This window comes from Canis lupus, chromosome 5, assembly GCF_048164855.1.
Source record: "Canis lupus baileyi chromosome 5, mCanLup2.hap1, whole genome shotgun sequence".
Classification (NCBI taxonomy): Eukaryota; Metazoa; Chordata; class Mammalia; order Carnivora; family Canidae; genus Canis; species Canis lupus.
Window position 1 is genome coordinate 84,998,424 of NC_132842.1, and position 103,631 is coordinate 85,102,054.

The window sequence follows — 103,631 nt, forward strand, 5'->3', positions numbered from 1 at the left end:
CACCCGTGCACCACGGAAAAGGGGCGCTGGCTTGACTTTGCATTTCTGGCTTCACCTACACAGATGCACGTGTGCTGGTGGGTTTCTAATGGTGGGTTAAAAAAATTCAGTCTGAAAGCCACTTGGGAACTTAGGACTTGGGCTCCGATCCAGGATCCATCAGGCCTCCAGCTGCTTAGGTTGGAGTATCTGAAAGCCCCCAGGGCCATGGCTACTGTTGGGAAGTTTCTAGTAGCATTTTATTCTGGCCCCAGCCCTGGAGGGCTGACGTGTGGACGGTGTTATCAGGGCAGGATTCATTAATTCAGCAGGTATCAAGACCGAGTTCTGACTCCAGGCCAGGCACCAGACATGCAAAACAGACAAAAATCTCAGGCCTTGCAGAGCTTCCGTTCCAGCAGGTGGACACACGGAACACAACTGTGACGTGGAGGACGGCCACAGGGACTGACACGGCTGCTCCGTCCGCGGCGGGGCAGGGTCCTCACAGGTCCCAGGGGCTGGGGGGGGGAGTGGTGAGGAGGGATTCGGAGGCGGCCTGGTCCACCCAGGTGGGGAGGTGACGTTTCAGCAGGCGTGGAGGTGAAAGAAGCAGCTGTGGCAACAGCTAGAGGACGAGGCGGAGGGTCAGCCGGGCCGAACGTAAGGTGCATGCCCAACAGTCTGAAGCAGCAAGGAAGCCGTGCGCCCAACGCGGAGGGTGCCAGGGAGCGAGGGGCAGTCACAACCCTGCGGGCCCGAAGCCAGCGCCGGGATGCGGGCCGGTGAACGGAGCTCTCCTCCAAATCCGCGGCAAGGCCGCTGCCTCAAAACAAGCACCCGGACGCACGCATGGGAGGGACAAGGTGGGTGGCAGGGAGCGGGGCCAGGGCGGAGGCCGTGAAGGACTGCGGGACGTGCTCAGGCTCTGGAGGTACTCTGGAGACGGCAGCAAGTGACGCCGGCGTCCAGGACGACACCCCGTTTGTGGCCTGGGAATCTGGAAGGATGAGGCCGCACCCGCCGCGCTGCAGGGGGTGGGGGCGCCCGAGCCTGGGGCACAGGCGCGGGGGGGGGGGGGGGGGGGGGGGAGGCTGACGAGTCACACGAGGGCCCTTCAAAAACAGAGAGCTCACAGCCAAGTTCTCAGAAGGCAAACCAGGGTGGGCCCGTCTGACTCATTACTTTTTAAGTGAAAAACGATTGGAGTTACAGCGAAATCTGTAAAGACATCACTCTAGATTTCCTGGTTCTTAAAGATCAGTTAGTCCTTTGTTCTCAGAGTATCAGAGTCCTTCCAAGAGCCCGAGGAAGGAGGAACCGACGGCAGATTACAGTGGAACTTCCCCCCCAACAAAGTTAAGGTCATTTCAAAGTACAGCCTGCAGGCGCGGTTTGCAGAGCAGCAAACTGAGGGCCCGCAACGTGTTTCCAACTAGGTTTTATTTTAGTTCCAATATTATCAGCAATGATACAGGAGTAACTCAGGCAAGTTTGTCACCTTAAGTACATCAGACAAGAAACTCACTGTGTCGAGCAGGTCTCACACTCCAGCAAAGGAACATAAACACAAAGTTAGCAGCATTAAATTAAAGTGCTTTTTGCCACACTTCTGCCGGAGTCTTGTCCTCAGTGGGGAACATTTCATTCTACTTACTGTGTAAGAAACTCAAAATTCTGTTTATTGCCCAGGGGCTACATTCAAAAAAATTCATGTTTAGTTTTTAAGTAATTTCTTTTCCCCCCGAAAAAGCACAAAATTCACTGGATTGTGTGACCCTGATTTTTCCTGACACTGAAGTGACCACCACCTGGGCCTGACAAAAAGCTCCCAGCGTCCCCCTGCCGTGCGGCGGTCTCGGCAGAGTCCAGCACGTGTCCCACACAGCAGGTGCGTTCAAGGGCTGAGACAAGCGGGCACCTGGAGAGGATGCCACCTGCGTGGCCACCGGCGGAGAGCAGAGGCCACCAACCCATTTCCCGGAAGCTGGCGGGCGGGGGGATTCAAGAGGACGAGCCCCACCTCTTTCTGGGAGAGAGGACCTGCTGGTTTCTAGGAAGTTCTCTGACCTGAACTGCAAAGGCTGCTTGCCCCAGTTAACACCGTGGAGACAGGAACCTGCCCCCACTCCAACCAGTAACAATCCCAAACTCAACAGGAAACATTTCTCAAAGTCAACACGAGGCCAGATGGGGGTCAGTGAGAGCTCTGGGGGGCGGGGAGGCGGGGAGGGCTGGGGGATGGCGGCTGGCTCTCCCACGCTGTCCCCCACCAGCTGCAGCCGCAGAGGCACAGGAGGCTCAGCCCAGAGGACTGGTGGCCAAGGGCGGCAGGGGCGAGGCCTCCCTGTTCCCCATGGACTCCACATTCCACCCCCCACCCCCCCACAACCCCCCCCCCCCCCGTCCTGGGCGAGCCCCACCCCCCCCTCCCTCTACCATCCTTCCTTCTGCTACATCCTTGAACGTCCTTGAACCAAACCATCTCTGACCAACAACAAAACCAGACGACACGGGCTAAGGAGCGAGACCGGAACAAGGGATGCGGTGAGAGAGGGAAGCCGAGCCCCGTGCGCGCTACCAGCGGCAGCTCTCTCCACGCGGCCCCACCCTGCAGCCAGTCACCTCTGCACCTCTGCGTCACCGGCCCCACCGCACGAGGCTGCCTCAGGCTGCCTCGGCCTACAACCCCCATGGCCCCACCCCCAGGACGTGTCTGCAATGTTCTGCCGACAGAGCGAAGCGTGCAAGCGAAAGGGCCAGGCTGACACACAGGCAACAGCCCTCCTGCGATGGACTCAGCCTTTCTGGAACTTATTCCTATGCAACCTGGGAAGAACTCAACCCCCGCAAGGCGGCCTTGCTCTGCGTGTGCTGGGGTGTGCGGCAGGCAGGGGTGCTGGGGTTGGCGGTAGTGTCGGCCGGAGGAGGGGGCCTGCGTGACAGCAAACAGGCATTCTGCGGTGCGGGCAGTTCCCAGACCCCGTCAAGCACTCGCGGGAGTCTCCACCAGCGCACCTGACAAAGCAGACACTCGACTCCCTGTACCATGCTGTCCACAGTCATCGTTACAAGTCTCCTCTAGGGGCACAAGCCAGGTCTTCCTGCAACAGCAGGCGAAGGGGGAAAACCTAGCAATTAAGGGCTCAAAACGGTATGAGACGGGGGGTGCTCTCGTTCTCGGGGCAGCGGCAACGGGCGGGAACCGCGCAAGGGCTGCTGGGAGCCCACAGCGCTGGCGGCGCCACCCTCTCCACGCGGCTCCGGCTCTCGGCTGCCCACTATCTGCTGGGCTGCAGGTACTGGTGCGTGAACATGTTGAGCTCGCTGTCCAGCCAACCAGCTTTGTTCCTGCAGAGAAACGGGTGTTTTATGGCACTCAGAGCCGATCACAGGTGACAGTGTCACAGGCCAAGGGCTATTCTAAGCTCCCGTGACGTGGAGCCTCAATCGCTCCCACTGCACAGATGAGGAAGAGGCCAGAGACGTTACATAACTTCCTACAGCCACACTGTAGCACTGGAGCCAAAAGTCGAGCTCTTCGGACCCTCAAGCCTCACGCTCGGGTCACCTGACCACAGTCAAGTCCCTGAACTGTCTGGAACTAGATTTTCCTGCCTCTTGGAGAGGGGTTGCGTTGCTGGATCTGCAGCCCTTACGGCTTCACCCCATCCCTGTTGGTGACAGCAGCAGAGGCAGCCCCCACCACACACACACACCCTGTGAGTCGTTCCGCGTGTCCCTAGGAAAGGACTGACCCAGCTGGTGGGCGGGGAGGGCACATCCACACAGCGAGGGAGGGAAAGTCCACTATGTGCCAAGGGGTTGGCACTGACGTCAGGGGCGGGGGCAGGAAGCACAGGGTCCCCGTGTACTGATGTTATCTGGGGCTGAGCAGGCCGAGGACCTTTGCACACCACTTTTAAGTTCAGCTCTGTGGCTATCATGAAATCTTGCTCCATTTTATAGATGAAAACAAGGGGACCTAAGAAAGCTCTGCAGTCTGCCCGAACATGAGCACCTGGGCCAGAACCCAGGCCTCCTGCTCCTGAGATTGATCCTCTCCAGGAAAGCACTGACTATCAGCAGGGACCCCCCCCCGCCCGCCGGGGGATGTGGGTGCCAACACATGCCCTGCCCATCACCAGGGACCTTACGCAGCTCTCCTGTGGGTAAAAATGCTAGCATGCCCCTGGCCCTGGGCTCCCACGGAATTGGGAGCCCAGGGTTCCGAGTACACAGGAGACAATGAAAGACAATCAATGTGCAGAGTGTCACAGAGTGCTGGAGCCACACACACCTATTCCTGGCCTGACCATCTCCTATGGGACCCCAAACAAGTTACTTAACTTCTGGAGGCCCCAGTTTTCCCTTTTAGAAAAAGGAAAGGGGTCACACGAGCCCTTGAGGTTGAGTGGCACAGCACCCCTCAAGTGCCAGACACATGCCACTAAGGAGAAGGTGCCTGTGACCTGGAACCCGATGGTACCACACCACCTGGCTCCTCCACAGCTGCCACACGGCCCTGCTGCAAGCATCTGGAGGGCAGCGACTCGACATCCTGCTGCACCTCCAGCGCTGGCGCCGTATCCGGCACCCAGCAGTGTGCCACCTGACATAATGAGGTTCACATCCACACCCAAGACAGACAAGCAGCGGAGCACCCACCGTGCCCAGCGGCACACCAGAGGCCCCCGACCTCCCAGGACGGCCTCACCTGAGCAGTTTTGCTTTGCTCTGGAGTGAATCGAGAACCTCAATTTTCTTGTTCATGGCAGCAATTTCCTGCTCCAGGTTCTCCCGGGTGACGTCGACTTGCTGGCACAGATGAGCAAAGGTCCCAGACAGTTCCCTGAGGGAGAGGGAGTCGGGATCAACTGGTCCACGAGGCTATTTTGCAGAACACGGCACTGGCTAAACCCGAGCGAGCACAGGGCAGCAGCCAGCCCACGTGTCAGCCGCTGGCAGCTCGGCCCCACACCATCCCAGTTCCGCAGAAACTTCCCTACCCCTGCCAAGACTGTGCAGGTCACAACCACCACACGCACAGCATCAGCACCGTCAGGACAGCCAGGAGCACCCTGGCTTGGGCACAACAGTCCAGGATTCAGATCCCAGCTCTGCTGTGCATCACCCAGTGGAGGGGGAAAGAGACTACTCTTCCAGGTGCAATTTCTCTGTTTGGAAAAAGGAGACGCCAATGCAAACAGCATCTATTTCCAAGGGTTCACAGAGAAAATGGAAAATTGGGGGCAAGGTGCCTAAAAAGGGCTGACCACACAGCGATGTAAGGCAGGCAAGCCAGCACTCCCCTGTAGCAGCCAGGCCAGGCAATCCAGCCCCAGCTGCCCAGAGCTGTGCCAGGAAGGCAGGGCCGTGGCTCAGCAGCTCGCAGCAATACCTATAAACCAAGCCCTTCAAGATCACCTTTAATAAATGCCACAAGTAACGTCCCTGCTCTTCCCGTAGCCTCCTTCCTTCCTACCTGGTCCCAACCCAGGACATAAGGTGACCCCGGACAGACCCCTCTCCCCGTCCCTGGTCCCAGAGCCGACACTGCACAGCTCAAGGCCAGGGGCAGATGATATTCGGGACCTGAAGGTTTCCAGGCCAGGTACACAGGAAAGCTAGAGGGAAATCCTGAACCGCAGAAGCCGGCACTAGTGCCTGGGCACTGGGGGGGCCACTCACTGCTGGACTTGGTGACTGCAGTTGGAGCCAGTGTAGCTGATGATGAGCTGTAGCTTCTCGCTGGCATACTCAACAAACTGGCGCTTGAAGGCCCTCTCCTTGGCCTTGGTGGTCCAGGTGAGACGCTCGTAGACATACAGGAGGCCATAGAGCCCAAAGGAGAGGGCAATGAGCCGCCAGCCCACCGCCTTCCACACCTGCAGAGGCACAGGGATGAGCTGACACAGACTCTCTGCCGTCCTCCTGCCCATCCCCTCAGCCTGCCGCAGCCAGGACCTTCCCAAGAGCCCTAGTTCAGAAACAAGGGTAACTCAGTGCTGGCCACATGACATGACTTGTGCAAAGGTGGGGGGTAGGGAAGTGGTGTTAGGACCAGAAGCATGGACCCACTCAGAATTCTTAAAGACGAATGCAGGCATGCTGTAAAGTGACATTCCGTCCCGACGACACTGACAAGCATTCTGCATTTCGTTGCTCAGTGGGTGGCTTCTGTTGGCCTGGCCTATGATGCTTTGGTTCAAGGCAGTGCGGTTACAGTCAAAGAGCAGTGGATGTGAAGCCAAAAATCACGGCTTCAGTGCTGCCTGTCTAATCCTGGTTGACACCTGGGCAAGTTTTTAACAACCAATCTTCCCAAAAGACGCACAATGCTCTTCACCCAACTCTCACGGTTGTTTGGGTAAAACAGGGTATTTAAAAGGGTCACATGACCAACAGGGACCCACATCTCAGCTACCAACCCTCTGCTAGGTCACTGCCCATGAACAAAGCAGCACAGCATGCACCAGCTACAGAGAGGAGGGCAAGGGGCCCCAGATCTGTCCCACTGCAGCCTTCCAAACGGAGTACAATTCCTGGCAGTTTTCTTACCGCCACACCTTCCACCAATGTGTAGCTCTAAAGACCATGGCAGAAAGAGCAAGGCCATGTTGTCAGGAAAACGCAACGTGTTATTACCTACTCTGGCCTTTGTGTGTCTTGGGGTCAGGACTGGGGAGCACCCCAGTTATCAAGAAGGCAGCCTGCGATCTCATGCCTTGGAGTGGAAAGGGAAGGGCAAGAAAACCAGGAGACAGGCAAGGGTTCAAGGCCCAGCCTGGGCTCTTTGTCCTAAACCCTTTTAAGTTCTGCTCTTGGCGTCCCCTCCAAAGAGAAGTCCTGGGCACACCCATCTCTCTAGTACCCCGGTCTGTCCATTTCTCAAGTCTCTTCCCCGCCTGTTGTGTGGTGCAGGCCCTGCTGGGGACAAACACGGCTTGAGATCACAGTTCCAATCCTAACTCTATGCAAGCCAACGAGGTTGTCCCCCTCTGGGACTGGTGCTGTCTAATCGTCACATTAGTGGACTGAGACCAAAAGAAGTCAACAGATACACACTAAAGCTTAGTCTACGGCTCTATACAGCTATCTGTGAGACCACAGTGAAAAGTCACTGGTGGACGTGAAAATGCTCCGCGCCCACTGTGACGCACTGAGCCAAAGCAGGAGCCCCCGCCTGCCTGCCCGCCTGCCCGCCTGCCCACAGCCTTCTCAGGTGGGCCTGTCACTGACCACGCCTCCGACAACGAGAATGCCCATGGAGGTCCTAGACGTCAGGGATGCCAGGCCGGTGACCATGGAAACCATGAGCTCTTCTTGGGTGAGGGAGCCCTGCGGCAGCGGGGGCATGCTGGGGTTGGCTGGCGTCAGAGGGATGGGGCGCTGCACCTGAAGAGACATGACAGGAGGGCTAAGAACACTCGGTGAGTCTTAGGGCCAGGTGTCCGGGAACAGGGACACAGCGCGGCTCTTCAATTCCCAAAAGGCAATAAAAATAAGCCCTGTGTGCAGCAAGGAAGAATTTAGGCTTCATGACAGAGGTGCCAGCCCCAAGGGAGCACTGGCCAGCCCCCAAAGTGTAGGACGTGCACCAGGAGCAGAACGCACAGTAATTCAGTGCTGTGGACACGAGTGGTTTAAGATCTAAATTGAGAAACATGGTATGTAGATAAACCTAAAACTTCCACATCTAATACTTACATACTTAATAAGTTTAGCTAATGTTTTAAATTTCATAAATATCAGTGCTTAGGGTAAAACTCAACTGATTTGTGGCAAAATTTGGTAGCACAGGTGCCATGGCTGTTATGGCAGGAAACCCCTTTCAGAGCGATCCCTGTGGGCACGTCGGGGTGCCTCAGTCAGCTAAGTGTCTGCCTTCAGCACAGGTCATGACCCTGGGGTCCTGGGATCGAGCCCCCTTTGGGCTCCCTGCTCAGTGAGGAGCCTGCTTCTCCCTCCCCACACCCCCCACTTGTGCTATCATATAAATAAAATCTAAAACAAAAACAAAAAACCAGTCCCGGTTTCTGGAGGCAGGGTGCAGACGGGCCTCCAGCAATGCCCAGGGTGAGGGCCACTGCTTGCCTGGTCATTGTAGCCCATCAAGGCCCGGCGGCTGTTCTTGGGACCCAGGAACCTATTCACCAGCATGGTCCACCCGAGAGAAAAATGGAACTCGATGTCCTCCTGAAAGTCAGCACACAGCTTGTCACAGTTCAGGTCGTAGCTGAGGGAGAAGCACTGCCGAGGGACCAGCATGTCTATCTGACTGCGCACGGATGCAGGAAGGAGGGGTTTCAAACCATCTGTCAGGAAGGGAGATGAGGAGAAGCCACGTCAGCTCGGCCCTGGGCCACACCGGTGCCCGGCCTCGGAACAGAGGCCGTGCCAGCCACCGCCCAGGGTGCTGACGGTGTGCGAAGAGTGGGCTTGCGGGGCTGCAAGTGGCCCTCCCCAGGGCCCTCCACACCTGCTGACACTTAGGCCCCGTGTGAACTGAAAGCCTGGCCACACCTCAGCCTGTGACAGTCCCATAAGGTAACCCCGGACGGCTCCCTGTGGGGACTGAAAGCACAACACATCCCAAGAACCCGAGCGTATTGAACTAACTCGTTGTCAAAGGTGACAGACAAGGAAAGGGAATCATTTCTGAGGACTGGACCCCAAAGCGGGCCTCGGGGCATCCCAAAGGCCCCGGCCGCCAGCCCCCAGGCACTGACCTATCATGTCCTGCTGCATGGCTTGCAGGGAGCTGCTGATGGCTGTGGAGCAGCGGTCGGACATATTCCGGCCCAGTCCCTCCTCTATATGGCGGTGCAGTTCCTGAATCCGGAAGGGAGAGGTTAAGAGAAGCAACCCCACCTCGGGAGTCCCTTCTGAGGAGCCAAGGGACAAGGAAACCCAAGGCTGTCAGCCCGCCCCCCGCAGATGACCTCAGAGTGCTGAGGGAAGCCCGGGTCCTGCCGCCCTGGCTGAGGGGCCCTGAATCACTGTCCTGCGCGGTGATTCCACCCAGTGGACAAAAGGGACAGAGGCAAGCCCAGAACACCAGCTGCCCGACGACTCACGTTCTTGTAGACCTTGAGGACCACTGGGGAGGGGTGGAAGTCCATCTGGTAGTCGTCCACCAGCACGGACAGGCGCCTGATCTCTTCCGCCATCGCAGTGGACACCTGCGGGACAGCAAAGCGCACCGTTCAGGCTGGAGGGCGACGTGGATCCGTCCTGCGGCACCAGGAGAGCCTGAGCGATTCTCACCCACCGCACAAGTTTCCCTGAGAGCCGGCAGGCTCCTCGGCTCACTGACGGCAGGGCAGCTTCGCAGGGAAAAGGGATGTTACAGACGGGAGGCCCAGAGGACGAGGACTTGCCCTGGGTCACACAACGGACCAGGGAGCCCGTGGCGGTGGGGGACACTATGCGCCCGAGTCAGGGCCACAACTTCCTTCTGGAAGGCTGAGAGGCCCCAGGATGAGGACGCGTGTGCTCTTTCGCCTTCCCAGCACCCTGGACGCTACTTGGAGCCCAGCTCTCCCCGGAGCAGCAATCTTTACCTGCCTCTCCACCTCCTCCGTGATCTGCTTAATCCGCAGCTTGTAGTCCTGAGCCAGGAGTTCCAGCTGCTTGTCAATGAACCTCAGCCGCTCTTGCCGCTCTTCCCGCATTTCCAGGCAGTAAACTCTGAGAGGAAGCGCGTGGTTTCAAGAGCGGGTCCCCTCCCAGTCACGTGGAGGAGCGAGGGGACACCGGGAAGCCTGCGTGTGCCCCTGCTGTGGCCTCAGCAGTTTCACACTCATGCCCAGAGATGCGCTCTCGCCCTTCCCAGGTGCCAGCCACTTACTCGGAGGTCCTCCCAACTCCCTCCAACTCGGGAGACGTGGGGGCAGGGTGGGGCGGGTGCTTTCAGGGGGCTTACAACAAGTTCTGCTTGTTAACATAGGAAAACAGAAAGCTCAGCCCCACTAGTCATCGGGGAAATGAAATTAAAAAAGAGGTACTACTCTACACAGGCACAAGCCTGACAAAGTCACCGAGTCTGAAGTGCTGGCGAGGCTCGGGGAAAGCAGAGTCCCAGTACACGCTGCTGGCGGGACTGGGAACACACGCAGAGAACAACAAAGGAAAACGTAAAACTGAAAATGCGCACACCCTGAGATGAACAGTTCCACCTCCGGGAGTTAATCCCAGACAGACTCTTACAAACGTGCACAAGCGGACACGTAAACTGGTGCCCACAGCAGCAGCAGGGTTTGCAATAGGAAAATAACAGAAACTAAAAAGCAATCCACGGGAGGGGTGCCTGGCTGGCCCAGTCAGTGGAGCATCCAATGCTTGATCTCTGGGTTGTGAGTTCAAGCCCCAGGGTGGGTCTGGAGATTAAATTTGAAAAAAACTTAAAATGAGGTATAGTCCCAAGGGAATACTCTATGCCAGTTCACAGTGATAAACTCCAACTCTGTGTAATCAGCAGGGAAGGAGGCAAAACCAATGCTGAGCAGAGAGAAACGCAAGGTGCACCGGCACGTCCAGGACAACAGGACGTCTGCGTGTTTAAAGCACATACAAGCAGCGTTACAGATTCTTCAGAGTTTATGTAAAAGCACTTTTTAAATGGATGAAGGCTACACACCAAATCCACGGTTGTGCTTGCCTCTGAGGAATGGGCAGGATGACGGTGGGGTAGGGGCTAAAGAATTGAAAGGTATTTAATGGTTTTTTTCTTAATTTAAAACAATATAAAGCAAACGTTGAAGGAAGCAAGATGTTTTCATGTTATTCTCTATTTTCCTAGATTTTAATTTCTACAAAAAAGGTTATTTTTATAAAATGAGTGCCCTGGGTGGGGCACCTGGGTTCACTTGGTTGAGCATCTATTGATTTCAGCTCAGGTCATGATCTCTGGGTCATGAGATCGAACTGTGCATTAGGCTCCACGCTCAGTGGGGAGTTTGCTTAAGGTTCTCTCTCTTCCTCTGCTCCTCCCTCTACCTCTTTGTCTCTCTAATATAAATAAATATATCAATTAAAAAAAAAGAAAAGAAAAAAGAAAAAAAAAAAGAAAGATCCTGGAGGAGACACCTGGCTGGCTCAGTTGGTGGAGCACGCAACTCTTACTCTCCGGGTTCTGAGTTTGAGCCCCACAATAGGTATAGAAATTACTTAAAATAAAATAAATAAAATCTTTTTTAAAAATTACAAATTTGTCCTGCTTTAAGCTCTGAGAAATGCCGTGGTGCTCAGTGTGGTGCCACGCTGAGGCCTCCACATGTGCCTGTGGGGCAGCGTTTCAGGGAACCACGAGGGACAGCCAGACACCTGAAGGCTGTCCTCACCAGACTCCTCCTCATGGATCCAACTAGGCCTGGTGGCAACCCAGGCACTCGGCTCTGCCGGCCCGTCCGCAGGCGGGGATGAGGCGATCACTTCCCAGCACTGCCCCCCGTGGGTACACCACCTTCGGTTCTTACCGCTGCTCCTGTGCTGCTATGTGCAGGGAATCCATGATGAGACGCACCGCTTCCGCAATCTGCTTGGCCCGGACTGTGTGCTGCTCGAATTTGGTCTTCACTGCCGACTGGGAGATGCACTCCTGGGACAGACAAGAGGTGCTGAGGGAGGCAGAGGCCACCAGGGTCCACCAGCCACGGCCCAAGCTCTGGCGTTCACCAACAGGGACACGGCTGGTGGGCACCGGGGAGGCACAGAATAACCAGATACCGGAATCAAAGGGCTCACCTCAAATCTCCTTTCAAAATTCTGAAACTCAAACATCCTCACTTGGAAGCCTTCTGCAAGAGCGCCCCCTAGGAGAATTGCACCACGTGAGTCCGGAGGTAACTGCTCAGCAGGGGCAAGGGATGAAATCCCCCAAAGCTAAGCAGACAGGACACAGGGCTTAAAACAGTGGCCGAGAAGCAAAGAGCTTCTTGCTCAAGGCTCTTCCTACTGCCTCACTCTCAGAACCAGCTTCTAGAAGCAGACTTAGCCTAAACACCAGGGGAAAGGAAGTCCGTTCGAGTGTCACCTCCTTCGGGCATGCCCTGGGCCTTCTGGATCCTGGCGTTGAGCACCTCCTTGGCAGACACAAAGAAGATGCGGTCTCCGGCCTGGCCTCGGTCCACCACACCCAGCTCGTCCACCAGGAAGCTGGTACAACGTTCCATGTGCTGCCGCCGCACCTGAGGCCCAAGCGGATGGCTGAGACCAGGTGGGGTGCCGGTGGCCCCTCCTGACGGAGCCCACAGCCCCCTGTGCCTTTCTTCTAAAGAACATGTAATATAATAGAGTCACGCCCACTATTCCAAATGTACACACACACGACCTCATCTCCCACCGTCAGTTCTCTAGCCACCACGCTCCCCAAAAGCCACATGACAGGGGCTCCGTGGGGTATAGGCTGCCACAACTATTTCATGCAAATAGAAGCAGAAATGCTTAAACATGCGGGGGGCGCCTGGGCGGCTCTGTCGGTTAAGCATCCGACTCTGGAGCTGGGCTCAGGTCATGATCTCAGGGTCCTGGGATCAAGCCCCACATTGGGCTCTACATTCAGTATGGAGCCTGCTTGGGATTCTCCTCACCCTCTGCCCCTCCCCACCACTTGTGCTCTAAAATTAAAAAAAAAAAAAAAAAAAAAAAAAATTTAAATTAAAAGGAAAAAGGCAGGCTTAAATATGCCCCAAACTGCCCCTTGTGAGAACCAGCACACGGTCTCACTGTGCTGCCCCAGGAGGAAAGAAACCCGCGAGCCAGGTTCCAGGAAAGGAACCTAACCTTGGGCTCCATCCTGCCAAGCCGAGTCCTCCCAGGGCCTCGAATATGAAATGAGTGGGCGCCACCACTGGAATATCCTTTCTAGCTCTGAAATCCCAGGGTTCTCCTGCCAGCTGCTTTCCTCAACGTTAGCCCATTTCTTCCTTTCAACAACTGTGTCACATCCACCTCTCAGGCGAGGAGCGTCCCAGTCACTGCTTGGCGTCAGCTGGCGGCTGTGCACTTCATCCCCCGTCACCAATCTATCACTCCCATCTCTTCCCTTTCCTTCCACACAGAACAAGTAAAGATTTATGAACGGTCAGGGAGGATCAAGTATTCTCCGCTCCTCCTCCTAGCTTCTTTCCTGGCTGTCTACCGAAGGCTGAGCCTGTTCTACTGCGATTCATTCTTTATGAACCGAAGTGAGCACAGGCCTCAGACAAGGGAGCTGCTTAAGTGCTGCGGACGCTTTTCAGACCCGGAAGGCAGCCGTCTGAAGAGTAGAGGAAGCCGGGGAGGGGAACGGGGGAAGTGGCGGGAGCGTTCTCAGAGCCCTCAGAGGACACCACAGGGACCCCAGGGAATGCAGGGGAAATCCCTGGTGGTGAACTCAGTCATAGGCTGGAAGAGGCCCTGGGCAGACACACGGGCGGCACTCCCCAGACTGGCGAATAAAGAGCCACCAACCTCTTCCATGTATTCAGGCTCCGAAGCAGATGCATCCCAGCGGTTGTTGAGGATGAAGATGTTTGGGCGGGACAGGCGCTCACTCACCTTGTGGAAGAATTGCTTCTCCTGATGGGGGAAAGATCTCAGTGTAGGAGGGGTTTTGGCGGCCAAGGCCCTGTGAGCCTCACGCCCCCCTTCCTGCTCAGCTGGGTTCTGGGGCACAGGAAGAGGAGGAGGAGCGGTTACCGTCTGCATCAGGGTGGACTCTGAGTTGGCCACCAGCACGAACACATCGGCGTCCAGGCAAAACTTGTCAATCCAGCTGTCCAGCTCCGTGGTGACATCGATACCAGGGCTAGGGGTGGTGGGCACACTGTCATCAGGCACACACACGGGGCCCTATTCTTGCTCTGCACAGGCCCAAGGGCAGCCAGGCAAAGGAGTACAAAGCCACAGATCTCAGGGCAACCCGGCCTGACTTTTACTGGAAAGATATTTACTTTTCATTTCATACCCTTCTGGATGGTTTGAAAATGTTTTGTTCCATCTCTATACCACTTTTAAATACAATGATTTGTGGAGATGCCTGGGTGGCTCAGTGGCTGAGCATCTGCCTTTGGCTCAGGTCGTGACCCTGGGGTCCTGGGACCGAGTCCCACATCGGGCTCCCTGAGGGGGACCTGCTTCTCCCTCTGCCTATGTCTCTGCTTCTCTCATGAATAAAGAATTAAAATCTTTAAGAAAAAAAAAAATAACCATTTGTAACTTTACCCTGGAGATACACAATTAAGATAAAATTTTACACGTGAGTCCCATAAGAACTATAGTGCTGTACTTCCCAGAGGAGTTTTAACCCGTCCCCAAAGTGTTCCTTCAAGAGACGCAGAATACCACACGGACCCCACCACCACCAGCTCCCACCTCTAACATGCGCACCAACATTGGGTTGAGGCTGAGACCCTGCTTAACTTTTGGGCGCCCCCCGCCCCCCACCCCCCTACCCCTTGACAGACCATCACTGGGACATCTCCAGCGCAGTGATGGCAATGGATACAGTAACCAGCCCCCAGGAGATCCAGGGGACAGGAGGACCTGGCTGCGCCAGTCTGAAAGGCAGTCTAAGCAATGACAGGCCCTGGGGACCCTGGCCCGGATGACACAGAAACAGAGACCTGGGGACTGCCCGTTTTGGACCCCAGGGAGGCTCTTTCCCTCTTACCTGTCCATGAGCACAAGGTCATCCTTCAGAAGCGGGCACTTGGAGTTGGGCCACATCACACTCACCAGGCTGCCAGCGTGCAGCTGCTCGTCCTGGTGAAGGGCATGGGCCAGCTGGTTCACAGTCTAATGGGGGAGGAGGGAAAGGAAGAGAGCTCAGGGCTGAGGAAGTCGCCAAGCAGGAGGCTGCCCATGCAGCTTGGCACGCACGGTACGGCGGCCCAACTGCAGCCTGACCTGCCACCCCTTCTTCCATTTCACACGGAAAAGCCAAGAGCTGGGAGCTGAAAGTCAGAAACCACTATTCTTCACTCCTCTCTCAAACTTCTTTCTTGGATGTTGTCCTAAAGCTGCAGTTATTTGGCACTGATGAGCTCTTTATGAACTGAAAGCAACATCTGGCCCCAAACAGGAAAGCAAATGGCTCTCAGAAAATAAACACGGACAGGCCGCTAGCTGTTGATTCAGAATCACAGAGCCAGAGTGAGAACCGCTGTCTAGCAACCGCTCCGGAAACGGGGCACAGGTGCTCTTCACGGCAGAGGAAGGGGCCAGCCCCCCTGCTTGGCATCACACAAGGCACTGGGGCCTCCTGACTCCTGGTGCTCAGGGTCTTCAAGCCTCCCTGAATCCCTGGCACCTCCTCGACAGCTCAGCTCCAACAGGGCTTCCCACCTCCCTCCATGGGGGGCACCGCTGTCTCCCAGGGGCTGCCGATGGCCGGGTCACAAGGGACGTCCTGGTTGGTCTAAGCTCCAAGGCCGCCAGCATGCCCAAAGCTGCGCACTCCAGCTGGTGGGGACCCCCACAGCACCCTCACCTTGACACTCCGCTTCTCCTCCGAGCCCTCTGTGAGGAGGAAGGCCTCATGACCATCTGTGCCTTCGACCCGCAGGAAGCAATTGGTGGTGTGGCCGATCCCGGAGGGCAGAACTTTGTCCCAGAGCATGGCATTGATCACAGTGCTCTTCCCGTTGCTCGTCCTGGAAGGGGATATGGGCCATCAGGGAAGCTCCGGCACTGCAGGCTCCCACAGCGAGACTGCCGGCCTCGAAGCCCAAAGTCTCGTTCTCTGCGGGGGCACCCGTACCCAGCCAGGCAGAGCGGCGGGTGGACAAATGCCTCTGGCCGGTGCCTGCGCTGTGCTGGTTCATCACGGCAGCCTCCCTGCTAGCGGCTCCCGCTGAGCAGCCCCAGCACGCAGACACCAAACCACTCCTGGAGTCCGCCGGCTGCTGTAAGCCCCTGGCATCACCGTGGACACGACCTGTGCACCTCTAAAGGGGAACCCCCTCGGCTTCTACTGGAAACCACGGGCTCATCCCCGGGGCGGTCTTCCTCAGTCTGAATGACCTGAGCTGAATTACCCCAACGTCCCTGGCTTTCCACCAAAGGCCTATTTTCCTATTTTCTTGCTTTTCTCTCATCATGTTCCTTCTCACACGTGAAGCCCCACACTTCAGTCCCCAGGGTAACTGTCACGACTGGGGAGATGACTGGAGCATTCTCGCCAGTCACACCCCTCTTCTACCTTCCGGTGAAGTGAGGGCCACATCTCTGAGACGAGGTTGTAGAAATGACAGCCCCGAGGAGTGGAGGACCACACCTGAGGTCAGGGCCACGTTGATCTTCATAACGAGCATGGTGACTTTTTAAAAAATTTTTATTTTACTTTCAAGATTTTATTTATTTATTCATGAGAGACATGGAGAGAGAGAAGCAGAGACACAGGCAGAGGGAGAAGCAGGCTCCCCGTGGGGAGCCCAATGTGGGACTCGATCCCAGGACCCTGGGATCACACCCTGAGCCCAAGGCAGATGCCTAACCACTGAGCCACGCAGGCATCCCTAGCATGGGGACCTTTAATAGAGGTTCCTAAGTGCATGTGACTGATTTACCAACCCTCCTTGCCTATCTATAAATCATACATTCCCTTTGTAGGAGAATAGAAAGCCCTGACACATCACAGAACAGGCATTAGACCTCCTGCATTACCCTTGAGCACTGAAAGCTGTAAACAGGCACCACTATATTAACACAGAATCAGAAAATGTTATAGGCCCCTACACCTTCTCACTGATGAATGACCCCTGTCCCTTTAAAACCCTCTTGGCGGGGATCCCTGGGTGGCGCAGCGGTTTGGCGCCTGCCTTTGGCCCAGGGCGCGATCCTGGAGACCCGGGATCGAATCCCACATCGGGCTCCCGGTGCATGGAGCCTACTTCTCCCTCTGACTGTGTCTCTGCCTCTCTCTCTCTCTCTCTGTGACTATCATAAATAAATAAAAATTAAAAAAAAAAATTTAAAACCCTCTTGGCTAGGGGCACCTGGGAGACTCAGTCGGTTAAGCATTGGACTCTTGGTTTTGGCTCAGGTCATGATCTCAGGGTCATGGAGCCTGCTTAATATTCTCTCTCTCTCTCTGCCCCATCCCTGCCCTCTCTCCCTGAAGAGTCATTAGGCAGAGTGCCTACTCCTCGGATAACGCCTGTGTGTATATAGCATCCAACCTGTCCCGGTGCCTTCTCCCTGTGTTAGATTTTAACTTTTTTGAAGGCACTATGATAAAATAATAAATGTATTTGTTTTTTATCACCCATTCCTGGCACTGAACTCTGAAAATCTTTAGAATTTCCTAAGTGACAGGAGTGTCTTTTGCCTTTCGTGGGAGCCCCTTTTGAGCACACCTGCGCCTATGCTGATGAGCAGATCGAGGGTGGCTCCCTACTCTCAAAATGGGTTGGTCACCAGAAAGACCAAATGAGAGCATTGGAACTTTCAGCCCCACACACCAACTTCAGGGAATGTGGGCTGTGGATTCAACTCCATAAAAAATCTTGAACAAAGTTTGATGAGCTTCAAGGTTGATGAAGGCATCCACATGCCTGGAGCATAGTACTTCTGGACCTCACCCTGTGTACCTCTTCATCAAGTTGTTCTTCTGTGTCCTTTACACCAAACCAGTAAATGTAAGTCAGTGCGTCCTCAGCTCTGTGAGTGGCTCTAGCAAATTAACCAAACTTGAGGAGTCACAGGGAGGTCCATTGTACCGCCAATGGGAGAGAAGCACAGGATTCCCAACAGCATCAGAAAGGAGGCCAGTCTTGTGGGACTGGGCCCTTAACCTATAAGATTTGATGCTCCCTCCAGGAAGACCGTGTCAGAGCCTAGTTCCAACTACAGGATACCCAGGGTCTGCTGAGAACTGCAGAACGGCTCAGGGGTGCAGGAAAATATCTACTAGATACTTTCTACTAGATACTAGATACCTACTAGTGCAGGTCTAGTATCTACTAGACCTCAAAGTGTAACGGTTGACTACAACTATAAAACTCTTGGAAAAAAAAACAGAGGAAAAGGGCAGCCAAGGGTGGCTCAGCAGTTTAGCGCCGCCTTCAGCCCAGGGTGTGATCCTGGAGACCCAGGATCGAGTCCCACGTCGGGCTCCCTGCATGGAGCCTGTTTCTCCCTCTGCCTGTGTCTCTACCCCTCTGTGTCTCTCATGAATAAATAAATAAAATCTTAAAAAAAAAAAAAAAACAGGAAAAGCCTCAGGACACTGAATTAAGCAAATTCTTGGATATGACACCATAAGTACAGGCAAAAGAGAATAAATGGAACTACATAAAAATGAAACACTTCTGTGCATCAAAGAACACAGGCAACAGAGTAAAAAGGCAACCCTAGGAACAGAAGAAAATATTTACAAACCACATGCCTGGTAAGAGGTTAATATCCCAAAGTGCCCCCTCTCTGTCCAGCCAGGAAGAAGTTGTGAGGGCTTCACAGACTCACCGGCCAAAAAAAGCCACTTTCATGTGCCGCCTGGCCAATACCTCACTGATGCCCCTCACTTTGGACAGGTAGCCTTTGACGTCCAGAACCTGTTCTTCTGTCGTAACCGGGTCCAGTTCCGCATTCCTGTAGGTGTCTGGGGGTTGAGATTGAAAATGAGTTACCGCAGTCAAGGCAGTTCCACAATCACAAGCCTGCAGGCCTCAGAGACCAGCACTCCCTGCCATTGCCTGCCAAAGGCTGGATCCCTACTGTGGGGCTGCAGCCTAGCAGTTCCGAACAAGGCCTGGAAGCAAGACTGCCTGGGTGCCAGTGCAAGGGAAATACTGCTTCTCCCCTCCTCCCAGCTTTGCGACCTCAGGCAAATGAACCTTTTGGCGTTTTAGTCTCCTGACTCTTTTTTTTTTTTTTTTTTTTTTTTTTTTTTTTAATTTTTATTTATTTATGATAGTCACAGAGAGAGAGAGAGAGGCAGAGACACAGGCAGAGGGAGAAGCAGGCTCCATGCACCGGGAGCCCGACGTGGGATTCGATCCCGGGTCTCCAGGATCGTGCCCCGGGCCAAAGGCAGGCGCCAAACCGCTGCGCCACCCAGGGATCCCTAGTCTCCTGACTCTTAAAGGCAACAGGAGTGTCTTCCTCCTACCACTGTTGCAAAGATTAAATGAACAAAATACAGAAAGTAAACACTTGAATGTTAACTGCCAATCACTTGTATGTATTTCACTTAACGAACACAGTTTCACTACCTACCAGGCACTGTTCTCATTACCTTCCAAACACGGTCTCACTCACTCCTTGTCATTTCTCGGTCACACACTTTTTTAAATGGCAGAACCAGGACTGGGAGCCCATGCACCTTCGCAAGACCCTTCCTGAACCACCCTGTTTACAGCTCCAGCCAGGCCTCTCACCAGCCCCATCTCACATGGCACCTCACCATGTCCCCACCCTCGCCATGTTGCCTCCCCATTACTCCGGGCTTTGCTCAGTGCACCCCAACCCCTCCCTGCACAGATCCACTACCTTGAGGTGCTCTGGCTTATTCTCACTTAGCCTCGAGCCTAGCATGGACTGCACAGCCCCTGTAAGCCCTCCCTGGCTCTCCCCAGCCTGAGTCAGGTTCCTTGTTTGTGCTCCCAAAGCACGCTGTACTTCTTCCACCTTCTGCTTACCTCACCATGATGTAACTGTCAAGCTCACCTGCATCCTCTCCCGTGTGGTCCCAGCACTTAGCAGATGCACAATACTGGCTAAACTAACAGGTACTGGGATCACTTCACTGCTTTTTCCCAGTGGCCTTGATAGGCAGATGGACAACAGATGATGGGAACAACTGAGCAAGATCCTGCCCCATCCCATCTAGTACTCACACCAGGAAGGCTGGCCCACATACACGGGTGTCTGGCCCTTTGGAACACACTCACTGCTCAACGGCCTGAGTGTTTATGCCCCTGCCGTGGAATGGGTCATGATGGTGCAGCCCTCATGACTGACACTAGTGTTGGTATCAGAGACCCAGACAGCTTGCTAACTCCTGCCATGTGGTTACCAAGGACGGTACAGAGGAAAGACAGCAGTCCGGGAAGGTAGCCCTCGCTGGACGCCGAATCTGCTGGTGTCCTAACTTTGGACTTCCTGGCCTCCAGCACTGTGACAAGTAAATTTCTGTTGTTGATAAGCTACCTCCTATGTGATATTTCTGTCACGGCAGCCCAGGCAGATTAGGTTAGCTGTGAACCACTGGGCTGACAAGGGGCACTCAGGGACCACCCAGTGAGTCTCCTCCACATGATGCCATGAAAGGAAGTGACCAAAGCAACAAGGCCTCCCAGGTCCACTGGTCACCTCAGCCTCAGACCATCACCATTCCTCCCACCTAAGGGCACAGGGGCGAGGCCTCTGGAATGTACCCGAAAGGAAGCTGGGTTCTTAAGCATGTGGTCACACCTAAAAGAAACAGCCAGTACACTGACTAGTCTTTAGAGTCCAGTACCAAGGCAGTCACTAGGCCCTCCCCTGGCCAGGGCAGTCCTAAACACATCTCAGGAGCACTCCAGCTCTTTCCCTCCACCCCACCAACAAGAGAGGCCTCATATTCAATCAAACACCCACTCCTGATGCCAGCACAGAAACACCCTCATTAAGCACGTGCTCATCCACAGCACCACCTCAGGAAGTGGCTCAGAGCAGCACCAGCGGTCAGCTTGGGCTCTGGGAGGAGTGGCCTGATCTCCCCCATCTCTCCATGCAGTGCCAGGCACACCTGAGCTGCTCCAAATAAATGGCTAATGAACTGGAATAATTTCAACTACCAATCTTGTAACTTTAAAAATCAGATTTTTGAATTAGGAAACACGTAGGGAACGACTTCTCTTGCATCAAGCACAACGCTAGGCAGGACATAGAGTGTCCATTCTCAGTCTTTGTTTGCTCAGGCCGCTGTAATGAAATGCCACAGACTGGGTGGTTCATACACAACAGAAATGTACTGTTTCCAGTTCTGGTGGCTGGAAGTCTCAGATCAGGGCGCTAGCCTACTGGGGTGAGGGCTCTCTCCCAGGTCACAGACTTCCCGCTGTACCTTCATGTGACGGAAGGCAGCTAGAGCACTCTGCGGGGTCTCATTTACAAGGGCACTAACCTCACTCATGAGCGCCCCCAACCATGACCTAATCACCTCCCAGAGGCCCCACCTCCTAACCCCATCCCATTAGGTCTTAGAATTCCAACATGTGAATTTGGGGGGCTACACTCAGACCATTGGCCTGGAAGTACCCCCTTTCTGCTGTAAGGGAGCCTTAAGAAGCGGCCCGTCATGTGAACCAACCAACCAGAAGCCAAGACTCTCTAGGAGAAAGTGGAGGGTGAAGTGTGTCCCCAGGGCATTTCCACCCAACCTGGAGAGTTGTGTAGACTAGAACTTAGAAAGCCCCGGTCTCGCCTGAGCGCCTCCTTCACAAACAGGGAAACCAAGGGCAAATGAGACTCAGCTACCAGGTCTTTGCTGACAATCGCAGACACAGGAGCCAATGTGTGCCTTCTAGACAGGGAGCTTGAGAAAGCCAGGGGCTGGTGTTGGCAATCGACTGACTGGGGCGCCGGGACCCCGCCCTCCTCTGCTGATAGAGCAGGAACTAGAGGCTGCACTCAAATTAGTAACTAGTGGAAAAGGTGCCAGTGACGCAAGTTTCCGATGCATGATCCCACTGACTATAAATACCAGAGAAAGAACACCCTGGTCAGGGACAACCAATGCCCACACAGGGCCTGGTATGCATGGTGGCCAGAACCAGGCCAGAGAAAACACCTGGGTTCAAGAGTCAGAGACACCCAGTAAAGCTCTGCTGTGTCACCTGCTGGTACTGAGCAAGTCTCAAAACCCCTGCCTGTTTGTCCTCTACGTGGGGTAAGAGTCACCTACCCCTCACGATTCAATGGCACAGAATTCCTGAATGACGGGTCCCTTGTTTTTCTGGCCCCATCTCCCTGGAGCCCAATCCTACCCAATTCCAAGAGCAGAACAATCCTGAAGGTGACAACCTATCTGGGCAGGAGCTCCCCAACAGCCAGGCTCTACCTCCCCACCCCCAAATCCTCCCACCTAAATCTGGAAATTGAGAGATGAGTGCGCCTGGCCAAGCAGGCTGCCTGTCTCACCTTCAAGGAAGGTGGCGCTCTCCTGGATGTAGGCCCCAAGTTGCTCAAAAATGCCATTTATCTTCTTCTTGGCAGTGACGAAGTGCTTGAGTGGGGAAGCATTCACCTCAGCCATGTGTCTCTTGTCCTTCTTGACTGTGACGATGGAGTTGCACCGGGGGAAAAGCAGGGACATCGCGCTGCAAAAGAAGACAGTGTGAGGGAAGCCAGGGACGCCCAGCGTGGACGTTCTGCTAGGGCCGCGGCAAGGTGCAGTGGGAGGTCTGGGGCCAGCTCTGGGGACCACCAAGAGCACGGGCCCTCCAGGACTAGACCTGGGTCAGCAAGATGAGAGTAGGATGCGACCGCTGAGGACCTGTGGGCAGTTTCCCTGTCACAGGGTACAGGCACTCGGCTGGAGCCAGGGCCCTGCATTGAGGCCTTGGGCTGGCTGATCCTCACCTACTGACCAGGGGCAGGCCCTGCCCGCACCCCCTCAGAGGGCCAGGCAGAAATCAGGAAGGGACACACGGAGAGCCCACCTCTCAGCCTTAGGCAGAAAAGCGTGACTAAAATCTCACTTCTTTCCTACACATCACGCACCTGAGAGAAAGCACTCAATACCGAAAACAGTGAGAGCAAAGTGACACTCAAGGTCCATGACCCCCAACACACTCCCCTGGCCAGTGTGCTGTCCAGGCCACGATGGCCCTAATTCCTAACAGTCTTTTGTTTTCATTTTTAATGGTGGTCGGGAGTGGACAAGGACGGGTGATGCTCAAGTGACAGAGGTCTACTTCTGCTGTTTACTTAAAAACAGGTTATTAGTCTCTTTCATTATAAACGTGTGCCCTCTAGAAAATGTAGAAACCAAAGGAAAAATCCATAACCCCACCACCATTCTAGGACAACCACTAAGAACACCTGCTTCTCAGCAGTCTGTTTCTGGGGAGGTAGCTCTCTTGCTCTCAATCACACACACATCTTTAGGGCTCATATTTTTCAAATAGCAGTGATATGTTAGGGGCTGTGAAGCTTAATTCCAAAGTTCTAGAGATCTTTGGTCAAACTCCAGAGAGGCAAACAGACCAGAGAAGGTGGCTGGTAATCTCTGCTCCTGCAAGTGCCTGCTCCTGCAGAACCCTCAGATCCTGGATGTCAAAGGGCAAAGGCTCCTCCAAGGATGGGGGCAGTGTGCACAGCTGCGTGTGCCTGGTCCTATGGTTCCACACCCAGTAAATTCTTGTGGTCCACTCCCTCCCCAGCCGCCCCCGTCACAGCACGTTAGCTGTCAGAGCCAGCACTCAGCACTCACTGCACCTGGGATGAGGAGGCTCACGAGTGAACACACACAAGAAATCTCCCAAGGGTGCCAAAGGTCACTGAACAAGCCCCTGAGAAGCAGAAAGAACATCTAGAGAAAGTGCAAAACAACTGAAAACTGGCTCTCAGGATTTAATCATCCCAGAGGGCAGCCCCAGTGGCACAGCGGTTTAGCACCACCTTCGGCCCAGGGTGTGATCCTGGAGACCCAGGATCAAGTCCCACGTCGGGCTCCCTGCATGGACCCTGCTTCTCCCTCTGCCTGTGTCTCTGCCTCTCTCTCTCTCTCTGCCTCTCATGAATAAATAAAATCTTAAAAAAAATCATCCCACAGAGTGGACAGACCCACAGGGAAATAACCACATTTCACCTAAACCTACAAATTACTTCCTTAATGCTTTCTAGGGAGACAGGAGAGACAAGTAACTGTATGTCCATTTCTACCTTCCTCCTCAGTAAAACTTACAACTGATTTTCTTAGGGAGGAGGTCATGTGTCACGGACTTCTGAGGTCACGTGAAAGAAGAAGAATTGGGAAGAAACACCACTGGCTCCTCCAAAGCTGAAGAGTGCACTGAAATCAGGCTTCACGTGGCCCCGCAGGTGAGACTCTCAAAGAAACAGGGGATGAGTGCAAAAAGAGGAAAGCATCAAAAGGAAAAGAAAAGGGGTACAGGATAGGGTGTGATACAGCTGTAGAGGAGACTGTGGAATCAGACAGAGCTAGGATCAAATTGTCCTCTTTCTGGGCCGCATAAACTTGGGCAGGTTATTTAACCTCAGAGCCTGGAATACTTCATGTGCATGACAAGTGTGACACCACGCAGACTGAGGAGACACAGTACCTAGTTACAGGTAGTTTCACATGTTATAAAGCAACAAGAAAAACTCCACTAGCAAGATCACATGACTCTCCCCTCAAATACTTCGCCTTTGGGGAAGGGCAGAGACATCACCACCAACACACCCAGGGCTCCCCCACCACTGCCATAGGGAATCCAGTAAACAGGTCTGCTCAGGGCTGAGGATCTGCAGAGCCCAGCCCGAGAAGCGACCTGCTGGCAGGCAGAAAGTTCCCTGAGATCAGGGATCTAGAAGCATGTGTTTTCAAGTTCTGGGTCATTGCTGCCAAGCCCAAAGGATATGGAACTAAAAACGTTAGTGTTTAGTAAGTGTAAGATTAGAAGGCACGCACATTGGTCAAAGCGTCGTGGGTCAAGGTTACAGGATCTGCTCGGAGTCACACCAGTCCAGAAGCTAACCTGCTCTCACCACTCCCCGGCCTGCAGCAACGTGCCCCGGCCCTCCCTCATGGATCCACCTCCAACCCATCCAAACAGTCTGATTTCTCTGGCTTGGTTAACTCCCAAGCTGAGGTTCTGTGTTTGTGTTGCTGCTTCTGGCCTGGAATCCTCTTTTTTCACCCATTTGGCATTCCTATTGTCCTTCTAGACCCAACTCTAGTGTCACGCTCTCTGTGAAGCCTTCCCTGACATCTCCAAGAAGGACATGCAACCTTACCAGACTTTTGGGTTTTTTAATCACACTGTCTCCTCATCTACCCAATGAGTTACCAGAAAGTCTGACAGAGTTGTAACCTACTTCCATTTCCACTTTCTTCCTCCACAACTGAGAGAGACATGGGTGAGTTAGTGAATGCCCCTTACTGGGAGTGCCTTCTTACCCTTCCATCCCTGGAATACACAAATCTACTTTTTTCTCAAAGAGCAGCTTTTGGTGAATCATCTGTTTCTTAGTGTCTGGAGCTCAGGGAATCAAGAGAGTTGAACTTTTCATATTCCAAATCTGATCCTTCAAAGAGCAAGCTGGACATACACACATGCAGATGGACCAAAGCTGCAGAATACGCACACACAAGCCAAGACAGGGCCCCCACTATCTTGGGGCTTTGCCTGCTGGCTTCCTACCCTTACAGAGTGGTAGGAAGCAGCTGGGTTCCTGTTCCTCCTCTGGGAAGCCCTGATGGGCCTTACTTTAGGGCAGGGCTCACCACAGGCATGTGGTGGCCAGTCCCCTGGGGCCAGCTGTGTCAGAGTAGCTCTACTATCAGCTATACATTATGTGGCATGCTTCAAGCTGTTGTGGTAGCCACAAAATACTCTTCAAGTCATGGTTTCTGATAGTTTACAGAAACATTTCCCATAGTATGGTCCACAAAAATGTAGTACACCCAATGCTCCAGATAAAAATTTATAGACTTGCTAGTTTTTCCATAGTAGAAAAAACTTATGAAACACTATATACCATGGTCGGCCTCCATCAGAGCACATGACCAAAGCAAAGACTTTGGAAAGGAAGTCCTGTTATAAAGACACTAGCTTAACTGTATTTAATGCAACATTTCACAAATGTATCCAAAGGAACTTTTCTTCTATGTAACAGTTTTTTAAATCCTGAGGAACATACTTTGGGGAAAGCCTCATTCATCCTGGTACTTTTCCTCTCCTGCCCCAAGAAAGTGTTAGGGGCATGGTATTAACAGATGTTAACCTAAGACCAGAACCAAACCCATTTCTCAACTGAAAAAAAGCTTGACCTCGACCTAGGCTATTAGTTGAGGAGTATTAGGCGTCTTGCACGTGGGAATAGCAGTAACAAAATTCACTGCATGGTGTGTTTGGATCCCAAGCATAGTCCCTGAATCCATACCACCTCCTTACCCAGATTTATGCACAGCAACTCCTAGCAGGGAAAATAAAATAGGTCCACGGATCGTCTGCTGGCACAACTGGAGCAGAGGAGAAGCTGAGAAATTGAAACAAAAGAGTATACAGGGTAAAGGGAGCAGAGCAGACTCCCAGCAGAGCTGTGATAAGGAGCCAGTCTCTGCTGGGCAGAGAGGGGGAGGGAGGAGCCAGCATAGTAGAGAACAAGGGAGATAGAGACTAACTTCAAGGAGCCCAAAGATTCCAGCCACGTTTTGAACTGTCAATCTTTAAACAGGCTCTCTCCACTACCAGTGAAATCCTCCAGGAAGTAGAAAGGACATACAGTTTTTTTTTTTCAACACAGATTGGAAAACTCCAGCTCTGTGCAAAGATGACCCCATCCAAGATATGTGCCACTGGGTGGCCAGCAGAGCACACCCCTTTCCATTCAACCCAGATCCAGGGTGCCAGATGTCACAGCCACCACTTACTTTTTGGATAGTGAGAGACCTTCACAGGTTGGGCATCATGGGCATGCTGGAGTCAAAAATGACGATAAGAATCTGAGTTCTCCTCTGTCCGGTCTCTCAGGTTGAGGTTGACTACTGATTGTGTTGACTCCACCAATTCTGACTTACTGGAAAGGAAAAGGAGCATGTCAACAAGGAGCACGTTTGAAAAAGCGCACAAAACATGTTTAATCACGTTGGAAGCCAAACAAACTCATCCCCGAGGGAAGCTTAGTCATTGGCTGCACTAGGATAGGATGCGAAGGAAGTGCCCTGGAGAAAAACACAACACACAGGTGGGGACAATCCTGCGTATGCACACACATGTGGTCAGCCGTGTGCTGATGGGAAGCAGGAGGTCTGGGTAAAGGCAGGTCGAGAGAGGAGAGGAGAGGAGAGGAGAGGAGGTAGTGCAGGGGGACAAAGACTGGGCTTAAGGATTGTGAAACTGAGGCCGTGGGGGCGGGGGGTGGGGAGGAAGAAAAGTAGAACTTATTGAAAGACTATGTGTGGGGCAGCCCAGGTGGCTCAGCGGTTTAGCCCCGCCTTTGGCTCAAGTCATGACCCTGGGGTCCTGGGATCCAGTCCCATGTCGGGCTCCCTGCATGGAGCCTGCTTCTCCCTCTGCCTGTGTCTCTGCCTCTCTGTGTTTTAAGTAAATAAATAGAGAGATAGACACATATAAAATAAGATATAGGGCAGCCCTGGTGGCGCAGCGGTTTAGCGCCGCCTACAGCCTAGGGCGTGATCCTGGAGACCCTGGATCGAGTCCCACGTCAGGCTCTCTGCATGGAGCCTGCTTCTCCCTCTGCCTGTGTCTCTGCCTCTCTCTCTCTCTGTGTCTCTATGAATAAATAAATATTCTTTAAAAAAATAAAAAATAAAAAAAAAATAAAAAAATAAAATAAGATATAAATAACTAAATAAAAAATAAAATATAAATAAATAAAAATAATGAATAAAAATATAAAATAAATATAAACAAAAATCTAAAGAAATAAATATAAATAACAAAATAAATATAAACAAATAAAAATGAATAAATAAAATAAATATAAGTAAAATAAATAAATAAAAATATAAATAAATAAAATAATGATTCCCTGGGTGGCGCAGCAGTTTAGCACCTGCCTTTGGCCCAGGGCGCGATCCTGGAGACCCTGGATTGAATCCCACGTCGGGCTCCTGGTGCATGGAGCCTGCTTCTCCCTCTGCCTATGTCTCTGCCTCTCTCTCTATCATAAATAAATAAAAAAATAAATAAATAAATAAAATATAAATAAATATAAATAATAAATAATAAACATAAATAAAATAAATACAAATAAAACAAATAAAAATCTAAATAAAATAAATACAAATAAAACAAAAATCTAAATAAGTAAAAATAAATAAAATATAAATAAAAATGAAAAAATAGAGATAAAATAAAAATCTAAATATATAAAAATAAATAAAAATAATAAAACGAATATAAATAAATAAAAATAATGAATAAATAAAACAAATAAAAATAATAAATAAAATAAATGTGAATAAATAAAATATGAATAAATAAAATATGAATAAATAAAATATAAATAAATAAAATATAAATAAATAAAATATAAATAAATAAAATATAAATAAAATATAAATAAATAAAATATAAATAAATAATATAAATAAATAAAATATAAATAAATAAAATATAAATAAATAAAAATAAAATAAATATAAATAAAAATGAATAAAATAAAATAAATAAAAATCTAAATAAAATCTAGATGAATAAGTAAATATAAATAAATAAAAACAATAAAATCTTTAAATTAAAAAAAATACATATGAAAGACTATGTGTGCTAGAGGCTACGAAATAGCACTTCATTTTCAATTCCTTAATTTTCAATTCCTTGGGGCAAACAGAAGCTTAGAACCCTTAAAAAAGAAAGAAAGAAAGAAAGAAACGCAAGAGCCCGCTAATTCGGCGGCCGAGCGCGGAACCGAGACCAGCCTCCCTTTGCAAAGCAGGTTTCGGACTCGGTGGAGCCGCCCCCCTCCGCCCTCGCGGGTCGGGAGGGCGATCAGCGGAGGCTCTTCGGGGAGGAGGCGAGAGAAGTGGCAGGCGGAGGGCGACACAGGGTCGGTCCGAGGTCGCCCCGGAGCCCGGTTAGGGACGCGCCCACGGCACCTGCCCTGCAGGGGCTTTACCTTCAGCGGAGGCGTGAGGCGAGGCCGCCCCCGCCCGGGGCGAGCGCGGGCCCCGCGAGCTGAGGGAACGACGCTGGCGAACGCCGCTCAGGAGGCTGGAGGCGAGACGGCGACGCGGCCAAGGATGCGAGGGCGGGGCGCCCAGGGCCCTCCGGGGACCCCCCCCGCGGCGAGGCCGCCCGCCTGCCCGGCTCCCGACCCCCCGGCCTTCCAGCGTCCCCGCCGCGCCGCTCACGACTCGCCGGGCCGGGCCTGGCGCGTCCCCACCCGCGCGGCGCGCTCGCCCTCTCACCTTCACCTTCCCGGCCTCGCGGCGGCCATCATGCCCCCGACGTCATCAGACGGCGCCGCCCGGAGAGAGGCGGGGGGAGGCGGAGGAGGGAGGACGCGCGCGTCACCAGCGCCGCAGCCTCGCCGCGCTGCCCCCGGTCAGTCGTGCGCGGGGGCGGGGGCGGGAGCGGGAGCGGGAGCGGGGCGGGCTCCGAGCTCAGCCCGCCGGACCTCGCCACGCCTCGCGGGTCAGGGGGTCTGCAGCTCCCGCGCCGGGAGGGGCGCCTGCAGCCGGTGGGCTCACCGCCGGAGCGTCCCAGGCGCATGACGTAAGCCCCAGGACTCCCGCTGCATCATGGGGGCTGTAGTTCCGCCCGACGCCTGTCAGGGCGGGGTGGGCGTGGCCTCGAGCTGTCGAGGGGACCGAGAAAACAAGGGCGTGGATTAGAGATTCCCGCTTTCTCATGGATTGCCCCAGAGCCTGACCCCGAGGCCTGTGCCACCGCTGTAATCCCAGCCTGCGTTTTCTAATTTTAGAGAAGCGCTCTTAAGAGGAGGGAAGGAAAAAAAAAAAAAGAGGAGGGCAGGAAGCAAAGTTGGAGCTCCTGCCCTTCAGGTGACTTTTGAGGAAGCAAGGACAGCAACAGGCACTGAACAGGCAGGGTACCTAACATGCATCGCCTGGAGGCTCAGAGGAGAGATCACCCCGGATCACATATGGCAGATCATGGGCCTCATCATCTGCCAGGCACTAGGACACAGCAGTAAACAGGTGGCCTGGTGGCCTCAGCCACTGCAGGGAAGGCCCCTACCAGTCACATGTGGCTATGGGGCCCCTGAGAGGTGACCAGTGCCCATTGGGACGTGCTGCAGACTTAGCACCAAAAAAAAAAAGTGGGCACCTGGCTGGCTCTGTTGGAAGAGCATTTGACTACCCTTGATTGCTAGTCATGAGTTTGAGCCCCACATTGGATGCAGAGATTACTAAAAACTTAAAAAAAAAAAATCAGTAAGCTTAAAAAATGTGAACATGGGGACACCTGGGTGGCTCAGTGGTTGAGCATCTGTCTGCCTTTGGGCTCAGGGTGTGATCCTGAGGTCCTGGGATCGAATCACGCAGCATGCTCCCCGCAGGGCACCTGTGTCTCCCTCTGCCGGAGTCTCTGCCTCTCTCTGTGTGTCTCTCCTGAATAAATAAACAAAATCTTTTTTTTTTTAAAGGTAAACTAGGGGATCCCTGGGTGGCTCAGCGGTGCCTGCCTTTGGCCCAGGGCGGGATCCTGGAGCCCCAGGATCGAGTCCCATGTCGGGCTCCCAGCATGGAGCCTGCTTCTCCCTCCTCCTGTGTCTCTGCCTCTCTCTCTCTCTATCATAAAAATAAATAAATAAATAAATAAATAAATAAATAAATAAATAAATAAATAAATTTTTAAAAAGTAAACTATTTCGTTAATATTTTTATATCGATTTTATGTTAAGGTGAAAATATTTGGATAAACCGAGTTAAAGAAAATCTATTACTAAAATTAAGCTCATCTATTTCTTTTTACTGTTTAAAATGTGGCTACTAAAACATCTAAAATGGCGTAAAACTGGCTCGCTGTGATATTGTGGTTTGTAATAAATATGTATTTGGTCTTCATCCACTGTTCCTGTGACTTGAGTGTCTCTTGTTATTCATAAGGAGCCCCTTTCAACCACACCTGAATTTATGTAAATGGGGTAACTTTTGGAAACCTGGTAAATTTGGGAGGGGTGTTGCCAGGGGAACCAACAAAGTGACTAGAGAGTTGGAACTTTCAGCCTCATTACCTGTAAGCAGTCTTGACATAAGAAAAATCACTTTAGGGGATCCCTGGGTGGCTCCGAGGTTTAGCACCACCTTCAGCCCGGGGCTTGATCCCGTGATCCCGTGATTCTGGGATTGAGTCCCAGGTCGGGTTCCCTGCGTGGAGCCTGCTTCTCCCTCTGCCTGTGTCTCTGCCTCTCTCTCTCTCTCTCTCTCTCTCATGAATAGATAGATAAATAAAATATTAAAAAAAAAATAAAAGAAAAGTCACTTTAGGGGCACCCGGCTGGCTGGCTCAGTCAGTAGAACATGTGACTCTTGATCTCTGGGCTGTAAGTTCAAGCCCCACGTTGGGTGTAGAGATTAGTTCAAAAATGTCTTTAAAAGTAAATTAAAAAATAAAAAACTCCGATAAATAAAAATGTCTTTCTGAGTTATCAACATCAAATATAATACCGGTGATCAGCTTTTATTCTACCTGAGTTTATTAAATTCATGCACCTGTTGCAATTTGTCAGCAAAAATGACCTAAAATGATAGTTGATTTTGTCTGTCTCATGAAGTTTCTGTAGGTAATTGTTGGGAAGAAGAAGGTTGAATAGATAAAAAGGTTTGTAGATAAACTTTTTTTTTTTTTTTTAAGATTTTATTTTTAAGTAATCTCCACACCCAATGCAGGGCTTGAACTCACAATCCCGAGACTGAGTTGAACACTGACTGAGCCAGTCAGGTGCCCCTGTAAGTAAACTTTTAAAGAGTTTCCAAAATCTTTGGTAATTTAAAACTGTGAAGTTTTGCTAGCTTAAAGAAGAAATCAAGTTCAAGTCATTGGCTAAGTCTTTTCCAAGTAAGATTCTGGTGTAACAGCTCACAATTGCTTACTACTTAGTTTCCACTAGAAATTAAGGTTTCTAAGGGTTAGGGATATAATTAAGACTACTGAAAATAGTAAGGGAAACAACTCTATGCAAGGAAAGATACATGTTTCTGGTGAGAAAGGAATGAGGAATGGGAATACATTCTTTTTAAGGAAAAAGAAAGTAATTTTGTCCTATGGGATCCCTGGGTGGCGCAGCGGTTTGGCGCCTGCCTTTGGGCCAGGGCTCGATCCTGGAGACCCGGAATCGAATCCCACGTCGGGCTCCCGGTGCATGGAGCCTGCCTCTCTCCCTCTCTCTGTGAGACTATCATAAATAAATAAATAAAAATTAAAAAAAAATTTTGTCCTAAAATGAGACTGGTTGTTTATTCTTCTTTTTCAACACTTAAAAAAAAAAAAAAAAAAAAAAAAACTTCTTTTTTTTAAATTTTTTATTTATGATAGTCACACAGAGAGAGAAAGAGAGGCAGAGACACAGGCAGAGGGAGAAGCAGGCTCCATGCACCGGGAGCCCGACGCGGGACTCAATCCCGGGTCTCCAGGATCGCGCCCTGGCCCAAAGGCAGGCGCTAAACCTCTGCACCACCCAGGGATCCCAAAAAACAAAACTTCTATTTATTAAATAGTCTCTACCCCCAACATAGGGCTCAATATCCATGACCTTGAGATCAAGAGTCACATATTCAGACAGCCAGGCACTCCCTTGGTTTACTCTTTTTTTTTTTTTTTTTTTTGAGGCAGAGCACAAACAGGGGGAGGGGGAGAGGGAGAGAGAGTCCCAAGCACACACCATGCTCTGTGTAGAGCCTTGTGTGGAACTTGATCTCAGGACCCCAAGATCATGGCCTGAGCCGAAACCAAGAGTCCCTAAAAAAAATAAATAAAATAAATAAATAAATAAATAAATAAACCTTTGTTTACAATTTCTAATCAAGAGTAAATCAAGAGGCGCCAAGCAATCTTTATACCCAGTGTAGAACTCAAACCTACAACCCTGAGGTGGAGAGTCACAAGGTCCACTGCCTAAGCCAACCAGGCACCATTACCCATTGCATTTTTGTCAATTTTAGTTTTTGTTTATTTTTTAAAGATTATTTATTCATTTATTTTAGATAGAGGAAGTGAGACAGAGAGAGCACAAGCAGTGGGGGAGCAGAGGGAGAGGGAGAAGCAGATTCCCAGCTGAGCAGAGAGCCTGACTCGATCACAGGACCCTGGGATCATGACCTGAGCCAAAAGGCAGACTCTTAACTGACTGAGCCAGGTGCCCCCCATGGCCACTTTTGAGTCTTCTGTCATTTATAAGTATGGTTCTGATGCTCTTATAAACATTTTTAATCTTCAAGGAGATTCCTGGAAGAGACTTTTCATTAATACAGGTTTCTGATACACTTCAGATCATAAAACTACACTGGAGTAAGAATTTTCGGAACTAATAGAAAAACTGCATTCAGACAAGAATACTGTGGGACTAAATGAACTGAGGACAATGATGATAGTTTTTATGACTCTTATTTGAAACATTGCTGGTTCTCTTATGTTTGCTCTTCCAGATTGAACGATACGTTTTTCTCTTAACATACTTAAGACTTATAGAAGTTTGGTAAAATACTCCTTGGCGAACAAATGGAAACATTTATCGTTTTCTCCCTACGTGATCCCCTCTAGAATTTGGAAACTCTCAGCAAGTATTCTTCCCCTGAGGACAATTATAGTTATTTGCATAAATTCGGTAAAAATCTGTTCTCCTTGTAAAAGGACACCATTGGAAACATTGGTTTACTATCTAAGGCTTTGATTGGAAGATCATATTTGAGAGAGACGTGCACAGACTCTGATGTGACCAGACAGCTTTTTTTTTTTTTTAAGATTTTAATTCTTCTCAAAGATTTTATTTATTTGAGAGAGAGAGAACATGAGCCAAGGAGAAGCAGGGGGATGGGCGGGGAGAGAAGGAGAAGCAGACTCCTTGCTGAGCAGAGAGCCCATTGAGGGGCTTGATCATGGGATCATGACCTAAGCTGAAGGCAGACACTTAGCCAACTGAGCCAACCAAGAGCCTCAAGAATTTATTTTATTTTTTAAAGATTTTATTTATTTATTCATGAGACACACAGAGAGAGAGGCAGAGACACAAGCAGAGGGAGAACCAAGCTCCCTGTGGGGAGCCCAATGAAGGACTGGATCCCAGGACTCCGGGATCACGCCCTGAGCCAAAGGCAGATGCATAATGGCTGAGCCACCCGGGTGTCCTGAATTTTTTTTTTTTTTTAAGTAATCTCTATAGCCAACATGGGGCTCGAACTCACAACCCTGAGATCAAGAGTCACACACTGTACTGACTGAGCCAACCAGGCACCCTTAACCAGACAGCTTTAAGAACTAAGGTTGACTTTATGGAACCAATGAAACCACTTGGGAAAATCAGCCTGATTTTGGATCCTGCTCACAGGATTCCCAGAAACCTTTCCCAGGCAGGAAAGGTTTAACTCTCCCTGATGCTGAAAACTGAATAAGCAATTAATCACATAATTCACCTAGGGACTGTTGCGTTTGCCCTCAACAAATATGCAAATATAAGCCTCCCTTTAGCAAATGGAATAAATTCAAGTCCTGTGAATCAAGTGACTGGGTTTGTTGGATGACCTGGGTGTCAGGGTCAGCTCAGGATCAGTTCAGCCCTAGCAGGACAGGACCCGACGTGGGGCTATTAGCCACTCACTCTTCTAGGAAGCTACAAGATGCAGCTCCTGGGATCCCTCGCTAACAGCTACAATCCCAGGGGCCAAGGTATTTGGTCCATGCACCTGTAACTTGCCGGTAGAAACGTGTCTCTGCTAGGTTGCAACAGTCCACCTAAGTCCCGTGCTCCACTGAGGATATGAAAAGTTACAGCCCAAGCCCTCTGCTCCCCAGACTTATCTAAATGCAGCACCAAGAGAGTTTCGCTCCTGGGGTACCTGGGTGGCTCACTTGGCTCAGCATCGACTCTTGGTTTCTGCTCAGGTCATGATCTCAAGGTCTTGAAATCGAGTCCTGTATCAGGATCTGTGCTCAGAGCAGAGTCTGCTTAAGATCTTCTCTCCTCTGGGGAATCCCTGGGTGGCTCAGCAGTTTGGTATCTGCCTTTGGCCCAGGGTGTGATCCTGGAGACCCGGGATTGAGTCCCACGTTGGGCTCCCAGTGCATGGAGCCTGCTTCTCCCTCTATGTCTCTGCCTCTCTCTCTCTCTCTCTCTCTCTCTCCCTCTCCCTCTCTCTCTGTGTCTATCATAAATAAATAAATAAATCTTAAAAAAAAAAAAGATCTTCTCTCCTCTGCCTCCCCCCTAATAAATAAATAAATCTTTAAAAAAGAGAGAGTTTCACTCCTCTAACTAGGGAGACCACAACTTCTTGCTCGTTCTCAGCAGGAAGCAGTTAAGGAAGACTGACTTCTGCCCAAGACCCCTCAAGCACGAGGAATGCAACAGCTCAAGGTGTGTGTTGGGGGGGGGCACCGTAGAAGCAGGCCAGGAGCCAGCCTAATCCTTTCAGGGACCATAAATAGTGGCAAAACTCCCAGTGTTGATTCCAAGGAGCGAGCTGGTGCACATTCTTGAGGTATCTCTGCGGGACCCAAGCCCCTTTGAGCACTCAGACACCAGACCAGAGAACTGAAAATGCGGACCCTAGCCTGCCCAGTCCCATGCACCTTTGCACGTTGCACCAGCCCTTCATGAGTGGGTATGCGCTCTTACCTTGAAACTTCCCTAGTTCTGTTGTCGGGGAGACGCTGCTTGGGAAATATCCCGTGTTCCCCTTACTTGTTGCACAGAAACCGCTTCCTCTTCCTGTTCTTTGGCTTGGTTCTGTCTTTTAGTGACACCCACAAGGAGACCAAGCCAGTTTTGGGGAACACACTCCCTCAACCTCCTGGGAGGGGAGGGGGCTGCAGGTTGACCTGGTTTTCAATGGCTAAGGGTTTAACCCACCACACCTCTGTAATGAGGCCGCAAGAGCCCCTGAACCAGGAGGGTAGCAGAGCCGCTGGCTTGGTGAACATGTGGAGATGGGCGGGTGGGGGGGGGGGGCGAGGGAGGGGACAAGCTCCTTGCCCCTCCCACATACCTTGCCCTAACTGAACACTCGGAAGAGTTGTGGGAACTTCTAACCTGTAACTCATCATCAGCCGCTTAGGGGACGACCGCAGCGGTGGTGTAGGTGGGGGTGGCAGCGGGGGACCCCTAACGCAGCGCCCCTGAGCTGTGGGAGCCCATGCGCTCTCCAGGCGATGGTGTGGAACTGAGGGCTGTCGGAGATCCTTCTGGGGCCCGCTGGGCCTCGAGCTTGCTTGGTGGGAAGGGCCCCTGCCCCCGCGTCGGGCCAAGGGCAGCACGTGTGCAAGGTAAACAACGAGGTCTTCTGTGGGGGGGATTCGTGCTCACATTGTTTCTACCAGACAGGCCACGCGGCCCTATCTCCTATCTCCGGGGCGGAATCTTGCCCCCAGTCCCCAGCGGGGTCGGTGCGTGGGCTGACCGGCTCACTGGCTCCCAGCCAAACGGGTCGAGGGGACCGTGCGGCCCCAGGTGAAGCAGCAGCCTGTGTCCCGAGACTCACTCCCCAGGGGCGGACTGTGAGACGGGGTGCACCCTGCGGCCCGCCGCCCTCCCGTCCCGCACCCTGGCCCCCGAGGGGACTGTCCATTCTCAGAGCACAGGAAATGAATTCCATTTCCTTTCTCTTATTTGGCAGAATCTTGCCCAAGTCAGGTGGAGGCCTGGAGGCTCTCCGCCCTTAACATCTGTCTTGTCCATTTCCGGTTGGCTCCCTCCTGCGAGCTCCAGCCTGGGGCCTGGTCACCTGCTGTGGCCTCTGGTCCGCACGGCCTGCGGCCTGCACTCACGCTTTCCCTCTGAAACCGTCCCACGCCCTGAGGCCCTCCCTGGCAAGCCGGCTTGAACTGGCCCATAGTGCTACTGGGGAGGGGCACAGGGCACGGCTGGTGTGCAATTGCACAAGACTTTCCTGTGTCACCTACTTCTGTTCCCAGTGACTTTTTCTTGGACAAGAATTGATTTGTAATCAGAAAAAGGTAGCACTCAGGACTCCTGGGTGGCTCAGCAGTTGAGCATCCGGCTGTGGCCCAGGGCGTGACCCCGGGGTCCCAGGATTGAGTCCCACATCGGGTTCCCCGCAGGGAGCCGTCTTCTCCCTCTGCCTGTGTCTCTGCCTCTCTGTGTCTCTCATGAGTAAATAAATAAAATCTTAAAAAAACAAAAAAAAAGTTAAAAACAGCACTGAGATGCACACTGGTGTATGCACAAATCCGCTCAAAAAGGTTGCCCGAGAGACAGATTAGGCATGCTCGCTTCTGGGGAGACCTCTAGCCAGGGCTGAGATGGGAAAAGGATTAAGATTTGCACTACATACAGGGTCCCTGGGTGGCTCAGCGGTTGAGCGTCTGCCTCTGGCCCAGGGTGTGACCTCGGGGTCCTGGGATCAGTCCCACTCAGGCTCCCCGCAGGGAGCCTACTTCTCCCTCTGCCTGTGTCTCCGCCTCTCTCTGTCTCTCAGGGATAAATAAACAAAAAACAAACAAACAAAAAAAATTCACACTACACGAATTCACCCTGGATCACTAAAAAAAAAAAAAGAAAAGAAAAGAAAAGAAAAGATTATTTAAAATTATCTTTAGGATGCATACACAAAACCCCCTGAATGTCTTTTTTTTTTCCCCTGAATGTCTTGGAAGCGACGACCTCCAGCCCTCCTTAGCCTGGGAAAATGGGCTTTTACAGCCTGGCCACTGCCCACGCCCAGCCAACCTGCATTCTCTGATCCCATCTGTGCTTGCTGGCTCCAGCCACCTGGCCTGGAGTCTCAGCTCCTGGGAAGCTCCTCCCCGTCCCACGTCCCAGGTCCCAGGTCCCAGGCCCTGCTTAGCTGGCATCTGCTACCAGCACTTCTCCTCGGCGCTGCTGGCATCTGGGGCAGGTTAATTCCTTGGGCGAGGGGCCGTCCCGTGCACTGTAGGGTGTTTAAGAGCAGCCCGGCCTCTGCCTCTGGGTGCCAGTAGTACTTGTCCCCCCTTTCCTGGATGTCACAACCAAAAATGACTTCAGATATTGCCAAATATCCCCTGGGGAAAGAAATCACCTCAGCGAAGAGGCGCAGCATCGCACAAAACGCTGGTGCTTCCCGCTACGCGCAGGTTTTCCAGCCACCGGGCACTTCTCACACTGAGTCACTGTGAACCGAGCTGCAGTTGAGATTCGTCCCCACTGCCGACTGCAGGGCCGGGGTGTGTGTGTGTGTGGAGGGACCAGACGTCTAGCAAAATCATATTCAAACCGCTGCCCCTCACCACGGGCTTCTGAGAGCTTCTTCGGCTTCCCCGAGCCCCCAGGCCTCGCCTACGAAAGCCGCGGCAGCCGCCCGGTCCGCAGCGCTGGGTGCCTGAACCGGGCAACGCCCAGCCCGCAGCGCGACCGACAGACGCCCCGTTAGTAAGCGCCCGAGGCGTCATCAGTGCCCGGGGAGTCTGTCCAGGGCGCGGCGCGGGCCACCAGGAGTGCTCTGCTCTCCGGCCTGTTTGCGGGGAGGGTGGTCAGCAGAGACTCCGGGGAGGAGGGGGCACTTGGCGCCGATCGCACCCCAAGCGACCAGCACCGCGCTCACGTGTAAGGCTTTGCGGAATACGTGAATGACACGGGGACACACACGACTGCATTTGGGAAACACAAGTCACCAAGACTGCTGACACAGCCTTCCTTGCCAGTCACCAGCCCTTAAACACCTCCCTGTGGACATACTCGCCCTGACACGTGCACACTCGCCCCCCCCGTCCCCCCCCCAGGATCTCCCAACTCTGTGGTTTGAATGACCTTTAATAGAAACTCTCCTATTTCCGACTGTCTGTTCCTCTCTCGGGGGGCATCCGGGACAGGGCGATCCACTGCAGTGCGTGCACGTTGCAATCCCTCCCCCCACGCGGAGGATGGAGCTGTGGCATCGACAGCTGTCCCGTTCCCCGGGAGATTTTCTGAGTCATCATCTCCAGGGAACAACGTTCGCTCCCACGATGGGAGCCATGGAGGAAGGGGCTTCAGCAGCCCCGGGGGGCGGGACGGGGGCTGGGATCTGATCCAGGTCTCTGTGTCTGCCCCAAGCCTGTAGCAGAAGTCCTGGGGCTGCAGCTCTGCTGGGAGAAGCTGGGGGCCGCCTTCTCACCCCTAGGGCTCTGGGCAGCTGGCTGAGCCCCCCTTCCGCTCGAGTCCCGCCCACGGAAAAAGCAGAGGAAGAGGCCTGGGCCTTTCAGGAAGACGGTGGGAGAGGACGAGTTGCTACAGAGCAATGGGCAGGAACAGTGTCTCCGTGGGCTGGGCCCGGAGCACCAGGGAAGCCCCAGCCGAGGGGGTGGGCTCCGCCTCTGGCTCGGGGCCAGATCTCTCCGATGGCGGCTCCAAGAGCAGTGGATGGAGGTCAGGAGCCTGGAGGCCAGGAGCACAGGGCCCCAGGAGCTGCTGGGCAGTGGTTGTTGGCAAAGACGCAGAGGTCCAAGGTGGCCCGGCCCAGCCAATTAGGGGTCGACGAAGGACACGGCGATGTAGCGGGTACCCCTGGTGGTGGGGAGCCCCTCGTGGTAGTGCGTAAGTCGCCCGGGGTGCATGAGGGTCCAGCCCTTCCGTGGGGCTCGGATGGAGCAGTTGTAGCGCAGGAACCGACAGCCCCCGCCCTGGAAGATGGGAAGCGTCAGTCCTACCGGAGGCCGGGCCCTGCCCCCGTTCCACGGCCGTCTGAGCCCCTCCGAGCCCAGGCAGCCCAGTGGCCCTGCAGGGACAGTGCGGGCCTTGGAGCCAGGCAGCCGTGGGCACATATCAGTGATGTGCTTTACTTTGTGACCCCCGGGCCTCAGTTCCCCCTTCTGGGAAACTCGCAGGGTCATGAGGCTTCACTGAGATGAGACAAGGTAGGAGCTGAGGGCCTGGTTTCTCAGCCTCAGCACTGCGTGGACATCTGTGGCCAGAAGATTTTTTTTTTTCCATTGAGCCAAAAAACACGTGGCATAAACTTTCCCGTTGGAAACATTTTCTAAGTGCGCCACTCGGTGGTACTAAGTACGTGTGTGCTGTTGTACAGCCCTCGTCGCCAGGGGCCGGGTAACTCTCTCTTGCTGGGGGGCTGTCCTGGGCACCCTGGCCTCTCCTTGCTAGCTGCCAGCAGCACCCCCACAGTTTCACAACCGAAAATGTCTTCGGATATTGCCAATGTCCCCCGGGGGTAGGGAGGACAAAATCGTCCCCTTAGGAGAGCCCCTCGTACATGGTGAACTCTCAAAAATGTGAGAGGTGTTTGTACGTGTGTGTTTCGCCGCGGCCGGCCCAGGCCTGAGTCCCTGAAACACTTAGAAACAGCAGCTCATGGAGGGAGTAAGTGAATGAGTCACACCCAGGGGCCTCCCGTGGGGGCTTGAGGTCCCCGGAACTGTGCCCTCTCCCCGCCACGTCCTCCTGGTCTCCCCAGCTCTCTCCTCCAGCCACAAGCCTGAGCCCCACACCCGGACTGACCCGGTCCCCCCATTCTCAAAGCAGCCCTCTCACTTCCAAGAATTACAGAAACCCTAAACTCCTCACCACGAACGGCTCTCGGCCTTGGGTGCTTACTGGGCGTCCCCGAGCTCATGGGATTCTCGCAGCATCTACGCAGGGCGCTCTACGTTTCCCCGTCTAAGACACCAGCAGACTGACAGCCTAAGGGACATGCCTGAGGTCCCAGAGCTGGCAGGCAGGCCCCAGGCCCACGCAGCCTGACCTCTGACCTCCTGTGCCCCTGCATCTAAAGGCCTCTCCTTCCCTCCCTCCCAACAGCACGGAGGCCTTCCCCTTCCCGCAGCCGGGCGGGCACCCCGTCTCTCAGGTTCTCTGGCGCTGGGCCCTGGGGCCCCGCTGCCTGCTTAGCGGCCCTGCGAGCTGCTCACCTCGTAATCCACGCCCACCCGGTTCAGGGCGATGTTGATGGTGAAGGTGGAGGCGTCGTGGTGCGGCATGAGCGAGGGCTGCTCGTCGGGCTTGTAGCGGACCACGAAGGCCAGGTCGAACTGGGCCTGTGTCGGGGGGAGCGGGGGGGGGGGGGGCCGCTGAAGGGGAGAGGCAGGGGTGCACAGAAGGGCCCCCCCCCCCCCCCCCCCGCTGGCCTCACGGGACGCTGGCACCCTGAGGGCAGGTTTCACGCTGCGCTCCCCAGTGCCTGGCCCCGGGGAGGCTGTCAGAAAAAATGTGCAGGGGGAGGACCGGACAGAAGGATGGGAAGGAAGGGAAGAAGAGGGGGTGGAGGGAGGGGGTGGAGGGAGGGACTGTATCTAACCCTGACAACCTTCGGTGGCTACTAGGCAGGCGGAGGCAGGTGTCTGGAGAAAACGTGTGTGTGAGGCAGTGACAGGGAAGGAAGGAGGGGGAAAGCTAAAGGGGCAGGCGCCAGGTGCTCAGTGGAGAGCCCCAGAGGAAGGTGTCGCCGAGGCGGGATTTAAGGACGTGGGGGAGGAGTCAGGGGGGTGACGAGGTGGGCTGCCCCCACCCTGGACTCTTCCAGAAGCTGACACCCACCCCCAGCGTGGGGGGAGGCCTCACTCCCACCTGGAGACCAAATATTCAGGCCTCTCCCTGAAGCAGAGAGGGACTGGGGACTGCGCTCTCTGCTTTCCCCACTGCCACCCCGCCCCCGTCCCCCCACTGCCTCACAGCCGCTGCCTCCCTGGTGCGCCCACCCTGGTGTAGTAGCCCGGATAGAGCTTCTCCGTCATCGGGGCGATGTACTCCACCAGGAACTTATGCCACTCCCGCTCGAAGCTGATCTGGTTCATGTGGATGTCGATGGTCGGCACGTTTTCGTAGCCGCCCTGGATGCGGTTGTCCTGGAGGTGACCAAGGAGGGCGGGGTAAGCGGGATTCGGAGAGGCCGCCGGGGTGCAGCCTGCTTCTGCCTGCCCTCCGCCCCTCCCCGCTGCTCATGCGCACATGCGCTCTCTCCCTCTCAAATAAAATCTTTTTTTTTTTTTTTAAGATCTTATTTATTAATTCATGAGAGACACAGAGAGAGAGAGAGAGGCAGAGACCCAGGCAGAGGAAGAAGCCGGCTCCATGCAGGGTGCCCAACGTGGAACTCGATCCCGGGTCCCAGGGGTCACGCCCTGGGCCAAAGGCAGATGCTCATCCACTGAGCCACCCAGGCATCCCTCAAATAAAATCTTTAAAAAAAAGGAATTTAAAAATGCTCCCTGAAAAAAAAATAAATAAAAAAAATAAAAATAAAAATGCTCCCTGAACTTGGGGTGCCTGGGGCATTCAGTGGGTGAGGTCATGACCTCAGGGTTGTAGGATCGAGCCCCACGTCGGCTCCACGCTGAGCATGGAGTGGAATCTGCTCAAGATTCTCCCTCCAGGCTCCCTCCTGGCCCCCTCTGCCCTCCTGCCCTGCACTTTCCAGGATGAGCACAGGTGCAGGATTCCTCCTCCGGGGAACACACAGCCTCTCAAGCCCACAAGCCACTTGCTTCTGCTTTCTGATGAGTGTGGCAGGGATGTTCCCAACCCTCCCTCATCCCACAGCGGCTCCTCCCTCCCCCGTTACACACTCAGTCTGGTGAAGGAAAAGCTAAATCATCCTAATCACGAAACAGGAACTGGAAACCTAGCAACTGAGGGTGAAGGCAGCTTAGAGACCCCCGCTCCATCCCATCGCGATGCCCCTAGACTCCTAAGTGCCAGGGCCCCCATCCGAAGAGCCCCAGAGAGGCTGGCCAGGTCAGGGAAGAGCGCCCCGAGGGCAGGTGTGTGCGGAGGCCCCAAGCCCCAGCACCACCCCACCTTGTTATCTCCCAGAGACCACTGGCCGTAGTGCTCCATCTCCTCTACCAGCTCGTCACACGCCGTCTCCGTGAAGATGGGGAACCAGTAGACGTCCGGGCAAGGCTGGGGAGGGCGGGGACTCAGTGCCAGGTTCCAAGGGCCCCGCTGCCCCTTCCCCCGGCCCCCCGGGGCAAGGCCTCCCATGCAGCCCAGGCCCTTCACTGCAGCCTGGTCGGGGAAGGCCGTGGAGCTGGGCGCCAGCCCTTCCCGGCCGAGGCCCCTCACGGGCTCCGGGCCCCGCAGCTTCTCGCTACTCTCCACAGCGGAGAGCACATTCGGGGATGTCTTTCCTCCTCGCCTGGGTTGCAGGGGAAACCCAAGGTCCCAAGGCCCCTGCAGACTCCGGCTGGGAAGCACCAGCAGGAGGGCCATCCTACTACCCTTTCTCTTGCCCAAGCGCAGCCCGAGCACCCAGTGGTGCCTCCCGTCCTCCCCTGGGGCAGTGGTCTCCTCCCTCTGCCCTTCATCCCCCTCAGCAGATGCTAGAGGTGCCCCGTCCTTACCATCTCGACCAGCTTCCCGGCCAGGGCTTTGGTGTAGTTCTCGTGGATGTACTTCTCCTTCCAGTCCTGGGGTGTGGGGAGGGCAGTTGGGCTCCTCAGGCCTGGCCTGGGCCAGCGGGGCTCACTCCTTGCCCAGCTCCACGAGATGCTCTAAGAGGGGGTTCCTCCCCCGGGGCCCCGTGCGACGAGGGTGACTGTGTGCCCGTGAGAGCTGGGTCTGCACATGAACCTACACGTGTGTGCGTGTGTGTGCCACACGCTCACTACGTCCAAGAATGCTGTCCACACTTGCTCTCGCTCTGGTTTTCATGACCCCCCAACCCCCCGCAGCGAGCGAGGCTGGGGCAGTGTATCCACTGAAGGGACAACGGAGGCCCCAAAGACTGAGAGGCTCAGCCAAGTCACCGCAGACGGTCCACAGGCCAGGGCCTCATCCTGCTCCCTCCTCCGCCACTAGACGGCGCTGCCTCTGCAGGGCCCTCCCCTCCTCACCCTAACGCAGCTCTGTCCCCAGGGTGGCCCCAGGGGCGCCAGCCCTTCTCAAGCAGTGCAGGAGGCCCCCCACCCACCGCAGAGTCACTGGGGTCCCTCCCCCCGCCGCCCACCCAGCTGAGCCTCACCTCGGGGTTGCTGAACACCTCCCACAGGTCGTTGTGGAGGTGGCTGGTCTGGTAGCTGTCCAGGGACAGCAGGTGGCCAAAGGTGTGCCGGTTGGTCAGGAACATGAACACATCCTGGGGAGAACAGGCCGGATGCACACTCGCCCCCAGCCCCACGCACGCCCCCCGAAGGCTCGGCTGCAGCCTCCCCTGCCCGGGAAGCTGGTGGTCAGGGAACCGCGTGAGGGTCGCCCCATCTCATCTCCCCAGCACCCAGCCCAGGCCTGACGAGGGGCACAATGAAGGAAGGCTTCCCGGAGGACCGGACGGAGAGAGAAGAACAAATGTGTAAAAGCAAAGGATGGCGTCCGGTCCTCAAGTTTTGGGCCTGGCGAAACGTCACCACGCTGCCACCTTGAAACGGTAACCGCGGGGACACACTGGGTGGGGCACAGCCGGTAGGGCAGGGTGTCTCCTGGGCGCCTGGAGTGTATTTAGGTGGAAAGTTTAGTTTTTTCCGGCCCTGGTAAAAATGTAAATAAAGCAGATGGGTGCAGAAACTGGGTCCCCAAGGGCCGGCTCCCATGCCTGGAGTCCCAGGTACCCCCACGCCCCAGGCCCTGACATCTCCAGGTGTGAGGCAACAGAGACACCTCCCCATCGAGACGGCCTCCTACTGCGCAGCCTGGGCTGACCTGCTGCCGGATGTTGGCACAGAAGGCCATGTCGGGGTCCAGCCTGCTGTGGTGGAACAGGTCCGTGTGCTGCAGCTCAGCCCGCAGGGCACTGCCCTTAATCAGGTAGATGTTCGAGATGTAGGGCACGTTCCAGACGCCACTGAGAATGAGAAAGGAAGATGGAGGGGACCACAGGCTGGGGACGGGGAAGTCAAGGCTGGGAGGGCGCCCGGGCCCAGGACAGCTGTCAGGAAGTCCTTTTGTGTGTCTCCCCTGCCTCGGGCCCAGCAGGAACTCGAGGGCAACAGGGACAGGTCCACTGGGGGAGACAGATGAGGGGTCCCCATCCCGCAGGTACTCACACACGCCGCCCCTGCACGATGTCCACATAGTCCTCGGAGCGGGCGTAGTAGCCATCTGCGCTCAGCGCGCCCCAGAAGTTGGACCACAGCCTCCCGTGGCGGGTCATTAAAGGCGCGATGACGTTCCTGAGGAAGGGAGCACCTCAGTGGGAGTCCCTCTGCGCCCCCCGCCCCCTGCCCAGGGAGCCTGGGGCAGATCCGACCAGGTCGGGGATGGAGAGGACACCTTTCAACCTGCCAGCCCCTTGGGGTGGGGCCTGGCCAGCCGGTAGGGGGCCCCTGCGATGGGCAGCGGGAGCTGAGCAGAGGCAGGAGGTGCGGCAGCGAGGGGGAAATAGGCTGGACCGAGGCGGGGGTGCAGGGCTGCGGCCAGCCCAGGGTGGGGGCCCCAGGTGAAGGCAGAGAAGGCAGGCAGGGCGGGCCCGGAGGGGAGCCCGGGCTCGGAGGGGCTGCCTGCTGGCCGTGGGCACCCCCCAGCCTCACTTGTTCTGCTCGATCAGCAGGCGCAGGGTCTTAGGCTCAGTTAGGGCCACGTCGGCATCCACGCTGAAGTAGTAGGTGCAGCCCCGGTCCTGTCGGCACAGGTCCCTGCAGGCCGGGTCCCCGGGTCAGCGCGGCTGGGGCTCTGGCGCCAGCCTCTCACTGACCAGGGTCCCGGAGCGGCCCGGCGGCCGTGCTCCCAGGCCCGCCCCCTCCACGAGCTCAGGGAGCCAGCCAAGGGTCTTCAGAGGGCTCAGGCCCGCCCGGTGAGGTTGGGACCCGCAGCCCCCTGGCCCTGAGACCCAAACCCTGAGCTGCGAGGCCAGAAGACGAACCCCCAGAGCTCACTCGGCCACTGGCGCCAGGTGCTCTGCAAACTGCGGTGCTGGGGACAGCACGGCCCCCGACAGGTCCCTACGCTGCCCCGGGCCGGGGCGCCAACGGGTCCTGCCCTTCGGAAGCACAGTCTGGTTCCCCGGACCCAAAGCCTTACAAACACGTGCTCTTTTTGTCTGGCCCGGGGCTGCGCAAACCAGTCCGTGGTCCAAAGCCAGCCCGCGGTCCAAAGCCAGCCCGCCACCTGGGGTCGGGCGGCTCATGCGCTCAGGACCATTTGACATTTTTAAACGGTTGGGGGGCGAAAATGAAACGAAGTGATGCAGAAACCCCACGAAATTCACACTGCAGCGTCCGTACATAACGTGGGGGCACAGTCACGGCCGTGGCGCCGCCAGCACAGGGCTCAGCCACCTCCCGTCCCTGGCTGGGCCCGTCCTCGCGCGGCCAACACGGATTACTCTACTCGTTTGAGTAATAAGGGAAAAATCAGAGATGGTCTGTCAGCATTTATCCACTTCTGACCCCACGGTTCTTCGTCTTTCTCTGACTTCTCCTTGCCCCCAAATGACACTGCTCAGCCCCACCCAGGAGCGCCCGGGTCAGCAGGGCAGAGACCATTTCCCCATTTGACACATGGGGATGCTGGGGCAAGGGGGGGCAGGGACTTGCTGGGGACACACGCAGACTTCTGAATGCTGTCTCTTGGCCTGATGCTCCTGATACCACGGCCACCCCCACCTGGTCCCCTCCCGCTCCTGGAGACAACCGTGGCGCGCTGGCCCCCAACTCACGCGCCCATGTTCCTGGCATCAGCATTTGCCACCCGAACCTCGGGGCCCACCAGTTTCACGGACTGGTACTCGCTGCCGTGCTCTGCCAGGAACTGCTCCACCTGAGCCTTGTGGTGTTGCTCCTAGGGGTAGGGGGTGGGAAGGTGATGAAGGGAACACAGGTCCCACCCCCAGGGCCACAGCACCCTCGGCTACTGCAGGCCGCTCCCCTTCATGCCCGGCAGGCGCCACACACGGGCTTTCCTAACTCCAGACCTCTGCCCCTGCAAGCCCCTCTGCCCAGAGTGCCCATCCCCAGCCACCCTTGACCACCCTCCCCTGATCAGGCCAGGCCCACCCTCCGTCACTGGGGACAGTACCCCCAACCCTACAGGCCCCATATGCAGAGTCATTTATTCTGGTCCAGAGTGCGGCCCAGGAAGCTGCCTCGGTGCAAAATGCTCCAGGTGACCCCGCAGGTGGCAAAACAAGAGCCCACACCTGGGCTCCTTGGATGAGGAAGCGGAAGGAGCAGGATCCTTAGAACCAAACTCAGGATCCAGAGCAAAGCCCGGCTCTGCTACCATTAGCTGCGTGGTCTGGAACAAGCCACTTGCCCTCCCCCACGGGGTCACTGCCACAAGTCAGATGGAGCACATGGATGGACCTCAAAGGCCGCCGGTGACGGCTCTCTTCCGCTGCGCCAAGTCACAAAGTCACCCCTCACGGGTGCCCTGTTTCATGTCTGCAGGGAAACTGGAGCCTCCCGGGGCCGGGCCCATACCCTCTCCCTGTTTCCAGGCAGCACAGCTGAGTGAACGTCTGAGACCCAGGTGGGGCCACGCGTGGGGCCCTGGGCACAGGTGCAGCCCCTCGGGGCTGAGACGTCTCAGAAGGGGTGACGCCAGCCGGGGCGGCCCAGAGAACGTTAAGGAAGAGAAGCAGCCTTGGCAACCGGGAGGACTGGAGGGTGTGCCTGGCGCCCCAGTTAGGGAAACTGGGGTAAGCAAAGGCCGAGGTGGGACTTTATGCAGCGGGAAGGAGAGGGAGGGACGGAGGGGCCTCTCCCCAGAGCAGCAGGCGCAGGGCCCTGCCCGGTTCCCCAGGAGGGACACAGGGAATGGAAACCAATCTGCCTGGGAACCAAATCACGAGGGATGGATGAGGCAGGGAGAGAACCCGCGCCCACGGTGGCTAGGGGCACCTGTCATGCGCCTCCCCACCCGTGGTGGGCACCCGTGTTCCACGGGCCCACACGGTCGGCACTACCCTACCCCTACCTAGATGAGAGAACTGAGGCACAGACAAGTGGAGGAAGGCACCCAAGGTCACGCAGCCCACGCGAGCAGCGGCGCTGGGATTGGAGCCCAGCCAGTCGGCCTCAGGTCAGGCCATCCGGGGACGCCGCCCACTGCCCACCGCGTCCACTCGGCCCAGGTGGCGGCGCTGCCGCGAGTGCTTGGGTGCCTCAGGCCGCCCGGTGAGCCTGGGCCTTCACCCGAGCCACACGCCACCCCGGCAGCGCTGCTACTCACGTGGTTGTGAATGAAAAGCCGCATCTGCTTCCGGGGGTAGTGGAGGTGGAGCAGCCGTCGGAAGAACAGGGACAGGAACGGCGTGGGCTGTTCGATGAACACGCCAACCAACACCGTGGGCAGAGCTTCCTCCTGCATGGGGACAGGGCGGCACAGGGTCTGGCTAGGCCCACCGCTGAGCCCCTGGGTGGCCGGAGAGAGCCCGAGGCAGAGCCAGAGGGGTGCAGACTTCGCAGGAGAGGGGCCTGGGCCTGGGCGGGGGGAGGGGGGAGGCCGAGGCAGGGAGCAGAAAGCAGCAGGAGGAGGCCCCTGCTGGGCAGACTGAGCCTAGACTTGGATCCGGGACCAGCTGCCGGCCCGCTGGCGGAGAGCCCGGCTGGCTCGGCTCTCAAGTGAGCTACAGACGAGGAGGAAGGTCGGTGAGGTGACAGGCCTGTGGGAGACGACTCAAGCTGAAGGAGCCAGGACTTGGCATGGCCGGGAGGGGAGGGGGGTGCGAGCTGGAGCACATGTAAGCGGAGAAGGCCTCCAAGAGGAGGTGCTGGAGTGAAGAGGAAGACGGAACCCCAGACAGAAAGGTGAGCCCTTTACCTCCCGCCAAAGACCGTCTTCTCCCCGCCCAAGAGGCTCGGGCCCCTCCTGTCTGGCAGCCGTACCCCAATGCCCCTGAGGCTACGCAGGCCCTCGTCACACACGGAGCAGCCCGTCTCGAAGGTCCAGAAGCGTGGGATGTAGTTGCCCAGGTAGTTCAGCTGCAGCTGCAGGGAGACATGGGGGCTGAGACGCGGGGTACGGGCCGGCCCCTCCCATCTGTAACCACTGAGTCACGTCCCCCTCGCCCCTGGGGGCAGGAAGGTGACTTTATTTGCAGCAGGTTTTGCAGGGAACATTCCGTTCCCTTTGGAGATCACCAAAACTGCTCTGAGGGCAGAGGTGGGACCCGGCACCCTGACACCCCTTCGTCTCTGGGTCTGCCTGGAGCCAATGCAGATGGCTTGTCCCCCCCACACCCCCTCAGCAGCCCGGAGAGTCCAACTGAGCAGCTCCCAAGTGGGGCGGGAGATCTGCTTCAACACTCCCCCCGTTCTCTCCGGGCCACGTGATTCTGACCCGGTGGGGGCACGGAGGGGGCCGCGGACCACACCTGAAGCAGTGTGCTGTGAGCCAGAGCTGGCCCCCCAGGCCCCATGGGGTCTGGCCTGCACCCCAGCCCCTTCTGAGCTCCAAGAGCACAGGAACCAGTCTGTGCTGCTCAGGACTGACTGTGCCTTGTGTCCTGCTGCAAATATTCAGTAAACATTTGTTGCATGAAGAAACAAGTCTGCCCTGGGACGACGGGGTACAGATGCCTGGGGCAGCCCAGCGGAGGCCCAGCTGGGGACAGGGACCTCCTCTGCGCCCCGAGGTTGAGCAGGGAGGACCATCACAGCCACAGGAAGGAGACAAGGCACCACGCTGAACTCAGCTGTGAGGACAGAGGCAGGGGGGTGGCTCTGCCCCCAGGGAGAAGCTGTGGGCTCACGGTGGAGCACACTCGGGGTGGAGCACACTCGGGCCTCTGGCCGCCCCCTCTCTCCCCCCAGGGGCTGGGGCCGCTCTCTACCTTGGTGGGCCCATTGCCATGGATCAGGACCGGGAGGGTGTCGTAGGCGAGGTTCCTCGCTCTCACGTGGCCCATCTCAAACTTGAGCACGACCTCATCTGGGGATCAGAGAGCACAGACACACCCAGCATCAGGCCCGGGACCGGGCTCAGATCCTAGCTCCCACTCGGAGCGTGCTCGGGGTTATAGCGCTTCTTCGAACCCCACATTTCCTCATCTGTAAAATGGGGGTAGGAGTGCAAGGGTTCCGTGTGGGGCAAGCGCTTAGCATTACGCCTGCCCATGGGGAGCGTGGACCCCACGGCAGTCCCTAGGATTTACTGTGAGGACTTCTTTGAGCCGGAAGCAGGGGACAGGACACAGCGAGTCCTGAAACATCCCAGGTCCAGCAAGAGCTCAGAGAAGCCCGGGCACAGTGCCCGGGGGCAGCTGCTCTGGGAGACGGGCGGAGCGGCAGGGAGAACACCCCGGCCCATGTGGAAGTCCGGGGCAGGGTCGGGGACAGATCCTGTGCGGTGGAGAGAGCAACTCGGGAGGACCCTAACCCCCTTGCTCTGACCCCGTGAGACACCAGGAGAAGCCGCCTGTCCCCTGCCCAACAGTTATAAAGGCAGAGGGGCCTCTCGTCAGAGGCCTGGAAGACGCCAGGAGGGAGGCCCTCTGTGTGGGTGATCATGCAAGGGGGCCCTCGCTCCCCCAAGAAATGCTCAGGACTCGGCTTCTAAACGTACGTCCGTGCACTCCCGGGAGCCACAGACAGAAGGGTGCGGATGTTTCTACACCGTCCCAAGGAGGGAGCCATAGTGCTCATTAGATTTTTCAAAAAGTAAGATTCCATCTACCCCATAAAATCACCAATCAGTGATTGGACCTAACTAAAGATGGGAAAACTGAGCTTGAGAGAGAGAGAGAAAGAGAGAGAGAGAGAGAGAGGCTTGCCCGAGGTCACCCAGGAAGACAGGCCAAGGAATGTCATGAGCAGTCATGGGTTTAGGGCCGGCCCAAGGGTGCTTCTGGTTCTAAAGGACCGGGCACCCTCTCCACTTCCCAAGCCACCCATCACCCTCCCGTCAGCTCAGCCCCCACGAGAGCCCAGGAAGCCTTCACTTGGGCGGTGGGAGGGCAGGAAGGAGGGGAAGCAGGCCCACCTGTTAAGAACCACAGCTGTGGGGCAGGGGCAGGTACCCGCAGCGAGCGGCTGCCCCCTGCGTCAGCATCCCGCAGGCTCTTAAAGTGACCCCTGGGCCCTCCATCCTCGACCCCACAGAAACACAGCTCTGCCCCGGGACATCCAGGTGGGGCCCTTGAGATGCAGCAGGCGACTTCCCGGCACAGAAGCCATGCAGGAACCAGCCCATCCTCCTCCTCCTTCTCCTCCTCGGGTCCAGGTCCTGCCTGGAATCCTCACCTCCTTCCTGGCATCCCCCTCAGGATCCCCCCCACCCTGTGGGGCCACTCACCCAAGGCTCCATCCAGGTTCTGGAAGATACGGCAGCGGTGGTCCAGAGTGATGTTGATTCGCTCCTGCAGGAGAGAGGACACCAGGCTGCAGCAGGGACGGGCCTGGCCGAGGGTGGGGGACCTGCCCTCCCACTTCTGCTACTTCCTCTCCCTGTCACACCAGGGCAGCCGGGAGCCCTGGGACCTACGGGTGCAGTGGCTCTATTCGCAGGGAACTGGGGACTTTCGGAATCGGAAGGTAACTAAGGAAACAGCCGGTTCAAGTAGAACAATCACTGTAACAGATGCTAGTTTTTTGCTTTACTGTCAATCACGAAGTACTGCAGGTACGTTAGTTAATTTAATCCACACGACACATGGATTTTTCCTTACGGGAAAGTACCGCCATCCCTACGTTTCACAGGTTTAAGAAAAACCAAGGCACAGAGAGGTTGGATAACTCGCCTAAGGTCACACAGCTGATAACTGGCTATGCTGGCATTCGAACCCCAGGAGCCCGGCCCCGAGGTCCCCTGTTCTCTCCAACAGAAAGCTGCATCTTTAAGACTTAGCTGGGCCCCACGGAGCCCTGGGCCAGGCCAAGGAAGGCAAGTGGCACGCTAGGCTCGGCCCTCATCCCTGGGCTTCTGCAAGTGACGTCATTGGAGGCAAAGGGGAAGGAGGAGGAAGGACCGAGTTTAAAAGTTCACATTTCTACTGCGCAAGTCCAAACGCTTCGTTTCCTTATTTTGTGGATGATGAAGACCGAGGCCCAGAGAGGGAAGGTGACTCGCCCTAGGTCACACAGCACAGAGCTGATGGGGGTTGAGGGATAAGCAGGCGAGAATCCAGGAATCTGGACCGTTCAAGGACTCGAGTTTTATATGTTGGCAAGTTGAATTTAAATTTTTAAAAATGTTAAAAAAAAAAAAAAAAAGAACTCCCTGAGTTCCCTGCCGCCCAGAGGACACTGGCTGGTTTGGGGCGACACTGGTCCCGACACACCATCCTCAGTCCCCTCAATGACCTCTCCTCAAGACAGGCTCAGAGGTCGGGGCACAGATCCGGCCAAGACCTCACCGGCCCCCCAGAAGCCCCCCAGACGGGGTGGCGGGGGCAACTCAGCCCGTCGGTTCCTTTCAACACCATCACTACAAACACGAGGTCCTATGCTCCCGCCTCCCGGACTTGAGGCTCCACGAAGGTGGGGACCCTAAGCGTCCCATTCACGGCCACGCCCCTGCCCTGCGCCGGACAGCGTCTCACACGGGCGCCCAATAAGTGGCCACTGGATACAGCAGGGAATCGGGGAATGGACAGATGGGGTGTCGATGCCCAGGCCTCGGGGGCCCTGCTTCCCACCCGGCATCAAGGTCCAGCATCGAGATGCCACAGCTCCCCTCCCCTGCCCCCGCTCCTCAGCCCTCCCCGCTGCCCCTCACCCTCTTCTCAGGGTCCAAGAAGATCTGGGTGTAAAAGAGCTGGTCGCTGTCGCTGTCCTGGCCTTCCCACTCAGCCACCAGTTTGCTGAGGCTGGGGGCATAGCCGATGAAGCCTGCGGGTTGGTGGGGGACACACAGAGAAGGGCACTCAGCCTCCGGGCCCTAAGTCGGGCGCCTCTTCCTGGCATCCGCTCTCGTTCACCTCCCACTCTTTAACCTCCCCTGAGAAGTCCTCCCAGACTGAGGTGAGACTGACGTCTAGAGGCTGAAAGCACCTGCCAGCTAATGCCACCCGGTGACACGCTCCCGCTGAGCTCACAGGGTCAACGGTGCCCACTGATCCGCACAGCTCAGGTGCCGGGCACCACGTAGGTGGTGAGGGGGTGGGTCGGACCAGCAGTCCCCGGGGGCAGAGCTGGTGGGGCACAGGCCTGCAGCCCCCTGCCTACACTTATCTGGGAAACATGGCCCAGAGAAGGGCAGAGGCTGGGCCAGGGTCCCACGGCGCCTGTGGCTTACAGGGAAAAGTGCACACAGCCCCCTGGCCACGGTGCAGACGGGTGAGGAGAGAAGGGGGTGGGGGGGGGACACCGCCAGCCCTGGGCCAGGACCAGGCCGCCCCGACTGGGCACGCTCTCCCAGCCAATGGGAAACCGAGGCTGCAGGGGGCAGACAGAGGAACCCGGGGGGGCAGACGGAGGAACCCAGGATAAAATGCAGACTGTTCCCCACGCAGTGGGAAACCACTGAGCGATGCACATGGATTTGTGCCTGGCTGCTGGGCAGGGAAGGAACGGGAAGGGGTGAGGACAGAAGCTGGCAGGGCGGCAGGGCGAGGGAGTGGGGCCAAGGGTGCGGCCAAGAGGTCTTCGCAAGTGGGAGTGGGGTGACCAGCCCATGGGCTGGGGGTTGGGGGCCGAGGGAGGGTATTCAGGGGTGCCCCAGCTTCGTGAGGGTGGCTGTGGGTGTTCACAAGATGAGGCGGACTGCAGCGGGGTGGTGCTGACAGCGGCCGAGGGACCCCGGCACCCCCGACTCCTCACCTCCAGAGCCCAGGAACCTCTTGCCGTCGGACACGGCCGGGTACTTGGCTTCCAGCCTGCGGTCCGGGTAGATGAGCTCCTCGGCGGAGAAGACCACCTGGCCCCTGGCCTGCCGGAACTTCTTCAGGAGCTCTCGAGGCCCCGACGCGAACACCACGTCATAACTGCAGCCACAGAGGGGAGAGCGGGGGCAGGGCAGAGGTGGGCAGGGGCTCACGGGCGGCTGCATCCCGAGCCACCTGTCGTCTCCGGCCGGGCCCGCAGCATTTCCACCCCACCATGCGCTCCTCACACTCGAAGCACGGCTCACCCGACCCGGGCAGGCCCCCTTGCCCGTCTTCCCACCACCAAAGGGCATGGTCTCTTCTGGGCTCCCAGCCTCCCTAAACCTGCAGGCAACCTTAGATTGCGATCCCCCCTCACCCCCGCCATCCCGCAAGGGCCTCATTCTAGAATATTCCATTTCTCTACCCAGAAGCCCCCAGCCACCTACCTGTCTGTGAAGAGAATGACCAGGTCCTCCTTGTCCGCGTGCTTCTCCAGAGCTTTCTTCAGCAGCCGGACCTTCAGCCCTCCGCCTGCCGACGTCCCCTTCTCCCCGGTCCAGTCCTCCCCCAGGCCCAGTGCCTGCACAGAAAGGCCCCTTCACGTGGGCTTTTGGCGAAAATCTACCTTGAGGCCCCACCTCCACCCCCACCGGTACAGTGACCACGCCTGCCGCCGTCTATCCAGCATCTCCTGCCTACGCTGGGGGGACAGCACCCTACAGTGAGTGAGGCTGACCAGGCTGGGTGCGGGTTCCGGGTCACGTGACCTGACCATCCTTCCCAGAGCCGTGGGTTTGGGCCTGTGACCTAAGCCTATGGCCTATCAGCGTCTCCCCTGAGACTCTGCAATTCGGATGAAGAAAAGGAGGTCTAGTTCTGCTAAGGTTGGGAAGCTGGGGCACGAGGGTCTGGCTGGTGGCAGAGAGCGCGTGTCTGCAAATGAAGACCAACAGGACAGGACCCAGAGATGGAAGGACAAAGCCCTTACCATGCAGCCTGAAGCCCTAGATCCAGCTACGCCTGAAGCAGCCCTCTGCTTCAACCCGCATTCATGTGTGCTAATCCGTTTTCTTTCTGGCTGAACACCACTCGATTGCAAGCTGTGTAGACAGTGCCACCGTCTGCCTCCTCCATCATTTTATCCCGGGCGCCTAGCACTGCCTGACTGAAGGAGGCACTCGGCCGAAAGGAGGGGTGTCTCCCTGCAGGGCTAAGCCCCAGACACAGCAGACAGAAGACGCCAGGGGGACTGGCCCTGGCCCGTGTTTCTTTACAGCAGTGTTTACACGGCTGAGGTGTCCAGACGACTCAGGGGCGTTGGTGGAGATGCTGGTTCCCAGGCCCTGCCTCCTACCAGCCACACCCCCTCACGCGAGCGACCCCACAGCCTCCTCCTGTCTCAGTTCCCCCCACACTCCCAGCTCCAGCACCCCCCAGACTTTGATTGTGTTCTCCCCTTCTTGCTTTTCCTAACTCATCCTCATCTTTCCGGCTTCCAGAAGCTTCCCTATGGCTCCCAGTGTGCGAAGGGCAAAAACTCGGCTCCTGGATTCCCCCACCCCCGGGCACCCCTTACCTGGATCTTGTAGTTGAAGAACTGGCCTGAACGCTTGAAGCGCCGGAACCCTTCGGTCTCCGTCGTGGCCACCGTGAGGACTAACAGGTTGTCTATGGACAGACAAGGGGGTGGTGAGCAGGAGTGGAGGAGGGGAGAGGAGGTGCTCGTTCCCAGATGTGTCAAGTCCTGGAAGGATGTGTCCTCACGTCCATGCATTACAGACAAGGGCCCAAGGCCCAGGTAGGAAGGACGTGCCGACGGTCACCCAGCTGGTTAATGACAGAGCTGGGACAGAACCAGGGTCTCCTGGGGCTCCTGCAGGGAGCGTCCAGCTGGGAACTGACCAGCAGGACAGGAGGCGCCTGGACCTAGCATCTGGGGGGGCTGGGTCTCAGTGGATCCAGGGGGCTCTGGCCTCTCACCAGGGCCGAGGCAAGGACTGGCCCCAAACACCGACCACCAGGAGGACCTCTCCGGCCGATGCTGGGCCCGAGTGCAGGGTCGGCCGCCACTCTCCGCGCCTAGGCCCGGGCACACACTGCTGACCGAGCCCAGCGGTCTTCCCTGCTGAGCCTCCTGGGACTTCACCCCCCGCGGGAACCGACTTGAAATCTAAGCTTTGATCAGAGCAACTGCATGAGCCTTTTCACAAGAGACCTCTCTCAGGCTTCACCTCTGCAATAGAACCTGCTGGAAACAAGTCCCCAGGCTGCATCTCGGGGAGCCCTGGGAAAGTCCCTTCCAGATCACCATCTGACGCTGTGTTACCTGAGAGGCAAAGGCTCCGGAGCTGGCCTGCCTGGTCAGAATCCCAGCTTTGTGAACTCGGACAAGCCCTGACTTTTCTGGGCCCCAGTTTTCCACTTTGTACAATAGGGACGATGATCGTACAGAAGGGGCATCTGGTCAGTACAGCACAGGACTCTTGATCTGGGGGGTTATGAGTTCGAGCCCCACGCAGGGCATAGAGACTACTTAAAAAAACAACAACAACAACAACAGTACAGTAGTCCCTCCTTTATCTACGGAAGACACATCCCAAGACCCCAGTAGATGCCCGAAGCCGCAGATAGTACCAGACCCCACATATACGAGGCTCTCTCCTATATGAACACACCTATGAAAAAGTTACTATAAATTTGACACAGTAAGCGATTTGCAATATAAAATAGAATAAAAATACCCTGCACGGGTGCCTGGGTGGCTCAGTCGGTTAAGCATCTACCCCTGGCTCAGGTCCAGATCCTGGGGTCCTGGGATCGAGCCCTGAGTCATTGTTGCTGAACTCCCTGCCCGGCGGGGCATCTGCTTCTCGCTCCCTCTGCTACCACCTGCGTGTGTGCGTGGGCATGCATTCTCTCTCTCTCTCTCAAAAAAATCACAAAACCAAAAACCAAGCAACCCTACACGATGAGACGCGGTGAGGTGACTGCAGCACCGTGACAGTCGGGCTGGTACTGACGTGTCCTCAGAAGGAGGCTCATCTGCTGCCGGACCATGGTTGTCCGCAGGTAACCAAGACCGTGGATATGGGGAGACCTCAAGGACTGCTGGACTAATTCAGTGAGATCAGGCCTGCAGATACCCCGCTGGGCTGCTGGCACCTGCTACGAGCTCGGACTGGTCCTGATCACTGAGAGGCAAACACCTTGCTCCGGCATTCAAGGCCCTCCCTGATTGGCCGAGTGCCCACTCGGCAGGCCCAAGACCCTACCATCCCGGGCTCCTCGCCTTCTACCCCTGCTCCCTCCCGCTCTCTCTCCTTTCTCTAATCTTCCTCCGAGTCCCAAGACCAGTGAGAGTGACACCCCTTCCCTGTCAACACCTCTATGAAGCCTTCTCAGATTTCTCCTGCCCTCTCTCCTGCCCTTAGAGGCAGGACCCCCCCACTCCCCTGCTCTGCCGCACTCACTGCTGCTTCGCTGGGCTCCGGGACGTGATGCTTTTCTGGGTGAACGGACACACCCGGTGGCCAGGCCAACACAGGCTCGTCAGGCCTTCCCATACACCCGACTCTGGGAAAGCAAGAGGAGCCGGGGCTGGAGGAACAAAGGGGTCCCGCAGGGGGTGTGGGGGGGAGCTGGCTGAGCGGCAGAGCTAGGCAGGCGCTGGCCCCAGGGCAGGGGGTGGCCTAGCAGGTCTGGGCAGGAATCCACTGGAAGTGGGCCCAGGGACCTGGGGAGCAAGGGGGAGGGATTCACCAGGCAGGTGTGGAGGGGAGGCCTCCCCCCAGACCCCGGGGGCCAAGACAGGGGTGCTGCCCACACGTAAGCTCTTCCCAGGATGGTGAAGTGTCCCCCCAAGTGAGGAGGGGAGAGTCGCCAGCTCGGAGGCCCTCCGGTCCCTGGCACGGGCAGCAGAGCGACAGGAAGAGTGTCACATTTCATGGATGGAAAAAGCCAGCATGTGTGTCTGTGAAAGATGCTGGATCAGGGCTCCCGGAGTCAGGCTGCAGGGGGAGGGCCGAGGGGACCGGTGGGCGTCTCCAGGCTCCTCTCTGGAGTCCCCTCTACCAAATAACCATACAAAGTGGCTCACCTCTACCAACACCTTCAACACGCTGGACCTTGTTCTAAGCACTTTACTGGTCCTAACCCCTCACCCCCGCCCCCAAATCTACGCTTAGAAACCAAGGCTCAGGGCACCTGAGGGGCTCAGTGGTTGAGCGGCTGCCTTCAGCTCAGGGCATGATCCCGGGGGTCCACCGGGGTCCATCGGGCTCACTGCAGGGAGCCTGCTTCTCCCTCTGTCTCTGTCTCTGTCTCTGCCTCTCCCTCTTTCATGAATAAATAAATAAAATCTTTAAAAAAAAAAAAAAAAGAGAGAGAAACAAAAAAAAGAAAGAAACCAAGGCTCAGACATGGTGAGTAACTTGCCCCAGGGAGCCAGGAAGTAGTAGCAGCAGGATGTCGACACAGAAGCCTGGATCCAGAGTCCCTTCTCTTAACCTCTGCACACACCGCCCAGGCCTGGACAGGGACCAGCTGGCTGCCTCCCCGTCCGTCCGAAGAAACCACAGCTGAGGTGGCTGAGAGGACAGCAGGCCACGCTGGACCCCCACCCGCTCAGCCTACCCCTTCTGTGTCCCCGGATGGTGGCAGGTGCACCCCCGGGGCCTGAACAAATCTAGCACCTGCCTCCCCGGCCGAGGACCCGACCAGATCACCCACCCGGTCCGGAGGGTCCCAATCCTGCCTGCGTGACAGCATCACAAGGGAGGCTGTGAACCTCAGACTCCAGGGCCCCGGCCTGGGGTCTCGCATGGGCCCAGGAGGCGGGATTGTTCCTACTGCTCCCAGGTGATTTCTGAGGCGAGCCACATTTGGAAACCTCTCATCCTGGCCATCCCTGGTCCTGACTCTGGGCTCCAATGCAGGTCTCAGGGGACGGGGGGGGGGGGGGGGGGGGGGGGGGTGTCCCAGCCAGAGGATGATAGGCAGGCCCCGCCCCCAAGGGACCCTGGGGTTACCTCTCAGCACCGCTCACCCCACGACAGACGCCTCACTAACCCAGCCTTCGCCCCATCCCCTTGTCCCTTCTCATCAAGAGGTCTTAGTCCTCCAGGAAGCCCCCATCATCTCCTCCCCTTACCCGGTGTGGCGTTGGGGTGCCCAGCAGGTGACGCACCAGCACAGACCTGCCCCTCTCCCTTCCCAGGCCACACTGACATCTTCATTTCCTTGGCCTCCCTCCCCCTCCCTGTGGCTGGGACTGGGTGTGACTCAGGATGTCTGGGTGTGCACTGTCTGGCCTCGGGGGGCCCGGCCCGGGGAGGGGAGTCCAGTAGGCACTGCCACCTGTGAGCCCTTACTAGACGCCACGTGCCACGCAAACTGTGTTACATTCATTCTCACACGTGGCCATCCACAGCCCCGGGGCAGCGATGTTCCTGCCCCCCTTGTGCAGGTGTGGAAACTGAGGCAGAGAGAGGCTAAGTAACGCCCCCGCCGCCGAAGGTCATGGAAGTTTGACACGGGAAGCGAATGGGCTGCGGTTCCCCACGCCCGTGTCCCCCATGTCCCCATTTCCCCATGCGGCATTCTGGAATGCTGCGGACCCACGCCGGCACCCACTCTGGCACCCACGCCGGCACCCGCAGCGTGGACGCTCCGCGGTCAGGAGGCAGGCACCCGGCCCAGGGCGACGACAGGAGGGGGTTCCCTGACACCCAGGGCCGCACCGGGCCCAGCGCGGCCTGACAGCCTCATCTGCGAGATGGGGTCATGACAACGGCGGTACCTTCCTTGCTCCAGAGACTGGCAACGACTGGAGGAGCTCGTGTCTGTGAGGTGCTGAGCGCAGGGCCCGGCCGCGGCCACACAGGCCTTGTCACAGGGAACGTCCCCGAGGGGAGGACATGTGCGGGCCGAGGGGTCCCGGGTGCGGGGGCCTGCGGGCGCAGGAAGTCACCTCCCTGGGGTCCCAGGGGGCGCTGGGGGCTCCGCCGCAGCCAGGCCTCTCCTCCCCCCGCAGCGCCAGGCGGGGGCCCGCAGGCAGGTCAGGCCGGCTCTCTGGGACAGGCAATGAGTGCAGCTCCTCCCCCTTCCCCTTCCTCCATCCTCACCCCAGCCTCGAACTGGAACGGAAGCCATCAACAGGGTGTGACAGAGACGTGCACTTGGCACCCAGGGCGCCCAGGCTGACTCCCCGGGTCCTCCTCAGACATGCCCCCCAACACACACACGTGCACATGCCCAGCTGGGTCACCCTCGCCCCTGGGGCCTTTCCACTCCCCGAGTGGGACAGTAGGATCCAGAAGCCCTGCCCTCGCCCTACCAACCTGGGCGGGGGGGGGGGGGGGGGGCGGCCGCCAGGGGCTCCAGATGGTCCTTCCTCTCCAGGGCCAAACCAAGGCCGCGGGGACAGGCGGGAGCCCAGGGAGAGGACAGCGATGGGAGGAGGGTTGCATCTCCCCCCTAGACTGGGCGTCTACCGAGGTGAGGAGCCTGTGTCCTCCCCTAAGCTGGGAGTGAAAACTCTCTCGTTCTCTCCGTGTCCCAAGCGGTGTGTGTCTGGGTGGCTGCAGGGATGGACAAGCTGCCAGGAGCGCTTCCCTGAACCTGCCCCGCTGGAACATTCCTCAGCGGTGGCCCCATCCCAGCCACCTGGTACCGCTGGGCGTCCCAGGCCCAACCAGGGGAGGGAGGCGCTGGCCTCTCCGGGGGCTGCTGGAGTGTCCCCCACTCCTGACACCAGTCAGGGGGTCCACTCCGTCCTAGCCAGCGGCTGAGGGGCCCACCTCAGCTGGGCCTGGGCAAGTGGAGCAGGCTCCTCTGGACGGCATCTCTAGGCAACAGCCCCCCGGCCCGCACCCCCCAGGCAGGGGTCAGCAGAAATGAGCAGTGGATCCGAGCCCCAGTCAACGCCTCCACCTCCAACCGCCTACAGCGACGGGAGACCAGGTACTGAACCTGCGGGGGCCTCGGTCGTGCTATCTGCAAAATGGAGTCAATGATTCCTTACTTATCAAAAGGGTCTGAATGGAGTAAGGGAAGCAAAGAGCCTCAACGTGACAGCGGCTTGATATAGCTCGGGTCTGGTAACCTCAGTCGAGTACCTCCTTACTACCTACAGGTGCTCTACCTGGATCGTCTCAGCGACACACCGAGTCCTGCACCCTCCCTCGGTGGGGGCTACCTCCTGTCTACTCTGTCCCCTCCCATCACTGCTGCTGGGGTCAGGGCACCTGGGGCCCTGCCATTGATTTGGTCCCTCTGACTCAATTCTGTAGGCCTCCTTGTGGGCAGCAGGAGTTTCATCTCCTGGAATGGTCTGGGGGTGGACGGGGGCCACACTGGCAGAAGCAGGGGAAGAGAGGCCCAGGAAACAAACGCTATTACAGGACTCCTGGCTCCCGACCAGCGAGTGGGCCCAGGCCACAGGCCTTTTGCACACACCACCAGCCCAGCCCTGTGCTCAGCGCCTCCCTCACTGGATTTTTTGACCTGATGTACTGCCCTGCTGGGATACTCCAGGAAAGCAGGTAGTGCTGAGTCCAGGGAAGAACATGCCTGCATAGGATGGGCTGATCCCTCCCCAGCAGGCCTCATCCCTTGGAATCCTGGCGAGAGCGCTAGGACTCGGGTACCATCGCCCCCATTTTGCAGGCTACAATTACCACAGGCTTTACCACTGGGAGATGTGTGGCTTTGGGCACAACCTGGGACCAAGGAGACACTCCGAAATGGGGGTTCCCATCCCCTCCCCTGGTAGGGTCTGCTATACCACCATCCTGCCCTGTCGGTTCCCAGGTTCCCAGGAAGGAAGGTGCGGCCAGTGGCTCGGCTTCCCTGGAGCTGCTCCGTCTACACCCTCCCCGGGGCTCTCGGGGGTTCAGCAGGCAGCCCTGGAGGTGGCCAAGGGCAGCAGCACACACTCAGGACGGGGGACCCATAAGAGCCGTGGAATCCAGCAGAGCACCCAGCCATCCAAGGCTGCCCTGCGCTGGGCAGTCAGCGCACCTGTCTGAGCCCGTTTGCTCCTGCGGGGCCTGGAGGGAGTAAGACCCGCCCGCGGGGGCGGGGGCGGAGCAGGCCACAGAGGCCTCCCCACAGGGTACCTGGCTCGCGGGCCACTCCCCACCCCGCGGCTGTGCGGCCTGGCGCTCCCCTGAGCCACACACACCTGGGTGCCCCTCCTGGCTCCAGGGCAGGTGAATCCACCCGACTTTAGTTTCCCAGCTGCAAAGGGTGGGGGGGGGGCGCTGGAAGAGCACAGCCCGGAGGGCCGGCGCCCCGCGAGCCCCGTGGACGGCCCCTCGGCTCCCTCCCGGCTGCGTGGGGCAGTGGGGTCCGCCCTGGTCGCCAGCGAGCCCCGGGCCAAGTGGCCGCAGCCGGATCCGCTGGGAGCGCGGGCCTCCGTGCAGACCCGCGGCCCCCGGGCGGCCCCCGCCCCGCCCCGCCCCGCCCCGCCCGCGCTCACCCTCCGGCCTGGCGTCGCCCTTCGCTTCGGCCAGCAGCAGCCAGCCCAGCGGGGCCAGGAGCAGCAGCGGCCGCATGGCCGGGTCGGGCGCGTCCGGCCGGCCCCGCGGCGCTCGCAGGCTGGAAACTTCGCGACGGGGCCGGACGCCCGGGATGCCACGCACGGGGCCCGCCCCGGGGGCGGGGTCGCGCCGCCCCTCCCCGCGCGCCCCTCCCCGCGCCGCCCCTCCCCGCGCCCCCCTCCCCGCGCGCCCCTCCCCGCGCGCCCCTCCCCCGCCCCCCTCCGCTCTCGCTCCCCCTCCCCCGCCCCCCTCCGCTCTCGCTCCCCACCCCCCCGCCCCGCCGCCCCGGGGAAGGCTTTCCCCGCAGGCTCGCCCGGAGCTGGGGCGGCTCCCGGGTCCCTCCGCCGGGCCGCGCTCTCCTCCCGGAGCTCCTCCCCCGCGGGAAGCGGGCGGGGGCCTGCAGGGGTGTGTGTGTGTGTGTGTGTGTGCGTGTGTGTGTGTGCGTGTGTCGGGGGGCGTCGGAGGCATCCGCAGCCCTGGCGAGTCCCCCCTGGCCGCTGGACATGCAGAAGATGCCTCAGCATCTACCAAAAAAGGAAACCACTTAACCCGCCTCTGCGTCCCTGGGCGACGAACGGAACCTCGAGCCAAGGAAGGTCTGGCTCCTGAGGTCTCCGCGTTAAGTGAATGAATGAATGAATGAATGGGAGGGAGGGAGGGAGGGAGGGAGGAAGGAAGGAAGGAAGGAAGGAAGGAAGGAAGGAAGGAAGGAAGGAAGGAAGGAAGGAAGGAAGGAAGGAAGGAAGGAAGGAAAGTGGCTTTCTTCAAAGCCCCACAAACCACTCGAGGGTTTCCAGAACCAGGGCTCCTGGAGCAGATGCCAGCCTGGGGCATCCAGCTCTGAGAAGCGAAAGCATCCTCCCTTCCCTGGAAGAGGCCCTCAGACACATCTGGGAGCCTCTTTCCAGCAGATTAGGCTCCAGAGGCGTGGGTGGTGGGTGCAACTCTGGGTGGGCAGGGGCTCCTCCCCCAACCCCTGGGGGGCAAAGGGTGGAGGGAGGGGCATGTCAGGGGTGCTAGCAACATCACAGAGTAGTCCAGGCCCAGGTGCCGGGGAGAAGAGAAACCAGACTGTTTCAGCAGGGGAAATCCTCTACCAATTTGATTAAGTGGGGAAAAAAAGGAAGTGCGCTATGACCTCACTCAGTAAAAATAGTCTCCCATGGATACAATAGAGACAGCAAATGACACGCAAATGTTTGCAGTGATTATTTCCAGGTTGTGGGACTGCATATATGTATAATTATATAGTGTATATCATGCATTATTTCCTGGTAGTTTTTTTATTTATATTTTTCATTGTTTCTTACCATTTTTTTTTTTTTGCAATTAATATGTCCTATTCGTACAATCCAAGCAAAACCAACATATGTTATTTTTAGAAGATAGAATCCCTGGGAACGTGGGATCCCTGGGTGGCGCAGCGGTTTGGCGCCTGCCTTTGGCCCGGGGCGCGATCCCGGAGACCCGGGATCGAATCCCACATCGGGCTCCCGGTGCATGGAGCCTGCTTCTCCCTCTGCCTGTGTCTCTGCCTCTCTCTCTCTCTCTCTGTGACTATCATAAATAAATAAAAATTTAAAAAAATATTTAAAAAAAAAAAAAAGAATCCCTGGGAACGTTGGAGATCATCTCACTGTTCAGAGATCTACTCACTGTACAGATGGTCGAGGTGAGCGCAGGGGTCACAAGGCAAGTAAAGGGATGGGGCGTGGGTGGAATCCAGGTCTTGTGTCTCCCAGCTGGGACCCGTGGGGTGGGGAGTTTCTGCAGCTGGGGAGTCTTGGTGCCAGAATCCACCGGATGTTTTTGAATTCTGGAGGACACAGACTGAAATCCCAGATCCTTCAAGAAGGAAATGGAGGGATGAGCAGAGGGGTGGAGAATGAGCCTGTGTGGGATGGCTCCATTTTCAAAGCTCTTTCTCACTCTATGTTCCCAACGTCCCTGTGAGTTGGGCAGTATTGCCTCTATTTACGAAATAAGGGAACTGAGGCCCAGAGAAGGGAAGCAACCTGCCCAACATCACACAGCTGAGGCGGCTGTAGAGCCTGGCTCTCACTCTCCATTTGCTGGGATCCAAGGAGAACCACTATGGGCAGTAGTGAGGACAGAAGAAAAAAAAAAATCTTTGGGCCCCGGGGTTCCCAAAGTCCACGTGCCCAGAGTCCCTGTAACTCAGGAGAGGCAATCACTCCAGGAGGCTGCCGGCCTTCCCCGGAGAAAGGATTCACGCCTCCGGGAAGCCTGCCCTCCATTCCTTCCCGATCTGTTTCCTGCTCCCTTTGCCAAAGTGCTGGAATTTGAACCTGGTCCAAGCTTCATGCACAAGGAGAGCCTGTCTCTTTAACCAGCCGCTGCTGCCGCCCAGATGTGCCTGCTGGTGCGTGCTGCACGTGCTGGGCGCAGTTAAAGGCGCAGGAGCTGCTTCCCTGGGGGGCACCGAGGATAGCGCCCGCCCGAGGGCAGTCCTCTGGTGCCAAGCGGTGGGGCTGCTTTTCTCCCTTGCATGGTCTTCTTTTATCCGTTTCCTTTGCGGAGCCGAGGAAGGATGCTGGACACCCTGCTGCCCGGCCCTGGGCCTCCCGTCCCCTCCACCTGCGCCAGCCAGTTCCTCCCACTGGCACTCAGCCCCTTGAATAACAATAACGGTAGAATTCCCAAGCTGTTCCTTTCAGTGAAACGAGAGAGATACAAGCGTAAGTTATATGCTACCGTTTCTATAAATGGAAATAGCAGTGGTTGCCTCTATTCTGTTCCTCTAGGGGGAGGAACAGAATAGCTGGGGTCGGGAGAGAGGAAGACTTTACCCTTTAACTCTTAGCACATGTAGAATTTTGTCTCACGTACCCCTGTTTCTTGTTTCCTGGTTTAAAAAAAAATGGCAAATGGTTATTTTCAGCCCGGCAGTATCCTAAATATATCACATGCTGGTGTCACTGAAGCCTGAGAGCAATCCTACTCTGTTTTATGATCCCCACTTTATGAATGGAGAAACTGAGGCCCAGGGAAGTTAGCTGACTTGCTAGCAAGGGTGAGGCCAAGATTTGAAGCCCAGAGAACCTGATACCAGGGTCCCCCCCGGACGCTTGACGCCCGCCCGGCTCTGTTGTGGCTCCGTGGCTAACCCTGGCCTGTGAGTCCCCTGCTGGGTGGGAAGGAGAGTGGCAAGGGAGTTAAGAACAAGAACGGACACAATGAGGCTTCCTTTTGACCCAGGAATCTGCTTCTAGGAATTATTTCCCCTGCAACATTCACGTCAGTGGGCCAAGGTATACGTCTATTACACCGTTATTTGTAGGAGCGAGTAGAATTATGTGGGTTTACGTTTACTGAACATTCACTGTGGGTCCTGCACCTTGCATTCCTTGCCTGGATTAACTTATCTATTCCTCGAAAACTGAGAGGCAGATTCTCTCATCATCCCCATTTCACATTAGAATCAAGCATGGTCCAGTCTTTTGTTCTCATGTCACTGTGCCACCCCAAGGGCTCCTGCCTTCCCAAGGGGGTTGGATGGAGCTTTTCTCACAGTAGGCCATGGATACGTATTCTGTGGGGTTTGTGAACTCCAGATGGGAATTAAGAATGTTTATGGGGTGCCTGGCTGGCTCTGTCATAAGAGTGTGAAACTCTTGTTCTCTGGCGTAGTGAGTTTAAGCCCCATGTTGGGTGTAGAGATTACTATAAAAATAATAAACTATAAAAAAACTGCGTTTATGCTTTGATAATAACCTTGAAAAAAAAAAGGTCAGCATACCATAAGATCACCTGGACAAGGCACTTTCTCACAGGGCGCCGGCACTCCAACTTGGCAAACATACCCGTGTCTGCCCACGGCCTGCAGGAAGTCAGCCACCTCAAATGACCGTTTAATTTGCAACAACTGGGAAGCACTGTCTGGCTTTGGAATGTCCTGAAACCAACGTGGAAACAATCGTCCCATTGTCTGCCCCTGTGCTGGTACTGAATTTTTCCCCCAGAAACAGAGCACAATTGCTCTTTGCATCAATAGCTCACAATTTAAAGGCATTTTCAAATAATGAGACTTTCATGTCTTATGGCATTCAAGAGATTAAAACTCGGGGAGACATCAAGACAGCGACTTGGTGTGACAGAGAAATGGACAGAGTCCTGGGTGCGATTCATGTCTCCATATGCTTGTACATGCGGGCAGACCGAGTCTGGAAGACTTGTCAACAAAATATTTCATAGAAAATCTGGTTTTGGGATGCCTGGGTGGCTCAGCGGTTGAGTGTCTGCCTTTAGCTCAGGGCATGATCCCAGAGTCCCAGGATCGAGTCCCACATTGGGCTTCCTGCAAGGAGCCTTCTTCTTCCTCTGCCTGTGTCTCTGCCTTTCTCTCTCTGTGTGTCTCTCATGAATGAATAAATAAAATCTTACTTATGAGACACAGAGAGAGAGAGAAAAGCAGAGACACAGGCAGAGAGAGAAGCAGGTTCCATGCAGGAAGCTCGACGTGGGACTCGATCCTGAGACTCCGGGATCAGGCCCTGGGCTGAAAGCAGCGGCGCTAAACCGCTGAGCCACCCGGGCTGCCCTAAATAAAATCTTAACACTTTCATCTTTTTAAAAATTTACTTATGATAGTCACACACAGAGAGAGAGGTAGAGACGCAGGGAGAGACAGAGGCAGACTCCATGCACCGGGACCCTGACGTGGGATCCGATCCTGGGTCTCCAGGATCGCGCCCTGGGCCAAAGGCAGGCGCCAAACCGCTGCACCACCAAGGGACCCCTAAATAAAATCTTAAAAAAAAAAAAAAAAGAGGGTAGCCCCAGTGGCTCAGTGCTTTAGCGCCGCCTGCAGTCCAGGGCATGATCCTGGAGGCCCTGGATCGAGTCCCACATCAGGCTCTCTGTATGATGCCTGCTTCTCCCTGTGCCTCTGCCTCTCTGTCTCTATGACTAAATAACTAAAATCTTAAAAAAAAAAAAAGATCTGGTTTACAGTGGTTTCTTTCTTTTTTTCCTTCCTCCCTTCCTCCTTCCTTCCTTCCTTCCTTCCTTCCTTCCTTCCTTCCTTCCTTCCTTCCTTCCTTCCTTCCTTCCTTCCTTCTCTATACTAAGTCTTTCTGCAGGGAGGATAGTCATTTTAACAGAAAAAAAGTTTCCGGGGATCCCTGGGTGGCTTAGCGGTTTGGCGCCTGCCTTTGGTCCAGGGTGTGATCCTGGAGTCCCGGGATCAAGTCCCACATCAGGCTCCAGGCATGGAGCCTGCTTCTCCCTCTGCCTGTGTCTCTGCCTCTCTCTCTCTCTCAGTCTGTGTCTCTCATGAATAAATAAATAAAATATTAAAAAAAAAAAAAAAGTTTCCTTTTTTTTTTTTTTTTTAAACCATCAGTAGCAAACGGGGGCCCCCACACGTGTTCGGCTTGGCTGGCTCTGGGTTTTTCTTGACAAGTGCGTGGGCCGCGTCCACGCCCCCCAGCCCCCCATCCCCCATCCCTCCGTGGGACGTCGTCCCAGCAGCCGGGATGGGCGGTCCCCGCCGCGTCTCCGCCCCCCGCCCTCGGCCCCGCCCCCGGCCCCGCCCCCTCCGCGACCGAGCGTCGCAAAAGACCGGGCGGCGCTTGACGGCCGGCGTCGTTTGACGGCCGGCGGCAGCCGAAGAGGCGGAGGAGGCGGAGGAGGAGGAGGAGGAAGCCGCGCTGGCTGCTGCGGCGGCGGCGGCGGCGGCGGGGGGGGCCGAGGAGCGAGGCGCGGGCGGCCGGGCCGGGCCGGGGGGCTGGGCGGCGGGCCCGGCGGCCGCCCCCGCGCCGCGCTCGGCGGCCCGATGTGGCTGCAGCAGCGGCTGAAGGGGCTGCCGGGGCTGCTGTCGAGCAGCTGGGCCCGCCGCCTGCTCGGCCTGCTCGGCCTCTCGCTGCTGCTCCTGTGGCTCGCGGGCTCCGGGGCGCGGCGGGCGGCGGGCGGCCTGCACCTGCCGCCCTGGCCCCGCGGCGAGCCGGGCGCCGCCGAGCCCTCCGCCTGCCTGGAGGCGGCCACCCGCGGCTGGCGCGGCCTGCGGGAGCGCGGCGAGGCGGTGCCGCTGGGCCCCGGCGTGCCCGCCCTGGTGGCCAACGGCTTCCTGGCGCTGGACGCGGCCGCCAACCGGCTGTGGGTGACGCCCGGGGAGCGGGCGCCCGCCGTGGCGCCGGACTTCGTGCCCTTCGTGCAGCTGCGCCCGCTCGGCGCGCTCCCCGAGGCCGGCGAGGCGGTGCTGCTGCTGCGGGAAGGGCTGCTGCGCCGGGTGCGGTGCCTGCAGCTCGGGCCCTCGGGCCCCGGCCCCGCGGCCGCCGCGCCCGGGCCCGCCTCGGCCTCCGGCCTGGCGCCGGGGCCCGGCCGCGACTGCGTGCTGCTGCAGGAGGACTTCCTGGCGCACCGGGGCCGACCCCACGTCTACCTGCAGCGGATCCAGCTCAACAATCCCACCGAGCGCGTGGCCGCGCTGCAGACGGTGGGGCCCACTGTCGGCCCGGCCCCCAGAGCCTTCACCAGTACGCTGGAGAAGGTGGGAGACCATCAGTTCCTCCTCTACTCGGGCCGCTCCCCGCCTTTTCCCACGGGGCTGGTGCACCTGGTGGTGGTGGCCGCCAAGAAGCTGGTGAACCGGCTCCAAGTGGCGCCCAAGACGCAGCTGGACGAGACAGTGCTGTGGGTGGTGCATGTTTCAGGCCCCATTAACCCCCAGGTGCTCAAAAGCAAAGCAGCCAAGGAGCTCAAGGTGCTCCAGGATTTGGCACGAAAGGAAATGCTGGAGCTCTTGGAGATGCCAGCGGCCGAGCTGCTTCAGGACCACCAGCGCCTCTGGGCTCAGCTCTTCAGCCCAGGTGAGGCCTGGCCAGTTATCGGTCCACAGTCCACACCGTACACCAGGGCACACGGTCCCTCCCGGAGATGCCCCACTAAAGTCTGCAGAGGTGACACTGAACGGGAGCAGAGGGGTGCTGCACGGGGGCTTGCCCACTGACCCCGGGGGCTGACTCTCTGCTCCACCACTCAGCATCTGTGTGACCTTGGGCCACTTAACTGACCTCCACGGGCCTGTGTTCGATAACTACGGTAGCACTGAGCTCAGGGCTCTTGCGAGATTCTAATGAAAGGGCGACAGTAAAAGACAGGTCTTACTGGTTTGTTCTTGTAGATGAGGCCCGATTTGGAGGGTGGTTTTCGGGGTCAGCTTTAATTATTATTTTTAAGTTTATTTATTTATTCACGAGAGACACAGGCAGAGGGAGATGCAGGGCTCTTCCGGGGAGCCCGATGCGGAACTCGATCCCGGAACCCTGGGGTCACGCCCTCAGCCAAAGGCAGAGGCCGTACCACTGAGCCTCCCAGGTGTCCCTCGGAGTCGGTTTTTAAAGGATAAATCAACAGGTAGAGAGAGGCCTGGGCATCCCCACATCCGTTCCTCAGTTACCCCAGTCTGGCTGGTGACAGGCAGGGGTTTTTTTTCTTTATTTCTTTCCTTTTTTTTTTTTTTTTTTAAGTGACCTCTGTGCCCAACGTGGGACTTGAAGTCACAACCCCGAGATCAAGAGTCACGTGCCCCGGGCACTGACTGAAGGGAGCCCTGGCTAGTGTGGTTGTGCCTTTTTACTGAGAGGGAATGGAACCTTTTCTTCAGCAGGTTGGAATGGACAGGTCGAGTGACAGCTTGTTTCCCCCGTTGGCCATCGAAGTAGAGGAAATTCTATTCTAGATGAGAGATTTCGGTTTCCGGGGTGCTTGTTGTCTACATCCTTATGTGTAGTTGCTCAGAGTGTGTCTAAGTCGCTCAGCGCGTGTATAGGTTGGGTCTTGCCAGGGACTGTCCTCCCCGTACGAGGGATGCAGGAGTGAATAGAGCCGAGTTCCTGTTCTCATGGTGCTTGCTTAAGTTCTGGATGGGAGGAAGACGATACTAGAAAAGTGAAAATCTGGATGAATCCGCAAGATAACTTTTTAGAATAAAAAGTCATTTAAAGTGAGAAGTATGCGTTTGAGCGTGAGGGGTGGGGGGAAGAGTGGGGTGGGGCCTCTGTTTAGCTGCAGGGGTCAGGGAGGCCTCTCCGAGGAGGAGGCACTTAGCCAAGACCTAAAGAGCAAGAAACCGGCCAAGTAATGATCCGGAGGGAGCCAGCAGGTCGGCGGCCTTAAGGCAGGAGCACGTTTGGTTGAGGCCGGTGTGGCTGGCAGGCTGCAAACGAGGGACGGGTGCTGACAGCCCGATGCTGAAGGGTCTTGCAGGCCTTGGTGAAGATGGTGCATCTGACTCTATGTGAGGTGGAAGGCAGAGCAGAGACGCTCCCGCACGTACATTTTTAGACGATCCCCCTGGCTGCTCTGTGCGGAGTGTAGACTAGAAGGGGACCAAAGTGGGGCCCGGCGACCAGATAGGGTTTTGTGGGAGTCCAGGTGAAAGCGGGGGAGGGGGGACCAGAGCTGTGGCCGCAGAGACGAAAGTGGATGGATGGCATCTGGTACTTTCGGAGGTGGCGCCGGCAGGACTGTGGGTGGACTGGCTGTGGGGCGTGAGCACTTGACGGTGACGCCTGACTGCGGGGAGGGCTTGAGCAGGTGTCTGGAGATCATCTGAGCGGGGGGTTGGTTCGGGCCTGCAAGAATTCAAACCACGTCAGGTTCAGAATGCCTGTCGCGCGTCCTGGGGGAGACAGCAAACGGGCGGTTAGCTGTTGGCGTCTAGGATTCGTGCAGATTCGGGAGATCAAGTGTTCAGATGTTACCTGAAGCTCCAAGGCCTGGAGACGAGATGCTAGCAGGGCGCCGGCCGAGAGGGCCCGGGTGCTGCCCACAGGGGCCTCAGGCTCAGAGGGTCCGGTTGGCCGTGCGAGGGCGCCGGGCAGAAGGACTTTCTCCCCGACTCAGGGAGCTCTTCATGTCGTGACCTCAGCCCCCTGGCCACGCCGTTCCCCCCTAACGTGCAACCTTTGTGGCGTTAACAGGTGTGGAAATGAAGAAGATCACGGACGCCCACACGCCGTCAGGCCTGACCGTGAACCTGACGCTGTACTACATGCTCTCCTGCTCGCCAGCCCCACTGCTCAGCCCCAGCCTGAGCCACAGGGAGCGCGACCAGATGGAGTCGACGCTGAACTACGAAGACCACTGCTTCAGTGGCCACGCCACCATGCACGCCGAGAACCTCTGGCCCGGCCGGCTGGCCTCCGTCCCGCAGATCCTGCAGCTCTCCGACCTGTGGAAGCTGACCCTGCAGAAGCGCGGCTGCAAGGGGCTGGTGAGGGTCGGCGCCCCAGGCATCCTGCAGGGCATGGTGCTCAGCTTCGGGGGACTGCAGTTCACCGAGAACCACCTCCAGTTCCAGGCCGACCCTGACGTGCTGCACAACAGCTACGCCTTGCACGGCATCCGCTACAAGAATGATCACATCAACCTGGCCGTGCTCGCGGACCCCGAGGGCAAGCCATACCTGCACGTGTCCGTGGAGTCGCGCGGCCAGCCCGTCAAGATCTACGCCTGTGAGGCGGGCTGCCTGGAGGAGCCCGTGGAGCTGACCTCGGTGCCCCAGGGCCACACCTTCCCGGTCATGGTGACGCAGCCCATCACGCCGCTGCTCTACATCTCCACCGACCTCACGCACCTGCAGGACCTGCGCCACACGCTGCACCTCAAGGCCATCTTGGCCCACGATGAGCATATGGCCCAGCAGGACCCTGGGCTGCCCTTCCTCTTCTGGTTCAGCGTGGCCTCCCTCATCACCCTCTTCCACCTCTTCCTCTTCAAGCTCATCTACAACGAGTACTGTGGGCCTGGGGCCAAGCCCCTCTTCAGGAGTAAGGTATAAAGCCCCAATGTGTTCAGAGCCCCAGGCCCGTGCGGGGGAGGGCGCCCCTCTCAGCCAGAACCCTCCGCCCGCAGCGCAGAGAGGTGTGAGTGTGTTTAGAGAGGATGTCAGAGCGTGACTCCTCGGAGGAGACCAGAGGAGGGGACAGTGGCAGGAATCAGGTGTGGGCAGCTGAGTGCTGGCCTTCCAGGGGCGTGGGCAGTGCCCTCCCTGCCCCAGTAAACCTCAGCCTTTACAAATAATTGCACAAGACCCCTAGGCTGACCTGAGCCTCTACGGAAGCTGCAAGGGGGACCCCTGTCCTCACCCGGGAGGGCCGGTTCACTGCCCCTCGCTGTGGGCCAGTGCAGGGGGTCATCTTGTGAGCACATATTGTTTCCTGATGCATGTTTGTCCCCAGGAAGCCATGACTTTGAGCATGGTCACTGTGGGACTGTCACCGGAATGCGTCCTGGGCATCAGGCTCAGCCTGGGGAGCCCGCCTGGCCCGCCCTGCCATCAGCCCTCCCTGCTTGCTCACTACCAGGATTGCCTGGGAGAGGGAACAGAAGGGGGCCTGTTACTGGCAGTCACGGGCGAGAGTCCTTCAGAGGCAGCTGGCTTGCTGCCCTTGCTGCCCTTGCTGCCCTTGCTGCCCTCTCCTCTTGTCGGGCTGCTGCGAGGAGCGGTGTGTCAGCGTTCGGTCTGTGCGCTCCGCGGCTAAGGGGCCTGGGCCCACTCGGGAGAAGCGCCTCGTCACCTCCGCCGAGAGCTGCGTGCCTTCGGGCTTCTGGCCGGGGGCAGTGAGCCCAGAGCCGTGGGAGGAGGGTGGGCAGCAGGTCTGAGCTCCGAGCTGGAGGAACAAACGGAAAGTCAGATGAGCAAGAAATCTTCCCAGGCTGTAAGAGCAGGTGCTAAATTTGCATCGCGTGGGTCCAACGGCCCCTGTGAAGTAGGCAGGCTGCTTCTCCCCGCGGCTCGGGGGGGCTCCTCTGCTCTTCCTCTAGCATCTGCCCATCTGCCCTGGTTCCCTGCCGAGTTCCGAGGACAAGCCCAGCCCCTCATTTTGGGGTGCTACCCGTGTCCCTCAGTTTCCCCCTGCCGAGCTGGGCCACCGCAGGGCAGGGCTCAGTGACCCTGCGGCAGGTGTGGAGGTGTCCAGGCTGCTGACCCCGCGGCGCTGTAGCACATCCCAGGCCAGGAGCCGGGTCAGAGCCTGGGCAGGGTGCCCCCAGGTCAGCTCCGTCACCTGCTTCCCTTGACAGTGCTGTGGCTTCCACGAGGTCGTGAAGAATAACAGCTTGTTTTGTTATTTGAACAGGAGGATCCCAGTGTCTGAGCGCACCAACGGTCCCGCTTTCAGCCCCGTCTGCACAAGACACCCAGCACTGAAAGTCCTGCTGCACGAACAAGGGATCCTTTGAAAGCACCCACCCTTTTGTGCCTTGTCGGGGACACCAGTGACGCAGAGCGCGTGTGGATGTTTAGGAGTCGGCATCGGGGAGCGGGAGGGGAGGGCCAGTGGACTTTTTGTAAAGCTTTCGACTCAATAAAATGAACCTAGATGGAAAATACTTGAAATTGAACTCACTCCTTCTGCTTCCCTTCCCTTCTTTCTTCTGTCCCAGGAAATAGACCCACTTTTGAAGAGATTTGTCTAGGAAAAATTGTGTTCTATTCCTAATTTAATGTGTTCTTTCTCGACTGAGTTTTTAATTTATTGTTGTTGAGGTTTTGCCGGATGGCTTTCGCATCCACTTTAGACTGAACCGTGGAGGTGACTTGGGGCCTTCGCCGCCCTGCCTGGGTGGAGGGCGCGGGTCTCGGGTCATCCCCGGGTTCCCACATTGTCTCTTTCTTATCATGAGCCTGTGGAGATCTGTGCTTTTGTACTTCTGGGCTTCCGGGGGCGGTATTTAACTTTCTAGTGATTGATGATTGTTGGGTTTTGAAATACCAAAGCTTTTTTGTTCTGTTTTTAAATAAATCTCTTTCAAACTTCCATGACCGGTTTGTGTGTGGTTGAAACCCGGAGACAGCGGATCTTCCTCCGTCACCAGGCTTCTGGGCAGTGCCTGGAGCAGAAGAGCCAGCCACCTGGCTCTGCTGTGGTGAGGGACCGCTTCCCCACGCCTGACCCTCCTCCACCGAAGACAGAGGGTACTGCCTCTCTGCTCCCTGGGGGCGGGCGGGGGGGTTCACGGGCTCGCCGGGCCCTGCGGGCAGGTTGAGGAGCTTCAGCCTCTGCCCCCACCTGCCCCGGGTGCCCCCCATTTGCCTGCCCTGGGTGTCAGCGGGAAAACACTGCCAGTTGCTTGCTGAAATCAAGATCTGCTGACCCTGTGCTCATGGGAGGAGGATGGAGCCCGGAGGACTGTGGGAGGCCGCGGTCACCATGTCGTGGGTGCTGCAGCCCGACTCCCCGGGCAGCCTGGGCTGCTTGCCACCCGCTGATGGTGGCCCACAGCAGCCCGGCAGCCCCGGCTCCACATGCCTTCCCCTCTGCTCCAAGAGTGCAGAGCTCAGAGGTGCCTTCCTGGTCCAGCCCTGAGTCGTTGGTGGCTCTACCTGTTTGGGAAGCAGGAACCCCGTGGGGTGCAGCAGGGTGTGGTTTAGGGTGCGGTGTGTGCTGCAGCTGTTACATTAGACTGGAAGCTGCTTGACAAGAGCCACACCCGATAGTCCCACCCCCCTGTTTAGCTCGGAACCAGTGAACGGTAAAAGTACACCCGTGTCACCACTGCTGAGAAATGCCGGCTGAACCCCTAGAAGCTTCATCAACACCTGTGACTTACAGGACCAAGTGCTCCCCACGTGCTGGGGCCCGCACACGTACGGTGACATCCCAGTGGTTTGGGACAGAGGCAGCCAACTGGGGCGGTGAGGCAGCTCCACCCCGCCCCCCCCAGCATCCCCTCCTGGCAGGGGAGGGGTTGAAGCGTCCTTTGCTCCTCTTGATGATGGCATCAGCAGCGCGCCCCGAGAGTGAGCCCCAAGAACGACAGGGGTCTGCCGGGAGCCTGGGCAGCGTCTCCAGCTGGGCCACCGGCACGGGGAGGGAACGCAGCTCAGCGAGGCCGCCCCGGGAGGGATGCACAGAGGCTTCCCGAGTTGCCTTCCTAGGGCTGGGACCCGGTGTGGGACGCTTGGCGTCGTGCTGCCCGCACTTCCAGCAGCTGGGACGCGGTGGGGCGCGATGTGCACCGGCCCTGCGGGTTTGCGGGCCCTCGGGAGCTTCCCAGGTGTCCCCCCACCCCCGAACCCGGGCCCCATTCGCAGAGGGCGGGGCGGGGGTGAGAACGAGGTGGGCCGCTCCGGGTTGGGGGGGGCAGAAGGATTTAGAGGGGGTGGCTCGGCCGTCAGCTCGTCAGCTCGGGTCATGATGCCTGCAGCGGGCTCCCCGCTCAGGGGCGAGTGGGCTTCTCCCTCTGCCCTGCACCTCCTCTTGTGATCTCTCTCTCTCTCTCTCAAATAAATTAATGAAATCTTATAAAAGGTACTTTTTTAGGGGCACCTCCCTGCGCGCTGGTCTCGGGCAGGGAGAGGCCTTACCTGGGTTCAACGCTCCGTCCCCATCCCCATCGCCGCCGCGTCCTTGGAGCAGCCTCTGGGAGCAGGAAAGGCGCTCGGGTCCCACATCCAGGGGCAGGGTGGCGCTGAGGAGGCGACGGCCCGGCCAGCTCACAGGTCGCGGGTGGCCACGGTCAGGGGCGGTCACGTCCCCTCCAGGCCGCCTCACCCAGCGCCCCCAGCACCTCCGCCTCCACCAGGGCTGCAGGCGGCCTCTGCGGGGCCGTCCACAGCGCCCTCTCCGCCCTCTCGGCTTCTCTCACCCCCGGGAGCCGCTCGCGTGCGCGGCCTCCAGACCCACGGAGGCTAACGCTTGGGGAGCCCTTCTCGCGGGAGACGGAGCCGTGGACACGCGCTTCCCTCTGTTCCCAAGGCTCCGGGGCGCGATCCGGGCAGGCCCGGGCCCTGTCGCGGTGGGGGGCTCCGCACTCACCCTGCCCCGGGTTCCCTCTGTTCCTTTTGCTCTGCCTCAGTCACCCTTGCCTGGGCCCCTGCGGCCTCTTCCCGAATAGGCCGCCCGCACCAAGCCCCTGCCTCAGACTAGGACGCGAACCGGGAGGCCCACAGCTGCCCTGGAGGATTTTTCCAAAAGGGAGGTGGACTCTCCCAAGGGCATTGTTCATGGGTGGAATGTGTCCCCCCAAAATTCACATATGGTGGTGCTTGGAGGGGGCCCTGTGGGAGGTGACGAGGCCGTGAGGCTGCGGTCCTCCCAAATGGGATTAGTGCCCTAATTAGAGGGACCCCAGTGAGCACCCTTGTCCTCTCCCACGTGGGAGATGAGGCCACAACGGGCGTCTGTAACCCAGAGGGCAGGTGCTTCTCGGGCTTCCAGCCCCCAGAAGTGTGGGAAACCCCTTCCTGTGCCTCCTAAGCCCCCAGGCCCCGGCACCCTGTTGCAGGAGCCCGAATGGACTCAGATATCCAGGCATATTCTTGCAGTGGGGCAGTGGAGGCGCAAACACACCCAGACACAGGGATTCACGGGATCGTAGATGAAGGAGAAACCCTGTGGCTTTTCTTGCTCAGGAATCTGTAATCACACTTCAAGGGACCATGGGCCCCAGAATGGCCAACTGTATGGATTTTTTTTTTTCCTCTTTCATGAGAGGTTCCAGAGCTTTCTTCAGATCCTCAAAGGATGTTTGAGATGAAAATGAACAAAATAACTTGCACTCCGGGGTTTTGTTTTTACCCTCCCCCCACCCACCCCGGGGAAGTGACAGTGACCTGAGTTTTTTTTTTTTTTTAAAGATTGTTTTTATTTATTCATGAGAGACGCACAGAGAGAGAGAGAGGCAGAGACCCAGGCAGAGGGAGAAGCAGGCTCCCTGTGGGGACCCCGATGTGGAACTTGATCCCAGGACCCCAGGGCCACGCCCTGGGCTGAAGGCAGGTGCTCAACCACTGAGCCCCCTGGACATCCCTCTTCTGAGCCTCTGAAGCCTGGTTTGGGGTCTGCAATTGGGTGGCTCACACTTGTGGGGCAGATGCGTTCCCTGCAGAAAGGAGGCTCACGGAGGGCGGGCTCATCACCACCACCTGACACTGGCTGAGCAAACAGCTTCCCCCTAAGCCAGCCACCTGGCTTGTGGTCTGACGCTCCTGGTTCCTCTGGACTTTGCCCGATGGAAGCTTCGGATAAATCACTCGATTCGGTAAATATTCATTGTGAACCTTCTAGCAGGCTCTGCGTCTGGCCCGTGGGTGGCAAAGGGGGAAAGATTACATTTGATGAACATGTAGGGTGTGTTTGGCACTTAAGTTTTGCAAAGGCGGTGGCTGGACAGCCAGAAACTAAATGTTCAAGGAATGTTTGTTGAATTACATTTGTATGCATTATATCTTTTAATCCTGGTGTTTGGGGTTGCAAGTGACAAGAAACCATAATTATGACCTCCTCAGAGCTGAGCTTGGGCTCAATCTCCAACCCCTGAACAGAGACTAGCAGAAGAGAGGTGGATTCCGAAGGATATTTGGGGGACTCTTATCAGGAAGGAGGAGGAGGGGTGCCTCAGTCACTTAAGAGGCTGCCTTCAGCTCAGGTCATGATCCTGGGGTCCTGGGATCGAGCCCTAGGTCATGATCACGGGGTCCTGGGGTCCATCTACCTGCCCAGGGGGAGCTTGCCTCTCCCTGATGCCCTCCCTCCCCACTCATATTCTCTCTCTCAAACAAATAAATAAAATCTTAAAAAAAAAAAAAAAAGGAGGAGGAATAGATGTTTGGCAGCAAAGCACAAGTGTCCAGGGTACCCTGTAGGGTAAGTTTCATTCCCATTTTGCAGATGAGGCAAGTGAGGCTCAGACCATAAGGCACTAAGCCCTGGAAAGGGGAGAACAGCACCGATACAGCCCTCGACCTCGGGGAATGCACACTCTGGAGTGGAGACAGCTACGGAGTGACACAGCTGTGCTGCGGTCAGAGAGCGGGGGCGAAGGGCTGCCCCACTGAACCCCTCTGGACGGTCAGGGACGGCTCCCTGGAGGAAGCTGCAAGCTGCAAGAGGGACCTGAGGGATAACGGGCGTCCACCAGGCGAAGGCGCTGGAGAGGACTGTCCAGGCAGGGGGCCGAGCGTGAGTGTACAGAGGTGCGGATGCGTGGGGCTGCAAGGGGACAGGAACACTTCCGTTTGTCCAGAGTGTAGAGTCCTCAAAAGGAACAAAGTGGGCGGGGGCACTCGGGGGGCTCAGCGGTTCAGCACCTGCCTTGGGCTCAGGGCGTGACCCCAGGGTCCTGGGATCGAGTCCCACGTTGGGCTCCCCGCAGGGAGCCTGCTTCTCCCTCTGCCTGTGTCTCTGCCTCTCTCTCTCTCTCATGAATAAATAAATAAAATCACAGACACAAAGGAATAAAATGGGTGAAAAGGTTAGAAAATTGGGGTTTATGGATCCATATCTTCAACTTCTCAAGGCAAGAGGTGGGTAGGCTCGACTCTAACTCACGGCAATGACCACATCACAGGTGACAATTCCACCCATGGACATAGCATGTCCTCTCCCCTCATCACTGTTATAATTTTAAGCCAATCTTTACAGCCTCCCCCCAAACCAAGGCAGGACAGCTTATCACCCTACTTTACAAAAGTAGAAACTGAGACCTGGTGCAACAGCGTGACTTGCCAAAGGTCAGGGGGAGAGGTCCCTAAGGCCTTGCAGGATCGACGCTCTCCCGTTGACAGGTCTGCTCCCAGGTAAACCATAGCTCCTGGATGGATGCCCAAGCGCCACTGGCATCAGGACCACTCTGTGGGTGTCGTGAGAGATGACAAAACAGGGTTGGGTGCTCAGGAGAAAGGGCGTGGATTCTCTCAAAATAAAACTTAATGAAAAGGTAACTACCTAAACAGCATTTCTGGGGAAGGGAGCAGGATATAAAAGAGTCAGCAGTGGGCCGGGAGTTAGGGGACCTGGTTCCATTTCCAGCTTGGTCACTATCATCGTGCAACCTCCAACAAGTGACCTGGGTGTTTATGCGCCAGGTTCCCACCTGTAAAACGGGTCTAATAGCACCTTCCAACTTCATAAGATGGTCGGGAAGTCCCACTAAGTAAATAACCGGGTGTGAGTGTGCTTGATAAACTCCAGACTTTCTTTTTTTTTTTTTTTTTTTTTTTTTTTTAACTCCAGACTTTCTACCCACACACGGGATGGTTTGTATTGGACACTTGGAGGCCAAGGCACGCAGGCCAGAACTGCTGAACCCGGGTCCACAGACAGGACGCAGAGGGGCTGCAGACGTGGATCAGAAACCTCTCTTTATTTTCACTAAAGCTCTAACTGGAATGTAGCATCTCCTCCCCATGATTAACTGTGGCATTTATGTCATCGTCACGAATAGAAATCCCAGCGTTCATGACCAGTAACGGGTGTGCACAGATCGTGAAATGCTGCTCGTGTGCATCACGACTCTGAAAGTATGGCAGCCATTAGACGAGCCATTTGAGCCTAATATTTAATCGATTCATGAAGAAGCACACGTCACCATCGCAAATTTGTAAAAATTTATTTTTAAAAATATATTAGGGGGCAGCCCTGGTGGCTCAGCGGTTTAGCGCCGCCTTCAGCCAGGGTCCTGGGATCAAGCCTCGCATTGGGCTCCCTGCTCAATGGGGAGTCTGCTTCTCCCTCTGTCCCCGCTCGTGCTCTCTCATACTCACTCTCTCTCTTAAATAATAAAAAAATATTAATATATATATATATATATAGTTAGGGGTGCCCTGCTGGCTGGCTCAGTTGGTGGAGCATGTGACTCTTCTTTTGAGATTTTATTTATGTATTCATGAGAGACACACAGAGAGAGGCAGAGACACAGGCAGAGGGAGAAGCAGGCTCCCTGCAGGGACACCAGTGGGGACTCCATCCCAGGTCTCCAGGCCCAGGCCCTGGGCTTAAGGCGGTGCTAAACCACTGAGCCACCCAGTTGTCCCAATAAATAAATCTTTAAAAAGATGGGCGGGGGGGAGGACATCAGCAGAAGGGTTATCCCACAGCCACAAGCAAGGGAGAGCTGGCCCGGGAGGTGGGGAGCCACGAGGAGGGCACCTCGGCCGGTCTCGCTGGTGCAAACTCTGCTAGTTTTCTTCCCAGGTGTCCACTCCCTTCCCCCTGCGGCCTCGCCCCATGAGCAGGGGCCCTGGGCTGCTCTGGGGAAAGACTACATTTGCCCGCCTACCCCCCACCCCCCCACCTAGGCCGCCGGCAAAGCTGGGTTCTGGCCAGTGGGATCGGTTAAAACCAAACCAAAAAAACAAACAAAAAACAAAAACAAAAATTAACTTCTTGAGTTTGATCAAGTCCATCCTAACCATCACTAAGTCTTTTTTTTTTTTTTTTTCACTAAGTCTTTCTCATTCCGATTTTTCACAAACGATCCAACTCTGGTTTTATTTTTATTTTATTTTATTTTATTTTATTTTATTTTTAGATTTTATTTATTCATTCATGAGAGACACAGAGAGAGAGAGAGAGGCAGAGACACAGGCAGAGGGAGAAGCAGGCTCCATGCAGCCTGACGTGGGACTCGATCTGGGGCCCCCAGGACCACACCCTGGGCCAAAGGGAGCGCTAAACCGCTGAGCCACCCAGGCGTCCCAACTCTGGTTTTATTAAATCTATTTATTCAAAAAAAATAAATTTATTTATTTATTTATCCATTCATTCATTCATTTTTTTTTTTTCCGACTCTGGTTTTAGTTACCTTACCAGGAAAACCAAACCAACAGCAATACTTATCAACATGTCGTAGCAAACGCAGCCAATTAGGCTTCAGTTGTCTGAAGTTGCTTTTTAAAAGCTTACAGTTAAACGCAACGCTTAGAGCCAGGATCAGAATGGAAAGATGCGTGCGAGTTAGATACGCCCTGGTCACTTTATTTAAAAAAAAAAAAAAAAGTTTATCCAAAATCTGGGCAAAACCAGGGTGACTGGACGCTCTCTGTTGAACAAACACGTGCGCAGGGCCCGCGCGGTGCCAGGGAGCAGGGGCAGGTCACATTAAAGACCGAGGAGCCCAGGGTCTCGAACCCAGGACCCAGGTTTCCACGCCGCAAACACTCTGAGAGCGAGGCCCTAGCTCCCTATCTCAGCTGCGACCTGCTCCGGAGGCCGGGGGGGGGGGCGGGGGGCAGCTCCGGGGGCTCCTTGAGGACCCCCCCTTCCACGCTGCCCGGTGCCGGGTCCCGCCCGGGTCTCTATCGGAGCAAAGCTCCCTCCGCAGGTGCGCCCCAGGGCACGTGGTGCAGGTGCGCGGAGAGGAAGCCGCGGTTAGAGACGGGGCCAGCTGGGCGTGCTGACGTCACGGGGGAAGCCGAGAGTTAGAGCACGAGCAGCTGTAAATCCTCAACGTAACGCGCCGGGTGACGCTCGAGTCTATCTTTAAACGTCATTAGTAGCCTCGCTAAGCGCAAGGCCTCAAAAAATTGGTTAAAAACTCAGAATTGTTCCTCTCCACGGAAATCTTTAGTAAAAGGCGAAAGATTTATGCGATCTGAAGAGAAACCAGAGTATGCCCTCGGCGCCCTGCACACGTTCCTCGGGTAGCGGTTACCCCGAACACAGTGATGGTGACTCTTTGCTCGAAAGACCTGGTGATTTCTGTCCTTCTCTCGGACAATTCTGAGGGAGCAGCCTCAATTTTTGGGGGGAGGAGGAAGGGAATAATTTAATGGAAAAAGGAAAATCGAGTCGTTCCCAAGTCAGAAATTGTCCGGTGAGCAATGCATTTTGGGTATGCAAATGAGCCTCTGTCGTCACGCCCCGGTTCATGGAAATACCTCGCAGCGTCCATTCGTTTTCCTGCTGGGACGAGGACTACCGCCAGGGGGCAGAGCGGAGGCCAGCCCGAAAAAGTCTATTTTATTTACTTTACTTACTTACTTACTTACTTACTTACTTACTTACTTACTTACTTACTTACTTACTTACTTACTTACTTACTTACTTACTTATTCATTCATTCATTCATTTATTCATTTATGCATTTATGCATTCATTTATTTATTTATTTTAAGTCTGACTTTTTAAAATAAATTTTGACTCCAAGTAAAAATTTCTTGTGTACTTCAATAAAGCAATTTAAAAAAATAAATAAATAAAAATAAGGCAATTAAAATAAAACTTGAAAATAAATACATTCGTTCCTTCACCAACAATTTGCTGAGCACTGTGTTAAGACCCTGTGCTGGGCTCCAGGGTAGAGACCTGTCTCCAACCCGTCATCCTCCCGGAGCGCAGGTGATGCGGGAGCCAGCTGTGCACGCGGAGCACTGATAACAGACCGACCGTTCTGTGCCCCGTGGCAGAGCACTACAGGGTCCGCAGAAGCAGGGCGGTGAGGGTGTTCTGGGCAGTGCAGAGAGGATGAGGGACCAGGTGGCCCTCGGGGGACTTTACCTTGAGGGCAATGGCGACGCACTCAAGAGTTTTAAAAGAGACCAAAGAGATCAGATGAGTGATTTGAGAGAGTGGTTTCCTCCATCTGGTCCCCAGACCAGCAGGTCAGTGTCACCTGGGTACCTGCCAAATTCTTGCCTCCCTGGCCACACCTACTGGATCTGAACCCTGCGGGTAGGGCCCTGCAAGAGGGGATTGCCTGAGTCCCCAGGTGACTTGCCTGCTGGCTAGGCTGACAACCACAGTGGGACAGCCGTTCTGGCTAATGTGGCCGCTGTAGAGACACGGAGTTTTGGGGAGGTGAATTGGGTTGCTGAGCATCAGGGGTGCCTGGCTGGCTCAGTGAAGCCTGCAACTCTTGATCTCAGGGTCATAAGTTCAAGCCCCACGTTGGGTTTAGAGATTACTTAAGAAATAAATAAAATCTTAAAAAAGAAGGAAGCGAGCAAGCAAGCTGAGCGTTAAAGCCAGAGAGAAATACACAGTGAGCGTCCCAGGGTGAGGCCTGGGAACAGGGGAGGTGAGGAGAGTCGAGGGGTCTAGGTGGGTCCTTGGGGGCTGGTGGCTCTCAGGAGGGGTGGGTGGGGCAGGAGCATGTGAAGGGGGTTAGGAAGACCCCTCGCAGGTGGGGGGGGCAGCAGGAGAACTGGGGTGGGAGCTGCACAGAAGTCCAGTGCACAAGGACAGCGGCCAGCTGCAGGAAGTGTGCACCGGAGTCAGGTAAGGGGCGGGGGCAAAGGCCAGTGGGTGTCCGGGCAGGGAGGTTGGTGGCCTTGGGCAGATACGATTCCAAAGAGGGAGGGTGCTGGAAGCTCCCAGCTTCAGGGAGCTGGTGAGAGAGGGAGAGAGGGGCGGGGTGGAGTGTGGGGGCTCCACAGGGACATCTGGGGGGCGTGTGAGGTCAGAGGGGGTCCTTCTTGGATATCCTGGGAGTGCCTTTTAAACCCTCTCCCTGGGATCCCTGGGTGGCGCAGCGGTTTGGCGCCTGCCTTTGGCCCAGGGCGCGATCCTGGAGACCCGGGATCGAATCCCACGTCGGGCTCCCAGTGCATGGAGCCTGCTTCTCCCTCTGCCTGTGTCTCTGCCTCTCTCTCTCTCTCTGTGTGACTATCATAAATAAATAAAAATTTAAAAAAAAATAAACCCTCTCCCTCCTTGCTCCCCTTCCTGTCTCTGACTCTGACCTTTCCCCAGGGATTGGGGAGCAGGGGAGCAGAAGCCCTCGTGGTCGTCCCAGCCAGCGGGATGGGTATCCCGCCCTTCGGCCCTGCCCCATCCAAGGCGGGCCCTCCACTTGGGTTTTGGGCCTCACCCCACAAAGACGCTGCCCCTCCCGCTCGGGCCCCCTCAGCCGCACCTGTCTCCCCTCCCTGCTGTGGGTGCGGCAGGGACGGGAACCCACTGGCTTCCTTATTTCCCAGCGTGAAAGAGGGAGGGGAAGCAAGAGACAGAAAAAATCCCTCAGACCCCGTCACCCTCTCCTCTTGTGAAATATAATAATCGACCCCAACAAAGGGGAAACAATAACCCTCTATTTTGTATTTCTCCTTCAGAAAAAAAAGTGTCAGAAATCACTTTATTAAAACCAATGTACGCCACCGCGCACCCCTAGGATGGCAGTAGTAATGATGGAGGAGATGACAGGTGTCGGCGAGGAGCGCAGAAATCGGAAGCCTGCTAAGCGCAGGGGCACCTGGCGGGCCACAGTGGGTGAGCGCGCGACTCTTGATCTCAGGGCTGTGAGTTCGAGCCTCAAGTTGGGCATAGAGATTACTTCAAAATAAAATCTTTTTTTTTTTTTTAAGGTTTTTTTACTTGAGAGAGAGAGAGTGAGAGACAGAGAGACAGACAGAGAGAGAGGAGTGCAGACAGGGAGAGGGGCAGACAGAGAGGGAGAAGCTATGGGGCTCAACCCAGGATCCTCGGATCATGACCTGACCTGAAGTCAGATGCTTAACCTACTGAGCCAGCCAACTGCCCCTAAAAATACAATCTTAAAAAAAAAAGTGAAACACAGAATGATCTTATGACACAGCAGTTGCTGTCCTAAGTGCACACCCAAAAGATCTGGAGACAGGGACTTGGGCTCTTGGACTCCCATGCTCAAGGCAACAACGTTCACAGTTGCCGCAGGGCCACCAACAGATGACGGGATAAACGACAGGGGGTGCACGCATCCAATATCATTCAGCTTTAAAAAGAAGGAAATCGGGATCCCTGGGTGGCGCAGCGGTTTGGCGCCTGCCTTTGGCCCAGGGCGGGATCCTGGAGACCCGGGATCGGATCCCACGTCGGGCTCCCGGTGCATGGAGCCTGCTTCTCCCTCTGCCTGTGTCTCTGCCTCTCTCTCTCTCTCTCTCTCTCTCATAAATAAATAAAAATTAAAAAAATGTTAAAAAAATAAAAAGAAGGAAATTCTGATCATGCTGTTGTAACAGGGTGAGCCTCGAAAAGATGTTAAATGAAAGAAGCCAGACAAAAAGGATATACCGTACGATCCCATTTCCACCAACTATTGCGAACAGGTGCATTTCTAGAGGCAGAAAATGGATCGGAGGGTGCCGGGGGCTGGCGTAAGGGGGAGATAAGGAATTGCTGGGTGGCACAGCTTCTGTTTGGGGCTGATGAAAGATTTTGGAAACGGTGACGATGTTTGTATGATATTGTGTGTGTATTAACCATTGAACCGTTGCTCTTAAAAATGGTTACAAAGGCAAATTATGTCACATATATTTAATCACAATAATAATAATAAAAAAACTTTCCTGAAGCTACAAGAGAGCAAGTCAACCTATTTATTCTAAACAACTATCTTCCACAGCTTTATGTTTAGAAAAGAAGCTTAATAACGTTTACTGTCAATGCATTTACATCAATTAGGACAATGTTGAATTAATTTTCACACTAAGACTTTTTCTAAATGGCTTAAGTAACTAGACAATGCTTCACCAATCTTGAGACTCATTCAAGCATCAGTCTTTTTTTTTAACAATTTTTAAATTTTTTTTTTCAATTTTATGATAGTCACACACAGAGAGAGAGAGAGAGACAGGCAGAGGGAGAAGCAGGCTCCATGCAGGGAGCCCGACGTGGGATTCGATCCCGGGTCTCCAGGATCACGCCCTGGGCTGAAGGCAGGGGCCAAACCACTGCGCCACCCAGGGATCCCAAGCATCAGAGTCTTAAACATGCATTTTTCATTAGTTGAAACTAAGGTCTATAGTGAAACAATTATTTTTTTTGTCTCCACTTCTTCACTGCTTTTATTCATTAAAAAAGAAGAGCCAGGGTGGCACACCTGGGTGGCCCAGTGGTGGAGTGTCTGTCTTTGGCTCAGGTCGTGTTCCCAGGGTCCTGGGATCAAGTCCCGCACTGGGCTCCCTGCAGGGAGCCTGCTTCTCCTTCTGCCTGTGTCTCTGCCTCTCTCTGTGTCTCTCATGAATAAATAAATAAATAAAATCTTTTTAAAAAATAAATTTAAAAAATTTAAAGAAAGAACCATCAGGAGGCACCCAGGTGGCTCAGTTGGTTAAGCATCCAACTCCTGATGCATGAGTTCAAGTCCTGTGCTGGGCATGGAGCCTACTTAAAAATAAAATAAAATGGGAAGCCCTGGTGGCTCAGCGGTTTGGTTCCGCCTTCGGCCCAGGGCCTGATCCTGGAGACCCGGGATCGAGTCCCACGTCGCGCTCCCTGCGTGGAGCCTGCTTCTCCCTCTGCCTGTGTCTCTGCCTCTCTCTCTCTGTCTCTCTCATGAATAAATAAATAAAATATTTAAGATAAAATAAAAGAACCATAATGAAATATTCCTAATTCCACAGAAAAGTATAACGAACAAACATGCTCCTGACACCCAGATTTAAGAGGTGTCAACATTTCTACAAATGTGCTTTAGATCTGTTTTTATTTTTTTAAAAAGACTTTATTTATTTATTCATGAGAGAGAGAGAGAGAGAGGCAGAGACACAGGCAGAGGGGAAGCAGGCTCCATGCAGGGAGCCCGATGCGGGACTCGATCCCAGGCCCCCAGGATCACGTCCTGGGCTGAAGGTGGCACTAAACCGCTGAGCCACCCGGGCTGCCCTAGATCTGTTCTTAAAAACAAACAATACCTGGGCCCCCTGGGTGGCTCAGTCATTTGGGCATCTGAATCTTCATTTCGGCTCAGAGCGTGGTCTCAGGGTCATGAGACCGGGCCTGTATCAGGCTCAGCTTGGGGTCTGCTTGAGATTCTCTCCCTGTCCTTCTGCCCCTCCCTCTGCTCATGCTTTCTGTAAATAAGTAAATAAATAAACAAAATCTTTAAAAAGAAACAAAATAAGGCTGAAGGCTGCATTAGTACCTCCCCCATCTCATTTGATCCCATGCACACAGATGTTGTGTTATTTATTTATTTTTTTAAAATTTTTATTTATTTATTTTATGATAGTCACAGAGAGAGAGAGAGAGAGAGAGAGAGAGAGAGGCAGAGACACAGGCAGAGGGAGAAGCAGGCTCCATGCACCGGGAGCCCGATGTGGGATTCGATCCCGGGTCTCCAGGATCGCGCCCTGGGCCAAAGGCAGGCGCCAAACCACTGCGCCACCCAGGGATCCCGATGTTGTGTTATTTAAAGTCATGTTTATATTTTAATCCTTCTGCAACTTGCCTTTTTCATGTGACATTATGTTTTCAAGATTGATTTGCGTTGCTATCTGCGGATCTAGTGCCAGTTTGTGTATTTTATCTGCTGTACCTTTTGAGTACGCCCCAGTGCCCAGGTGAAACAGAACGAACAGGTCAAGGCAGGCATTTGGGCTCCAGGTTGCATCTTCCAATCTCTGTGCCCTGACTTCAGGTTTCCTATGAACAGTCGGAGGGTGTGGGAGGCTGAGTAATGGTGCCTACGATTGCCAGGTTCTAAATCCTGAAAATTGTGTCACCTGATAACCCTAAAAATAAAGCTGCCAGTTATTTTACCCGCAAAAAATGTGTTTATTAGGGAACAGCAGACAATCGCAACCTGGGCCAGGCAAGGTATGGTGACGCCATAAGCGAGTCTGGAGAGCAAAGAGAGGGACTTCTCTTTTATAGGGAAAACGGGGAAGTTGGAAAGGACGTGCTAAAGAGGAACTCTCTTGGAGCAAAGTGGGAGTTGGAAGACTCATGGCTTCTCATTAGCTGAGCGTGGCAGTCTCTCATTGCCTGGGCTGTTGCCAGGGGAAGAGGAAACCTTTCTTGCCCCTGTTGGGGCGGTAAAGCGGTGGCTGCGGTGGTTTGGACTTGCCAGGTTTCCTCCTTCCTGTGGCGTCTGAGAAGCAGTAGGGCGTGAGAGCTCCCACCGCGGACTCCCACCGTCACTCTTCTCTTTTCTTTTTTTAAGATTTTATTTATTTATTCACAAGACACACAGAGGGAGGCAGAGACACAGGCAGAGGGAGAAGCAGGCTCCGTGCAGGGAGCCCGACACGGGACTCGATCCCAGGACCCCGGGGTCACGCCCTGAGCTGGAGGCAGACGCTCAACCACTGAGCCACCCAGGCGTCCCAAGATATAATTATTCTTAAAAACTTTTTTTTTTTAAATTTTTATTTATTTATGATAGTCACACACACACAGAGAGAGAGAGAGAGAGGCGGAGACATAGGCAGAGAGAGAAGCAGGCTCCATGCACCAGGAGCCCAATATGGGATTCGATCCCGGGTCTCCAGGATCACGCCCTGGGCCAAAGGCAGGCACTAAACCGCTGTGCCACCCAGGGATCCCTATTCTTAAAAACTTTAATAGAGATGTATCCACAACCATTCTGGCTTAGGGCTTTGGGGCTGTGTTTTGATTATCATATCAATTTATTTATTGCCTATTGACCTACTTAAGATGATTACTTTTTCTTATGCCATTCTTGACCTTTTTATATTTTTCTGGAAATACAACCATTTTGTCTACATTTTCAAATTTGTTGCTGTGATATTATTCATTTGATTTTAAAAAATTAATCAAGTTTATTTCTTAGAGCAGTTTTCGCCATATAATCCCTGTCCCCACCTGCACATCCCCCACCAGCAACATCTGCATCAGAGTGTACAGTTGTTATGATCTAGGAACCTACTGCTGCTAGGAACCACAGGGGATGCTGACACCCTTCCTGGTTCTCAGGACAGGCTGCTCTGGTGGTTTCTTTTTTTTTTTTTAATATTTTATTTATTTATTCATAGAGACACACACAGAGTGAGAGGCAGAGACACAGGCAGAGGGAGAAGCAGGCTCCATGCAGAGAGCCTGACGTGGGACTCGATCCCGGGTCTCCAGGATCACGCCCTGGGCTGTAGGCGGCACTAAACCGCTGCACCACCGGGGCTGCCCGTGCTCCGGTGGTTTCTGAGCAACTCCAGGCTTGCTGGCGGACAGATGTCAACCTGTCCGTCCTCTGGTCCCTGTCTAGGGGCAGCCTTGTCTTCTTGCTCCTGCTGGTCTTTTCATTGCCAGCACCAGTGGGCGTATGGCTGTGTGGGACCGGGCTGCACAGCCGGTGTGGTACTCTCTGCTGACAGCCCGAAGGTCAGCCTGCGGCTGGTGGCCAGCCTCCCGTACCCCGTCATTCTGGTTTCATTTGGGAAGATGACTCCCTGGAGCTAGGCCTGCAGCCAGGGCCTCTGGGTGCCGATATATTACCGGGGGTAGTGGTGGCTGGGGGGTCACCGGGGGTGTTGGAGCTCTGTGGGCTGACAGCCGTGCAGGAGACAGCACATGGTAGGGTGCCTGGGCGGCTCAGTCGGTTCAGTGTCTGCCTTTGGCCCAGGTCATGGTCTCAGGGCCTGGGATCAAGTCCCACAAGAGGGTCTCTGCTCAGTGGGGAGTCTGCTTCTCCCTCTCCCTCTGTGCTCTCCTGCACCCCACAAATAAAATCTTAAAAAAAAAAAAAAAAAAGCATGTGGTGGCTGAGATCTATGAGCGGGAGAGGCCAAAGACACACAGGTTGACGGGAGCAGTGGGGAGTGAGCCCAGGTCCGGGCCACCTCAGCCTTGGCTCTCCTGCAGTAACCCTCACTGATCCCCGATTCCCGCAGAGCCCACCTGGCGGATGGCACAGGTGACGAACACCTCCACACCTGGCACAAATTCAAATCCCCGCCTCAGTTTTCTCATCTGGAGAATAGAAGTAAGCACAGAAGCCACGTCACAGGGTTGAGTGACGGTTAAATGAACTAACCTGTGAGAAGTGTCAAGCAATGCCATGTGCTCAGTCAGTAACCAGCAGACGTCCACCTCCCCTGCTCTTAGCTCTCAGCCCTGGCTGCCCAGCAGAGACCTGGAAGCTGAGAGTCGGGGCGCCTGGGTGGCCCAGTCGGCGAATCGTCTGCCTTCGGCTCAGGTCATGATCCCAGGGTCCTGGGATCGAGTCCCACATCGGGCTCCCTGCTCAGTGGGGAGTCTGCTTCTCCCTCTGCCTGTGTCTCTGCCTTCTTGTGCTCTTTCTCTCTCTTTCTGTCAAATCAATAAATAAAATCTTTAAAAAAAAAAAACCACCCCCAGTGTCCATCAATTCATCTCAGGCAATAGAGGTCAGAATAGTGATTAACCCTGGAGCCCGTATTGACTGGGAAGGGGCCCAAGGAACATTCTAAGGTGCTGAAAACACTGCATATCTTGATCTGAGATGACTTCATGGTGTATACAGACGTGAAAATTCGCTCAGCTTGCATAGGCCCTGGCTTCACAGAGCTTACATTCTACCGGGAAGAACTTAAAATGTCTCTGACGTGGTTACAAGGTTGTTCTGAGGGTCACCTGAGATGAAGGATGTGGCTCTGCCTTTAAACAATCGCGTTCCCACCTCCAACCCACCTCCATGAGTATGGGGCAGTCTGTTCATCTGTAAAATAAATAAAATAAAATAGAACCAATAGGTGGAGTAAGTTGCTTTGAGCCTTCCCCATGTGACCCCACCCCATTATTAATGATAAAAGGTGGGGCGCCTGGGTGGTTCAGCAGTTGAGCTTTTGCCTTCTACTCAGGGTGTGATCTTGGGGTCCTGGGATCCTTAAAAATAAAATAAAATCTTTTAAAAAAATGATAAAAGGTGTTCACTGAGTGCTTAGTGAATGCAAGACTTCTATAAAGTGTCTTATACAGACACTTATCTTTTTTTTCCTAAAGATTTTATTTATTCATAACAGACACAGAGAGAGGCAGAGACACAGGCAGAGAGAGACACAGGCTCCCTGCGGGGAGCCCGATGGGGACTCGATCCTGGGACCCCAGAATCACGCCCTGAGCCAAAGGCAGACGCTCAACCGCTGAGCCCCCCAGGCGCCCCTTGTACAGTTTATCTTAACTAATCTCTAACACAGCCCTATGGAGGAGGCGCTTCTGCCGTGTTCCTTTTACAGAGAAGGAAACTGAGGCTCAGAGAGGTTGGGTAACTGTGTGGGGTGAGACAGAGTCGCAGAGCCAGGATTTAAGCCCGGGTCCCTGTGACCTCAAGCCTGTGCATCTTCCCACTGCCATGAAGCGTCTCCAGCCAGAGTCCCTGCTGCAAAAGTTGGCGTCGGTGAATAGAAGCTGAAACTCTTCCACATTCACATAAAACTTAAAGCTTAAAAGCTTTAAAAAGCTCACCTCTGCTTTCTCAGCCCCTAAGTCCGGGGGGTTCGGGGGGGGGGCACAATGCACAAAGTCGCTCCTCTTAGGCTCTCCAGCTACAGCCCAAGCCAGGGGAGCACTGGAAGGGGAGTCTGGAAGCGCAGTCTTCAGTCCCAGGCCTGCCTAGGGTTTGCTGGCTGGCCCAGGGCACCCGTTCCTGGTCCTCGTTGGGTCTCGGGCTCCCCATGTGCGAAGGGGGTCGGGCCTGTGAGGTCGTGGCCAGGGTCGTGTCCCTTCCTCCCCCTCCAGTGACCACCTCCCTCTCTGACGCCCTGGGCCGCCTGCACACGCTGCAGCTGGGGGCGATGCTCCCCGACCCGCAAGGGCGCTTCCGACCCTCATCTGGCCCTGGGACGCCCGCGAGGCCGAGGGGGCGGGGCCGGGAGGGCGCGGGGGGCGGGGCCTGAGGGCGGAGGGGCGCCGGGTCCGAGCAGCGTCCGGGACCTGGGCGGGGCCGGGGCCTAACCCTGAGCGGGGGGGATCGGGGGGTGGGGCTGGGTCCGGGGGCGGGGCTTGAGGCGGGGCCAGGGGCGGGGCGGGGCCCTGGGGGCGGGGCCTAACCCTGAGCGCGGGATCGGCGTGGGGCTGGGTCCGGGGGCGGGGCCAGGGGGCGGGGCGGAGCCTGGTCTGGGGGCGGGGCCTAACCCTGAGCGCGGGATCGGGGGATGGGGCTGGGTCCGGGGGCGGGGCTTGAGGCGGGGCCAGGGGCGGGGCGGGGCCCTGGGGGCGGGGCCTAACCCTGAGCGCGGGATCGGGGGATGGGTCCGGGGGCGGGGGCTTGGGGGTGGGGCCAGGTGTCGGGGCGGGGCCTTGGGCGGGGCCAAGGCCTGGGGGCGGGATCAGGGGTGGGGCTGGGGGCGGGGCCTGGGGTCGGGGCGGGGCCGGGGCCGGGGCCGGGGGCGGGGCCGGGGAGTAAAGCGGCCGCTGGGTCTCGGGAGCCGAGCGCTGCACGCCGGGGACTGAGCCCGTGGGCGGCGCGTCGGTGGCGAGCGGCCTGCCTGAGCCCAAAGGGAGACACGCCCGGACGAGGTCTCCGAGATGGCCCCGGACCTGGTGGCCGCCGTGCGACACGGGCCACGCCAAAGGCTGGAGCAGGGGCGAGACCCACTCGGGTGGGCGGGGCGGGGGCGCGCGGGGCAGGCGGCCTTGTGACCGCGCGGGGGCCGCCCCGAGGCCCGCGGCCCTTTCCAGCTCGCGCGGTGCAGCCCCGCCCCCCTCCCCCGGCTGCCCCCTGCCCTGCGGCCGCCCTCCTCGTCTTCGCCTGCTCCCTGCAGCCCTGGTTGTCCGGCAGCAGGTTAAAGCGCTCTGCCCGTTTCACAGACCTGATGGGGGGATTACGGGAGAAAAGTCATCCAGAGCGCCCAGCAGAGTCCCTCAGTAGATGGCAGGTGTGACTGTGCTTCCGGGGCAGGCTTCTCTGACTCCACCTGCCCACCTCCGCCTGGAGGACCTCCACTCAGCCCTCCCCCACCCAACTTGCTCTCAACCCCCCCCCCCCCCCCCGCAGCTGCCCCAGCCTGTCCCCCTCTCTGGAGAGACGGATCTTAAACTCAAGCAGCAGAGCCCATTGGCCTTCCCACCTGGTCCGCCTGTTTTCACCTGCGCTGCCACTACTGTCAGGAAAATACGTGCCGAGCCCCACTTTGCCCTCCAGGGCTTCTGCTACACACCCAGCAAGCCCAGCCTTAGTGGTTCACCTCTCCCCGGCCCGACACCGGCTAAGGCATGGCGCGCTCTGTTCTTCTCCAGCCCAGCCTGTGGCTCCGGGTCCTGACTGCTCCCTCCTGCTCTCTTTTCTCATGGTGTCCACCTCTTGCCTCTCTCCTCTGTAAATTCCACCCTTCCCCTGAGGCCCAGCTCACATGCCTCCTCCTCCAGGAAGCCATCCTTGGAGCACTCTACCCGAGGTGTTCTTTTTCACGACCCCTGTTTGGCATGGAGTAGCTGCTTCCTGGCATTCTTGGGGTTTTTCTGCTGTGCTCTGTCTCCCCAGAGAGGGAGACAGAGGCCATGTCTTCTTCATCCTTTGGCTCCTGGGAACTGAGCATACCCCCACACAGAGCAGGAACTCAGGAGCAGGGTTTGCAGCTGACACCTTGCTGATAAAGCCCATTATCACCCCAGACCTTATTTTGCCCTCTGAGTGGATGAACCCCTGGCAGGTGACCAACCTTTGTACCCTCTGGGTCACTCTTGTTGTAGAGCCTAACCCTCTTTTGTGGCCTTGTTGGGAAAACTCTACCCTTGTTGGGTAGGCTCTGCCTACCTCCTCCCACTCCTCTTCCACCTGTCCCTTCTCTCAGGAAGTGGACATTTTCTAGGAGTGTCTGGTTGGCTCAGTTGGTAGAGCATGTGGCTCTTGATCTTGGGGTTGGGGTTAGAGATTGCTTAAATCAATAAACTTGGGGGAACAAAAAGCAGACAGATATTTCTCCTCCTAGAAGTTGATGGAATGGGCAGTAAATCGTTGGCCAACACGGAGTTTGTCAAGGCAAAGGGAAGATGAAAACATATGGGATCGGTGGGAACAAGCACTGCAGAGTCCAGAACAACAGCCCGAGGACAGATTCCAGCCTCTCAGGGGCACCTGGGCCCTGGTCAGCAAGTAGGGAGGTGGGGCAGGGTTGGCCAAGGAGGACGTTGGGATGAAAGCAACTGCTACCAAGAAAGGGGCAGAGAGTGTGGAGGAAGCGAAGCTCCTTTGACATAGGAGTGGAGCAAGGGCAACCTCACTGCAGAGCCTACTAGAGCCCTGGGCCATGTGGGTCTCCGACTTCGCTGTGTGCAGACCACCTGGGGAGCTGGCTCAGGTGCACATTCTGATTCAGTAATTCCTGGGTTGGGCCCAGGTTCTGCATTTATTTTTCTTATTTTTAAAAAAGATTTGATGTATTTATTAGACACAGAGAGAGGGCACACAAACTGGGGGGAGCAGCAAAGGGAGCAGCAGGCTCCCCGCTGAGCAGGGAACCAGATGCTGTGGGGCTCAGTCCCAGGACCTCAGGATCATGACCTGAGCTGAAGGCAGATGCTTAATTGACTGAGCACCCCAGGCGCCCCCAGATTCTGCATTTCTAGCATGCTGCCAGGTGATACTGCTGGTCCATGGGCCACATTTTGAGCACAGCATAGCAGAGGGACTATCTGTAGGCCACTTCCTTTCCTTCTGCCCAGCCCTGTTCCTCCATCTAGATGCCCACGTTGTCTGCCCCCTGGAGAGACTCTCAGCTTGTTTTGCTAGAGGGGATACTTTTTTAAATTTCAAAAAAAAATAAAATAAAATTTCATTACACGGCACCTGGTTCAAACAAAAGTAATGAGGGCACCTGGGTGGCTCAGTGGTTGAGCGTCCGTCTGCTTTTGGCTCAGGGTGTGACCCCTGGGATCCTGGGATTGAGTCCCATGTCGGACTCCCTGCAGGGGGCCTGTTTCTCCCTCTGCCTGTGTCTCTGCCTCTATGTCTCTCATGAATAAAACAACAACAACAACAACAACAAACAAAAGTAATGATTTGTATTTGGGAATTTATAACAGAAGTGAGATATACAACACTAATAACACAAAGAGGGATGTTAAATGGAATTATGCTGTCTTTTTTTTAAGATTTTATTTATTTATTCATGAGAACACACAGAGAGGATTGAGAGAGAGAGGCAGAGACACAGGCAGAGGGAGAAGTAGGCTCCATGCAGGGAGCCCAATGTGGGACTTGATCCTGGGTCTCCAGGATCACGACCTGGGCTGAAGGCGGTGCTAAACCACTGAGCCACCCAGGCTGCCCAATAAGGATGTTCTATGATGATAAATGGGTCAAGAGTTGGGAAGACATAACAATCCTAAATGATTATTCACAGAGTTTCAAGATGCCATGAAGCACAAAGTAACAGAATCAAAGAGAAGACACTAAAATCTTACAAAGCATGTTGTCTGACCAGAGGGGATTTAAGTTAGAGATGGAAAACTGTAGGGAGCCTGGGTGACTCAGTCAGTTAAGCACCTGCCATCAGCTCAGGTCATGATCCCAGGGTCCCAGGATGGAGCCTTTATCAGGCTCTGCACTCAGTGGGGAGTCTGCTTCTCCCTCTGCCTCTGCTGCTCCCCCTGCTTGTGCCTTCTCATTTGTGCTCTCTCTCTCTCAAATAAATAAATAAAATCTTTAAAAAAAAAAAGAAAAAAACCTTAAGTTATCCAGGAAAGCCCTAATATCTGATAATTAAACAACACCATTCTAAATTAATCCATGGTCCAAGGAGGAATCAGAAGGGAAATTAGGAGCTATTTTAAACTCAATGATAATAAAAGCTAATACACAAAAAATAGTGGGATGTGGCTAATGTCCTTAGAAGGGAGTTTATCACTTCAAATGAAATATTTAAAAATAGGGCAGCCCCAGTGGTGCAGTGGTTTAGCGCCGCCTGCAGCCCAGGGTGTGATCCTGGAGACCCCGGATCGAGTCCCACGTCAGGCTCTCTGCATGGAGCCTGCTTCTGCCTGTGCCTTTGCCTCTCTCTCTCTCTCTGTCTCTGTCTCTATGAACAAATAAATAAATCTTAAAAAAAAAGAAATATTTAAAAATAAATATTTTAAGCTTCCACTTTATGAAGCTGGAAAAAGAAGTACAAATTAACCCCAAAGTAAGGATTAAGATGGCTCATAAACCGAAACATAAAAGCTATGATCATAAAGCTCCTAGAAGAAAACTTAGGAGAATATCTCCAGGACGGTGGAATAGGTGAAGTTTACTTAGAGTGAACAGCAAAAAGCATTGCATATAAAAAATAAACAGGTCATTTGCATTCCACCAACAGTGAAAATTTCTGCTCATTAAGCTTGTGAAAATGAAAAAGCAAGCCATAGACTAGGAGATAACATCCCCAATCCACACATCTAGCAAAGGACTTATATGCAAAATATATAAGGAAATCTATAGATCCATTAATAAAAACAGAACCTCATAAAAACTGGGCAGAAGGTCTAAATGGACACTCCCCCCTCCCAAGAGATATATGAATGCCAAATAAGCACATGAAAGGTGCTCAACATCATTTCTCATCAGGAGAATAGAAATTAAGACCACAGTGAGGGGCACCTGGGTGGCTCAGTTGGTTAAGCGGGTGACTCTTGATCTCAGCTCAGGTCTTGTATTCAAGCCCCGCACTGCGCTCAAAGCTGGGCATGGGGCCTACTTACAAAAAAACCCCAACAAAAATGAAAAACAAAAGCACAATGAAATGCTATTTCACACTCTCTAGAACAGTTAAAATTAAAAATACTTCTCCAAATGTTGGTGAGGACATATGGTATTGGTTAAAATAAAGCTGTATGTGCTAAAGCTTAGAATAACCTCTGGTAATTTTTTTTTTTTTTTTTTTTTTTTTTTAATTTTTATTTTATTTACGATAGTCACAGAGAGAGAGAGACAGAGAGAGACACAGGCAGAGGGAGAAGCAGGCTCCATGCACCGGGAGCCCGATGTGGGATTCGATCCCGGGTCTCCAGGATCGCGCCCCGGGGCCAAAAGCAGGCGCCAAACCGCTGCGCCACCCAGGGATCCCCAACCTCTGGTAATTGAAGCAGGGTGGTATTGGTGCAAGGACAGACCAACAGACAAACAAAACAATAGTGCAGAAATAGAGCCATGTGTATAGAGTCACCTGACGTACAATAACCACACCCATATTAGACAACTAAAGTGGTTTTTAAGAACTGGTACTTTATCAACTGAGTAGTCAAGTGGAGACACCTATCTTATATCATACACAGAGACCAATTCCCAAATGTGCAGAGCGAAACAAGAAATATTCTAACAGATAAACTAGGTAGGGGAGCATTTCATGATCTTGAAAGATTTCTTTTTTCTTTTTTTAAGATTTTATTTATTTATTCATGAGAGACACACAGAGAGAGGCAGAGACACAGGCAGAGGGAGAAGCAAGCTCCATGCAGGGAGCCCAACGTGGGACTCGACCCCAGGACTCCGGGGTCACGCCCTGAACCAAAGGCAGACGCTCAACCACTGAGCCACCCAGGGATCCCTATCTTGAAAGATTTCTTAAAGAGGGGTCTAAAAACCCTTTTCAATTAAGGAAAAGACTAATGAACTGGACTATATTAAAACAAAGGCCTGATAAGACTCCATGAAGAGAGATCACCAGGTGGGAAAAGATATTTGCAAAGGATTTCTATCCAGAATGTGTAAAGAACTCCTACCAATCAATAAGAAAATAATAGACAACCTACTAGAAAATGGGGAAAAATTTGAATAGGCACCTCACAGAAGAGGGTCTCTAAATGGCCAACAAGCACGTGAAGAGTGCTCAACATTATTAGTCATCCGGGGTATGCAGATTAAAACCACAGTGAAATATCGTTATGCACGTACGGGAATGGATGAAAGGTGGAAATGCTGACAACACTAAGTCTGTGGAGAATGCGAAGCGGCTGGGACTCTCATACGCTGCAGGATAGAGTATCCACCGTGAAGTCATTTTGACAAAATATGTGACGGTATATGTCTTGTTGACGCTGAACACGCACGTACCCCACGATCCAGTGTTTCCACCCACAGCTGCATCACCAAAACAGGTGCGTGTGTGCACGTGCCCCGAGACAGGAATGTCCATAGCAGAATTATAAGAGCACACGACCCAAAGGGCCACCGGGATTCCAGTAGAGAAATGGAACGTTCATAATATAAACAGCAAGAAAGGTGGGATCACAACGCACATGACCGTGTGGATGGAACTTATGAACTTGAGGGGCGCCTGCGGGGCTCAGCGGTTGAGCGTCTGCCTCCAGCTCAGGTTGTGACCCCAGGGTCCCGGGATCAAGTCCCACATCAGGCTCCCTGCATGGAGCCTGCTTCTCCCTCTGCCTCTCTCTCTCTGTCTCTCATGAATAAATAAATAAAACATTAAAAAAAAAAGGAATCTTATGAACTTGATGTTGAAATAGGCAACAGGCACGGGAGTACGTGCTGAGTGATTCCATGCAGGTAAGTTCCCCAAGCACACAAAGGTAATCAGCAATGACGACCCGGAGAACGGTGGCTACTCTTGGCTGGGAGGAGCCGTGAGGGTGGCTTCCGGGGCAGGATGGGGGTGCTGGGAACGCTCTGTGCCTTGACCTGTCTGATTCACTGCAAAAACCTTTCAAACTGTCTATTTCGTGTACGTTTATTTCATAAGGACATTTTCTTTTTTTTTTTTTAAAGGATTTTACTAGATAAGATAATAGATGTATCACCCATCCAATCCCTTCCTCCCTCCCTCCCCCCCTCCCTCCCTCCCTTCCTCCCTTGCTTCCTTCCTTCCTTCCTTCCTTCCTTCCTTCCATTTGTACTTGCAGGATCAGGCCCCTACTCTGAGCCTTTCAACTGTGACTCTCTAAGTTTGTGGCAGGAGGAACATCCACACCGGTTTATAAGGTCAAGGGTAGGAGCTGGTCCCTGAGGGGGAGCCTGGCCCTCTCCCTGCCTCGTCACACCCCCTCCAGGGATCCCGCGGATGCTGCTAGCGGGTGTCCAGCAGGTGGTGCTGGGGGCCCTCTTCTCTGGGTGACGCTGGCCCTTGGGGCCTCTCTTTGGGAAGGAGCCCGTGGGTCAGATTTGAGAGGAAGGTGGGCTGTGGCTCAGCCAGGGCCCGGGCTGGGCTCCCCCCACGCCCCCACTCAGGTGCACACAGGAGGCCCCGGAGCTCTCCTAAGTCATCTTGGTCCTTGGCCGGGTGCTCCTGGGCAGAGCAGGAGGGCCTGTCCTCCTTCTGGTCTGGACCAGCTGCACAGGCTCCCCTGGGAGTCCTGCTTGGGGCATGAAAGGGCAGAGAACTGACAATAGCGCAGGCTGGTGAGGGCTGTGTGACCTCGGGGAAAACCGCTTTATCTCTCTGAACCTCAGTCTTACTCATCAGTAAAATGGACTAATGATGCCTCATGGCCAGCTTAGCCCCAGGCTAAACGGGTGAGCTCTAACAGCACCAAGCTGTCATCGGTGGTCAGCAGGCGGCGGTTCCCTGCCCGGGCCCAGGCCGGGTGGGTGGCCTGTCAGCCGTCGGGCCCCGCCTGGGGCTTGCTCCTTACTCCACACCGTTGCCCGAGCAAGGACAGAACTGGGGTCCTGGTAAGACAGAGGTGAGGGGCGGGACGAGGCAAGTCCCAGAAACCACCCCCTCGAGTGCCCTCACAGTCACAGTAATATCCGTCCCCTTCTTGGGGGATTGAGCTGGGCCACATCATCCTGATTTTCCTTTTTTTAAAAAGAAGATTTTATTTATTTATCTGAGAGAGAGCAGGAGCAGGGGGAGGGACAGACGGAGAGGGAGAAGCAGCTTCCCCGGGAGCCCGACAACGTGGGGCTCGATCCCAGGACCCCTGGGTCATGAGCAGAGCCCAAGGCAGACGCTCAACTGACTGCGCCACCCGGGCGCCCTCATCTCCAGTCATTCCTGCTTCCTTGACAACGGGGCCGGAGGGAAAATTCGACTTCAACAATACTTGCTTTTCTAGAAAAAGCCCGTCAAGATACACATCATAATGTCTATTATGTGATGTTAAAACATATAAAAGATCAGGGATTTTTGAACCACAGTAAGACCGAGTCCTGCGGGTGGGGGTTCCAGGCTAGGTTCCCGGGAGGGGACCGGGCTGGGACTGGTTTCACGTCTTTTTGAGCAGCGGCAGCCTCTGAGCGGGTGTTTGGACCTGGCGTGTCCTCCCGTGTCAGGGGCTGCGCTGGGGGGGAAGCGTGTCTTTGGCCCCACGGGACTTCCCTCGGTCTCCTTCACGGTGCCAGTAATGCCGGCTGGTTTCCAGTAAGGCAGGGTCTGTAGCAAACCAGTTGCTCCCGCCCAGTGGGGCGACGAGGCTGATGGGAGGCATCTGTGCTGCCCGCCCCCACGGGGGCCCCAGGCTCCGGGCTTTGGACCCCAAAAGGCAGGCGGGCCAGGCCCAGGGATGGGAGGACGCCTGGGGGTGAGGAGCCCGAGTGGGGGAGACACGAAACCTCCAGATGAGGAGGTGGCCTTGGAGGTCGGGTGGGGCTCGCCTGGAGTTCCTGGGTTGACACTGGCATCTGTGTGTCCCCGACGCCCTGTGCCTCATTCCACCGGCAGGCCCGGCGAGGGAGGGGCTGCCTCCGGAGCCACGAGGTCTGGGTGTCACATGCCCCGTCAGCACCCCGCAGCCTTATCTCCGCGCCTCGCTGTTCTGGGGGTGCCGAGCACGTGGAGCCCAGAGTTCGGGTAACAGGACGGGGTCAGCTCTCTGGGTAGAAAGGGCAGACAGTGGCCCCCACTGTCCCACATGACCCTGACCCATCCGAGCACAAAGGGCACCCCTTTGGGAATCAGAGGGATCCGGTTTTATTTTGTTTTTTTTTATTTTTAAGATTTTATTTATTTACTCATGAGAGACAGAAAGAGAGAGAGACCAAGGCAGAAGGAGACGCAGGCTCCATGCAGGGAGCCCAACGCGGGACTCGATCCCAGGCCTCCAGGGTCATGCCCTGGGCCGAAGGCAGGCGCTAAACCGCTGAGCCACCCGGGGATCCTCCAGGGGTCCAGTTTTAAATCCATGCTTCTCTGTCGCTGTGACGTTTGCAAAGTGCTTCACTCACCCAGGCCTCAGTTTTCCCCAAATCTGGCAGATGGGCCCAGCGGAACTGCCCCTCTGCTTACAGGGTCGGGGTGACAACTACACGGGGCGTGGGCTTTGCCAAGGGGCGAAGGATGCGCCCACAGCAGATGCTGCCCCCCAGTGCTCCCCACAGCGGGGTACCGCCTGCGGGCACGTGTGGTTAGAAACTCAGCAGTCCCAAGAGGTTTTACAATTTTTGGCCAAGATTTAAAAAAAATCAGATTTTTACAGAAGATTTTGAATTTACGACCATATCTGACAGCACAGGGCCAGACCCCAGGACAGTGCTCAGACACACACACGGAATTCCCCCTCCCAGCCAGGCTCTCCAGTCCCCGTGGGGTCCCCAGCGCTGAGGTCAGAGGTCGGGGGCTGTCGTCACCTGCTGGCTTTGGTCCTTGCTGGTTAGAGGGTTTGAATAACTGCATATTGACATGACAAGTACAGGATTATCATCGGCCCCCTCCCGTCCTTTCTTTCTCTCTTTCCTTTTTTTATTTTTTTAAACTTTATTTATTTACCTGAGACAGAGAGAGAGAGAGCAGGAGAGGGGCAGAGCCAGAGGGAGAAGCAGGCTCCGGCCCAGCAGGAGCCCGACACGTGGGGCGGGGGCTCCATCCGACCCGGGGTCATGGCCTGAGTGGAAGGCAGAGCCGCCCAGGCAGCCCCAGAACAGTGGCTCTTTATCTCCTTTTATCTATATTGCCTTTTCCCGTCCTGAACGTCAAGGCTGCTTGGATGGATCTAGACACTCGGAGGCTTCCAAGGAGCTGCCCGAGGCGCTGTTCCTGCTCTGGCTGGTCCCCTCTGACTCAGTGCACCGCCTGCTCCTCCGTCTCTGTCTCCCTCCCCCCCACCCCCCTGGTCCTCACACACAGGCCAGGAGCCCTGTCGCAGGAGCTGGGCTGGGGGCCCCAGGGAGGAGCTCCCACCACCCACAATCTCTCCGGGGAGCCCCTGGATGTGGCATTTGGGGTCTGGCTGCCGGGAGAGGAGGCCCAGGACGGCCCACTCTGGTTCCCTCCTTTGTGATGCGGCTGCCCCATGAGTCCCCCTGAGTCCCGCTTCAGTCAGGCACTCAGCCTGCTGGTGCCTCTTAGAAGGCTCTTCTGAGCACATGCACCTGCACAGGAAGGGGCGGCTGGCCGGCCTTCCCGGGCCCGGGTGCACACACCTGCCTGCTTCCCGGGCGTGCGCCCGTGCACGACTGTCTCCCCTGGCACAGCTGCAGCCTCCTTCCTGGATCACCGCCCAGATCTTAGAGCTCTGGCGCTCGCTGTCTTCATCCCCCACGAGTTTGCTGTGTGACCTCAGGGCAAGCAGGATGGCCCTCTGGCCTGTTCGCAGGGGAAGCCTAGAAGAATGTGAGTAGAGGACCCTGGGACAGGGCCTGCGACAAAGGCACAATGGGGAATGGACTGCTTTGAGGATCCAAGGAAGGTGTCTGTGGTACAACACCACGGGAACATTGAAGCAGAGGCTGGGGGTCAGATGTCCTGAGTTCAAATCCCAGTCCCACCCGTGGGCGGCCCTACAACCCTGGGGATAACAGCACCCGCCTCACAGGGTGGCAGAGAGAGTAAATGGAATCATGCACTGAAGCACGGGGCGCCAGTCAGTGCTCAGAAGATAATAGCCGTGGTTGTCACTAATACAAGAACGGCAGACCCTACTGGAAGGACGAAGGAGGCTCCCCTGGGCCAGCTCCCTATGGGCAGGGGCTGGGTGCGGTTCGGCTCGATTTCCAGCACGATGGGGACCTGGATTCGGGTCACCCCTGGGCTTGGCTCGGACAGGGAGGGGCAGGCGTGAGCTCTGGCCGCCGCGTCACCCCGCTCGGTGGGCGCCGTGAGCTGCCCTCTCCGGAGGCCAATCCTCTGGGTCAGGTCGCATGGGACGCGCAGCAGGGACACGGGGCCCTCCGATGACACCCATACAAGGCTTTGGGCCTGTGCTCGCCAGCCCGGATCACAGGGACGCGGGGGGTTCACCTCTTCCAAGGGAGGGGTAGAGACAAGAGGGAAAACAGGGAGCTATTTCGAGAAGGTGTGGAAGGCCGGGACACTAAAATTAGACCCCTGGTTCCTAAAAAGACATTGGCGCCAACCAAGGCCTTGGAGAGGGGCTCTTCAGCGCGGAATGTGACCCCAGGAAGCACTCCCGCGGGCCTGGGCAGTGAGGTCAGCCTGCGGGGCGCGAGGGGCCGCCCACGGCTGGTGGTCACGGTGCCTCTCCCCGCAGCGGCCCCACCCGCACAGTCGGGGCCGGGCCCAGGGCTTCCCGCCTGCGCCGAGGGAGCGGCCGCCCGGGTGCTGTCTCACCTTCCCCGCGGTGCTTTTCCTTTTATGACTCTCCCTGGGTCTCCTGCGCCTTCTGCCCCGCTCTGGGCGTGTGTGCGCATGTGTGCATGTGTTGGGGGTGCTCAGCACAACCGGCAGCATTGGAGCCTGGTGCCCCAGGGGCCTGGCTGGGGTGTGAGCACCCCAGGAGGGCCTGGGCCTCTGCTCCAACCCCCGGGGTCGGGGAAGCCGGAGCCCCATCTCCTCCCCCCGCCCAGGGGTCCGGCCTCCAGGTTGCTGGGACGTCCTCTGAAGCCCTTCCTGGCCCCGGCCCCAGAGCCTGAGCCAGCTCCTCTCCCCTCTCCAGCGCCCTGGGCTCTTCCCTGGGGCCCCAAGGTGCTTTCTGTGGCGGGGAGCGTGGCACGGTGGACCCATGAAGGCGGCCCCGCGAGGTCCAGCCAGCTCCCTCTCTCCCCACAGCCCAGCCCGTGGCCACCTCTTCCGTTCTCCAACGCGTAGGGCCCTTTGATGGCACCTGGTGACCCGCTATCCATCTCCCCTGCACCCCGCCCAGCCGAGCCCCACGCACGCACCCTCAGCCTCACATCCTTGGAAAGCCCTGTGGGCGACGCCAGGTCAAGTTCCTTTCTGTCCGCGTCCGTGGGACCCTCTCCACTTCGCTCATGCCCCCCACGCCCGCGTGCAGGCTGGAGGCTCCCTGCACACCGCTCACTGCGGCAAGCCCGGTGCTTGGCACCCAGGAGGGGTCGGAAACACACGCCGGGCAGGGCTGGGCTGGCACCTCCAGGGCCGCGCCCTGGTCGCTCTTGGGTGATGGCGGCCCAGGGACCCAGGACCCCGGGGGTAGCTACGCCCTCTGTAG

The 103,631-nt window shown here is 55.9% G+C and overlaps 3 protein-coding genes and 1 non-coding gene across 18 annotated transcripts; 1 reads left to right on the forward strand and 3 right to left on the reverse strand.

The window, feature by feature from the left end:
* Positions 1–1,404: 1,404 nt before the first annotated feature.
* Positions 1,405–29,302, reverse strand: MFN2 (mitofusin 2). 14 transcript variants are annotated; one of them, XM_072828352.1, is made up of 20 exons: positions 29,054–29,302; positions 26,552–26,689; positions 26,073–26,157; positions 22,090–22,268; positions 18,430–18,565; positions 15,455–15,617; positions 14,636–14,760; positions 13,663–13,771; positions 13,435–13,542; positions 12,017–12,170; positions 11,728–11,795; positions 11,460–11,581; positions 9,546–9,672; positions 9,060–9,164; positions 8,712–8,814; positions 8,077–8,297; positions 7,222–7,377; positions 5,671–5,867; positions 4,697–4,831; positions 1,405–3,330 (listed from the first exon to the last, which is right to left on the reverse strand). In XM_072828352.1, exons 4-20 carry the CDS (start codon positions 22,262–22,264, stop codon positions 3,261–3,263), a joined length of 2,274 nt encoding a protein of 757 aa, XP_072684453.1. In that variant the 5' UTR covers positions 22,265–22,268; positions 26,073–26,157; positions 26,552–26,689; positions 29,054–29,302; the 3' UTR covers positions 1,405–3,260. The 14 variants fall into 14 exon arrangements, with proteins under 14 accessions (XP_072684453.1, XP_072684448.1, XP_072684443.1 ...); XM_072828347.1 differs by having other exon boundaries at positions 26,552–26,693; positions 29,054–29,193; XM_072828342.1 differs by having other exon boundaries at positions 26,552–26,697; positions 29,054–29,189.
* A 9,251-nt stretch (positions 29,303–38,553) lies between these two features.
* Positions 38,554–62,066, reverse strand: PLOD1 (procollagen-lysine,2-oxoglutarate 5-dioxygenase 1). Of its 2 annotated transcripts, none has more exons than XM_072828354.1 (19): positions 61,908–62,066; positions 55,005–55,096; positions 53,875–54,008; positions 53,382–53,545; positions 52,339–52,451; positions 50,917–50,980; positions 49,457–49,554; positions 48,510–48,611; positions 47,854–47,985; positions 46,340–46,461; positions 45,213–45,317; positions 44,730–44,855; positions 44,386–44,527; positions 43,712–43,825; positions 43,092–43,157; positions 42,547–42,651; positions 41,448–41,594; positions 40,662–40,787; positions 38,554–39,419 (listed from the first exon to the last, which is right to left on the reverse strand). In XM_072828354.1, exons 1-19 carry the CDS (start codon positions 61,981–61,983, stop codon positions 39,264–39,266), a joined length of 2,184 nt encoding a protein of 727 aa, XP_072684455.1. In that variant the 5' UTR covers positions 61,984–62,066; the 3' UTR covers positions 38,554–39,263. The 2 variants fall into 2 exon arrangements, with proteins under 2 accessions (XP_072684455.1, XP_072684456.1); XM_072828355.1 differs by lacking the exon at positions 61,908–62,066 and adding an exon at positions 57,632–57,716.
* Positions 62,067–67,750: 5,684 nt separating this feature from the next.
* Positions 67,751–73,754, forward strand: KIAA2013 (KIAA2013 ortholog). The gene is made up of 3 exons (XM_072828356.1): positions 67,751–68,798; positions 70,914–71,767; positions 73,074–73,754. The coding sequence occupies exons 1-3, from the start codon at positions 67,766–67,768 to the stop codon at positions 73,089–73,091; spliced, it is 1,905 nt and encodes a 634-aa protein (XP_072684457.1). The 5' UTR covers positions 67,751–67,765; the 3' UTR covers positions 73,092–73,754.
* Positions 73,755–81,215: 7,461 nt separating this feature from the next.
* Positions 81,216–81,332, reverse strand: LOC140634574 (U5 spliceosomal RNA). The gene has a single exon (XR_012032000.1). It is a non-coding gene; the product is annotated as a U5 spliceosomal RNA (small nuclear RNA).
* Between the last annotated feature and the right edge of the window lie 22,299 nt (positions 81,333–103,631).

Coding starts and splice junctions, on each gene's coding strand:
- MFN2 (XM_072828352.1), bottom strand. CDS start 22,264: ATGTCCCTGCTTTTCCCCCGGTGCAACTCCATCGTCACAGTCAAGAAG. Junction 8,815..9,059: donor TCCTCAAGGTCTACAAGAAC/GTGAGTCGTCGG, acceptor TTCCGGATTCAG/GAACTGCACCGCCATATAGA. Junction 5,868..7,221: donor TTCTCGTTGTCGGAGGCGTG/GTCAGTGACAGG, acceptor GTGCCTCTGCAG/GTGTGGAAGGCGGTGGGCTG.
- PLOD1 (XM_072828354.1), bottom strand. CDS start 61,983: ATGCGGCCGCTGCTGCTCCTGGCCCCGCTGGGCTGGCTGCTGCTGGCC. Junction 43,826..44,385: donor GTGCCAACATCCGGCAGCAG/GTCAGCCCAGGC, acceptor TGTTCTCCCCAG/GATGTGTTCATGTTCCTGAC. Junction 43,158..43,711: donor AGGTGTTCAGCAACCCCGAG/GTGAGGCTCAGC, acceptor CCCACACCCCAG/GACTGGAAGGAGAAGTACAT.
- KIAA2013 (XM_072828356.1), top strand. CDS start 67,766: ATGTGGCTGCAGCAGCGGCTGAAGGGGCTGCCGGGGCTGCTGTCGAGC. Junction 68,799..70,913: donor GGCTCAGCTCTTCAGCCCAG/GTGAGGCCTGGC, acceptor TGGCGTTAACAG/GTGTGGAAATGAAGAAGATC.